Here is a 116,452-nt window from a genome sequence, read left to right on the forward strand (position 1 = left end):
GGCTTTCCGGATTAGGTAAACTTAATCCAAGGTTCCAAAGCTTAAATTCACTATGCAGACTAAGGCCTTGAAGGGCATTCTAGCATGGAGGATTAAAAGAACACTGTTTTACAAGGAGTTTTGGTAATGTGGCTCTTTAGCTGGGAGCATGATTGCTCTTTCATTAACAATCTAAACCAAAAATTCGTTACCCATACTCTTGTTTGTATGGCATAGTTTTATATACTTACGTACATACGCATAGCTGGCTGGGAAAAGGCTAAAAATGGGTCATGGAAGAGAAACAAATGGCATGTTAAACATGGGAGAAAAGAGCACAGTGTTCTGAAGAAACTGCAAGAACTGATATGAATGGAATACGATGATAGAAATGAGACTAGAAAAGCAACCTGAGGCCCAATCATGGAGGGCTTTGAAAACCAGGAGAGTTTGGGCCCTTGTCTTGTATGCAATAGACTTGACCAGATTTGCGTTTTGGAAAGTTAACTTTGGTAGTGGTATGGAAGATACACTGGGGACGATCTGTTGGGGGATGCTGTGGATTGACTGAGTTGTGTCCCCCAAAGTTCATACATTAGAAGCTTAATTCCCACTGTAACTGTTGAGGGGGGGAAATCCTATTACGATAAATGAAAGGTGGGGCCTTAAAGAGGTGATTAGATTGCAGGGCAGGCTGTAGTGAATGGATTAGTAATGGTGGCCAGGAGCAGGGTTCTGAGGGCTTTAAAAGGAGAGCATGCAAGAGTTTCTCTTTCTGCTCCACTATTTTCTGCCATGTGAGGCTCCCGCATTGCTGTAAAGCTACCACCAAAGAAGGCCCTCATCATAAGTGTTTCTTGGACTTTGTACTTCCCAGCCTCCAAAACTTTAAGCAATAAATTTTGTTTTCTTATAAACCATGCAGTTCCAGGTATTTTGTTATAAGCAATAGAAACGGACTAATACAGGAGGTTAGAAATGTGAAGATCTAAGCTATATCAGTGGTTGTGGGATGAGGAAAAATGATTTAGAATTTTTGCTGTGGAAGCGAGAGAACTTGGGTTATCCCTTGGGTGTTATATCCTTTTGGAGAGTTTTGGCCCACCACTGATTAACTTTTTGATCTCTGCCAGGTCACTTAACATCACTGAATTTTATTTCCTCAAATGTGAAATGGGACTGATTATAAAAACAAACCAAAACTCTCCCAAAAGTTTTAAGAATAATGAAAGATTACGTGAAAGTGCTCTGTTTTTCAGTTATTATGTATTGAGCACTTACTCTCCTCCAGGCACTATGCTCCTGTTAGTGAATTCAGAGAGAATGAAGATCAGTGCCCTCTGGGAGCTCAAGGGCACAATTTCAAATCACAATTTCTGCAGGGACCTAAGGAAGTGCCCACTCAGAAACCACCACGCATAGTGGGGAAACTTTACTGAGGGCACAGCTCACCACCAGAGCTGTGACCCTGGAAAGGCTGTGCTGCACTTGCAACACCTAAAGAATTTTCTGCCCCTCCCATCACTCAAATAGAGTAACAGCATTGGCAAGGGGGAGCATCTCTAGAATGCTAGAAGGAATCTCAAAAGGACATCCCTCAAACCTTCACATTTGGTAAAACCAAGAACCTTGATGTGTGAAGTTAGGCTCTTGGTTGCAAAGAATATGACTTGAAACACCTTTAAGAAAGGGGGGGTTGGGAGGGAGGTTTTGGTAAGGTGCAACAATAATCAACCACAATGTATATCGACAAAATAAAATTTAAAAAAAATTTTAAAAAGAAAGGGGAGTTTGACTGTAGGACTATGAGCAGGCAAGGAAGGACTTGAAAGTCATTGGGAGCAAGGGAGCTCTGAGATTTGGCTTTGCTTACTCTGTCCTCCACTATACCTGTGTTCCCAATAGTTTCCCTGATGGCATGTGTGCTCTCTCTGCTTAGGAGGTTTGTTTTGTTGTTGTTGTTGTTTTGGGTTTTATTTTTTGTCACAAAACAAGTCTTGATACATTTTAAAAGACTAAGGTCATAGAAAATATGTTCTCTGACCACAATAACATAAAGAAATTTAGAAAATTCACAAATGTGTGGAAATTAAATGACACTCTCCTAAATAAACAATGCTTAAAAAGAAAAGTCACAGGGAAATTAGAGTACTTTGAGATAAAAATCAAAGTGCAGCATATCAAAATTTATAGGATGCAGGGCTCATGCAGTGCTTAGAGGAAAATTTATACTTGTAAACATCTATATTAAAAATATGAAAAATCTCAAATTGGTGATGTAAACTTCTACCTTAAGAAAATAGAAAAAGAAGAACAAACTAAATCAAAGGCAAATATGAGTAGGAAATAGCAAAGAGTACAACACAAATATATGAAATAGGGAGTTAAAAAACAATAGAGAAAATCAACAAAACCAAAAGTTGACTCTTTAAAAAGATCAAAAATATTTGCAAACTTTTATTTAGAATGACTAATAAAAAAAGAGGGAAGACTGAAATTACTAAAATCAGAAATAAAGCAGAGACATTATTACATTGTCATTACGGTTTTTTGTGGTGGTAAGATTTAGTTTCTTTCTCTTTATCCTTTGCATTTTTGTCCTACCAGTGGGTTTTGTTCTTTCTTGTGTAATCATGGTAGTGATTATTGTTTTTCAGATTCCAAATGCAGACTCCCTTAAGGATTTCTTTCAGGGCCGGTCATGTGGTGGTGAACTCCCACAGTTATTGTTTGTGTAGAAAATACACTATTTCTCCCTCATTTCTGAAGGATATCCTTGCTGGGTATAGTATTCTTGGCTGGCAGTTTTTTTCTTTTAGTATTTTGAATATATTATCCCATTTTCTTCAGGCCTGTAGAGTTTCTGTTGAGAAGTCTGCTGTTAGTCTGATAGGGGCTCCCTTACAGGTGACTTTTCTCCTGCTTCTTTTAAGATTCTCTCTTTGTCTTTGAGCTTTGCCAGTCTGACTATAATGTGTCTTGCAGAAGATCTTTTTGGGTTGAATCTGCTTGGGGATCTTTGAGCCTCCTGGATCTGAAGGTCCATATCTCTCCCTAAACCTGGGAAGTTTTCCATTATTATTTCATTGAATAGGTTTTCCATGCCTTTTCCTTTCTCCTCCCCTTCTGGAACACCCACAATTTGAATGTTTGTGCACTTAAGGTTGTCTGCTAGCTCTCTTAGATGTTCTTCATTTTTAAAAATTCTTTTTTCCTTTATTTTGTCCACCTGGGTTATTTCCAAAAGACTATCTTCAAGATCAGAAATTCTTTCTTCTCCTTGTTACTAGTCTGCTGCTTAAGATATTGGTAGTGTTTTTTGTTTTGTTGAGTGAATCTTTCAGTTCCATGAGTTCTGCTACATTCTTTTTTAAGGTATTAATCTCTTTGTAAATTTCCTCCTTCCTGTCCTGGATTTTTTTTCCCATTTCACTGTGTTGTCTAACTGAGTCTTCTCATATCTCAGTGAGTTTCCTTAAAATTGTTGCTAGGAATTCCCTTTCAGTCATTTCAAGGGTTTCTTGCTCTATAGGGCCTGGTATTTGAGAATTACTGTATTCTTTTGGTGGTGTCATATTTTCTTGGATTTTTGTATTTCTGGTATCTCTATGTTGATGTCTGGTCATCTGGTAGAGCACTTGCTTCTATTATTCTGGGGTGGGCTTCGAGGAGAGAGATGTCCTCTTTTTTTTCTGGTTTCTGCTGGTGACTCTCCTTGTGTCAGTGCAGTTGAGTGCTGGGCGGGCTGCCTGCACAGTGGATGTAGCTATTGCTGTGGCATTGAGCCACTTTTGTGGCTGCTGTGGCAGTGGCTGTGGTGGGCCACCCGCACAGAAGTGGTGTTTTTGGCATGCTCTCTTGCCTGCTCTGGGCAGGGTGGGGGGTGCCCTTGGCTCTTTGCTTAGGACCCTGGGTGTGCTCTCCTGCCTGCTTTCAGGTGGAGGGGGCTGCCCTCCTGTTTAGCAGTTTTATCTCTTACTACCTAATGGTTAATGGTCTCAGGTCTGCCACACCACATTCTGGGTGGAGCCTATCTGATTGTTTAGTCAGTTACCATTGCCCTTGCTGGGCAGAATGTTTTGTACTAGACCACCTCTAGTCCTAGGCCAGACTGTGAGTCAAGGCCGACCCCAGGCCAATGATTTCACTCTGCATAAAAAACAGCTCAGTGCTGAGTAGGAGGCTGTGGAAGTTGGTCATCATGATTTGCAATGTTGGTATACTTCGGACTACATGAAATACCTTTTATAGATATGAAATCTTGAGGTATGAGTGCAAGCTCCATTATATAGAGTACAGTTTCCCATCCAGGGAGCCTCAAACCCATCCTGGGACTATTGGATAAACACCAACCTATATAAATGCCATCTTCAAGTTAGTAGCCCATTATTTGAGAAAGTAAATGATGCACGTCCCAGATAGGCCTTAGGAAATCATATGACCCACTCTTTGTTCAGGCTTCTATAAAAACCACAAATCAATGTGATTGAGCAATGTTTCTCATCTGAAACAGAATCACCTGGAGTGGATTCACAGGCTCTTCTCCAGATGTTCAATCAGAATCTCTGGATATGGGACTCTGAATTTTATCACATTCATCAAATAATATTTATGCTAGAGCAGTAATAGTTTTAACTAGCTTAAGAGGTTCATGTGGATCTGAGCTATATGTTGGCCCATAGGTCCAGACTCCTCCCAGGAAGGTGGAACACAACTTATTCTATGCTCTAGTTGAAAGGATGGATTTGCAAATACATTGCCTCCTTATGCTAGATGCTTCTATTTTGGTTATCATTGCTGAAAAGAGGCCTTACAAAAAGGCTTGGTAAGAGGGAACTTCTCTTGCCTGACTGCCTTCAAGATGGGACATCAGCTTTTTTCTGCCTTCAGACTTGAACTGAAACATCAATTCTTCCTGGGTTTCAAGCCCGCTTGGTCTTCAGACTGGAACTATACCATCAGCTCTCCTGGGTCTCCAGCTTGCCAACTGCAGATTTTGGGACTTGTCAGCCTCCATAATTGTGTAAGCAAATTTCTTATAATAAATCTCTCTCTATAAATATGTGTGTGTTTGTGTGTATTTGTATATTATATATTTGTATATTTATATACACATACATACATGAGGGTACTTCAAAAAGTTCATGGAAAGATTCATATTATCTTTCAATTCTGTTTTGCCATTAACTTTTGAAATACCCCACGTGCATCTTATTGGTTCTGTGTCTCTGGAGAACCCTAATGCATCAAGATATAATCCCTTCTCTGGGCCTGCAACAATATTTTCTCTGGATGGCAGCAACAGCTTGTGGAGATGACTTTAAACCAATAGGAGGGGAAAGAATTTTAGGGTAGGAAAAGATCTATGTAACAAACTTTCATTTTAGAGACGATGAAATGGGTTCAGCAAGAGCTAGCTAATGACAACACCAGGATTAGAAGCTGAAGACTATGGTAGATTTTGTTTTAAAAAAGTGTTTTACTCTCCATTTGGTTTGGGAGACAAAATGTTTCTGAGCATAAAGTTGTACTTTGTATTTAAGGCAGTACGACCTATTTACACCATTAATCAAACAAATTCAAGGTGAAAATTCTCAATTTTGAGAGGCAGAATCTTAGAATCAACAAACCTAGCATGAGCCCTGGTCCTGCCACTGATTATAAGCCTAGGCTGGTTACTTAGCTTCTCTGCTTCCCTATCCGTAAAATGAAAATTGTACCTACTTTGCAAGGGTTGTCATGAGGAATGGAAATAATATACATAACACACCTAGCGCAGTGCCTGGAACACAGTAGGTTCTCAATGTCATCACCATTAGGTAACATTTATTGTCTAAGGACTTGACCTGGACCATCTCGTTTTACTTGTACAGTAACCCTGTGAAGCAAGTACTATTATTCGTCCTCATTTTTCCAGAATGTTAAATAGCTAGTAAGTGGTGGACATGGAATTCACGCTCTGGTAATCTGACTCCAGTCTGTGGGCCTAACCAGTCTATTACCATGACTCTCTTTGCAAATATTTTAGTCCTTGACTAGGGAATTTAATGTGTTAGGCTTTGGTGCTCAGAAATGAAGAAATGGGAAGCACATGTTGAGTGCCCATTATATGCAGGCCCTATGCTAGACAATTTCAAAAAGGTTTTATTTTAGTTACTATTTAATCACTGTCTTTATTACCTCTAAGATACATAAAGTTTTCCAATACCCTACAGATAGAAGCTGCTATCTTTTGTAGTAAAATAGTGCAGCTCTTGTTTTCTAGGATTCTTTATTGCTGCTCTTTTTCCAGAAGGTAAATTATTCATTGTTGCTTACATTAATTGTTTACATTGTTGAAACCTTAATGAGATGTTAAGTTGGCAGATGATACAAAAGATGTGGTAGCTTTGCATAGGAACTTTTATTTTAAAAAGTTAATAATGGACAAACTTTTTCAAGAAGTTAAAATACTGTTTCCATTAAGTAAGCATTTTTGTGTGTAGCCCACTTTTTAAAAAGTTTGATGGAAGCAAGAAGGAGGGGGAATAGTATCAGAGAAGAGCAGATTTGAGGAAAGGCTGTTGTAAAAATTCTTTAATGTCTCTCTCATAAATTTATGGAATCTAAAATCTTAGAATGGGAAATCTTAAAGATCATTTAGTCCAATCTTGGACTCATTTTACAGAGAAGGAAAACAGACCTAGAAAGAGGAAATGTCTTGCCCAAGGATAGAACTCAGGTTTCTTAACTCCCAAATGTCAACTAATAAATGTATTAATTTCAAACAACTGCATATAACTTCTGTTTGATAAGTCCTTTAGGTAGCAAGCTATGGAATAGCCATGTCAATATCTTTCTCAGGCAGTTCCAGAATACCCACTCTGTATCTGATCCTTATAACCCAGTGCAGTATACATTTGACACGGACTTGGTCTGGCAATGAGGAAAGGCATTCATTTTCAATCTTGGGTCTCAGCATAATTAGATATGTAACACTGCAGTCAATTGTACCCTGGGAAACTTTCTTAAAAAGGGTATTCCAAGAATTGGTACTAGTCTGAAAAACCAAGCACCTGTTTCTCTTTTGCTTTTTTAGACATCCATTGTTCCTGGGGATAAACAGGGGACGTTCACTCTAATGGGTCCTGTGGAGGGAGGCATTCAAAGTGGAGAGAACAGCATATACAAAAGACATCATGTGGTGTTTGGGGCCCTTCAGGAAGCTGGTATGGCTAGAGTGCTCTAGCCCACAGACATCAGTCCCACAGACAGCCAGGAGCCAGACCTGCTCGAGTCTGTATCCTTTTGACTTTTGCTTGAAGGCAGTAGAGAGATATTGAAGAATTCAGAGCAGGGGAATCACACAAATATAGTTACTTTTAATTATTTTGATCACACAAATAATATATGAATACATTTTTATATAAACTCAAATAGTAAATCTAAAGTCAAAGCTCTCCTCAACCAGTCCCTCCATCCCCAGTTCCTCCTCAGAGGTAACCACTATACTATTTGATGTATATATAAAGATATATATATATATATATCTTTCTCAACATTTAAAAAAGTACATTCACTTATGTATACATATGCATAAACATATCTCTAGGATTATTTTGTAGGTGTGCGTTAAACAAATATTACCCTGCCAAAAGATCAATTGAGAGGGACAGAGCTTGGAGTTGGGCAAGTCTGAGAGCCAGCTTGCCATCTGTTTACTTTGCTCGGGGTTCACGGCTTATTTTGTGAACATTCCAATTCTTCATTGAGATTCTCACACATGGACTGGTGCTGGGGGGCCCTCTGGCAGACCCCAGCTATGACAGCTGCAACTCTTTACAGCCATGTCCACCAGGTCTGCCCGCATTGTGGCCTGCCTGGGTCAAAAGTTTACTGCCTACAGTTGTGCATTACAGGACAGCTGGAATTCACAGATATTCAATGTTCCGTGCTGGGATTAGGGAATGGACAATATGCTTGTCATGTGTTATGGAACAACTGAGGATACAAAAATGACTATGGGGTCCTTTTCTAAGGGAAATAATCAAAACATTCATTATTTTTGATTTGGTCTTTTACACTGCAATAAAAATAGGCATGTACAAAACATATCTACATAGAAATACGTTTTTTATTATCAATAGTCAAGTTAAAAATTATTTCCACACTAACAAAACAAGAAAATTCTAATATGTCCATAGCTTAGGTCTCATTACAGCTGTTACTAAAGTGAGGTTTAGGGATGTGGGGTCTAAGGAATACAGTTTTAGGAATAGGCATGCACAGATTCATTTATTCACTTATTAAATCAATCAATATACATTTAGCATTCATTATTTATGGGCCAGACAATATGCTAAGGCACTTGTTGAATCACTCTGTTCCCTTTCCTCTAGATTGAAGCACCCAGTCCACCTGGGGAGCTAGACTTATAACTAACGAAATAAGAGCCCATAACGGGTTTTACATGCAACCAGTGATCTGCCAGTTATTCCATTCATTAAACTATTTGCCAGTTATTCCACTCATTAAGCCATTCCAAAAATTTGAGAAAAGGCCCCAAACGTTAAAATCTTCTGTGGAAACACACTCTATACACTTAGTTGGTACTTATAATAAAAGATCACTTCCTGTGACTGACTTGCAACTCTGAAAGTAGATTTGGAAAAAAAATAAGCGAGTGTGTCACCATGCTCTTGGGAAATGCATTTGGGATTCCCGTCTCCTGAGCCAGAGGGCAGAGGTCATGACTAAGCATACAATTTAACTGCAATCTCCCCTGATCTTTGTGAAAGTTGTTAGAATCAAAATGGAGCCAGTTTTGTTAAAAACGCTGACAAATAGAGCCTGGGAGGTCCATATAGGGAGGGTTCTCATGCACAAATGCCTGATAACAAGAACTATCACAAAACACTGCAAAAACCACAACCTTGCACAAAGGTCACCGCAACCTTACACACAAAAATTCTGCGAGGACATCTGCCCAGCAATTACCTAACCTCCCACTGGCACCACCTTTGTTATTGATCCTTACAGCGAAGAATAATTACCTCGAAACAGTTACTCAATCCTCCTCATGTTTCCTTTAAAAACTTTTGTCTTCCTTTACCTCCCTGAATACGCACATAGTTTATTATGGCACGCATAATTCCCATTGCAGTGCCCATTCCTGAATAATTATTTTCTTTTAGAGTGTCTCTGTTTTTTCAGTTTGACACTTTAATTCCATAAACAGTTGTCTAGGTAAGGGCAAAGTACACAGGCCCTTAAACAGGATACAAGCTTTCCCTAAAACATATTAGAGAGAGGCACTTTCAACAGGACCTTGTTGCAGGATTCCCTAAAAAAGACGTTAAGCAAGTAACTTTACGTGTTATTCAACCTTATAGATTGTTTCAGTGCAAACCTGCAAATATTCTACTGAAAAAAGGAATTGTGATGTCTGCAACATCTTGCTGAAGAACAATATGATATAAGTGTATTACTGTTCTCTACGCCTTTAAGGGAAAAGCGATGAAGGAACGGGAGGCTGGTGGGAGTATGCTCCTAGAAATCCCCCGGGACGTCGGCAAGAGGCTGGAAAGGGAAGTGCAGGCTTTGAGTGGACGACTAAGGAGGGCGTCAGTGGTTGTGCCAAAGGAAAAAAAAATCTTGCCATGAAGAGTATACAAAGCCCTGTTCCCCTACGTCTGGAACCCAAAGGAGTCCCCTCAAAGCTTTCCACGAAGGAGAAGACGCGAACTGAAGGCAGAAGCATTTCCCAAAGGGCCAGGCGCCGCCTTCTTCCACTCCCACAACTTCCTCCTGGATGCCTACGTCAGCTAGGTGAACCAGAGCTGAGGTGGACGCCTCTCGGACCTCCTCTTGGTAGCCACAGCCGCCACCAGGCCTGAAGCCGGCTCGCCCACCCGCCCCCACAACCGAGAGCGCCGGGAAACTCCAATCCTAGTTTCCAGCCCGCCCAATCGCCATGGCGACTGCCGGAGGCACGCAGCCCCGCCCCTTCCTCACGACGTGGCCCCGCCCCCTCGAAACCCGGAAGCGGGAGGCTCGTGCCAGCTGAGCGGAAGGTTCCGGAGGAGGGAGCGCGAGGGCCCAGGCTAGACCGGCCGCGCGCCCCGCCCCGCGGAGGCCGGCCTCCCCGCGTCCCCAGCGCCGGCTGCGCCTGCGGGCCCTCCGCCTCCGGTCCCAGCCGCCTCCACGGCCCGCGCCCGTACTGGAGCGAATAGCCGCCTAAGGAAGGAGGGAAAGGAACGTGGGAGCGGCCACGGCAGGTGAGGGGTGGGCGAGGCCCTGGAGTGGGGGTGTGGGTGTGTGATTTGTCTGGGGTTGTAGGTGGATGTGTATAACCTGTGCGGCTGCCTCGGTCTGTGTGAGTTTATAAGTGTGGCCCCAAGTGGGCTGGTCCATGTGACCGTGCATGTGATCGCATACCCGTCTGTGTGTGTGTGTGAGTGTGAGTGTGTGTGGCCGAGCCTGGGCTCATGGGGGTGGTCGGTGTGCCTGTGACCATGCCTTTGTGTGGCTGTCACCGGTGGGACTTGGGGGGGTCGTGTGTGGGTCTCCTGCGGGGGCGCGGGAGGTGTGGCAGAAGGCTTAACCCAGGGCATCCTCCTGTGAACCCATCTTGGGGCTAGACGGCCGCAGCCCAGGAACATTTTTTTAAAGTAAACTTTTACGAACTCTGAACAGGGGCTAGTTATTTTGGAGATTGCACCTCAGCCTGAAAGTGACAAATGTCTTTGTCATTGCCGAGTAAGGGCCAAGTGTGAGGCTTGTGAATAGAGGGTGAGGAAAATAACAGGGCCAGAGTGTCTCACTTTTCCTCCTCTCGTTTTCCCGGGGAGTTGTAAGTTAGGTATTTATGCCTCTTCTTTGTCTCCACCTGCAATGGTCCAGCTCCTGTTGCCACAAAGATTCAACAGACTGAGGAGTGACTTAATTAACGGTGTCCAAATTTCCAAAAGCTTTTATACCAAGAGCAGGAGAAGTGATGTCACAGAAGAGATATCAAGTAGGCAGTTTTCCTCCCATGAGATTTGGAGATAATGGAATAGGTTCCTAAAGAAAAGAGAGATAAATCTTCCCTGAAGATATCTTTAAAAAGGATAACTATATACTGGTGTGGTGAGGGACAAAGACATGCGTTAAAAAGCCGGTTGCATCGCTCAAAGATTCTTGGGTTCTAATATTTGTTATTATTGGTATTAAAAAATAATCACATATTGTCCTATGTAGATCAACTATAGTTTGAGATAAACCTCTGATTAGTTAAGCTAATTATGTGACTTAAACATTTGTAAAGCTGATTTCATTGCTGTAAACTGGCAGATTCTCTTGAAACCCTGAGGGACAGGGATACACTCACAACTGGCAGTTTTATTGTCCAGTAGCACAAGGGCCAGACAGAACTGGATGTCCACAGCACACCCTGAAGAGGGTTAATGTAGGCAAGATTAAGGCTAATGTCTGTGGCCCTTTCCCCACCAGCGTGAACAGGTGCTTTAGTGAAGAACTAAATCATGAGAGATCAGATCAGTGTTGAGCTCGCTGTCCACTTTTTCTTATTTAATACTGACCAGTTTGATCACAATCTCAGTTAACCTTCTTTGCCGTATACAGAATGTTCCTCTTCTGACTTGGAAAGATACACCCCCTCAGTAGATGAAAGAGCAAGGAAAACAAACTTTCCTTTTCATACTGCTCAGCTGCTCTCCCTTTGCAGCAGTGAGCTTTTTTTTCACTTAAACGTCAGTTGGTCAGATGCAGCCTTTTGGTATCTATCTTTTCATGTGCTGCCAAACTAGCACAAGTGTTAAAATCACTTGTCTCTACAAAAATTTAGTCACAGCTGGATGGAATCTTTCCATCCAGCAAGACTGGTTATAGCATGTTATAATACTGAGGTGGTTGTGAATTATACTGAAGACTGTTGGTAAGAGACATCTTCCTACTTATTGCTTTGGGAAAGAAGTGGATGACTGAGCAAATTTGTGTGCCCCTGTATATGTGTATTTGTGTGATAGTTTGGTTTGTGCATTGCAACTGATTCCAAAACTATGAATAATTTATTTTATCCCAAGTTTGGCAATTCTAGAAGCAAATGTTCTGGCTTTAATTAGCTAAGGTGTTTTATAAATATTGAGATTTTATTTACTAAAAATGTCTTTTATATTCCCTTCTGTAGAATAGAGTCATTGTTTTTAGTAATACAATACTAGAAAATGTTCCCATTAGGAAGTATTTAGATGACGTGGAAGTATGGCAAAGCTGAACAGGTAGAAACTATTCCAGAATTAACTATATGTGCCAGTTGCTTTCAACTTAAGTAATATCCAGCTTAGAGAAAGGCTACAGTTAAAATGGCTCAGATTTTTTAACATGTTAATATTTAAGATAAGATGGATATACAAAGAATGGTTTTCTTTATTTCAATATGAATAATAGCTACATCTATGCACATAGATTTTCAACATGAGTGGCTGATGATTTTCTTGATACTTTAAAGCAACTTAGGATTTTAAGAAACTTTTCTAAAAGTACCATCTTACCTTTGATAGAAGAGACCATTATTACAATGTCGGTGTTATAAGTCAGGTCTAAATTTACCATCTCTTTGGGGTTCAGTTTAGTAACTCCCCAAGGTATCAGTTGAGACTACCGGTGTTCCTGAGGGAGCAGATCTAGAGGGCCAATGAGGAAGAGTTCCACTGAGTTTAGAATCCCCTCCTCCTCACCAGTCCAAAGAACCCTCTCTAAAATGACAGTTCAGCCAAGGAGTTTAAGTCCTAGGTTCTCAAACTCATCCTATCCCTGCTAGGGAATCTAGGCTTGCCTTAGAGGTAGAGGACATGATGCAGAGCAAGTGTTTGAATCCTTCCAAACGGATGGGTAGAAGTGCCTCACTTGGCAATAAGAATCTTCAAACAGGGAACTATAATTTCAGGTTCCTGTTGTGACATAACAGAGATGTCTGAGCAAAGGTGGGGGAGGCAGTGGGTGGTGGCAGCCTTTAAATTGAAGATGCTGAGCCAGTCCAAAGTTCACAGATGCCAGGGTTAGAAGGGACTTTGGGACTTTAGGATAGCTTAGTTCAGTCTCCTTAGGACATAGTCATTCACTTAGTCTACAGATAATGTCTATTGTGTGCCAACCACTATTCTAGACTTTGGGGATACAGTGGTGAAATAATCATAGATGAGAAAACAAGCCCAAAGAGGGTCATGACTTATCCAAAGTCACGATGCTATGAAAGCTAGAAATCACTAAGCTGACAACAAAAGACCACACATTTTTTCCTTAAAGGCAAGTGTTTTATTTTGTTACTAGTTATAGTGCCTTCAAGTTTATATCCAGGACATTATGTAACTTTTAACACATCAAAGTCAATGGCAAATTTGCCTTTATTTTTCATTAAGAACCGCATGTGAGTTTCTGTAGTTATGTTCCATTAGAGTCTGATTTATGACATATTGTGAATTTATCAGGAAGCAGGCTCATTTTAACTCCATTCTCTAGCATGGACTATTCCCTATAATCAGACAGGGACTGTTCCCTATAATCATAATCATCTTTATTAATATGAATTCTTAAGGTATTGTGAAAAGATAGGCAATGGTACTGCAGTTTGGAATCATTTAACTAGGACAGGCAGTATGGTGTCAGAAAAGACTGTCCTGCATCTGGTCCTAGCTCTGCAATAGCCATGTGATCTCGGGTAAGTCATTTAAATTTTCTAGACTGGATTCCTCTTCTGGAGGAAATGACGGGGTTGGAATAATTATCTCTAAGGGCCCTTCTGGCTCTATAGTTACATCATTTCACCAAGTTGTTTTCTGTAGTTTAAGTAGTTACCAACAAGGTAAAATAGCCCATTTCCTCAGTTATACTCTTTAAAGTATTGTTGGTATAGCTAGACCAGGCTCTGCACTTAGTTCTGATATAAACATGAATTCTTGACATGAAACATCGCGTGCTTTTATTTCAGGGTTAACCTCCATTTCAGCTAATCATGGGAGAGATTAAGGTCTCTCCTGATTATAACTGGTTTAGAAGTACAGTTCCCCTTAAAAAGGTATGTATGGTTTTACTACACCTTTTATTTGCAAAGACTCGTATTGTTTTTGTGTGTGATTTAGATGTTATGCATTAGTAGTATTTGAGAATAAAGGTTATTGCTGAGTGTCATGACTCTGGATTGCAGAGTGTAAAATTTACCCCTTCCCTGTCACGTACAGTCAACTTGTGAGACTCATCCAAGAGTAAAAGCAAGTATAACTATACTCATTTATAATTACTTTTACATATTCAAGCAAGCAGGTATGTGTGTACACCTCTGTATAGTTTAGTGGAAAGCCTACAGTCAGATTCTATTCCTGTTCCTCAAATTTAAGATTAACAGAGAGTCACATTACACAGCCTCTATTTGCAATGATGTACCCATTCTGCCACAGTCATCTTCTAGAAGCTTTATTTGCTTGGGATGTGCAAAAATCCTAAACATTTCTATTGAAGTCGGCTATTGACTCTGAGTCCTGGATTAATCCCAAACATTTGAGGATCACCCTAGACAAAGGCTGTTCAAGTCACAGAGTAAAATCTTTGCTGATTCCCCTACAGAAGTATAAGAATACTACGATTATAAGGTTATCTATATCTCTGTTATAATCATTTTGTCAGGGTAGACAGCTGTGAAAGTATCATGCAAATCTAGATTAATAACAAAATTATTCTCCATATAGAAATCTGAGATGCAATTCTCCAAGTGTAGACAGGATACCTGCTGTATTCCTGGCACCATTGTAGGCATTCCCCAGATACCTTGTTTAATTCTTTCAGTATTTAGCAAGGTGTGTGGTTATATGCTCAGTTCACAGATGAGAAAACTGAGGTTCATAGAGGCTAATTAACATGTTAAAGGTCACACAGCCTGGTGGAGTATGGATTGAAATCAGATTAATCTGGCTTCAAAGTCAGAAGTACTTGGGCTGCTTACTGAAGGGAGCCTCTCTTCCTCTGCTGCCCAGGATGCTACTGCCAATGCTAAAAGGAGAGTTGGTCCCTGAGGTCCTTCTGCCTTGTCCTATCCCTTCAAGTAACCCATATGAGCTCCTCTTGATGAACTTGTTCCCTCAGCAAGCTGGTCACTAGACCCAAAGCAATCCAAACTTATCTAAATACTCATATTCTTAGGCTGGCTGGTTAGCTCAGTTGGTTAGAGCATGGTATTATAACACCAAGGTCAGGAGTTCAGATCTGCATTCCAGCCAGCCACCAAAAAAAAAAAAAAAAAAAAAGTGCATATTCTTAGAAGTAGTTGTAGGAAGTCATTTGATGTAATTTTCCTCAGTTGTCAGATCAGTTTGGTCTACAAGTCATGGTGTTTGCTTGAAGTTTTGTGGTGCTAGATTTTAAATTATCAAATAGATATTTGTCTTCTAAAGCAATTCTGACAAAATTGCCATTCAAGGAACTCTGAGAAAGTTGAAGTGATAAACACATTTAAGTATTTATGGCTTATATTCAGAACATTTTCTGTGTTACTTTTCTTCCACATTGGATTATTGAAATAATTTCCTAGAAAATTTTAGACATCTGAGCATCTTACACATATGATTTTATTACTATAAGATCAGGTTTTATTGTGTGCACTGTCAAAGGTCATTAAGAATTTTTTTCCCTAATGACAGCAAGAAAGAAACATGAAAAGCAAAACTGTGAGTGGCAAAATACACAGGGCAAAAACATGAGCATGAAATATATTGTCACCGTCTGTGACCTGGGGAAGTCCAAAAGGAAATATTAGGCCTCTCTGGACTTTGACTTGCCCCATTTGCCTGCTCCTGGTGACGCCAGTGACCCCGGTTTGTGTGCTGCCACCCACAGACTGATACTATCGAGTCACAGCCCTGCCAGCTAGAAGCTCTCAGAAGAAAGAATCTAGAGGCCTTGAGTTTTTACATATAAAAGTTGGATAAATATTGGTTTACATTGGCAAACATTCAAGCAGTTAATGTAATTTTCCAAATATCACCAAAAGTCAGCCAAAGAAAACAAGAATTAAACTATCACACAGTGAATAATAATAATAGGTAATACTTTCTGAACACTTAACATCTGCCAAGCTCTGTGCTGAGCACTTGACTTGCCTCAGCTCATTTAATGCTCATCTTTTCCCCCGGTGGGTCAAGAACTACTAAATCAAGAAGGTTTTGGGTGACCTGTCTACTCGCCACCCACTTTTCCCCAAAAAGCCAGTTTCTCTTTATGGCTCACTCCCCACCCCCAACTGAATGGTTTGAAGCATCTCCTGCTTTGTCCTTCCTCTGTAGCAGAAGTCTCCCCTCCCCATCCCCAGGGGCCTGGTCTAGATCAGGTTCAAGAAGCATCTCCTGGTGCCGTCTCTTCCCAGCTTCTCCCTAGAGCCTGGGATCTTGTCTCCCTGTCACCTTCCTTGTTCATATTCTGACCCTGCTGATCCCAGCCAGTCCTCTGGGCTAGCACTGGACAATGACTCTGCAAACTGCACTCCTTGTACATGCACACATACAGCCAGAAGTGTGGGGAAGAAATAAGATGCCATGGACAGAGTTTATTGTTTAATGATAAATAAAATAGATTTCTTATTGTCATGGATAGAAAGGAAAATTTTGGTAGAAAGGAAAATTTTAAACTGAGAGAAAAAGCTCTTTGAAGATTATAAAGTGGTACTATGGAACATGTTAGCACTGAAGAAAGAAAAGGACACCAAAGCATTTTATTACACATGCTAATCTGGTGTGATCCCTAGGTTACCTTGTAACAAACAAGGCAGTGGTATTAAAATTTTCAGTGAAATTATACTGTAAAATGACAAAATAAAACCAAATTTGTGAAGTTTTCCATTTTTTTCTTATAACTTTCCCTCCAGATTATCGTAGATGATGATGACAGTAAGATATGGTCACTCTATGATGCAGGCCCCAGAAGTATCAGGTGTCCTCTCATATTTCTGCCACCTGTCAGTGGAACTGCAGATGTGTTTTTCCGGCAGATTTTGGCTTTGACTGGATGGGGTTACCGGGTTATAGCTGTAAGTAATATTGATTCAATATTAAATTCAGATCCTCATTTTGTGTTTTTTTGTGATTCTGTTTCTGATCAAGTATAGTTATGGACACAGATTTTTAAATTGAAGTATGATATTGTTTTCCTATATTAAAATGGGAGATAAAGCCTTTTGAAGAAAGCTGGTGTGTGTACACAGAGATTTAGAGGGGACAGACCTCTATTGGCAGCTGATTAGAAAAACAAACTGTTTTTCTTCTGCTCTCAGACCACAGTCAACACAGAAGGTGTCTGTGTACAAATGTGTGAGGATTTTTCCAAACAATTCACCAGTGGATGCCAGCAGGGTGTCCTCTAATTCAATTCTGAAACTATCTACCTAGAGATAGCCTCAGATCCCACAGGTTGAGGGCTTAGTCCCACAAGACTGCCCCCACTTCTGATGCCAGGAGCAAGCCTCAGGTTGTTTTACCTGTGCTTCTGACTGGCTATAAATAGGGTTCCCACTGCACACTCCTTGGGTTCAATTAATTTGCTAAAGCAGCTCACGAAACTCAGGGAAACATGTTTATGGTTTATTATAAAGAATATTACAAAGGATACAAATGAAGAGATGCATAGGGTGAGGTATGGAGAAAGGGGTGCAGAATTTCTATGCCCTCCCTGGGTGTACCACCCTCCAGGAACCTTCACATGTTCCAGAAACTCCCCATACTCCATCCTCTTGGGCCTTTTATGGAGACTTCATTGGGTAAGTGTGATCGAAGCATAGACAGCTGTGTAGAAATGTGATTGGACACTAAGGATATGATCTAACACTAACAGACTGAGTGGAGAGACCCAGCAAGCCCTGTCTGTTCAGATTTTTCTCTGCCTCTGTGCAGCATTCCTTCCTCCCCAGCATAGGGCAGGACCCTCCTGAAATGGGGGTCTTATCAGCTACAATCAGACAAAGTGGATCAGAGAATTTCTTAATGGCCAGCTCCAAGTCAGAAAGTCGAGGGAAAATTAGAATATATTTTTTAGTTTCTATGACCTGCTCTGGGAAGAAAGGGCAGAAGATCAGAGAGAGAGATTCTGTTTTCTGAGTCCTAAAGCGCCCCAACATTGTAACAAAAGACCACCTTTCACTTTTATGCTTTTATGGCTTTGAAGCTATTCTGAAGCTGCTTCAGGAACTAAAGAACAAAGGCCCAATACTTTAATGAAAGATATGCTTATTGTTTTAGTCACTTAGGAAATAATGAGGACTAGGGGAGTTATGAGCCAGGAACTGTGGATGAGGACACACACACACACACACACACACACACACACACACACACACACACACACACACACACACACACACACACACACACACACACACACACACACACGATATATGATATACATGATATGAGTTATATATCTGATTATATATGATATATATGTGATATATTTATATATATATATATATACATATACATAATATCACAGCAGCCTTCTGTGTGCCCAGCTTTTTTGTGCATTCTCTCCTGACACGCTTCTTACAACTCTGAGTGGTAGGAAGCATTGTCTTTGTTTACAGATGAGGAAACTGAGGTCCAGGTCATTATAGTGATCACCACTAAGTGGGGGAAGGAAGAGCCGAGCTCAGTCTTCTGCCTCCATTCCTACTACTTGTTTTATCACACCACTGCTTCCAGGGGATCTGAGCATGGAATATTAGACAAGAAAGGGGTCTGCTAACATTGCAGGGGACTGAAAAGCTTGCTTTAAACCTGAATCTTTGACATTCGAGGTAAGGTTCATTAATTAGCTCATGTGCTTAGCGTTTGCCTAAGAAATTTTTTGTTTCTGATTGTTATTTTATAGCTGAGTTTGGTCTACATCTAGTTTCTCACTGATCATTCTCTACTCTTCTCTGGGAGAAAGGTGTGTGGGGGAGGCACTGTTGAGAGACTTTTCTTTAGCTTTGGAGCTGGCAGTTGTGTCTGAGACCTGGGATATCAGCATGTAAATGGTATTCCCTGTGGGAGTACTGCTGTTATTATACATTTTATTTACTGTTTAAGGAAGAGAAAAAGTGGGTCAAATCTCTTCTTTTGGAAGGTAATTGAAAATTCTACTGGGATTACCACCAACTGGGGCCACACAAAGCAGATCCAATTCCTCTTCCTCCAGAAAGCCCTTCTATTACTTCTCTTACTTGAAAAAAATAGGCATCGTGGGCATCTCCTGCTGCCTTTCCAGATTTTTTTCTTCTATGGCTTAATTTTTCCCATTTCTTTAACCATTTGTCATATTGTTCTGGGCTTTCCTCTTTGTGTACAGCATTCTAAGAGAGCCAGTGGTAAATGCTCGTGTCCCAGCCCTCTGCAGCCTAAGACATGACAGTATCATTTTTGGTGGCCACTGTTGATTAGCTAGGAAAGGGAGAACTGAGCAGCCCTCAGGTGTCTGTCCTACTTGAGAGCACTGTCAAACACTGGCAATGTGTTTATCATCCCAAACTGGCAGGTCAGGATAGCCTTGGCTTCTGCCTGGATATTTCTTCTTTGCCCTCAAGGTTCTTTTTTTTTGACTGGTAAGGGGATTGCAACCCTCGGCACGGTGTGGTCTGCACCACGCTCAGCCAGTGAGTGCACCGGCCATCCCTATATAGGATCCGAATCTGCGGCCTCGGCACTACCAGCGCTGAACTCTCCCGAGTGAGCCACGGGGCCGGCCCTGCTCTCAAGGTTCTTAATGTGGGCCTTTCCTATTTCATTAGGTAGATAGAAAATCAAGAAAAGGTCAACAGTGACTTCAAAATTACTGTGACATCAAGATTTAATCAGAATGCTTAACCCAATAAAGTTTTGGAACTTATTAGATATTTGTTAGTATCTAGCAGTTAAAATGTACAGGTCATTTTAATTTAAATTTTTATTGAGATAATTGTAGATTCACATGCAGTTGTAAGAAATAATACAGATAAATATCCCTTTTATACTTTGCCCAGTTTCTTCCAATGCTAAGATTTTAGAAAACCATAATACAGTATCACAACCAGAGAGTTGATGTTAATACAATCCACTAATCTTATTTAGATTTCCCCAGTTTTACTTGTATTCAATTGTGTGTGTATGTTAAGTTGTATACAATTTTATCACCTGTGTAGGGCACAGATATTTTTAAATTAAAGACTTCATAAAAATATCATCCTCTTTCTTTTAGGCTATCATCTGATTCAAACTCTCAAATTTTCTGCTAGGGAGAATCGGTTCTCTATCCTGTCTTGGATTGACGGAAGTCTTATCCACAAATGGAATTTTAATAATAAAAGTAACATATTATGTCAGATGTAAAATTATCCCATAATTTACATGGTAGTGTCTATTCCAGTGGTTTGTCAATAACAAAAGAATATAAATGCTTAAAACAAGCCTGTCAGATAGATTTCGTATCTATAAAGAAAGGGGCATTCTTAGGTGACAAGCCTGAGTCCCCAGAAATGACTTTGTGATTCGAATTTCTTTTTGTCATCATCACTAGCATTAGGGTCAAGAAGTCAGATACAATAAGTCTATTAAAAGAAGAAGAAAAATTTTATTGAACACCCCCTTAAAGAAATGCTACCGAAAAGAGGGAGCTCTCCTTAGAACAAATTTTATTTCCAGTTCTCCTGAGCCATAATTCAGGATGAAATTGGACTTAAGAGAAAACAGTATTTCCTTACTTGGATGAGTTCTGCTCTATTTACCCTTGAACCTCAGACTTTCTCATCTATTTGGAAAGGAAATTGATGTGAATTGACATTATTATTCACATAATACCACTAGAGTGTGTTTACTTTTTATTCTTTTTAAATTTTGATCTGTTAGGTAAAAAGTGAATTATGAAGTTTAATAGAAAGTGAGAGCTTATTTTCACACATTTTGAATAAGGAGCAGAGCTTGAACAAATGAGAAATGCTACAATGTGAGTCCTAAATTTTTCAGATATATATAAGTTGCATTTTACCTTTATGGTTTTAGAATTTAAAAAAAAGTATTGTCATTATTTCAGTTGCAGTATCCAGTTTATTGGGACCATCTTGAATTCTGTGATGGATTCAGAAAACTTTTGGACCATTTGCAATTGGATAAAGTGAGTATCCTGAAGCTATTACTTATGTGTGATTTTAATGCAACATTTATATTGTAAAGCCTGATGTTGTCTTCATTTATTTTTAATAGCTTTATAGCCTTATTGCAATATAATTCACATGCCATAAATTTTACTCTTGTAAAGTGTACAATTCTGTGTTTTTTAATATACTTGTATTCACAGATATGTGCAACCATCACCACAGTCAATTTTAGAACATTTTTTTCACCCCAGAAAGAAACCCCATATTCATTAGCAGTCAATCACCGTCTTCCCTCCTTCTAGCCCTGCAACCCAGTCTACTTTCTGTCTCTATGGATTTGCCTATGTGGACATTTTATGTAAATGGAATCATACAATGTGTGGTCTTTTGTGACTGGCTTTTTTCACTTAGTGTAATGTTTTCAAGGTTCATCCATGTTGTAACATGAATCAGTGCTTCATTTCTCTTTATGGCTAAATAATATTTGTATTAATGTAGTGGATTTTGTTTAATCATCAATTGATACACATTTGGGTTGTTTCTACTTTCTCACTATCATGAATAACACTACTATGAACATTAATGTACAAGTTTTTGTGTCAATATATGTTTTCAGTTTCCTGTGCATAAACCTAGGAGAGGAATTACTGAATCATAGTTTTCTTAAACATAGACTACTAATTGGTTTCATTTTTTAATGCAATCTGAGCAATATTTTTTTTAACTTGTAGAATTTGGATGCACAGTTATATTGTTTTCTTGATGGGGTATATAAATTGCACTTAAATACAGTATTTCCTAAATTTCTAACTGTTGTAGATATTTCAGTCTGTTGGCTAGTCATAACATTATATTCTGTCGTTAGTGATAATTGAAGCAAATTTTTTCATATACTCATGTTCAGGATTGATCAGTGTTTTAGGATCTGCATTATGTTTGTTTATGATTAGGTTCATCTTTTTGGGGCTTCTTTGGGAGGCTTTTTAGCCCAGAAATTTGCTGAATACACTCACAAATCTCCTAGAGTCCATTCCCTCATCCTCTGTAATTCCTTCAGTGACACCTCTATCTTTAACCAAACTTGGACTGCAAACAGGTAAGAACGTAAACATAATAATTCTTATTATTTTTGTTCAGTGGAATTTGGACAGTGTTAGCTTTTGGGTTTTTTGGTGCAGTAGGGAGGCAAGCTCATATCTACTTCTGTCTTCTGCTACTTCTTTGGCTTTTTAAATTAGAAACAGTCACCCATGCAGAAGAAAAGAATTTGAGGAACTCTAAATTCAACTCTTTCCATTGCTCTAAATTATTATTTAATTTTGTTTAGTGTGCACTCATTTGCTTTTACATTTCTCTTCAGTGTGTCTATATAACTAATATTGTGTTCTGCTTGTCACATTATTTTGTGTGAAGAGTTCTGTGTATTGACTGACACAGTTTTGTTAAGCATTTGACTTTTCCCAATTTTTTATCATGTTCTACGGCAAAGCTTACTGTTTTTCTTCCCTTTCTGGGTTATTTTTTTGAAATATGTTCACCAAATGGAAAGACTAGAGCAATTCTGAATATCATGACACTTGATGTTAGTCTGATTTTAGGAAGATAGATATAGTACAAATGCTTTGGGGGCAACCAGTGGGATACCTGTTTCCTGGGAACCACTCCTTCATTGATTTTATCATTTTAATTAGTTTGATAGGTTTCCATTGGGACCTTAAAGCTGGCTTACAATGCGCTTCTTTCATTGCTAGCAAGGATAGGCCCTACTCCCAGAAAAAGCCCAGTGACTAAACATATCTGTATGATCAGGTTAGTTTTCAAATAATGTTATAGAGAAACATTCTTTTCCTGGTTTCACACATACCTAAGATTGCACTCCAATATTTTTTAGAACCTTTCCTGATTTTATCTCAGTAGTTTATTTACTCAGCATTAGTGCAGCAGTTTCTTGTATACATTAGCTACAAACAAATACTTCACATCCAGATAATGCACTATAAAGTTCATTGATTATTTTTGATGATTTTTGTGCTCTTGTATATCAGCTATTTTTTTCAAATATTCTGTGCCACACTCTGAGGATACAGGAGTGAGCAAAGTCATCAGGGTGCACCCCTCACAGGGTGTACTTAGACATCATCACCTTTAAAAGATAAGAAAGCTGTGGGGTGAAAGAGAACTTAGAAAGTTAACTGGAAGATGGCCACGTGGTCCTTTCAAGGGAAGCTCAAACTCCCATCAAGGCTGTTTCAGTGAGAATAAGCATCAGAAGGTGGTCTGCACCTTTTATAAGTAACTTTCCAGCATAGGTTTAGAGAAACTAGTATTTACCCTCCATAATGGCTCTCAGCATTTGAAATAAATGGAATGAATATCAACTAAAGATCATATCTAGAAATCCATAAAGATCGAATTGCCTTGAATTAGTCCAATTGAATCTAATAGCAACTTTTGGGAAGTGCAGTAACTTTCATTTGGGTATTTTGAAATATCAACCAAAAGGTGATATCAACTAGAAGGACCGAGTATTTCTCTTAATGCTCAATTTTTCTTTTTCTTTTTCTTTCTTTTTTTTTTTTTGTCCTTTTTGTGACCGGTAAGGGGATCACAACCCTTGGCTTGGTGTCGCCTGCACCATGCTTAGCCAGTGAGCGAACCGGCCATCCCTATGTAGGATCCGAACCTGCGCGGCGGGAGTGCTGCTGCGCTCCCAGTGCCGCACTCTCCCAAGTGCACCACGCGGTCGGCCCTTAATGCTCAATTTTTCAAAGGAAATAGTTTAACCATTGGAAATAAGGCCAATTAGAGAAAGAAAATTTTTGAATCATCAGAACATCTACCTTGGAAAAGGTGCTTTGAAATATCACATAATTATTCTAAATCCTCAAATAAAAGTTTAATTATATTAAACCTAACTCTTTGGGAGCTTGGGAAAGTGTGTATAAAAACTAGATGCTGAGCTCTTTGAAGGAAGGGACTAAGTCTTTGTATCTTTTTTTTTTTTTTTTTTTTAAAGATGACCGGTAAGGGGATCTTAACTCTTGGCTTGGTGTTGTCAGCACCACGCTCAGCCAGTGAGCAAACCGGCCATCCCTATATCAGTTCCGAACCCATGGCCTTAGTGTTATCAGCACCGCACTCTCCCGAGTGAGCTACAGGCCGGCCCTAGTCTTTGTATCTTTAGATCCCACATACCTAGCTAATACAAAGCTTCAATGTTGATTGAACATTTGCCACTTACATGTAGTCTTGGAAGTTTAAATTATCAGGTGTTTGTCTTTGTTTTGCAGCTTTTGGCTGATGCCAGCATTTATGCTCAAAAAAATAGTTCTTGGAAACTTTTCATCTGGCCTAGTGGACCCTATGATGGCTAATGCCATTGATTTCATGGTGGACAGGGTAAGGATCATGGCAACGGGATGGTGACAACTTGTATGGGGAATTTTCATGTCTACTTGGTTCCCGAAGATACAGCTGTCTCATTGAGTATGTATTAGAGGTGTTTGTTAAGGAATCTTCTATGTCTACTTTAATACATCCAAACAGGTACTAGTGCTGGTAAGGGCTTGGCTATATTAGTGCTTCCCAAGAGCTGTTCATCAAAGTCACATGGGGGAGCTTGTAAAAATACAAATTCCAAGGCCTCCCACCAGACTGTACATCTGATTCCCTGGGCATGGGATCTGGGAATCTGTATTTTTACTTCACTCCTCTCCCTCTCCCCAGGTAAAGCTAATGAACCAGGAATATACATTTGCATTTAGGAACTACAACACTGAAGCTTTAGGATTTCTGAAGTTTCTTCCAGCTCTAAGATCCCTTAAGTGTTTATCTGTTACCTTTGAGCTGCAGGAATTGGCTTGCCACCCACAGGCACCTGGTTGAAACAGGCAGTTTAGGTTGAGGGTGTAGAAGGCCAGGTTCCATTTATGGACACTTATCTAGGCCCCCAGAATAGAAAAATGCCACTGCCTGAGAGGCCAGCTCATAGTGTCTCAAATATATTGTTTCCTCATTGGTGACATTTCTGGCCCCACCATAAATGATACCACCTTTATAAGCACACCTGTTGTCTGTGGATTTGATGTAAATGTGAAAAACAAAATTATTTCAAAAACTTTACGTGTGTGTTTTCCTGCAGCTGGAAACTTTGGGTCAGAGTGAACTGGCTTCAAGACTTACCCTGAATTGTCAAAATTCTTATGTGGAACCTCATAAAATTCGGGACATCCCTGTAACCATTATGGATGTAAGCTTCCTTTTAAGTAAAATACATGCTTTATCTTTTAAAATATGTATTTCAAGGTCCTTCTTATAAATATTTTACAATTTCCAGTGTGCCTCTTCAAATCCTGCCTTGGTTGTTTTTTTTTTTTTCTTTAACCCCCCCCCCCCCCCCAGCTTTCTCAGTTCCAAAATAATCTGTTTATTGCTTACCCTGGACTTTTCTTGGCAGGAATAACATCATTGGAATCAAAATAAATTTAAACAAAGACGCTAGTCTTTACCCATTTGGGTGTGCTTTTGCTGTTCTCATCAACAGATACTGCACTTGGGCTATTACGCATTTGGGCAGCAAAGAGAAGTTGTCTCATGAGGTCAGAGAATCAAGAAACCATAAAGTCTAATTAGCACAAAAGCTTGATTCCTATTTTTTTTTATGGTGGTAAAATATACATAACAAAATTTACCATTTTTAAGTGTCCGGTTCAGTGGCATTAAGTACATTCACAATGTCATCCAGCCATCACCGTCCTTCTCCAGAGCTTTTTCATCATCCCAAACTGAAACTCTGTACCCATTTAACAGAAACTCCCCATTGCTACTTTTCCCCCAGCCCCTGGTACCCTCTGTTGTACTTTCTGTCTCTGTGAATTTTGCTGTTCTAGGTACCTTATATAAGTGGAATCATACAATACTCTTTTGTGTCTGGCTAGTTTCACTTAGCATAATGTGCGTCCATGTTATAGCATGTGTCAGAATGTCTTTCCTTTTTTTTTTTTTTTTTTTTTGTTTTATTTTAGAATGTCTTTCCTTTTTAAGGCTGAATAATATTCCATTGTATGGATATACCACATTTTGTTTATCCACTCATCTGTCCATGGACATTTGGGGTTTTACCTTTTGGCTATTGTGAATTATGCTACTGTGAGCCTTGGTATAAAAGTATCTATTTGAGTACCTGCTTTCAATTCTTCTGGGTATATACCTATAAGTAGGATTGCTGGATCATATGGTAATGCCATGCTTAACTTCCTGAGGAATTGCCATAGGACCTACCACAGTGATTGCACCATTTTACATTCCCACCAGCAATCCACAAGAGTTCCAGTTCCTTCACATCCTGGACAACACTTCTTGTTTTCTGTTTTTTGTTTTAAACAGTCATTCTAATGACATGAAATGGTATCTCATTGTGATTTGACTTTTTTTTTTTAACCATATAACTACTTTATATTGCCTTATAAATGGATTTATTCCTAAATTCAGATAACATGGTATTTTTAAGAACTGGTTTTTGTCAGGAAATTATCCATTACAAGCATGTAAACAATAACTTTCTATCATTCTCTCCTATAATCGCCACATCCTGGCATTTACCATGACATAGAGCAAGCTTTTCAGCACTCTCAGTGAAATATTTGGTTCTCACAGTGCATTTGCTCTACCTGCCCCTTCTTTCAAAGCTATGGTCACCACCTGTGTTCATGAGCTCTGAAAATTGTCTACAAACTTTAGCAAGTTGGGTGTGTGTGTGTGTGTACTTTTAAATTACTTTTCAAAATATTTTTTTTGCATATATGTAAAAACATAAAAGGGCTGGCCCGTGGCTCACTTGGGAGAGTGTGGTGCTGACAACACCAAGTCAAGTGTTAAGATCCCCTTAATGGTCATCTTTTAAAAATAAATAAATATATAAATAAATAAATTTGTGTGGGCATTGAAAGATGTCTAGACTCAGATGCTCCAAACTGCTAACAGTGGCTCCCCCAGGAAAGGATTTGGACTTTTTATTTTATACTCTTTAAAGTTCTTTTGTAATTGTTTTCACTGAGCATATACTGCTTATGTAATTGTTTTTAACTAATAATAAAAGCAAAAACTTCTTGTGGGCTTTCATGGTGTTTTTGAAATTAATTGGCATTTTCAATAATGATTGTTCACTATTAATATTCTGTTAATTTAGTTAGCTATATTTGAGGGAAAAGGACATGCATGGTAGAATTTTCTCCCCATGGGCCGACCCCATGGCTCACTTGGGAGAGTGCGGTGCGGGGAGCGCAGCGGCGCTCCCGCCGCAGGTTCGGATCCTATATAGGGCTGGCCGGTGCGCTCCCTGGCTGAGCACGGTGGAAACGACACCAAGCCAAGGGTTGCAATCCCCTTACTGGTCACAAAAAAAAAAAAAAATTTTTCTCCCCAAAGAATGCAAGAGACACTTGGCAGCAAAGTCTGTGGCTACTGTCTTAGGTTGGAGTTAGAAGTGACCAGGGGTTTGCATTGGAGGTGGCTCAGGTGCTCAAGGGTTGAGTTGCCTCTTCATGAGAAAGGAATGCACAGGGTAGCACTCTCCATAATGCAAAAAGAACATTAAAATACCAGTACATTTTCAGTTTTGTGTTGTTTTTTTTTAAGGTGTTTGACCAGAGTGCACTTTCAACTGAAGCTAAAGAAGAAATGTACAAACTATATCCTAATGCACGGAGAGCTCACCTTAAAACAGGCGGCAATTTCCCATACCTGTGCAGAAGTGCAGAGGTGAATCTTTATGTACAGGTAAAGTCCCAGCTTGGAAACCAGAGCATCTAAACCAAAAATTATGGTTTGTAACGTAAAGCTTTTTTTTTTTTTTTTTTAATGGTGGAGTAAGGGGATAAGATAAGGGAACTAAGTATAGAATTCTTTGTAGGAATGAGGCATTGACATGATAAAGTGGTTTACATTTATAATTTATAGGAAAATTCAAACGTGTATTAGAGACCCCCCAGTGACTCTCTGACCACCATCTTTTCTCTAAGAACAGCAGGCCTGCATCCACATGCCGAGGTGGCCATTGGCGCAATGTGGTCTTGCCTGCTGGACACAGTTAATTCAGTCAAAACAAGACACCAGACCTAAGTAGGGTTAGTCTGAGTCCCATGAAGCAACTTCTTGATCTAATTTTAATGCATTAAAAACAACCACCACCACCACCACCTCTTCATCCTCCACCTAAATGGATGATAGAACAGCAATGAGAGGTGATTGCCACTTTGGCAAGACAGCCTAAAAAAACCAGTCGTATCCTTTGATTCTATCGTCCACTCATAGAAATAGATATTAAGGAGGGGATCCTAAACAGAAAACCTGATGCCCAGAGATATTCTTCACGGCATTAGCCATATGGCAGAAAATTGGAAAGACCTAACTCTCAGCACCTAAAGAGAAGGGTAAACGTCTGCTTGTGGAGCAGAAGGCATCCATTTAAGACATCTGTGAAGAGACTTTGTAGGAACTTGGAGAGACTGCTTACATACTAAGTGAGGAACAAAGATTCCAAATCGTGCTTTGTAAAAATTCTTTGACTTTAATTTGTCGATTTTTCTCTCATTAATATGTATTAGTCTGTAATTTTAGAAGTATAAAACATTTATCTCCTGTGGTGGTGTTTTCCTACTAAGCTTTTTATATAAGCCTATATACATTTTGCTCTGTAATGCAGCCATTTAAAATGATGATTCTGTGTTTTGACAGATACATTTGCTGCAGTTTCACGGAACCAAATACGCAGCCATTGACCCGTCAATGGTCAGCGCCGAGGAGCTAGAGGCTCAGAAAGGCAAGCTCAGCATCAGCCAGGAGGAGCAGTAGTTGTGGCTGTTGCTGTTAATGACGAGTCGACCTGGCGCTCATGTACAATCAGTGGCGTCAGCACACACCGCTTGGCCTCTTCCTGCAGGTTCGTCAGGCTCACCGGTTCTCACTGTGTTGTGAAAGTAGGACTGATTGTCATCTTCGTGTCAGGCAGTGGTTCTTCTAAGCCAGTGTAACTGTTCCCTCTTTGGTTTTTAGCCTTCAAATTTGAAGTACTTTTGAAGACTCCCATTTTAAGAACTGTGCAAATTTTGCTACCACAAGTCTTCACCACTGTGTTCTTAAGTGAATGTTAATTTCTGAGGTTTGGGATTTTGTGGGTTTTTTTCTTTTCTTTTTTTTTTTTACTTTTCCTTTCTACCTTCTCTCTTTTTATGCTATTTGCTGTAAATGCTGCACATCCAGATTGTGTATCAGAAGGACATTGGTTATTTTTATGCTTTCTTGTGTATAATCACTATCAGAGTGCCAAGGCTAGCCCCCTCCTCTTTGCTTTCCTGCAAATCAACTACTTTTAATTTCTAATTAAGCACATTGTTTTGAGTGTTAGCTGTTGTCTTTCTACATATTACAGCCATTTGGAATAAAAATTAAATTTCAGTGAGTAGCTGTTGTGATTATTGTTGCTGCCCAACTGGGCTACGTGGACATAGGACTTTCTGAGAAGCAGATCATGGTTTTTGCCAATTCTCTATGACTTTGGGTAAGTTAGTTAATCTCCCGAAAGTGTAATTTGCTCATTGTAAAATAACAGTAGCTATCATTTATTGAATTGCTACTATGTGCCAGGTACTTTTCATACCATCTTTCTTTCCCCCTGAGTAGAAATTCTTAAAACACATAGGAGAGAAAATAGTAAAATGAACTATATCCTCCTCATCCAGCTTCAGAAATTATCAACTCACAGTCTTGATTCATCTTTTAACCCACTCTTACTTCTTCTACACATACTCCCAGCACTGGATTATTTTAAAGCCATTTCTAATTTCTTACCATTTCTTGTGTAAATATTTCTGTGTGTGTCTTCAAGATATAAAATAGCTATAAAACCATTACCACACTTAAAAATTTACCAACAATTCCTTCATTTAATCTAATATCCAGTTAATATTCCCATTTGCAATTATCCCATAAATTTTTTTTCATAGTTGACTTGAAAAAAAATCAGGTTCCCTATAAAGTCTGCACTTTGCATTTGATTGAAATGTCACTTAGATCCACTATAAGTTCCACCTCCCTCTGTTTCTTCTGGTCATGTATTCAATGAAGAAATGGGTTCATTTGCCATATAGTTGCCCCACAATCTGGATTTGGCTGACTGCAGCCTTGTGGTGTCCTTTACCTTGTTTCTCTGTCCCTGGTGTTTCCTGTAAACTGGTAGTTACATCTAAAGGCTGGATCAGGTCAAGCGTGATCTTTTTTGGCAGTACACTTCTTAGGTGGGGCTGTGTGCTTCCCATGGGTCACCTCAGGAAGCACATGACACCTGGTTGTCTCATTTGTTACAATTGCTTGATGGGTTCAGGAGTTGCCAGCCTGGTCCAGTCATGAGAAGCTTCCCCTGCTAGTATAGCCACCACTGCTGATCTTTGCACAGATGCATTGTTTCCTTAGGGGTTACAGGACAGTGATAATACTGTGATCTTTATCATTCCTTCTGTATTTATTAGCTGGAATTTGCTGATTGAAAAATAACTTTCCCTCATCAACTACCTGTTTTCTCTGAGGTACAATTTAGGCAGGAAAATCAATATTGGTGCTTCTTTCTTTTTATTTGCTAGGTTTCAGAATATTGAGTTGGCCGTAGCTTCTCAGATTTTATCCCCACCACAGTCCTGATAATACTGACTTTATAGGTTAGGTTCTGAAGACTGGGAGAGGTCAAGAGACTTGCTCAGGGTCACACAGTAAGGGGTGGAGCTGGGATGCCCACTTGAGTCTGACCATCCCTAAAGCCAGTGATCTTTCCACAAAGGCCACAGTGTCTTCTCTGACTACCTGTGGCTTGATAACTGTCTGAGTTATGGAAATGGAAAGCTCTGGTAGGCCATAACATTATGGCTTGACATTTTACCTGGTAGCATCTGAGGCTTCCTTGAGGCTGCCATATTACTGAGTGTGTCTTGACTTTCTAACCAAACAGGGAGCTGCTGTAGGCAGAGCTGTGCCACATGTCTCCAGCAGCCCCCACCTCACTGGTGCAGGAGTAAACTGTGGACTCCTGCACTTTCTCTTCAAATTCTCCCTGTGGGAGCCTATACCCTCTTAACAGCTTTACCCCCTGCCTCTACACCCTGGTGCCTACATGCTGCCATTACCAGCCCTGACCAATTCTGAGTGATGGCCTTTCATGCCTATTCAGTCCTATGTATTAGGCCACCCTTCAGCAGCATTCCAGGCACTACCTGGAAAAACTGCACCCATGTCCCCACTGCCCAAACCTTCTCCTCCTCTCCTGGGCCCATCATCTCAGCTCCTGGCATCACTGCTCCTCCAATTCCCCAGCTAGAAACTCCACCATCTTGTACCCCCACCCATACCCTTCTACCCCTGAGTCTCAGGCTGAAGCAGATGCCGAGATGAAACTTTAGGTGCAAGGTGTTTATTAAGGACTAACAACTGTGAAAGGAAAATGGGCTGGGCAGAGGGAGAAGATGAGCTGTAGTGCAGGCCCGACCAAGTACCCACCACTGAGCAGGGAGCTCTGCAGCTAGTAGTGCCCGCTGCAATATTTTCATGGAGGGCTGACTGGCTGAGCCCTTATGCCTGCTGCCTTGCTCAGTTCCCAGATGCAGGCTGCCCTGGAGAGGGCATGGCCTTGCATGTGGCAGTTCTGTGCAGCTGAGGCAGACCCTGCAGGAGCTCATAGCTGAGGCCAACTGCACTCCCTGCAGCTGGGTAGTAAGGCCTTCCTTGAAGAAGAGGGGGTCTGAGCAGCACATTTCCACATCTATCACACCCACATCCTGACTCTCAGAGATCTGGCAGCTTTCTTCCAAACCTACCCTTTCTAGCTGTAGACCAGGCCTTGGCATCTCCTGCCCAGGCTACTGCACTGGCTCCTCACTGGCTGTACCAGCCATCCTGCCCCACTCCCATCCAACCTCCACATTGTCCACACACAGGTCTGGTTGAGTCACTCACCAGTGTATGAACAGAGACCTCCATTATGGAAATTAGACCAAAACTTCAGAAACTCTGCGATAGGACTTTTACCCTTTGCAGAAGATCTGCTCAGAGGAAGAAAAGAGGGGAGCAACTGCCAGTCATATCTGGTGACTCCTTCACCTCAGCTCTTAACACGTGAGTTTTATGAGTTCATTTTGATACATGATATGAGCCCTTGTATTAGTCTATTTCTGTTGCTGGAAATACTTGGCACTGGGTATTTTGTAAAAAAAAAAAAAAAAATTATTGCTTACAGTTGCAGAAGCTGGAAAGTCTAAAGTCCAGGGAACACATCTGGTGAGGATCTTCCTTAGTGGTAATTTCAGCCCGCGGGGTATCACACTGTGAGATAGTAGAAGCAGAGAGAGAGAGACTCTCACGTGCTCTCCTTTTAAAGCCCTCAGAACCACACCCAACAGTCCCTAAAATCTAATCACCTCTTCAAGGCCCCACCTTTCAATTACCATAATAGGATTTCCCACCCTCAACATTTACAGTGGGGATTAAGCTCCAATGACTTTGGGGGACCATTCAATCCACTGCACCCAGGGCCTGCCCCGCTCCCTTCCAAGTCTTGTACTGTAAGTATATAAATTTCCAGAGAATATGAGGGTACCTCAAAAAGTTCCTGGAAAAATAGAATTAAAAGATAATATGTATCTTTCCATGAGCTCATATTTGAATGGGTTTTTAGTATCTTGAAAGGGGAGGGAGGAACAGTGAACAAAGTAAATATACATTGGAAAAGGATTTAAATATACATTTTAAAAACAAGAAGAGTCACAATTACCAAGTTAAAGTATACTCTAAAAGGAGAGGCAGATGTGTATTTCCAAAGAGGGAGTCTATGCAGTTCAGTTTTTACCTTAGAATATGACACAAAATTTTTTCTTATTGCCAGCACCCCTTTACACCCCTCAGCTCACCTCTGCCCTCCTCCCACACTCCCTGTGTTCCTCCGTCTCCACACCTCTGTGCCACTGCACATGTGGGGCTCTTTGCTCGGACTGTCCTTTCCCCACTTCTGTCTCCTCTGTGAGCTTCTCAGACCCCTCCTCCCCCTAGCATCCCCAGGGAAAAATCAATCCCATGTTCCTTGTGCCCACCCATTACAGCACTGATCGCAATATTACAGTGACTGGTGGGTATCCCAGCCCCTCTCCTCCACTGGACCATAGCTTCTAGGGGACAGGGAGTGTGGGCTGCTCATCTCTGTACCCACACCTAGCAGACTGCCTGGTGCAGAATACACTCAGTAAATATTTACGGGTGGTGGTGAGCTGAGTGGTTGTGCTTACACAGAACCAATCTGTGACAGCTTGGCTGACATGAAAAATTGCCCTGAGTTTCCCAAACAAAAGAAATGAGTACTGAATTTGAGAGATATATTTAAACATTTCAATTTTACTGTATTTAAAACTTGCTTTTTTTGTCTTGGAAAAAAAATACAAAATTCATTTTGGAAAATTCATTCAGATAAATAGTCTAAGTCCCATGTAGTACAGAGTACCTTTCCCAAATAGAACAGATGGGTTGATTTAAAAGCCTCTTTTTCTTCTTTTTATAATTTTACTTTTACTCTTTTAATAGACTTTAGTTTTTAGAACAATTTTAGGGTTAGAGAAACATTAAGCAGAGAGTACAAAGTTCCCATCTTCCTCTCGCCACCTCACACACTTTCCCCATCATTAAGATCTTGCATCAGTGTGATACATTTGTTACAACTGATGAACCAGTACTGACACATTACGATTAACTAAAGTCCATAGTTCACATTAGGGTTCACAGTGTGTGGTACATTTGTGTGGTTTTGAGGAATGCACATGTCATGTGCCCACCATTACTGTGTCTTACAGAAGTTTCACTGCCCTAAAAATCCCCTGGGCTCCACCATCTCTCCTGAGTCTCTGGCAACCACTGATCTTTTTACTATCTCTGTAGTTTGTTATATCCTTTTAGTTTTGAGTAAGTAAAACACTTACACATTTCAAAAGTCATAACAGTGTTAAAAGGTACCACTGAGAAATCTTTCCTAGTCCAACTGCTCCCCATATCCTCCTACCTCAGGGAAACCGGTTAGGTTAGTTTCTTAGTCTCTACCTAGCTTTTATTTATACAAATATAAGCAAATATAAATATATTTTCTTATTTCCTTCCGTTCTTACAGTAGCAAACTATATGCATTGATCTGTATCATGGGTTTTTTTCACTTTATTTATCCTGGAGCTCTTTCCATAACAATACTTGGAAAGCATCCTCATTCTTTTTTTACTGCTGAATAATATTCCACTGTGCAGATGGACCATACTCTATTTCACCAGTCCCCTGTAGATGGCCATTTGGTTTGTTTCCAATCTTTTGTTAGTTCAACAATGCAGTAATAAGTAACCTCATATCTGTCATTTTGCATATGCAGGTTATCTGTAGGATAAATTCCTAAAAGTGGGACTGCAGGATCAATGGATAAAGGTATTTGTAATGTGGATAGATAATGCCAGATGCCTTGCAGAGAACTGTACCATTGTGAATCCCACCAGCCATGTATGATAGCTGAAGCCCCTTTCAGCTCTAATAGTTTTGATTCTATCTCTTTTCCAGGTTGCAGGCCCAATGGGGACCTTTGTGGGGAGCTTTTCTAAGATATGGGCTCTTCAACTGGCCACAGCCAGCTGTGCTGCGTGCAAGAGAGCTCAAATTAGACGGCTTTTAGGCAGAACTTCTAAGTTATCCCGCATAGATAATCTCCACATTCTGGGAAACAGTGAAGCCTCCAGAGTCACATCTCCCTGGAACTACACTTTCTTACTGGTGTGGCTGAGCCCCACACAAGCTGTCCTAGTCTGGCATCTAAAAGTGAAGCTGCAGACTGGCTGTGCCATCCAATATGCTTGCCACTTGCCACAGGTGTCTATTTAAATTTCAAATAACTAAAATGAAACAAAATTTAAAGTGAGGTTCCTCAGTCCTCGTAGCCACATTTCAAGTGCTCGATAGCCTCAGGTGGCTAGCGGCTACTGTACTGGACAGTGCAGACAATGCACCATTCGCATCACTGCAGAAAGTTCTATTGGATAGTGCTGCTCCAGAGATGACCCTTTATATGCTATTAAAAATGAGAAGAATGACAGCTAAATGCAACCTGTGATCCCGAACTGGATCCTGGTCCTGAAAAAGCACATGCATGCATGCTCAACTGACAAAATTTGGATAAGGTCCAAAGATTTGTTAATAGCATTTTATCTGTGTTAATTTCCTGGTTTTGGAAATTAGACTGTAGTTATGTAAGATGTTAATATTTAGGGAAGCTGTGTGAAGAGTATTTGGAAATTCTTTGTACTATTTCTACAACTTTATTGTAAGTCTGAAATAATTTCAAAATAAAAAGTTTTAAAACTTAAAGATTATAAAACAAGAGGGGAAAAAATGAGTGTATGCTTCCTAGACTGTCAAAATGTACAAATAAGTTTGTAAATAGAAACAGCAATAATGGAATAAGCATGACATTCTTAAAAACCAGTGAATGAGGAGAGGGCAGTCCATTCTGTAAGTGATTGACGGAGCCCCCTGGCCAGGTTGGGGAGGGAGGAATGCTGGGTTTGGCACCTGATCCCACCACCTGATTAGCATTGTGACCTGGGCAAGCTGCTTCTCCTCCCTGGGCTTCAAGGTCCAATCCGTAAAGACACCCCTTGCACCTCAGGGGATGGCTGGGAGGCTCCAAGACAGTAGAGGTGAAAGTGAGCTGAGAGCTGCAAAGGACCATCTTATGGGCCAGGATTATCTGCAAAACCTGTAACAGGACTGGACCAATCCTCATGAAAAAGATTACAAACATTTGCCTGCTAGTCTCTGCATGACTGTTTCAGTAGAAGCAGCTGGAGGTCTGTGAACAGTGATTTGTTAAAAGCCCTTAAAAGGTGGTCATCTTCTGTTCGGGTGGCCCACACTCTGAGGTCCCGCTACCTGGGGTCCTGCCCGCCAGTTACATGGCTGTGCACCTCCTGGGGGCACTCGAGTCTGCATTTGCTTTCTTCCTGATGTTTTCTGCAAAAGACAAGAATCTTGTTGCCTCATGTTGCCTAAACTCTGCCTCACAGGGCTGCTTTTATGTTTTAAAAGCCTGCCAGAGTTTGTGCTAAAAGAAGATGCAACAATAATATTTAAGAATGTTTTGGAAAAAGAAAAAGCCATTCCCTAATTCTTCCACCCGGAAATGACTCTTTGCTTTCCCACCTTGTCTGTAGCAGCTGTGGGACAGCCACGATGCTATGATTTTCCTTTTTCCCCTCAGTTATATGCTACAAATGTTTTTCCTGTTTGCCTCATAACTTACGTAGGCTTCACCACTGTCAGTGGCTGCCTGACCCCCTATCCTGTGGTTGCCCGTCATGCACCATGTCAATGGACATTACAGTGTTTAAGGCTTTTTTGCATGCACTGATTTTATTTTATTTTATTTTTATTTTTTTGTCCTTTTTTGTGACCGGTAAGGGGATCGCAACCCTTGGCTTGGTGTCAGCCGCACCACGCTCAGCCACTGAGCGCACCGGCCATCCCTATATAGGATCCGAACCCGCTGCGGGAGCACCGCTGCGCTCCCAGTGCCGCACTCTCCTGAGTGTGCCACGGGGTCGGCCCCTGATTTTATTTTTAATGGGGATTAGTACTAGAAGCTTTTATCCTGCTTGCCTAATGGTTCCACAGGATGCCCTGATTCCCAAATCAGGCTTTTGGGATTGGCACACTCAAATAGGTTATGACGGCCTCAGAAGTTTTATTTGATCAGATCTGACTGGTTCAACTTGCATTAAGTCACTTTGGGCTCATATGTCTTAATGGTTGTGAAAAAGAAGTCTGTTCCAGCCTTATTCCAAACTGGGAATTAAAAAACATCAAAGTATAGAGAGCTGGCAAGGAAGAGATTATAGCCTCAGTGGCTTTTGGGACTGTGAAGGTCATAGGGTTCATTTGGGCCAACACCCTCATTGCACTGATGGGAGACAGGTACCAGGAAGTACTGTGGTCTGCTCAAGGCCCTGCCTGAGTTCGAGAAGGAGGCAGGGCTAAAACCAGGAATCTGGAAGGTCCAGAGCCAGTGTCACTGCATTCTGGTCTGAGCAGCCCTTGAAGGACCCTGCTGCAATCCAGCAGGGCCACATACCTTCTGAGCAGGAGCTCGGCAGAGGGTGCTCTTTAAAAAAAAAATGTTTTAATAGACCTGTAATAATTGTACATATTTATGGGGTACAGAGTGACATTTTGATACATGTATATAATGTGTAATGATCAGAGGATACTCTTACCAGCCAGGTCCCTCCTGCCAATGGCCACGAGGCCCTCAAACAGTGCTTTGTTGGGGTTCTCACCAGCTGTGGCCACACCATGCAGCCAGATAAGCAACATCCGGTGGCCGTGCTCCTGGTAGCTTCTGGTGCCTGAGGACAGTGAGGGGAGAGAGAGAGAGAAGGAGCCAACCGGGCCGACTTACCACAGCACGTGTCTATGCCACCCTGTACACCTTCTGAACACGCCCAGGTGGGAGGGAGGCCAAGGGTCTCACCAAGCCTTTGAACTCCAGTGGAGCTCAGCCCAGACATCAGGAGGGAGAGGAGGGGCAGCCTCTCAGATGGCTTTACTGATGTCTTCCTCGGTTCTCAGGGTCTGGATAGTAAGTGTCTCATGGCATGTTTACAACTCCAGACTGAATGGAAAACAACTTTACATTTATGTAAATGATGTAACCTTGCCCCATAACCAAGGTTCAAAAAATCAAATAACCATGCTCCCATCCTTATCTCAGGGTCCTGCTGGATAGTACGTGCCTTGTTGCAAATTTGCAGCTTCAGGTAGGCTGGAAAGCCGCTTTGCATTTATGTAAATAATGTTATCTTGACCTATAACCAAGGTTCAAAATATCAAAACCATGGGAAAAGAAGGAAGTCAGAAAAATGCACACCGAGAAAAAAAACTGTGTCCTTTTAAAATTTGCCTACAGCCCAGGCAGTTTTAGGTCTTAACATGGCTTCAGTGCTGCTCATTCCAATATGGTACTTCATATTTCTCTTCAAGATTTTCTAGATTAAAAAAAAGACTTTCCAGATGAAATGCACACACTCTTGTCAGTGGAGTCTCTTTTAAAAGATTCTATATATTTTTTTGCCGAGTTATTGATGGTACATAGGAATACTATGGTGTTCATATTTTTATATATTTAGCCATTTTGTTGAATTATTTTATTAATTCTAAGAATTTTTCAGTTGATACTTCTGGACTTCCTATGTATACAATTATAGCATCCGAAATTAATAATTCTCTCTCTTCCTTTCTGATGGAGTTTGGATGTGTTGTCCCCTCCAAAACTCATGTGGAAATCTGATCCCCAATGTGGCAGTGTTGGAAACTGATTGAGTCATGGGGGCGGATCCCTCATGAATGGATTAATGCTCTCCCTGGGGGAGGAGGGGTAGTGAGTGAGTTCTCCCTCTATTAGTTCCCACTGAGACCTGATTGTTTAAAGGACCCTGGCACCTCCCCCCTCTCTCTCTCTGAAGCAGCCTGAGGGCCATGCCAGACGCAGCTGTCCCAGAATCGTAAGCCAAATAAACCTCTTTTCCTTATAAACTACCCAGTCTCAGGTAATTCTGTTATAGCAACACAAAACTGACTAAAACACTTTCCAATATTTACACTCCTTATTTCTATTTCTTTTTCATGCCTTAGTGCCAGGGCCAAAATATCCAAATAGATGTTAAATAATCATGCCAACTGCCACTGTGGCTTTTTACCAGGAATGGTTCAGTTTAGTGTATAATCAATGGGCATCAGTTCCAGAATGTGAAACTCCCAGGTCAGTGGGTGGGGAGAGGCAGAGTGTACAGCCTGGGCAAAGGTCTAGAGGAGTGAAAGAGCACGTGGCACGGTGGAAACTGTGTGGCTGGGCTGAGGTTTGCACAGGCTCTTTCCCCAGAAGCACAGAAGACCAAACACATCTAACAGTGCCCGCTGATTGTGCTGGGGTGGGGAGAGGCAAGTGGTACCTGTCCACTGTTGCTCGATGGCACAGACGTGGGCCTCAGTGAACTCCCAGGAATACGCCAGCTTCTTCCACTCGTGGGGCCGCAGATACCTGGAGGCCAGTCGCCATAGTACAGAGCGGAGCTGCTGTGTCTCCCGCCGGTGGTCCTGCATAAAGGTCAAGCTCTTCCCAGAGGGGTCACTGGGGTCCCTGTGTGAAAGGTGGTCCTGTAGGACAGATCCCAAAGGTGCTCAAGCCACCTAGGGAAAATCCCTACCAGGCTCTCCCTCATGACCTGGACAGGGGCAACGCAGGGCTAAGGCTCCTGTTACCTACCGCCACTTCTGCTGGGGAGCTGGAGAGATGGAGTCAGGATGGACCTGGGCTTGATGTCCACTACTCCAGTTTCTGACTCTAATGCCTTGCCTTGCCCTCTGGAACTCAAGTTGCTCACACAACTCTTCCACCCAGAATTCCTTTTCTTACCTTCCTGCCCCTCAACCGCACTGCCATAATCAGAAGACCACCTATGTGCACCTCTTCCAGGGAGGCTTCCTAAATTCCTCTGGTCAGATGTTTCTCTTTTCTCTTATAGCATGGGGGTCAGCAGAATGACTCAGAAGCTGTGGCCAAAACCAGTCAGGCCAAGAATCAAGCTTGCTGAATCCCAGCAAGTAGTGAAGAAGGGTGTGGTTACAGAGTTCTTTATATGCAAAGCAAGTGATAAAATTAGAGGTTACAAAAGAATTATGTAGTAGCCTAAATTAAGCCCACAGTAGCTTAAGCCCTTCTAAAGGAAATGGATGAGGAGCTCTGGTTGTTAAAAAGTTCAGGGTGAAAAAAAATCACCTGGTGTCTGCAGCTCCAAATCTTACATCCTGGTAAACAGTCTGTAGCCAAACACCTGTGAGGTAATGAGCTGGGAGGTTGGCTGTCGCCTGGGTATTAGAAGCTGTTCCCTTAGAGCAGTGTTCTCAGCCCTGTCCATATACTGGGAGCATCTGGGAGCTTTAAGAACTATTGATGCCTGGTCCCCATCCCAGAGATTCTGACTGAATTGGTCTGGGCTACAGAGGGGATTTGCGATTTGAACTGGCAGCTACTGCTTTAGTAGTGAGGACCTATAAAGCTCAAGGTGGTTTAGAATTGAACAGAGATGGGTCAGTCAAACCCTCAGGATTAATATTTTGGGATTACATTTAGGAGTAATCTGTCATATATAAAGGGGTTGTAATGTTTAAGGGAATCTAAAATATCAGTGAAAAAAATCTCATGATTCCTTTTGAAATTTGTTATCGATCTATTTTGGAATAGTGATTTTTATTTGAGAGGTGTAAGAGAAGCTCACTAAATTTGTAAACCATATTGGGATGTTTAAGGTATTTGAAATTATTTATAGGTTTAGTTTAATGGATTTACTAGGATGATTTAAAAATTTAGGGAGCGTCTGAAGTGCTTAAAAAGAAAATCTATTATATTAAATTTATTTATTCAGTTCAAAATGTATAAGGTAGTTTAATAAACTAAGTTTAAACACGGGACCAAACATTAATCAAAAGGCTACCTTGATTGTTAAAATTTACTAGTTGAATAAATAGAATAGTAAGATTTATAAAATGAATTTAAAAGTTTAAAGAAAACTAGGTTTTTAAATTCGTAACTTAACAAATTTAATATTTTGAAGACTGAAGTAAATGCAAAAATTATTTTCTGTGTATAAAAACAATCTTTGAGGACTCAAAAAAACTCCCCACCCTCACTTGTGGACTGGAACCGCAAATGCTCAGCCTTATATTCTGCCACTCCTCTTTCCCAAGTCCACAGCAGACATCACTAATCAATTGCAGCACACTCTTCTTTTGGCCTCAGAAAGTTGCCACCTGGAGATGGCAGTGAGATGGAACAAATTTGCCATCTTTTTATTAGCCATGCAGACATGCATTCGCACATACATGTGTTCACGCATTCATCAGCCAGGAGCTACAGCAGAGTCCAGTAGCGTCTTCACACGGGCATGCCCCTAGTCCAGATTGTGTCAGTGTGTTTGATGCTCACCCAGCTCCAGATCCTCACCAACAACCCTGGTGGTATGCAAGGCAGGGATTATCATCCACCTGCAGACTGAGGGGCCCCAGAATTGATCAGGGCTGCGTTTCAAAGCCAGTTCCAGCAAGAGCTGAGGCCACTCCCTTTCCAACACAGAGAGACCAAGCGTGGGCCTCTGTACCTTCTCCCATCTGTAGAAGCGATCCGCTTTTATGATCATGTCCACCAGGCTGACATGGTTGCTGCGGGCAGCCACTGCCAGGGCAGTTTTTCCTTGCTGCAAGTAAGGGGCAAGAAGAGAAGTCACAGTTTGTATAGGAGGGGTACAGGGTAGCCTCTAGCACTGACTACAAACCCTCCTTCCCAGTGGAGGTGGTTCCCAGCAGCCTACATCAGAGAAAAGAGAGGTTTTCAGGTTTTCTGGGTATGATGGGAATGTGGAAAAGTCACAGGTAGAAAAGGCAATAATAATAATTCCAGTGACCACCTCTTGTGTTTCTTTAGAATATGGGAAGCTTTAGAGCTTATAAAACTCAGCCCTCATTAATTCTACAGTGTTACCTGTCAGATCCTTGTTACCACCCCCATTTCTCAGATGAGGAAACAAGAGACCAGAGAAGGGGGGTTGGGCTCTTCATGTCATGCTGACCCACCTCCCTACAGCACCCAAGCCCTTTGCTCCAGGCCTGCCCCACAGTCACCTCCAGGGACCTGCAGGGAGATGGGAAGCTCCTCTTCACATCCAGCCAGCTGCCCTGGGCCCCACTTAAAGCAGGGAGCCTACTCCCAGGTCCAGCCTCAGGGCCTGATCCTGGTCCCCAATTCTACCCCATATGGTGCCAGGCTGGCCTTGCTGAGTCACAGGTGCAAGTGCCCGCCCCTCACAAGCCTGTGACCTCCAGCGTCACACAAGTCTACAGCTCGTCTGAGACCTCCAGTCACCCAAAGGCACAATGAGCTGGAAAGCTTCCTCAAACCCTGTCCTACATGTCGCAGACTGCTGGGTGGTGATGTGGGACTCTACTCTCTTCTCCCCTCACCCTCCACTAGGTGACTCTAAGAGCTCACAGTCTAATGGGCGCCAGGAAACAGAAGGAAACCATATCACAGGACTAGACTAGGAAAGGGGTGGGCCAAGACTGAGGGACTTCAGAGGAGAGAGGGGAAAGTAGCAGAAAGGCAGGAAGACTTCCTGGAGGAGGCTGCTTTTGAGCTGTGTATGAAGGATGGGAAGCTTTGAGCATCCTGAGAGGGAGCAGGGAGGAGGCATTCATCGCAGTGTCTCTGGCAAAGAGGGAGCCATAAAACTTGAAAGGGAGGTTGGTTGTGAGCAGAGGTACCTTATCCTTCAGGTTTAAGTCCACCCCAGCGATGAGGAGCATCTCCGCTATGTCCTGCCAGGCGTGCTCGGCAGCAAGGTGGAGGGGTGTCTGCTGCCTCTGGGGAAGAAGCCAAGGGGACAGATGAGCAGAAAAGCACGGAGGGGTGGCCCACAGCTCAAAGCCGGGACAGGACCAAGGTAGGACACTCCCAATGGGGCCTTAACAAAGTTTCTATAAGAAGTTATCATGGGGCAAGGTGGCAGGGTGAGCTGAGTTTAACCATAAACATAATATTCACCAGAGAAAACTAAGTAAAAACAAAAAATGGAAAGAAGAAAGAAGTAAAAAAAAACCCACTCACCAGCCCACTACCCTCAGTAATGGAGCCTGTAATGCCCTTAGTAAGTATATTTCTTCTAGTCTTTTCTTTAGTGCAGAATGTTTTTAGTTTGTTGGTTTTAAATATTTGAGATCATCCTGTATATATACTTTGCATCTTATTTTTCTACCTAACATAATTTCACATATTACAAACTCTGATGAACGTCATTTCTAATAACTCCAGAATAGCCTATTTATGTCTGTACCATAATTTACCCAATCACCTCTATTATTAAATATTTGGGTCATTTTCAGGTTGAGGACTGATAATGCTGCAACGAACATCTGTGTGCATGAGCTTTTAATGTATTTCTTGAGGCTCAATTCCCAGAAGTGCACATGTAGATCATTTTAAAGGTATACATTCTGCCAAATTGCTTTCCACTCCCAGTGGCTTTGTGTGCCGTGCCCTTGCCAGAACTGAGTATTATATGGTTGTGGGGTGGACAGTGGGAACAGGGACTTAAAAGGGCTCCTTACTGACCACAGCTTCAGGACTCAGAGGCCTCTTGTTACACAAGACTGCCCTGGGAATTTTCCCTAAGGAAAAAAAGCAATGAAAGGAAAAGGTTGAATGTAGAAAGATGTTTACTTCGTGTTATATGTATCATGTTGAAAACTTGGAAAGAACCAAAATGTTCAAAATAGGGGAATGGTTAATAAAATGATGCTACCTTCAACAAATACTCAAACAGCTTTTTAAAAGCCAAAAAAAGCAATTCCTCAACTCTGGGCCATGCTAGAGACCACAGCCAAGCCCTGCCAGGGAGGGTGCCCAGAGGCTCTCTGGGCCTGATGATTTCTGCAGCCACTTACATTGTCAGTGGCGTCCAGGTCACTGTGGGTATCGATGAAGAGCTGGACCAGGGCAGGAAAGTGGTGCCTCACAGCAAGGTGCATAGGAGAGGTACCCTGCTGTGGGGGGAGACACAGGGATCAATTGATGGGTCCCTTTCAGGACTGTCCAGCCACAGGTTGGTGCTGGGGGACAGGAGCAAGGAGAGGAGGCATAGTGCTCCTGTGTTTGGCTCTTCTAGCTTCTTGGACAATATGGCCTGAAGCATTTACAGACCCAAAGCCTGAATCCCTGGAGCCCAAACTGATCCTCAAAATGGGTGGGGGTCTGAACACCCATGTGTGAGACCCTGCTTTGGCGGGGACTCACTGTGTGACCTTGGACAAGTCATTTTCCTTCTCTGCTGCTCTTCATCCAGCAAGTGATACTTGCGAAGGTCCTTCGAGCAACGATATCTTAACATTCTCTGATACCTAATTTAATCTACACATCAAACTAGGAAGCATATAGGGATGATATTCTTTTTAGTATCTTCATCTTATAAATAGAAACACTGAGGTTCGGAAAACTTAAGTGATTTGCCCAAGGACACGTAGCTAATCAGGACCATGTCTCATTGGATTTTCTACCCCCGCCCCCAACGCACACACACCCAGCACCTAGGTAAGTGTTTGATAAGCATTTACGTAGGAAATGAATGAATGAGAGAGCCAGCTGGGACCAGCAAAGAGACCTTGCTCCAAGTCTAATGCTCTCTCAAGGCTGGAAGACACCATCCCTAATGGTCTCCTGTGGCCTCTTGACTAAATGACAAAAAGAAGATACTGTCACATCATCCCCCCTCTCGAGGTGATATAGTGACACACTTGCTGTGGAATAGTACAAAGCCAATAAAATCGATGGTAGAGATCAATACTTGTTATGGAAAAACACCCTCACATACTGAGTTATAAAAGTGTCACAGAGCAGAACACACGGACTGGTATGGTCTGAATATTTGTCCGCTCCAAAGCTCATGTTGGGAGCTTGAGTCTCATGTGGCAGTGTTGAAAGGTGGGGCCTTTAGGAGATGATTGGATTGTGAGGGCCCTACCCTCATGAATGAATTAATCTATCAATGGGTTATCATGGACTGGTGGCTTTATAAGTAGAGCACATGAGATACGCTTTTGTTATCCTCGCCATGTGATAACCTATGTCACCACGGGCCTCTGCTGAGAGCCGCCACCAAGAAGAAGGTCCTCACCGGATGTACCCCCTGGACCTTGGACTTCCCAGCCTCCAAAAGGGTAAGAAATAAATTTAATTTCTGTATAAATTATCCAGTTTCAGGTATTCTGTTATGAGCAACAGAAAACGGACTTATAGACACATAACAACAAGAATGCCCACTACTGTCATTACTTTAGGCAGGGGTGGGGCAGAGGGAGTTATCAATATTAGAAAAGAAGACTTTAACAATACCATTATTTGTAGGCAATGCAATTGTATATCTAGACAGGCTAAAATAGTTAACCCCCCCTCCAAAAAAAACCCTAGTAGAATTAATAAAGTCTGTAAGAACCCAAACTCCCCAAGGGATCACACAGAGAATGTAAGAACCCAAATGCCCCAAGGGATCACACCCTGATCACATAAGTCCTTCTCGGCCACACCCCATCATGGCGCTGGTTGCCCTCTAAGTAGGGATTGTATTTTAAGCCAATCAGCCTTCCCTAGAAGCCCTATATATATGTGTGTGTGCCGCCTAATAAACGGGCTCTCTCCGGTGGATCGTCAACTGGTGTCGACTCGTCCTTTCAAAGTCATGTAGAAGATAAAAAATACCCAAGTCAATAGCATTCCTGTATTGCATAACTACAAGAAACAATGCATAATTTTAAAAAGGTATTCTAGTCACAATGACAGCCAAAAAATACAAAGTATCTATGAAGGGTATAATTGGAAATGGATAAAACAAAGGCAAATCAAAAGCTATATAACTTCACTGAGGGACATAAAAGATGACATGAAGAAATGGCAAGACATCACATGCCTGGTGAAAAAATTAATTATAACAATAACCACTTTCTCTTATTTACAGGTTTAATGTAATCCCGAACCCAAATGTCAATAAATGCCAAAAACTGTTCTGAAACATGTCTTCCAGCCTTGACAGAGTGTTAGACTTAAGCGAGATCTCTGCTGGTCCTGACTGGCTTTCTCATTCATTCATTTCCTACATAAATAGTTATTAGACACTTACCTAGAAAAAAATTAAAAACCCACGTGAAACTACCATAGACTCTCAACAGTATCCTCAGATCATTGCCAGATAAATGTGAAATCAAAATCAGGCCAAAAAGGCCTGTTGTGAGAGGAATGGGCAGAGACTGGGAACGGCTCAAGGGCAGGACGCTGATAAGCCCTGAAACTTATCAGAGCCATAAGGTGGCTTTTCCAGGAAGCGGCAGGCTATGGAGATACAGTAACCAGATATGCTGCACGTGGACTCGGTCTTCCTGGAAACAGGTCTGGGGGAATATGGTGGGAAAGGGGAGTGGTAATAGAGCAAGTATTGCTTTTAATTGATTAACATTTTATTTATAAAATGCAAAAGAACTAAAAGGAACAAAAAAGGTATATGGTGAAAAGTCTTTCCATCCCATTGCCCATCTGCTCAGTTCTTCCCGCTGCCCAACTCCTCTGGTAACCTCTGTTACTGCTTTTATGTGTATCCATCTAGAGATTTTTTAAATGCATATACAAGCAAAAACTTTTCTAATTCAAAGTTTTATTTTGAGATCATTGTAGATTCATGTGTAGTTAAAGAATACACAGAGATGTGGTATATCCTTTACTCAGTTTCCGCAATGGTAACATCTTATAAAACCATAGTATAATATCCCAGCCAGGATATTGACATAGATAATATCACTGATCTTATTCAGATTTTTCCAGTTTTACTTATAGTGATTTGTATGTGTGTGTGTGTGTGTGTGTTTAGTTCTATGTAATTTTATCACATGTGTAGGTTCGTGTATCTACCACATAGTCAAGATCCAGGCACTTCTATTACTAGAAGGATTCCCTGTGCTGTCCTTTTATAAACACACCCTCCTCTGTCTTCTGTCCCATCCCCGGTCCCCCGAACCCCCACAACTACTCATCTGTTCTCCATTTCTTTTTTATCATTTCAATAATGTTATAAAAGTGGAATCAAACAATATGTAACCTTTGGGATTGGCTTTTTTCACTCAACATAATTCCCTTGAAATCCATCCAAGTTGTAGCGTGTATCAACACTTTCTTTCTTTTCATCGCTGAGTTGTATTCCATAGCATGGATATACCATAGCTTGTTTTACCTTCCCCTGTTGAAGGACAATCTGGGTTGTTTCCAGTTTGGGGCTATTATGAGTAAAGCTGCTGTAAACATTCATACACAGGTTTTTGTACGAACAGAAGTTTTCATTTCTCTGGGATAAATGCCTAAGAATGCAATTGCTGGGTTATATGGGAAATTCATCTTTAATTTTATAACAACTCCAAAACTGTTTTACAGAGTGGCTGTACCATTTTACATTGCCACCAGCAGTGTATGAGTGACCCTGTTTCTCCAGGTCCTGAACAGCATTTGATGGCGCCACTTTTTTTTTTATTATAACCATTCTTTCTTTTTTTGTTGTTGGCTGGCCAGTAGAGGGATCTGAATCCTTGACTTTCGTGTTATAACACTATGCTCTAACCAACTGAGCTAACCAGCCAGACCTACTTTAACCATTCTGGAAGGTGTGTAGTAATATCTTGGCCAACTGCCGAAAAAAAAAAAAAAAATCTCATGGTGATTTTAATTTACGCTTCCCTAATGGCTAATTATGTTGAACATCTTTTCATGTGTTTATATCTTCAGTGAAATGTCTATTCATGTCTTTTGCCTATTTTCTAAATGAATTGTTTGCTTCTTTTACTGTTGAGTTTTGAGAGTTCTTTTTATATTCTAGACACTAGGCTTTGTAAAATACTTGATTTGCAAAGATTTTTTCTTGGTCTGTAGCTTGTCTTTTCACTCTCTTGACAGGATCTTTTGCAAAGCAAAATTTTAAAAATTTTGATGAAGTCCAATTTATCAGTTTTTTCTTTCTTTGGATCATGTTTTTGGTGCCGAGTCTAAGAATGCTTCAGCCTACCCCTAGATCCCAAAGTCTTCCTGCTATGTTTTTTCTAAAAGTTTTTTAGTTTTACACTTAAGTCTGTGATCCATTTTGAGTTAATTTTGTACAAGATGTGAGGTTTCAGTTGAAGCTCTTTTTTTTTTTTTTTTTTTTTTTTTTTGGTGGCTGGCTGGTATGGGGATCTGAACCCTTGACCTTGAGAGCCTCATTTTTTTGTCTAAGGCTGTACAATTTCTCCAGTACCATTTGTTGAAAAGCTATCTAACCTTCCTCCATTGGATTGCTTTAGCACATCCAATAAAAATCAGTTTGGCATATATGTACGGATCTCCCACCCCACCCCACCCCACCCCTTTTTTTTTTTAGTATATTACCCACACTGTTCTGTAGCTTTAAATAAACTTTTTATTTTAGAATATAATTAGTTTTATGTAAAAGTTGCAAAGATACAACAGAGAGTTCCCAAATACCCCACACTTGGTTTCCCTTATTGTTAGCATCTTACATTAGTATGGTGTATTTGACACAATTAATGAGCCAATGTTAATTCAGTATTAGTACATAAAATCCATACCCTATTCAGATATCTTAGTTTCTACCTAATGTCCTTTTTTTGTTCCAGATCCCATCCAGGACACCACATTATATTTAGTCACCACATCTCCTTAAGATCCTCTTGACTGTGATAGTTTCTCAGACTTTCATGGTTATTGATGACTTTGGCAGCTTCTGTTTTTGTTCTGGCAGCTGGCCAGTACAGGGATCCGAACCCTTGACTTTGGTGTTATAACACATGACCTCGACAGTCTTGAGGAGTACTTGTCAGGTATTTTCTAGAATGTCTCTCAATTGGGATTTGTCTGCTGTTTTTCTCACGATTAGACTGGGGTTATGAGTTTGGGAGAGGACGGTCACAGAGGTAAAGTATAATTTTTGTCACACCATATCAAGGTCAACATGAACTAACACTTGATATTGGCCTTGATCATCTGGCTGAGGCACTGTTTGTCACGCTTCTCCAATGTAATGTTACTCTGTTTTCCCCTTCCTATACCGCACTTTTTGGAAGGAAGTCAGTATGCACAGCCCACACTTAAGGAGTGGCGAGTTATGTCGCACCTCCGTTAGGGCACAGCAGTTTCATAAATTATTTGGAATTCTTCTGCATGGGATATTTGTTTATTCTCCGCCATTTACTTATTTATTCAATCATTTATTTATATCAGTATAGATTCAAAGATATTTACTTTATACATCAGATTATTATCTCATTGCTTAAATTGTTCCAGCTTTGACCATTGGGAGCTCTTTCAGTTAGTTCCTTTGACCCTTTGACACAGCCTATCATTGTGACTTTATGAAGCACTTCTTTACTTTCTGGAGCCACAAGATACTCCTATGTATTTCCTGCCCTAGTCCACATTCATCCATTTCTCTAGAGAGTCTTGGGTTTTTTCATTGCAGAATGTGCACCTTGCTTCTTTCATATAAATATATCTTTAAGATCTTTCCATACAAGTACATTTTTTTTTTGAAAAATGTCCTCATTTTTTAAAGCTGCAAAGTATTCCATTGCATGGCTGGAACGTAATTTATGGTCTCCTATTTAAATATGGGTTCCAATCTTTTACTGTAACTAACAATACTGCAACAAAAACCTTGCACATATATCATTCCATACATGTGGAAGTATATTTGTAAAATAAATTCCTAGAAGCAGATTTATTGGTTCCAAAAGGCAATGTAATTGCATTTTTTATACATATTGCCAATTGCCTTCTGTATGGTTATACCAAATTATACTCCTTCTGGTCATATGAGATGATGCCTACTTTCCTACAGCTTTGTCAACCCGTTTGGCAAAACTTGTGGATTTTTGCCAGTCTAATAAGTGGATAATTGTATCTCCATATAGTATTAATTTGCATTTCTCTTGAGTCCTTTGTGTCTCCTTTTCTAACAAATGTCTATTCATATCCTTTGGCCATTTCTCTCTCAGGTTCTTTGTTTTTCTATTTTGTAACTGTTGTTGGAACTCTTTATATATTAGAGAAACTCAGCTCTTTATCTTGGATTCTAGTTTGTCACTGGCTTTTGACTTCTCTTATACTCTCCTTTGCCAGTCAAATGTCTTTATTTTTATATAATCAAATTTATCAATCTGTTATGGTATATGGTATGTGGGTTAAGGCCAAATCCGCTCCCCTGCTTTTCTTTTTCAAAGTGTTCTTGGCTATTTTGAACTTCAATTGTTTAAGAAAAATACGTTCATCGCAGCTTTATTTCCAATAGCCAAAATATGGAACCAAGCTAAATGTCCATCGACAACCTAAGTGTCCATCAACGGACGACTGGATAAGGAAAACGTTGTATATATGCACAATGGAGCACTACTCAGCCATAAAAAAAAGAGTGATATTCTGCCATTTGCAGCAACATGGATGAGTCTGGAGAAAATTAGGTTAAGTGAAGTAAGCCAGACACAAAAAGAGAAATACTACTTGTTTTCATTCATAACGGAGTGCTAAGAAAGAAGGAAAGAAAGATAGATAGGAAAGAAAGAAAGAAAAAGGAAGAAAGAAAGAGAAAGAGAAAAAGAAAAAGACCACAATAATACATTGAACTTTCAGAAGGAGAGAATAAACCTAAGGATACTAGAGATGGGAGGAGGAAAGGAGGAGGGTTGGGGAGTTATAGGTTGGGTGGAGAGCATGGGGAAAGATTACGATTTGTAATGATGAATATGCTAATAATAATTTTTAAAAAGAAAAAAAGATAAAACAAAAAACCTGCTATTATGTGTCTGAGCCACACCTTGCAGTAATCTGAAAGGACACAGGAGGGCAGGCATCCCTAAAAGAGACTGTGACTAGCTCCACACTCCTGATCCCTCAGGATTGGCTCTTTCGCCCCCTTTGGGTGGCGGGGACCATCCACGCTGGAGGCAAACAAAGGTAACTGGCTACAGGGGCCTTGGGACCTCCTGGACCAGCATGTGGAGGTAGCTGGAGATGGTGGATGTTTAAATCAGTATTCATTCATTCATTCCTTAAGTAAGTACTGAGTATACACCATGTGCCAAGCACTGTTCTAGACCCTGGGCAGTGGACACAACAGACAAAACCTCCACCATCAGCAGCAGCAGCAGCAGCAGCAGCAGCAGCAGCAGCAGCAACAGCAGCAGCAACAGCATGGAATTCATCTTCTATTGGGAAAACTGACAATAAACAAGATAAACTAACCTATCAGTTAATGCCAAACACTAAGAAGAAAGCAAACTAGGATGGGGGTAGGAAGCTTCAGGAATGGGGGAATGGGTGGGAATATTGGAGTGAGCAGGACTGAAGCCATGTTGGGATCTAGAACCACATGGGCTGTAGGCAAATTTTAAAAGGACAGTTTTCTTCTTGGCATGCATTTTTCTGAGTTCCCTCTTTTCCCACAGTTATTTGATATTTCGAACCTTGGTTATAGGGCAAGATGACATTATTTGTAAATAATGTAAAGCTGCTTTCCAGCCTTCCTGAAGCTGCAAACTCACAACAAGGCGTGTACTATCCAGCAGGACCCTAAGGACGGGAGCACAAACCAGACGGAGTCATGGCGAGACTTTGCACCTGAGACTTGGCATGAAGCCCTCGCTGCTCACATTCCCCTTGCTCCTGCTTTTTATTTCCCACGTTCCATTCCCTAGCCCCCTCTTTAAAAACCCCTCAGTAAATCTGAGTCTTTGAGATGACTTTAGCCTGGCCGCTCTCCTTCAGGTTTCCCGGAAAGATGGGTGAGCCCAACGCCTCTCCTCAGGTCACCGGTATTCCTGAATAAAAGCTGACTTCCACTTTCACCAACATTTGACTTTGAGTGGTTTGTTTTTGAAAGGGGGCAGGCAGCCGGACCCACACCCTGTGAAAGGAATGTCTGCTCTTTATTTATTTTATTTTATTTTATTTTAAAAGATGACCGGTAAGGGGATCTTAACCCCTGACTTGGTGTTGTCAGCACCACGCTCTCCCGAGTGAGCCACAGGCCGGCCCAGGAGTGTCTGCTCTTTTGAAGGATGAGCAGAGGACACCTCTGACGAAGAGACACTGGGGATGGGGACTGCGTTCACTATTGGGATCAGCCCTCACTCATCAGTCTCAACTGGGGCAGGAAGAGCACATGGTTCCCCATAGGAAGTAGTTCATTGTTACAGAATGGTCACTTAAGAAGCAGAACCCAATGAATTGAAGTATTTTATCAGATGTATCACAAAGGGGAGGAGTATTCAATAAGAGGTGTTGAAATAAAAACTAGTTAGTAATTTTGAGGGAAAACTACACATTGATTCCTATTTGATTCCATGGATAAAACGACTGATTTTTAAAAATCAATTTATGGAAAAATTAGAAGAAAGCAAATCATTTTCAAATTGTGCAAGAGATTCTTTTCCCAAGCATAGAAACACTATGAGAAATAATAAAGAAAAAGATAATCAGATTTGATTTCTTTGGGGGTAAAAACCACAGCAAGAAAGAGAAGTGAGGGCCTTCACTTTTTCTGAATGTGTCTTTTGACACTATTACTACCAGCAGGTTACTTTTGATATTAAAAACAATGCAAATATAACAAATGAAAATAATATAAATAAATAAATAGGGGGCAAAACCAGCCAAAATGAAAAAAACAAAACAAAACAATGTACTGGGAAGAAATCTTGACTTGTCAACATAGAAGACTACTTAACTAAAATTCAAACTTTTGTGTCCCAAATACCTTTGATTACATAAAAATTTACGTCTTCAGTGTGTCAAAAAAATTGTAAGAGCAAACAACACATATGATGATGGAAGGGTAATGACCTCACAGAAATTGCTTTTAAAAAAAAACTCCACCAATATAGACAAAGGATCTGAAGAAATAATTCACAACAGAAGAATTTAAGCTAGAAGAATTAGTGGGAAACGGTCATTAATAATCAAAAACATTCAAAGTAAAACAAAAATAAGGAGTCATGTAACTACAAAATTTACAAAAATATTAATACCTGATATTGGTGAAAGGTCATTCATTGGGGGTCTGACCTTTCTGGAAAGCAATTCGACAACTTACACGGAGAATCATAAAAATGTTTTTATCACCTGACCCACAAATCCTGTTTGAGGAATCCAAGTATAATGCAAAAGAAATAAAAAGTTAAATGCCATAAAGATGTTTCTGAAATCATTATTTATAGTGGAAAAGTCAGGACCAACTTAAATATCCAGCAGCTGGAGAGCTGCTAAGTAAAGTGTGATGGGGTCAGTGGACCACAACTAGCATTAAACATGGGTAACAGAAAAACTGCATAGCAACATTTGATACCTGGGCTGGGTAGATTTCACCAGACTGGAGTCGGGATTATGGTGTCTTGATGGACAAAAACAAGTAAGTGTCCCCCGCTTTCCAAAATTCTGCCTTAGAGTGGACTCTTTCTAGCTGGAGGTGCTACTATACATCTGGGAAAAACTGGGAGGGAGTAAAGAAAAGTCATTGCTTTAGTAGGAATTGGGGATTAGGAACACCTTTTTTCTCTATATTTTGATGAATTGTGTTATATTCTTTTTACAATAATTTTAAATATTGTACTTATTTCAGCCATAAGCAGTTACCCTGTACTGGCCAGCCACCAAAAAAAAAAGAAAGAAAGAAGGAAAGAAAGAAAGAAAGAAGGAAGGAAGGAAGGAAGGCAGGAAGGAAGGAAGGAAGGAAAGAAATAATCCCTTCCTAATTTAAACATAGATGTCTATCATCTAGTGACATCATAGCTGTCATAATGTTGTAGTGCAATTACTATATTTAAAAAATTGAGTGTAGCCTAAGTGTACAGTATTTGGAAAGTCTACAGTGTGCACAATAGTGTCCTAAACCTTCACCTTCACTCACCACTCACTCACTCATTCAGAGCAGCTTCCAGTCCTGCAAGCTCCAGTCATGGTAAGTGCTCTATACAGGGGAACCATTCTTTTTTATACTGTATTTTTACAGCACCTTTTCTATGTTTAGATACACAAATGCATACCATTGTGTAATACTTGCCTACAATACTCAGTACAGTAACACGCTATACAGGTTTGTAGCCTAGGAGCATATAGCCTAGGTGTGTAGTATCTATCCCATCTAGCTTTGTGTAAGTACACTCTATGATGTTTGTACAATGACAAAATCGCCAAAGACACATGACTGTAATAGTACCTATAGATAGGAAACAGAGGCCTAGGGAGGTTAAAGCTGATTGCCCAAGGTTATTCAATTTGTAAATGGTAGTGCCAGGGCTCAAAGCCAGGTTGTCTAATGCCAAATGTATCATTTAACAGGAAAAAAATGAACAACTAAGATCAGTAATGTAAAAACTTATTACAAAGACCCAATGCATAAATGAGCAGAGAACACAAGCAGATAATTCAGTTAGGAGGAACTGCAGGCCTGGTTTCTAATCTTGTTCCAGCTAGAACTTTATTTGACTCTCCTAAGTGCTGACAGCTCTCCTGGTCCTGGCCCCCATCCCAACCCCAAAGGCCTGTAGTGCCTGTTTCTCCCTGCTGGGTTTCATCAATGTGGTCATGGAAGACTTTGCAAAGGTGACCCCCTCCAGTCCAGGCCCCCACACTTACATGATCGGCCACATTGGTGCAGCCTCCTGCGTGGATGAGGGCCCGGGACACGTCCTCAGAGCCGCCGAGGGCCGCGTAGTGGAGGCAGCTCATCCTTTTCTAGGGGAAATAGGCATCAATGCAATGTCACAACAACCCCTCCTAGCGGGCTTTACAAAGCACTTTGGGATTCATTATTACATTTGAGTCTCACAACCCCTCTGGGACTATTATCCCCATTAAACGCTGAGGCTGTAGAAAATGACTTTTCCAGACCAGGAGACTAATGAAAGTGACTCACTATGGTCTCAGCCTTTTCTTCACCTCATATCACAAACTCCAGAAGGTTGACCAAAGCCTAACAAATTGCTTGGCTTGTAAATTCACACAGATTATAGACCCCAAGGAGGTGGTTTTCCAAGCAGGAGTCTGGCAGAGCCAGAATGGTGGGCTTGATCTCAGTGGGCCTGCTACACGCTCTCCTTCAGCCAAAGCCCACCCCAGCCCGATAATCATCTTGCACAGGATCCACACCAAGCAGGCCCCACTAGGGTGAACTACTGTCCCAGTCTGCCCAGGGCTAAGGAGTCCCTGTGACATGGGACTTGCAGTTTTAAAATCAGGACAGTATAGGGCAATCCAGAACAAAATGGCCACCCTACCAAAGTCCCAACTCAGTGAGTGCATTGGGTAGGTGGGCTCAGTCCACCTCCCAATGGGAAATGCAGTCACTTTGGGTGTGCCCCCTCCTCAGAGACCCTACTGCATGACACTCTGACAGGGGTGGGAGTGTTTAAATGGAATGTGGCCTCTGCCAGAAACCTCGAGCCAAGGCTAGATAGAGCCCAGGGCCCAAGGCCCAGTGCAGTGGGCAACTCCAACCCCACCGGTGGCCACCTGGCTGGACTCGACCTCCCCAGTCTCTGAATTCCTACCTCTGTGACTATGAGGAAGGTGACCATGTCATTTTGCTTTTCCCCTCTCCCCTGTCCCAGGACCTAGTACTGTGCTAGGCATAGAGAAAGGGCCTTGCTGACCAAAGAGCGACATCATGCCAATGCAAGGGCATTAGTTGGGTCCCCCTCTCTTTGGGCCTTTGTGTCCCTTTACCCACCCTCCTGGGGCGGTAATTCCCACACCCTCCAGAGGAGTTGTTCAAAGTAAGTGTTTGGTGACTATAAAGCATTATTGACATTTAGGGGAGCTTAAAGTGATATTATTGAATTTATATTTGCCATTTTGCTATTTATTTATTTATTTATTTTTTATTTTTCAAAGATGACCAGTAAAGGGATCCTAACCCTTGACTTGGTGTCATCAGCACCACGCTCTCCCAAGTGGGCCACGGGCCGGCCCTTTATTTTCTAAATGCCTTTTTTGTTCTTCTGTTTCTCGTTGCCTGCCTTCTTTTGTGGTAACTTTGTTTTTACTTTTTCTTGTCCTCATTTTATGCCAAATTTACTCCCAGGCCATACATTTTTGTTTCTTTCACTTTTTTCTGGGATAGCTTTTATTTCTGTACAAGCTCCTCTTCCGGGTTAGGTACAGTTTGTTCCTTTTCAGGAAGAATCACCTCATTGGCAGGGGCGCTCATGTGTGTGTTAATCTAACTGTGAGCGCTGCAAGTGCGGTGGCATGTCCTGGGTGCTTTGTTCCCCAGGATGTGATCAACAGCCAGAGAGTCTGCATCTAAACCCCTAAGTTCATTGTTACTCTCTGCATTTTTGAGCAGGTGCAACAAAAATTCAGCAAAAATTCAGCAAAATTCTTTTTGGGCCACTGACCCCGTGTGCGGTTCTACTGTTTGGCCTGGACATCCCTACCAACTCCACTGGGGTAGGGAGGGAATGGCACATGTTGCTTCAGTAAAGTGACATCTTTCAGATACTTAGTGGCTTTTCAGATATGCCCACCCTTGATGGCCTGGGCAGTTTCGTGGATGTTCTTACAGCAAACACAAAGATTTTGACCTTCTGATTTGCATGATTTTCTTGGGGTTTCTGGGTCAAATGAACATTGAACCATTTTCAGGCATCACCTCAGGCCACTTCTGGGAAGAGGAAGAGCGGTGGCTACTGGGAGAATGCACAAGACCTCGACCTCTCCCCAGAGTCCCAGCCAAAGCTAGCTACATGCTTTTTAGTGTACCATTTTAATTCCTCTGTTTTTAACTATGTTTTTGCTATTATTTATATTTTATTATTTATTATTAATATTTTTCTATACTATTGACATTTAGAGCAAACAGAGAATTCTAGACCCTGATGCCATTCAACCAGCCAAGATAGATTATTTATCACTGATTTAAAAATAAAAAGTACCGGACTTCCGGTCAAGATGGTGGAATAGGCGGTCCCTAGCGTCACTCTCTCCCACAAATCAACCAATTTAAACTATAAAAACATAACATCAAGTGCACATGGAAAGGGGAGACGTCCAGCAGGGGAGGCAGAAGCTCCGCAGAGACCACATGACCTGCGGGGCTGCCGTCGCACAATCCGGCAGATAGGCTTCACTGCTGCCACCTGGCTCCATCCCAAGCCTGGCCTAGCAGGCACAGAGCAGGGAGACATCCTGCAGGGGAAGGGGAAGCTCTGCAGAGACCACATGCTCTGCGGTGCCTCGGTGCATCCCAGCAGTCTGGGCCAGAGCACATGGAACAGGGAGAAGTCCAGCACAGGAGGTGGAAGCTCAGCAGAGACAACACACCCTGCGGTACCGCCCCGTGATCCAGCAGCCCAGCAGAGTCCAAGCTGACCAGAGAAGTGGCTCCCCAGAGAGGCCCAAGACTCGAGGCAACCACACACGCAAGGCACTATTGGCCAACTGAGCAGTCACTGAGGTAGCCATACCAAATAGGCAACCACAGCAACATCTTAATCAGTCAATAGTGTCAAACCTGTGGACTGTGAAACCCCTTGCCACAATGAATAAACATCAAAGAAAAGATACCAGAAATACGAAAAATCAAGAAAGTACACCACCAAAGGATAATAACTCTCAAGCTCTAGATCCTATAGAACAAGAAGCCCTTGAAATGACTGACAAGGAATTTCGAGTGATAATTCTAAGGAAACTGAATGAGATACAGGAAAACTCAGCTAGACATCATGATGAAATGAGGAAAAGTATACAGGATCTGAAAGAGGAAATGTACAAGGAAATCAATGTCCTGAAAAAAAATGTAGCAGAACTTGCCAAACTGAAGAAGTTATTCAGCAAAGTAAAAAACACAACGGAGAGTTTAACCAGCAGGCTTGCGGAAGTTGAAGAGAGAACCTCTGAACTTGAAGATGGGCTGTTTGAAATAACACAAACAGACAAAAAAGAAAAGAAAAAAGAATCAAAGGCATTGAAGAAAATCTGAGAGAGATATCAGACAACCTTAAGCGCTCAAATATCCGAGTCATGGGTATTCCAGAAGGGGAGGAAAAAGGAGATTGCATTGAAAACATATTCAACAAAATAGTGGCAGAAAACTTCCCAGGTATAGGAAAAATCACAGATCTTCAGATCCAGGAAGCTCAATGATCTCCAAACGTATTCAACTCAAAAAGGTCTTCTCCAAGACATGTTATAGTCAAATTGGCAAAACTCAAAGACAAAGAGAGAATCTTAAAAGCTGCAAGAAAGAAGCATCAAATCACCTATAAGGGAGCCCCAATCAAACTAACATCAGACTTTTCATCACAAACCCTAAAAGCCAGAAAGGAATGGGATGATATATTCAAAATACTAAAAGACAGAGACTGTCAGCCAAGAATACTCTACCCTGCAAGGCTATCCTTCCGAAAGGAAGGGCAAATAGTGTATTTCTCAGACAAACAAACACTGCGGGAGTTCACTACCACACGACCACCCTTACAAGAAATTCTCAAGGAAGTACTGGGTTTGGTTCCTGAAATATAACTACCACTGCCATAAAAACCCAAGAAAAATCAAAACCCACTAGTATTATAAAAATGGCATTCATGAAGAGAAAACAAACAAACAAAAAGGCTATCTACAACCTAAGGAACCAACAAACATAGAAAACAAACAGTAAATCAGAAAGCAAGGAACAAAAGACACCTAAGACAACCAAACAACAATCAATAAAATGCTAGGAATAAATCATCAATTATCAATAACAACTCTTAATGTAAAAGGCTTAAATTCCCCAATCAAAAGACACAGACTGGCTGAGTGGATTAAAAAGTAGGACCCAACTATATGCTGCCTGCAAGAGACCCACCTCACCCATAAAGACTCACATAGACTAAGAGTGAAAGGATAGAAAAAGATTTACCATGCAAACAGAAAAGAAAAATGAGCTGGAGTAGCTATTCTTATATCTGACAAAATAGACTTTAAACTAAAAACCATAAAAAGAGACAATGAGGGACACTACTTAATGATAAAAGGACTGATCCATCAAGAAGACATAACAATCATAAATATGTACGCACCCAATGTTGGAGCAGTCAGATGTATAAAACAAACTCTATTAGACCTAAAGAAGGAAATAGACACTAATACCATAATAGCAGGGGACATGAACACCCCACTGTCAATATTGGACAGATCATCTAGGCAAAGAATCAGCAGAGAAAAACAAGATCTAAACAATACTCTAGACCAATTGGACTTGGCAGATATCTGCAGAACATTCCATCCAACAACCTCAGAATATTCATTCTTCTCATCAGCACATGGATCATTCTCCAGGATAGATCACATATTAGGTCACAAATCAAGTCTCAGCAAATTCAAAAAAATTGGAATTATCCCATGTATTTTCTCAGGCCACAATGGATTAAAACTAGAAATCAATAACAAAGGAAAATCTGGAAACTATACAAACACATGGAAATTAAACAGCATTCTGGGCCGATCCCGTGGCTCACTCGGGAGAGTGCAGCGCTGGGAGCACAGGGGCGCTCCCGCCACGGGTTTGGATCCTATATAGGCATGGCCGGTGCACTCACTGGCTGAGCATGGTGCGGGCGACACCATGCCAAGGGTTGTGATCCCCTTACCAGTCACCAAAAAAAAAAAAAAAAAAAAAAATTAAACAGCATTCTACTTAATGATATATGAGTGCAAGAAAAAATCAAGCAGGAAATCAAAAAACGTATTGAAACTAATGAAAATAATGATACATCATACCAAAACCTGTGGGATACTGCAAAAGCAGTACTAAGAGGGAAATTTATTGTATTAAAAGCTCACCTCAGAAGAATGGAAAGATGGCAAGTGAACAACCTAACACTTCACCTTAAAGAACTAGAAAAACAAGAACAATCCAAACCTAAAGTTAGCAGACGGAAAGAAATCATTAAGATCAGAGCAGAACTTAATGAAATTGAAACCAAAAAAACAATACAAAAGATCAATGAATCAAAAAGTTGGTTATTTGAAAAGATAAATAAAATTGACAAACCATTAGCATGGCTAACAAAAAAAAGAAGAGAGAAGATTCAAATAACAAAAATTAGAAATGAAAAAGGTGATATAACAACTGATTCATCTGAAATACAAGGAATCATTCGAGACTACTATAAACAACTATATGCCAACAAATTTGAAAATCTGGAGGAAATGGATAAATTTCTGGACACACACAAGCTCCCAAAACTGAGCCGTGAAGATGTAGAAAATCTGAACAGACCGATAACAATAAAGGAGATTGAAGCTGTTATCAGAAGGCTCCCAACAAAGAAAAACCCAGGACCAGATGGATTCACAGCAGAATTTTACCAAACATTCAAAGAGGAATTGACACCGATTCTTTACAAACTATTCCAAAAGATTCAAACAGACGCAAATCTCCCAAACTCATTCTATGAAGCAAACATCATCCTGATACCAAAACCAGGTAAAGATATAACCAAAAAAGAAAACTACAGGCCGATATCCTTGATGAATATAGATGCAAAAATCCTCACTAAAATACTAGCAAACAGAATACAGCAACACATATGTAAAATTATTCACCACGATCAAGTGGGATTCATCCCAGGGATGCAAGGTTGGTTCAACATATGCAAATCAATAAATGTGATACACCATATTAATAAAATCAAACACAAGGACCATATGATCATCTCTATAGATGCTGAAAAAGCATTTGATAAAATTCAACATTCATTCATGACAAAGACCCTCTATAAGTTAGGTATAGACGGAAAGTATCTCAACATAATTAAAGCCATATATGACAAACCCACTGCCAATATCATCCTGAATGGGGAAAAGCTGAAAGCTTTTCCTTTAAGAACAGGAACTAGACAAAGATGCCCACTCTCACCACTCCTATTCAACATAGTGTTGGAAGTACTAGCCAGAGCAATCAGAGAAGAGAAGGAAATAAAGGGTATCCAGATTGGAAAAGAGGAAGTCAAACTGTCCCTGTTTGCAGATGACATGATCCTATATATCGAACAGCCTAAAGCCTCTACAAAAAAACTCTTGGAGTTGATAAATGATTTCAACACAGTAGCAGGATACAAAATCAACACACAAAAATCAGTAGCATTTCTATTCTCCAATAGTGAACATTCAGAAAGAGAAATCAAGAAAGCCTGCCCATTTGCAATAGCCACCAAAAAAATAAAATACTTAGGAATTGAGTTAACCAAGGATGTGAAAAATGTCTATAATGAGAACTACAAACCACTGCTGAGAGAAATTAGAGAGGATACAAGAAGATGGAAAGATATCCCATGCTCTTGGATTGGAAGAATCAACATAGTGAAAATGTCCATACTATCCAAAGTGATATACAGATTCAGTGCAATCCCCATCAAAATTCCAATGACATTTTTTTCAGAAATGGAAAGAACTATCCAGACATTTATACGGAATAACAAAAGACCATGCATAGCCAAAGCAACGCTGAGCAAAAAAAATAAAGCTGGAGGCATAACACTACCTGACTTTAAACTACACTACAAAGCTATAATAACCAAAACAGTATGGTACTGGCATAAAAACAGTCACACTGATCAATGGAATAGAGAATCCAGAAATCAACCCACACACCTACAGTCATCTGATCTTTGACAAAGGCATCAAGCCTATACACTGGGGAAGAGACTGCCTCTTCAGCAAATGGTGCTGGGATAACTGGATATTAATATGCAGGAGAATGAAACTAGACCCATACCTTTCACCATACACTAAAGTCAACTCAAAATGGATTAAAGAATTAAATATACACCCTGAAACAATAAAACTTCTTAAAGAAAACATAGGAGAGACACTTCAGGAAATAGGACTGGACACAGACTTCATGAATACGACCCCAAAAGCACAGGCAACCAAAGGAAAAATAAACAAATGGGATTATATCAAACTAAAGAGCTTCTGCACAGCAAAAGAAACAATTAACAGAGTTAAAAGACAATCAACAGAGTGGGAGAAAATATTTGCAAAATATACATCTGACAAAGGATTAATATCCAGAATATACAAGGAACTCAAACAACTTTACAAGAAAAAAACAAGCAACCCAATTAAAAAATGGGCAAAAGAGCTAAGTAGGCATTTCTCTAAAGAAGATATCCAAATGTCCAACAGACATATGAAAAAATGCTCAACATCACTCAGCATCCGGGAAATGCAAATCAAAACTACACTGAGATACCATCTAACCCCAGTTAGGATGGCTAAAATCCAAAAGACTCTGAATGACAAATGTTGGCAAGGTTGTGGAGAAAAAGGAACTCTCATACACTGTTGGTGGCACTGCAAAATGGTGCATCCTCTATGGAAAATGGTATGGAGGTTCCTCAAACAATTACAGATAGATCTACCATATGACCCAGCTATCCCACTGCTGGGAATATACCCAGAGGAATGGAAATCATCAAGTTGAAGGTATACCTGTTCCCCAATGTTCATCGCAGCACTCTTTACAATAGCCAAGAGCTGGAACCAGCCCAAATGTCCATCATTGGATGAGTGGATACAGAAAATGTGGTATATCTACACAATGGAATACTACTCAGCTATAAAAACGAATGAAATACTGCCATTTGCAACAACATGGATGGACCTTGAGAGAATTATATTAAGTGAAACAAGTCAGGCACAGAAAGAGAAATACCACATGTTCTCACTTATTGGTGGGAGATAAAAATAAATAAATAAATTCACACACACACACACACAAAAAAAAAAAAAAAAAAAAAAAAAAAAAACCAGGGGAGGAAGAAGACATAACTACAGTTCCTTGAAGTTGATACGACAAGCAAACAGAAAGGACATTGTTGGGTGGGAGGGGGGAGAGGGAGGAGGGAGGGAGGTTTTAGTAATGGGCCACAATATCAGCCACATTGTATATTCACAAAATAAAAATAAATAAATAAATATAAATAAATAAAAAATAAGAAGCACCAACTCCCCACCTAAAGAAAGGCTACAGCCCTCCTTTCCAGGTCCCAGAGGAGAATTTCTACCAGCAGCACTGAGGAGTATAATAGTGAGGGAGAGAAGAGGCCTGTCCCAGAGTCACAGCCCAGGCCCCAGCTCCTTGGGCTGGTGTGGTCACAGCACAGGCCTCCATGTCAGGGACACCCCCGTCAGTGGGCGGGAGCTCTGGAGCCAGGGGAACAGGCTCTGGGGGCTCAGCTTTGCTTCTTACCAGCTTGTGACCCCAAGAAAGTCCTCTCTAAGCTTCAGCTTTCTCATCTGTAAAATGGATGAAATTTTCCTGAGGCAGTAGTTATAAAGGGGCTTTGTGAACTATCAGGAGCCCAACAGTGAGAAGACTCTAACAGGTGTGGAGCCCCTTTTGTGTCCCGGGCACTGTGCTAGTTAATCCTCACAGCGATGGTAAAAAGTAGGTATATAACGTCTCATTTTATAGTTGAGAAACAAGCCTCAGAGAGGTTCAGCCACTTGCCCGAGGTCACAGGACTCAGCAGTGGAGAAGTCAAGATCAGAATGGGCCTCCTGCCTCCAAGCCACTATTCACGCATTGTTTAGGACTCAGTGGCTGTCACCGCTGACCCAGTTTCAGCGCATCAGCAGAGGGCAGACCTCAGTCCTGGGGGGCTCTGGCTACCTGGGTGAGGGCATTCACGCTGCTCCCAGCCCTGAGGAGGAGCTGCACACAGTCGGGGTGGGTCCCTTCAGCAGCCGCATGCAGGGCAGTCAGACCTTCCTGAAACACATGAGCACAGGCATGAGGGCAGCAGGGAGGCTGACCCAGGTGACCCAAGGCCCTGAGGTGGAGGCCTCCCTTGTGGCATGGCTCTAGGGCTCTCTGAGCTCTCCACTGTCCTGCTCCTGGGGACAATGAGCTTGGTTATTTGTGGTCCCCTGAGTGCTGCCCCTGGTGTTCTCACTTTGTGGAGCACGTACGTGGTATGTGCACTCCCTGCTCCCCATCTCTGCTCGTGTTCTCCTCCCCTTCAAGCCGCCGCCACCCCTGCTCTCCGTCTATTCCCTCTTACTCCAGGAAGCCGTCCTGGACCACCCTGGCCATGGTGACTTCTCCCTTCTTTGAACAACACGATGTGTGTCACTCCTTGGCACTCAATCCATCACGCCTAGCACCCCCACCCTCCAACCCCATGCTACTGCTTCTCCTTTCCTGGTGGACTGTCAGTCCATCCGAGAACATGCCCTCAGCTTCCTGGCTTCAGGTCCTCTACCGGGGGAAAGTCAGCCTGCACCATGAGCCCATGGGAGGTCCGCGAAGGCAGGGAGCAGGCAACTATCATGCATCTCTGCATCCCCCAAGCAGTGACTCACAGCATTCTGCTCCTCCAGGTCCAGCCTGATGTCCACGAGTCGCTGCAGCACAGCCACATGACCCCGGCCAGCAGCCAAATGAAGGGCCGTGTTCCCCTCCTGCAGGAAGAAGGGCTCCTAAGGGGCTGGCAGAGCACAGAGCCCCAGAATCACAGACCCAGAGACCCACTAGAGACACTCTCCATTTTACAGACATGGAAGCTGAGGCCCAGAGAAGGGAACTGACATGTCCAGGGTCTCAGAGGACATCTGTGATGAGCTGCAGCCCTGCATGCTGGCGAATACCACCTTGTCCCTGAGAACTGTGCCAAAACTGCCACCAGGAGCACTTATGAGGGCCAAGTCCTGGTCTCTCTTTCCTTATGCAGTCCTGTGTCTCTCAACAATGTGGATGTGGACTGAAAAATGCATCATTAGGCACTTTCATCATTGTGAGAACATCACAGAGTATATTTACACAACCTAGATGGTATAGCCTACTGCACACCTAGGCTACATGGGATAGCCATTATAATCTTATGGGACCACCGTCATATACGTGGTCCCTCATTGACCAAAACATCATAATGTGCAGCTCATGACTGTACTTCAAGGCATTCACATTTCACATTAATCAGACCACTTTGAACCAAAGCTAGCTCAGAAATCAACAAAATTTAGCATTGCTTCAAAAATGAAACAGAACCTACTTTTCATGTGCCTATCTAAGCTGTCCATCCCCTCTCACTGCTCAAGGACACGGTTCCAGTAACTCTCCCCTGAACTCAGGCTGTTCCCAGGCAGCTGCTTGGCTCAGTCGCCAGCCTCCTTCAAGTCTCTGCCCAAGACATTAACTTCTCATTGAAAAACGTGTCCTACCCTGATCACACTCTGACACTGCAACGCCCACTTCTGCCCCCTTGATCCCTTTTCCTGCTCTGCTTTCTTTTCCTTTTCCCAGAGCACTGACCACCTGCTAACACTCTGCATTGACTGTACACTGTCTGACTCTTGTTACTAGAACATAAGCACCATGAGGGCAGGGATTTCCATCTACTTTGTTCTCTGACATTTCCCCAGGGGCCTAGAATAAGGCCTGGGGCACATGGAAGATACTCAGTAGATATTTGTTCAATGAGTCAATAATGTGAGGAGGTCTTCAGGGGACTGTGTGGAGAGCTTGACATATGTCCCCTGGAACTCAAGAGTCAGAGGACCGGTAAGTGCCTCACACTTGGAAAGTCTAAAGGTGACAGTGACAGAGTCAAGAAAGGCGGCTCCATTGGGCAGGGCAAAGGGCACAATATTCTTCGTGTTAGAAGTAGCTCCCACTGGGGTCAGTGTGCTTGGGGTTGTCCTTTAAAGGGAGCTTACTGGAGAGGACAGCTAGAGGGGTGAAGGGGCCCCAGAAAGGGGGAGGGCAGCTGGAAGTGGCCAGTCAGAGAAAAGGTATGTCCCTAAAGAGGAAGCACAGATGGAGGACCAGAGCAAGAACCCCTGAGGAATCCACAGAAGCATCTAGAAGGGAAGATCCAGCTTTGGCTATTCATCACACTCAGAAGGCCCTTGGGACATAACTTAGGTGACCCAGCCATGGGAGACTCCTAGCTCAAGCTCTTTGCTCCACCCTGGCCTACCTCAGTACCTTCCTAGAGATTCAAGACATCCACATTTAGACACAGATCTTTAGAGTTCAGTGAAGATGTGAGCATATCCTAAAACCAAAGTAGTTTTTTTTTTTTTTTTTAAAGATGACCAGTAAGGGGATCTTAACCCTTGACTTGGTGTTGTCAGCACCACGCTCTCCCAAGTGAGCTAACCAGCCATCCCTATATAGGATCCGAACCTGTGGCCTTGGTGTTATCAGCACCACACTCTCCCAAGTGAGCCACAGGCCGGCCCTCAAAGTAGTTCTTAAAATAGCTAAAAACATACATATACCCCTGTGATGATAAATGTACACATATATTAAACAGCCATAGCTATCTTATGGATCAAAGATGAAACATTTAAATTTCCTTTATGGGGCTGGCCCATGACTCACTTGTGAGACTGTGGTGCTGATAACACCAAGGCCAAGGGTTTTGATCCCTATATAGGGATGGCCAGTTCGCTCACTGGCTGAACGTGGTACTGACAACACCAAGTCAAGGGTTAAGATCCTCTTACCGGTCATCTTTAAAAAATAAATAAATAAATAAATAAATTTCCTTTATGATCATCATAATATTATAGGAATAAATAATAGTTAAGCTTAAGTTTTCTCGTGCTGCAGACAGGCACACGGCAGCCGAGTAGGCAAGGATAAGCTGTGGGAAATGCAGCCACAGCGTGAAGTCTTTGTGTTCAAAGAGACACAAAGGAAGTGGTGGACTGTGAGGGACTGACCCGTGCCCCAGTTAGCAGGGTGTGGAGACAGTTGCGGGGCTTTCTTCTTCCTTCTGGGTTATGAATATCCACGTACTGCCTTTGAAGTTGCAGGTGGCATACACAGTCATCTAACAGGACAGTCACACTTCCCTGAGGCAGAGCAGGGGGCTCAGAAGCAGGACAGCTGGGTAGAAAGTATCTTTGGCCTTGGGCTCGGTGCCCTCTCTGCTCCACCTGTGGGGATGCTCTGTGAAGCTCTGACAGCAACACCTGCCACCCTAAGTGGAATTAATCACTCTCTCTGGGCTCTCAAAGCCTCCTAGCATCACAGCCCTTGTGACGTGACCTGTGTCACCACTGGCTCTGACAGGTCTATCCCCCTTAGCAGCACACAGGCATTTAGCAGGAGTCAGACTTTCACTGGCCCGAAGCCTTGAAAAACTTACTGTGCCCACTCTCCGAATGAAAGTCAAAATGAAAACACTTCTAATCTGAAAACACAAAACAGTGGTATGCAATTTTAAAAACTTCTTTAGAATTTCTGATTTCAAGATTCTGGGTAGGGCTGGCCAGTTAGTTCAGTTGGTTAGAGCACTGCCTTGTAACACCAAGGTTAAGGGTTTGGATCCCCATGCCAGCCAGCTGCCAAAAAAAAAAAAAAAAGACTCTGGATAGATTCATCAAAACTGGATTTTCCCCTTCTCTGCATTTGGTGCTCCTGCTCTCCTGCGGTCCTGAGGTATGGTCATCTTTGCCTCTTGGGTAAGCCTGTCCTGGTGGAGCTCTCCTTTCCCCTTTCTGTACTCCCAGTTCCTGGCCACGTGCCTGGCACAGAGCAGGACCTGCTCAGTCCATGTTTCCAGAATAAAGACAACCAGCCTGATTTGAGACCCAGGCTCCAGACTCAGCCTTTTCATGCCTCAAGGATGAGTGTGGATGAGTTCAGTACAGACCCCCAAAGGGGGTCAGTGCCCCAGGCAGCGTGGTGAAGGGGAGCAGAGGGTTACGCATCAGGGTGCTGGTTCCAAACCCAGCTCTACCATGTCTTGCTTTGTGACCTTGGCTAAAGTATCCCTCTCTCTGGGCTTCAGTTTCCATATCTGAAAATGAGACAGTTGAACATGTCCTTGAAGACATCTTCCAGTTCTACGATCTTGTGGCACCTTGTCTGTGAGCTCTCTGTCATTACCTTATAAACAGAACTCCCTCAGTCCTGGTCAAGCACATTAATCAGAAGGTTAATAATGGAGTTCATCTTTGTTGGAAGCATCATTTACAATTTGCTGCAATATATTTTGCCTAGTGATTCACATAGCCCATTGATAGGAGTCATTTGCAGGGTACTCCCCTTGGGTCCCCAGCCCTCACCCCTTTTCAGATTGGTGAAATCCTGCTTGTGAGATCTCCAGTCCAAATGGCCTGCTTCCGCCATGGTGCTCCCCTTCTACTTTTGCCATAACCGTAGTACAGCACTAAATCACAAAGAAGCCCAAGAACCAGCAGCTGTGTGGCTACCGTCCCCCTCCCTCTCCCCACACCCTCAACAACAGACACCCCCAGGGGAAACAATCCTGCTCAAACCACTCCAGGCCGTACTACCAGCCAATCAGGCTTGCCATCCTGGCTCCCGCCAGCAGGTCACAGTTCTTTACTAGGATTGTGGCATGGATTTCCTTGAGTAAGAAACGGTGTCTTGGGCATCTTTGTGCCCCTAACCCACAGCACAGGGCTGGCCCATAGCATGGGCTGTAAAATGCCTGCTAGATAAACATTTGACACGCTCTGGTCTTTGGGCCATGTGCTGCTCCAGCACAGCTGGAGTCACAGTAGGCACAGGTGAGGTGCCAGAGCCTAGTAGGTGGCAGGGCTTCTGCACCCTGGCCAGGACCCCAGAGCCTTACGGTCACAGTACCTTGTCTTTGACACTGTGGTCACAGCCAGAGCCCACAAGGAAGTCCAAAGCATCCAGCTGCCCGTGCTCAGCTGCCCTGAGAAATGCCGTCCTTCCCAGCTGGCAGGGAGGAGAAAGAGAGTGAACCTGCTCACACTGTCAGTGGGTACACCTGCCCTGCCTGCCTGCCTGCCTCGTCTCTGTTTCCCCAACCACTCTGGGTTTATGGTGGCCTCTCCTGCCCCAAACACTCTCTCCTCCCCTTACCCCCGACATCCTACCTGGAAAGCCTAGACCCAGCTTCCCAAAAAGAGCCACTTGGTGGGGTCCCTCCCCTGCTGAAACCCTTAGGTGGGTCCCTGCTGCCTACTGAATAAAGGACAGATTCCTAAGGCTGGGGGTCCAGATCTCCACCCTCTGGCCTTCCCTTCCAGGATTCCGGTTCATCAGAACTCACACACAAAGGGCCCTTTCCCACCTCTAAAGCCCTGTGATGCTCTCTCTTCTGTTTGGCTCCTCCCCCAACCACCGCTTTCCAATCTTGTCCACAAATCCACTTCATTCACCGAGTACCACCTCCTCCAGGAAGCAGAAAACAGTGGCTCCCTTCTCTACCCTGTCTAGGTCTGATCAGGGACTCTCCGAGGCAACTGACCATGTTCTGCTTGTATTCTGCTCATTTGTACCCTAACGCCTCTTGCAGACCATCAGCTCCTCTGCCCATAGCTTGAAGGATACACCCAAGGAATGTGGTGAGCCCAGTAGGCAAGAGCACCCCAGAAGCCCCAGGCCCAATGGGAAAGATGAATAGCCTTGAGGTGGCTCTCACCTGGTCCACGTGGTCCAGGGCCACATCCTCCAGGTCCTCCATTATGAACGCCAGCACTGGCACGTGGCCTTTTTGGGCTGCGCAGTGCAGTAAGGTCAGGCCGTCCTGGAAACAAGCCCAGGGTGGTCCCTGCAGTCTGCGAAGGGAGGCCCTTCTCACACACTGCCTGGCATGTTTGGGACCCAGAACACAGCTTCTCATGGAAACAACACTGTAAATGATGATTGGGCCCCTGGGATAACCCACTCTGATGCCTACTCAGCCTCGGAGGGGCTGGTGGGAGTCAGGATGTCAGAATTCAGAATTCATCTCCGGCATTCCTCAGCTCTGTGATCTCGGGCTGGTTACCTCCACCTCTCTGAGCCTCCATTTATGCATAGATGAAATTAGGATAATAATCCCTGGCTACCTCAGTGGGTGGTTGAGAGGACTGGATGGCATCACCTAAAGGGAAAGTATTTTATAAACTGATTCAAAACTGTAAGGTGAGGTCATACAACAATAGCAGTCCTCAGAACATCCCCACAGATCAGTTAAGAAAGTTCTAGGCAACTGCCTTCCCTGATACAGCTGCAAATGAAGAAGCAGGCAACTAAGTGCCCAGTGTATGTCACTAGGAGGTGACCTCCTCACCTTGCAGGGAAGACTGACAGCATGTGTAGTCTGCAGAGACTAAAGGGAAGTGGCCTGGGTTAGAGGGTGTGGGGGAGGTAGGAAGAAGGTCTCTTGAGCCTAGAAACAATATTTAAATGAGGGAGGCTTGCAAATCCTGTTTGTGACCCAGAGCTTCTATCCCTGCCTTGCATTAAGTTCAGATTATCTGGAGCACTATTTTTCAAATAGTAGATTGCAACCCATCAATGGGTCATAAAAATCAACAGAACATAGTCACCACTGCAGAGCAGAGCCAAGCAGATCTGCTGGAGGAGCACAGTTACCGGACGGGCTAGGTCTACGGTTACTCTACTTTTTTTTATCAGGGCAAGCTGCGTTCCACGGCAGGGAACTTTTGGCGGAGCTCCCGCTATTTGCAATGGATTTTAAATAAAACAAGATCTGTTGAAGGAGCAACAAGAGGACTCAAAGCTTCTCTCAGAAGAAGAGTATTGGAAATTACAAATATTTTTTACAAATGTTATTCAGGCATTAGATGGACATCTTAAATCAAGACAACAAGTTATTGCCACTGCTACAGTCTATTTCAAGAGATTCTACACCAGATATTCTCTGAAAAGTGCAGATCCTGTATTAATGGCTCCTACATGTGTGTTTTGGGCATCCAAAGTAGAAGAATTTGGAGTAGTCTCAAGTACAAGACTGATTTCTGCTGCCACTTCTATATTAAAAACTAGATTTTCGGGGCCGGGCCGTGGCTCACTTGGGTGAGTGCGGTGCTGATAACACTAAGGCCACGGGTTCGGATCCCATATAGGGATGGCCGGTTAGCTCACTGGGTGAGCGTGGTGCTGACAACACCAAGTCAAGGGTTAAGATCCCCTTACCAGTCATCTTTAAAAAAAAACAAAAAAAACAAAAAAAAACACTAGATTTTCATATGCCTTTCCAAAGGAATTTCCTTATAAGATGAATCATATAGTAGAATATGAATTTTCTCTTTTAGGACTAGTGGATTATTGATTGATAGTGTATCATCCTTATAGACCTTTGCTCCAGTGTGTGCAGGACATGGGCCAAGAAGACATGTTGTTTCCCTTTGAATAGACGATAGTGCAGTATGGCTCTTTTTCTGCTGTATCCTCCTTTCATGACAGCTTTAGCTGGCCTACATGCAGCCTGTGTCGTACAGCAGAAAGATGCTAGACAGTGGTTTGAGCTTTCTGTGGATATGGAAAGGATCTGGGAAATAATCAGGGTTATTTTAAAACTATATGAGCAGTGGAAGAATTTTGATGAGAGAAAAGAGATGGCAACTACTTTTATTAAGATGCCGAAACCAAAATCACCTCCAAACAGGAAGGAGAGCAGGGTCCAAATGGAAGTCAGAATTCTAGCTACAGCCACTCTTAAAACGTTCCGAAGAATTCCATAGTGGACCACTTGGAAATAAACCATTGGACAGATTTCAGTAATGTCTTCAACGGAACACAAATGAACATGAATAGCTCATTTCTGTCAAGCATGGTGGGAAGTGATTTTATTTTTGCAAAATAAATTTTTCCTTCCCTAGTTTGATTCTAGTACATAATTGATTAAAATCTCTTGATTATAAAAGTTTGGAAAGGTCCTAAAGGGAACTACAGACAGACAGACATAGACATTTCAAATTAATAACTTCTGATTAGTATATTTCTTAATTTGGATAATAGAAATTGTAACTTTTTATTAAGCCAGGAAACATGAAGCATCATCTGTTCAAATTCTCTTTGGTCATTGAGGGACCAAAAAAGGACATAAAAAGTCAATATATAAGGAGTTTGTTTTCCTCCATAAATTTAACTTTAAAACTGTATTTAAGGGGCTGACCCGTGGCTCACTTGGGAGAGTGTGGTGCTGATAACACCAAGGCCATGGGTTCGGATCCCATATAGGGATGACTGGTTAGCTCACTGGGTGAGCGTGGTGCTGACAACACCAAGTCAAGGGTTTAAGATCCCCTTACCGGTCATCTTTAAAAAAAAAAAAAAAAAAAAAAACTGTATTTAAGGAATCAAATGTTACAAAATCCTAGAAGATTTTGCTAATGATGTTGATAATTTCAAGGAAATTAATCAAGAACCTATTGATTTAAAAGTGTATTTTATTCAGTACTTTTGGTATCTTGCCATGGAAGATACTAGCCCAGCCTAGCAGAAAAATGCAATATGTATAGCATACTTTGACATTTTAAAAGTTATATTAATTTTGTAATTTGAAATGCTGGGCAAACTTAAAAAAAAAGTCCTACATGAAGTCACTTACAATTAATTTACAGTTAATCAAGCATTTTGAAAGTTTAATTGAATAAAACACCGTAATAAGGTTGAAATTTGGTAAAATTTTATTATTAATTTTTACACTAATGTGAAAAAGTTTTTCATAAGATATACACACCCTAGTTTAATTTTGTGGTTTAGTATTGATTTGCAAATTTACTACAGTTATCCAAAGCCAGGAACACAATCAGGTCTCAGGCCAGTTTGATACTGGCTGTTCTTAATTCTCATTAAGTATAGGACTTTAGACTAAATTTTATAACAGTGGGACTGTGCTGTCTGTGGAACTTAAAAATTACTCATTTTCTTCAGACTTGAAGGAGAGCGGTGAATAAAATTTGGAGTCATAGGATATTGATGTATAATTTAAGGATTAAATTTTATTTATAAATCAATTGTGAACAATGGATTATTAAATTAAATGTTGACTTCCTAGTATAAAACTGCAAGAATAAAAGTAAGTTCTCTACCTTAAAAAAAAAAAAATCAATAGAACAATGTTCTACACCTTGACAATGGTCAAATCTCAGTGAGCATAAATTTCAGATTTGTGTATTTCATTGTAAAGAAATTAAACTGTAGTTCATTATATGCATACTGAAGTATTTAGAAGGAAGTGCATTGATGTCTGCAATTTACTTTGAAATGTATCCAAAATTTATAAAGCACTTACCAATGAAAAATTAAACAACCCAATTAAAAAACAATTTGGACACCAAACAAGATATAAGGCTGGCAAATAAGCACATGAAAAGATATCTGACATTAGTAGTCATTATTGAGATGTAAATTAACACCACAAAGAAGTTTCTAACCATAGAGTATGGAAAGGGAAAAATCCTGACTTTACAGTGGAAAAATGTGGCAGATACCACCTTAACCACATAATCGAGGTTAACATCACCAGTGATAGGTCATGTTGGAATCATGTACCCCCGACATGAGGGGATGAGAAGGCACTGCCCTCTGTGCCATTCTTCCCACATTCCATAACCCCAGACTAACCATGAGAAAAACATCAGACAAACCCAAATCACAGGACATTCTATAAAACACTCGACCATGACTCTTCAAAAATGTCAAGGTCATGGAAAACAAGGAAAAACTGAGAAATCGTCACAAGATTGGAAGAGACAAAGGAGACAAGATAACGAAATGCATTGTAGGACATTATTGGAAAGACTGGTGAAGTTTTGCTGTAGTCTATAGTTCAGTAAAACTTTAAACATCATCAATGCCTGGCAAGGCAGAGTCAAGTAAAACAGCGGGGAAAAGAGAAAGCTTCAGGGCAGAAGCAGGACCACGTTATATTATGGCATCTAAAGGTGAGATTATTTTTGTTGGGTTTTTTTTTTTTGGAGCTGGCCAGCACAAGGATTTAACCTTGGACCTTAAAAGGTGAGATGAATAGCTTTGGGGAAGACCTTGAACAAGGGATTGCAAGGAAGAGGGGGGCCCGCTGTTTGCACAGATGCTTTGACTGTTCCTCCCACTCTGGAAGCACGCCCCAGATGGCCACCCTTCTCACCAAGAGGAGAAGCCAACATGCTCCTCCGCTTCAATGTTGACTCGTTCTGTGATGAACTTTGACCAACAGAACGTCGTGGAAGTGACACCATGTAACTTTCAGGACTAGACAGAAGGACCCTGATCTTGAACCTGAGTGTCTTCATGGAGTGGCCTCCTGATGGCCTCTCATTCCCACACTCAGGTCAGATCCTGTGACCCATAACGTTGGGCTTCCTGCCCTGGAGCTGTCGCACATTTCCACACTGCCAACAGATCCTAACGATGGCATAAGGCACACCTCTTACATGCCACATCCTTTTTGGCATCTGGTAAAGCCTATGGACCCCTTCTCAGAATAATGTTTACTTAAATGCATAAAATAAGTTGTATAGGACAAAAACTTTAATCAAATACACAAGCATACAATGGTGTTATTAGTTTCTTATTGCTGCTACAACAAATTGCCATAAATGTGGTGGCTTAAAACAGCACAGATTTATTCTCTTACAGTTCTGGAGGTCAGAAGTCTAAAATGGGTTGGCAAGGCTGCGTTTCTTCTGGAGGCTCTATGGGAGAATCCGTTTCCTGGCCTTATCTAGCTTCTACATGCTGCCCAAATCCCTTGGCTCATGGCCCACATCACTCCAACCTCTGCTTCCTTCATGATATCTCCTTCTCTGACTCTCCCACCTCCCTTTTTCCCCTATAAGAACCCCCTTGACGACATTGAGCCCATAAGATAATCCAGAATAATTTCCCCACTTCAAGGTCTCTTATTTAATCACATCTGCAAAATCCCTTCTGTCATATTAGGTTCTGGGATTCACAGGTTTAGAAATTAAGATATAGACATTTGGGAGGGGGGCATTATTCTACCTGTCATAAGAGGAAACCAATTATATTGAAATAGAGTTATCAAAATGCTAAAAGCCAAGTTTTCATTCTAGTAACATATGTGCTTCTTTATTGATCCATTAAACAGCAAGATCTCACGAAGAGTCTAATAACCATCATAATTTTAAAGTAACAATGAGTGTAAGGAATATTTTAAGATAACTGCCAAACTTTAATGTGATATGAAAATAGCTATATTTTCTATTAGTGACAGTCACAGGTATTAATACTACTTACACTTATCATTAAAAGAAATATTAGCTTTTTAAGTAGAAGTTAGCAAAAATAAATATGCACTTTTTTCTGATCCAAACTCACAGGTCCCCTGAATTCTCTCCAAAGACCCAGGTTAAGATCTCCTGTTTGAAGGCACTGGGCCCAGAAATGTTTGCATTCTGCTAAGGATCACTGACACCCTAAAAGGTAAGACACCCGTGGAGGGATTTCAGGCACTCTGACTTGCTGGGGCCCTGCTCCCTCAAACCACAGTGCACACCAGTGAGCAGTGAGAGGATGCAGGTTCCCTAACGTGCCAGGAACCGAGCCAGGTACTTAACACACAGCACTGTCCTTGTCTCTCCCACAGCTGTGAGGTGCATACTTGCATCCCCATTGTCAAATGGAAAAACTGAGGCTCAGGGTGAGAAAGTAACTCGCCCAAGTTACCAGGGTTGGTACATGGCGCGTTGACCCTTCCACCCACCACACTGAGCACAAGGAAAGCAGCCCAGCAGCAGGACAGAGGAGGTCCCCTCTCCCTCTAATTTATTCTTCCTAACTACCCTCTGAGGGTGTTATTTTGATATTTTTGTGTAAATAAGGAGGCTGCTAGAGGGCTGGGGACTGTCCTAATATCACAGAGAAGTAAAGCATGGGGGGATCAGAAGAAAGAGGCTTTCGCTGTTGATAAAAGCACTAGAAGCCCCTCAAGGCCCTTCTCCCAAGCCTCAATGGAAGCAGCTAGAAGTCCCAGCTTCACAGGGCTCGGCTCAGCCAGGGCTTCAGGGCTTCCAGAGGGTTTTCAGAGGGCCGGGGCAAGCTGGCACAGGCAAAGGAAGGTGGGGGGCAGGGACAGCGGCAAGTGGGACAGGGGGCAGAGGTGGGAGCAGATCTGTGCAGCTGAGGGCAGGGGAGCACGGGGGTGCTGAGGCCTTACCTTGTTCTCACAGTGGATCTTGGCCCCAGAGTTGACCAGGATCTGGAGGATCTGTAAGTGGCCAAACCAGGCAGACAGGAGAAGCGCGTTCATCCCAAACTGGGGGAGAGGACACGAGAGAGGTGAGGAGAGTGTGAGGAGGTGTGTCCTGCCACCTGGGCCCTGTGCCCTCATTGCAAGATCATACAACCATAGGGACCATAAGTGCCACTCAGTCCAGCGAATTCAAGCTTCAGGAATTTAAAAACCAGGATTTTTTTTAAATAGAGGCTGATATGCTACTGAAAATGGTTTTTTTCTTGCTAAATAAAACAGCCATCTACCCTCATCATCATTTCATAAAGAAGGACCATTACTAAAACAAAAGATTTGGAAGAAACCCATCTCAGAATATATCCTTTACAAATACAGCTTCATGAAAAACATACTACATCATCCTTATTTTCTGATTTGCTATGACTGGTAAAGACCTCATCCTGGACTGGCATTTGAGAATCAACCGTTTAAATCTCCCATAAGACATCTTCAAGGCAGGCGGCCTGAGTCTGCAGCATTGCAGCACCTCACAGGACATCCCTGCACCGCCAAACCCTGCTCACTTTTAGAAACTCCCCCTTATGCTGTACTGAAATTTGCACGCCTGCAGTTTCCATCCCACCGGCTCTCTGGAGCAACGAAAACATGTCTAGTGCCTCTTCTGATGGCAGTCCCAAACCTGTTTGCAGGGTGCTCTTCCCAAACATCTGCAAAGTGCTCCAGAGTCATCAGAGTCCCTTCACTGACCTCAGCCACCATGGGGTTCTGCCTTAGAGGGCAGCCCTTGCCCGCTCCTCCCAGAAAAGACTCTTCTCTGCGAAGAGAACCCCCAGGATTCCAAACTCACTTCCTGGAATACATCGACAGCCAGCCACCCTCCAAAAAGCCCCTCGGTTTTTTGCTATCTCTCCTTGGGTGTGGCTCCACAAGGAGCCTTTGTGAGGGGTGCCCAGAAAGGGGTCTTAGTGTCTGGCACCAGAATTCCTCTTTGGGAGGAACTGTGTTTGGGTAAAAGCCTTGACAAGTGGTTGGGGTGAAAAGTGAACCCCAGAGGGAAGTGACTGATCAGTAGGCTCCAAGCATCTAAAGAGAAATTCACTGCTCTTCTTTGGAAAGGGGCCGGGATTTGGAGGCAGGGAGGGGGTGGTACAGACAAGCAGTAGAGAGAGGAGAAGGAGCAGGCGCTGGGGACAAGACAAGGAAAGGGCCAAGGGACTTTAGGAAACAGAATGTCAAGAGATGATTTTACGATTTCAGGTTGTTTTCCTGGGTGATGCAAGTCCCCCGCATTTCTCATTTTGCAAAGCCCATCCCACACCACCAGCCTTGTGTGAATGGGGTCTCTGTGGAAACCAGAGAGGAGGGCTGAGATCCACATTTGGGGTGACACCAGGGTGGGGAAAAAGGACTATTTGCAAAATTTCAAGAGGACAGCAAAAGCTGGAAGAGCCTGCGATGACCATAAGAATTTAAGCCCTTCCTCCTGAGATCTTGGGGAAAATACTGGACCCACCATAGAGCCTCAAGTGGGGTCCAAAGCTGGCCTTGGCTAGAGCCAAAGAGGTCAGGAGACCTAGCACTGGGTTAAGAACTCAGCACCTGGTAGAATATAGGTAACCACAGGCTGTCTGGATGAGAGACTGAACGAATAAGCCGGGGCAGAGTCCAGAGGGGGAAGCCCATAGGAGCTTGGGAATGAAAAGAGTGAAGGCTCAGGGCTCAGGGAGGAAGAGTGATGGGAGCCCCCAACTGTGGGGACCCCAGGGAAACCTCATAGTCCTAGACCAGCCTTTTCCCCCATGCACAGTTTAGGAAAATAGCCTAAGTGATTCATTTTCAAGAATAGTGTAAGAAAATAATCTAAGTGGTTCATTTTCAGAAACGACTTATCTGAGGGCATTTTATTGAGATGGGTAGTTACTATCCCCTTTTGTTTTCTTCAATTTCCTGGAGGGTTGCTGAACAGAGAAGGCTCTCCTTGAAATGGTAGTTGCCAGCTCCTTCTGTTTTCTTCATTCCCTGGTGTTTCTCCTTTCACAGGGCTTAAGTGGGCCTTTTTTGTGGGCTTGTCCTGAGCCCCCAGACAGAGGAATAACTTGCAAGGGGGTAATAAATCTTAGGCTTCATTTGGGAAGATTGTGCACCCTGTAGTACTCAGCCAATGAGGAAGTGGGGGGAGGGACTTGCGTACTAGGGAATAAATTGCTTGCTACAGCCCTTTTGCATGTGCCTGTCCCATTCACAGACACCCGGATTTGCAAGGCCATTATTAAAGTCTCTCTTCACAGTACCTTGTGTCTCTGTGTCCATCCTTTGGCATTGGATGGGTGAGGGCATTTCTCACAAATAGTTTAATAAGGGTTGCTTGACTAACTTGCATTGCAATAAGCCCTGAAAGTACTTTCCAGAGGGTGACTTCTCAAGATGGTGGCTGGCCACCTTGTTCTTTTTACTTCCTGGTTCTTCTTCCTCCTCAGGACTTCTGGGGGCCTTTTTCACTGGCTTGTCCTGAGCCCTTCCCTTTCCACCAGAGGCAAGGGGATAATAAATGCCTTATAAGGAAGTAATAAAACTTAGGTGATGTCCGGGAAGATTGCATATCCCATAGTACTCAGCCAGTGAGGAACTGGGGGAGGGACTTGCGCACTAGGGTATAAATTGCTTGCTGTAATCTTTTCATGTGTGCCTGCCATCAGACACCCAATCTTGCAAGACTGCCATTAAAGTCTCACTTTGCCATATCTCATGTCTCTGTGTCCATCCTTTGGCATTGGACAGGTGAGGGCATTTCTTACACACACTTCCCAGGAACCATCCAGGACAGAGCCCTGGGGCATACCAGTAGAGACCTTCCCCCCAGCAACAGAATTTCCCTTCTCGGTGTCTCTCCCACCCTGCTATTGCTAAAGCAGGCATGCCCACCAGGCCGTCTTATTTTTCAAAATGTATTTATTGTGTTTGCAAAGATGATGTATTAAAGGACTCCTTCCTACTGTCTCCCTCTTAGCTCCTTTTCTCACTCAGCCCCGAAGGAAGGAATAACAAAGCACAGTGGTGATAATGGGCGTCTTTGTGGGCAGAGAATTGATGCAAGAAGTTCCAGTGTTTCTCTAGGAAACTAGGACCAGACATTCTCCTTCCAGAACCTCTTCTAAATGAGGACTAAGCAGGTACAGGGAGGAAACAGATGGGCAGGGGCATGGGGAGGTAGCTGTTACTGCCACTCTTGGTGGGGCCTGGGAGCAGAGAGAAGCCAGAACAAAGAAAAGTGTTTCCACAGACAACTAGGTCTCTGCAGGGAAATTTATAATTTAAAAAATTTTTTTAAATTTAGATCCTTAAATGTATCCCTATCAAATGCCATTGTCAGATTCAGCCCTTTTCCCAAACCTGCAGAGATAAGTTCCAAGGCCCTGTAATTCTTTAGTGTTCTCTCAGCAATGTGCTGCCTGCCAATTTAAGTAATACTATTAGTCTTTATCCAGCTTGTTGGTTAAATAAAGGGTTAGCCAGGGCAGAGCCCTGTGGCCATATCCATGAGAGACTTTCCTCCTAGTGATTTACAAATCAGGCCTTCATGAATCCACCCAATTACCTGCTCTCCCTGTTCACATGGTATCATGGGGGACTGAAAAGGCTTTCAGAACTGAATGGCCCTTGAAAATGGAGAGATCTTCATCACCGTGCAAATTAACAATGGAATCAGTGCAGTGGCACTGGCCCCTGAAGACTGACTTCCCGCCCACACTGCAGGGGAACCTCTGCCTATCAGCGACAATCTCAGCAACAGCAACAGGCTCATAGACACAGAGAGATCTCTGATGCCCCTCCCCACCCTGAGACAGACAGACAGACAGACAGACACGCACACACAGACATGTCTCCAGAGGGCCCCGTACCGCATCCTCATTGTCCACAGCGGCCCCGTGCTCCAGGAGCAGCCGCACAGCCTGCTCGTGCCCCGCGGCTGCGGCCCAGTGCAGGGCCACACGGCCCACCTGCCAGGAGGTACAGAAACTTGTCAGGAACCACTGCCACCTGCTGCCTGGCCTTCCTCCCACACCCTCCCTGCCAGGACAGCTGGTCTGCAGGCTGGAAGGGCTTTTGCTGGCTCTGGTGACCAGCTGGCTGGGGACCCAGTCCCACTCTGTCCCTTCCTCCTCCCCCACATGGCAGCAGCCAAAGGCTATGTAGTAAAACACAATGACTGGATTCTTCTGTCCCCCATCTAAAACTCTTCGTGGCTTCCCACAGCCCTTGGGACAAACTCCTAACCCCGGGGCCTATGAGACTCAGCATGGCCTGGCACTGCCCACCCCTGCTTCTCAGAAACACCAGACGACTTCCTACCTCTAAGCCATGTTCCCACTGTTCCCTCTGCCAGGCAGCCATATGTGGCCTCGGATTATTCCCCACGCCCCTGAGGGGCACCTGAGTGCCCAGGTCCTTCCCTCAGAATGGGTTGAAGGGGCCTGACTCCCCACCCTGTTCTCAGACCACGCTGGCCGGCAGTTCATCGTGGCCCCCACCCTGGCACATCTGAGCAGGCCTGGGGGAAGCCAGCCTCTGACCCGTAGTCCACTTCCTCCCTCTGCAGTTTTCAGCGCATGAGGGGACAATGAAGGAAACACTAATGTTCTGTGTGGCCTCAGGCAAGTTCCCCTCTCTGGGGACCAGCTGTTCCTTCCTTCCTCAGGGCTCCTGCCTATGCTGTTCCCTCTGCCTGGAACTTTGTTCTTCTTCACCTGGCCTCTCGAAAATGTCACTTCCTCAGGAGGCTTTCCAGGTGAGGCAAACCCCCTCTGACCCTCCTCCCAGGATGCAATGAGCGAACGGATGGATGAATGTGGAGTTAGCGTCCTACCATCCCACAAGGTCATGCGTCCTTGCCAGTGCTTGTCCAGGAGCGGAGACTGAGGCTTCAGTCAATGTCCAATGACATGCTGCATGGCCTAAAGTGAGCTGCTGCTCTTTCTGTGCCTGCCTTGAACTACAGGACGAATACTTCCTGCCTTCCTCACCTCTCCAGGGGTGAGCGAGACCACTGGGAAGCAGGTGGACAAGAGCTCCAAAAATCAAAATGCACCAGACATATCCCAGAACTCGTGTTACTATTACTGTGCCCCAGGCAGGCTCTGAAGACCCAGGTGGCACCCCTGGTGTCACCCCAGACAATGTAGCCTCTGCTTCTACCCAGGCCTTGTCACCTCTTCTAAGAAGCTCCTGATAGCCAGAAACCCCAAGGCAGGGAGGGGCTACCCAGTGTGATACCCAGGCCTATCCCCAATGTCCCCAACAAAAGGAATGGCTTTTCCCTCTGTCCCCTTCCCAGCAGGTCTGTGGACCACCACACCTGTGGCCTTCCCTGAGGCCTGGTCAGTGAGGCCGGGTCTTCCTCCCTGCCTGGTCTTTGAGCCCCCCAAGGGCAGGCCAGGCCCACAGCAGCTTTACACATACAGTAGGTATAGCAGGCGCTCAGAGAGCTGAACGAAATTGCTGCCTCACACACGCTCAGTCTCCAGATTCTGGCCTCTCTTGGTCCCAAACTCCTGAACTTCTGACCCCAGGCATCACTCCATCTTTGTCCCTGAAAGCACCTTCCCTCTTCTGCCCATCTGCCAGCCTCTGACTGCTGAGCTGTGACCCTCTGCCCTCCTGGCTCTGACCTTTGTTCCTTGAGTGCGCCTTTCAGATGGGCCACAGGGTTAAGGGTTTGACCTCTGGAACTGCCCAAGCCTGGCTTGGAATCCTGACCCTGACCTTGGGCCAGGCCCCAACCACTCTAAGTATCAGGGATGTCATGACAGTGAGGACAACGAGGACAGAGCCTGAGCCTCCCTCCAAGTTAACACATGCAAATATGCCTGCCTCCAGCTCAATGAACTGTCCCCCCTGCGCTGGTGTCACCATGGCACTATCCCAGGTTCCCCTGGATTTGGAGGAGCTCATTACGCACATGGTTTCTGGCCCTGACGTCAACCCTCCTCCCGATCAGCTCCTTCATCCTCTCAACGTTGTTCCTGCGGGAGGCCATGTGGAGCTGCCTCTCCAAGGTAAGCACTAGGGGGAGAAAAAGAGATGTGAGGTGCCCCCCACACTGTATAATGTGGGCACTGGGAGAGGAGAGGTGAATAGCCCTCCCTGCCCCTGCACATTTCCCTAGCGGGGGGGTCTTCCAGCTAGGAATGAGGGGAGAGAGGCACAGCTGTCCTCCTTCTCAAGGTCAGGGACCTCCCCACACAGGCTGCTACATGACCGGGATTTGGCAAACCCCTGAAGATGGAAGAGCATTGGCAAGGCCATCCACAGCCGCCCAGGTATGTGCCCCTATCCTCCTTGGAGGTGTTCCAGGCCTGGCAACATGGTCTAGGGCTCATCCCCTGGGCCCTGTGCAACCATGATCCTGACTGCTCCTGGTTTGTGAGGATATCTGGTCTCCTTGGCTAGACCAGAAGCTCCTTGGGGGCCCTGGCCACACCTGACTCTTCCTCACCCTTCCTGACCTACCCACAGCTCACAGCAGGCCCAGAGCTGGGCACAGGGAGGAATCCACAAAACTTTGCTTCTATGGGTGTTGCCAGAAATCCCCAGACTAATGGATGCCACACTAGCACAGAGGACGAATATTTGCTAGCCCTTTGCACAGGCATTACAGAGCAAATAATCTTGTGGGTTTATTGCTGCCAAAGCCACATTCTGCATGTTTGGTCCAGGGTGAATGTTTGGACCCAGCCCCTTTGTGTATCCAGGGACAGGTGGCCAGCATCTTGGCAGGGAAGGCTGGGACACATTGAAGTGACAGACAAGCCTTTCATGCAGTTTGTTCTCCCAGATAAATTCCACACAGCCTTCCACATGTGGAAGAGGGTCTTGGGCTTTCCAGGGCCTCATGAATACACCTATGAACCTCAGAACTCCTGCCCCAGGGCAATCACATGGCCCTGGGTTCAGCTCTGGCAGAACTACTTCCTGACTGTGTGACTTAGGCTACTTAATTATCCCATACCTCAGTTTCTTCATCTGCTAAATGGGGATGTGAGCTGCCCTGAAGTGTTATTACAATGACTAGAAATAAGATATGAAAAGCCCCTAGCACAATGTCTGGCACGTGGTGCCCACACCACCACCTCCACCATCATCATCACTACTACTCCTCCAAGGTAGAGTCAGAGAGCAAATTCTGATGGCCAAAGACCTGGAGGTAGTGCAACCTCCTTCATTTAGGGTCCCCTGATCCAGTGAAGCCCCCACCAAGGAAAACATCCTCCCTCCCTCCCTGCATTGGTTTTCTCCATATGCTGTGGCATATGCTGTGTTCACATATTTATTAGGTGTATTGTCTGCTTACCCCATTACAATATAAGGCCATGAGAGGAGGGATTTTGTCTGATTCATTCACTGCTGTATCCCCAGATTCAGGCCCTGGCACATATTTGTTGAGTAAATGAGTGACACAGGACTCATTCAGTCTCTTAAGGGGTCTTTGAACTAGAAGCTGTTGCCTCAATTAAGATTCACTAGTCCCCAGGAAAACCAAAATATGAGCTCAGGTAAACAGAGAAAGAGGCTCTGAGGGAAAGACAGCTTCAAGTCAATACTGCAGGGGAGGGGGTGTCCAGGAGAAACACCACTGTCCAAGTGAGGTCCCCATGGACAGCTCCACCTTCACCCTGCCCCAGAAGGGTCTGCCTTCCCTGCAGGTGAGGAGGGAACCCTTCTCTAGACAACAGAACAAGCTCTGGAAGAGCTCCTCTCAGATCAAAGCATCTCTGACAAGCACTGTGTCCTGAGTTTTCTTTCCTTAACCGCCTGGCTGAAAACCACCAAGATCCAGGTTCAGGAAGAGCTGCCACTTCAGGTGTGAGCTGACAGAGGCTTGGGTCCTAGGATCTGCTGTGCCACTTTCCAGAAGCAGGATCCTGGGCTAGTTATGCCCCCCCTTGGGGGTTTCAGTTTCTTCACTTGTAAAATTGGGGGAGGGGGAGGAAAGGGATCTGTATAGATCCTTTCCAGCTCTGACACTCTCTGTCTTAGCTGGAGCTTAGGAGGAGTGGCCTGGTTTGTGCTGGTAAACAGCCAAGAGTCCCAATGGGGAGCAAGTAGACACTGCATAGAACCAGGCCAGAGAAGGTCAAGTCAATATGAGATCAAGTCCAGTCTTATCTCTTCCATCCACCATGCCTCCTGTACCCTCTTTCCAGCCACCTTTGATGCACACTGCACCCTCTGGCCTCTGAGCCTTTGCCCATGCTGGGTCCTCTGCCCAGCACTCCCTCCCACACATCCAGTGCTCCATTGCTACACATTCTTTACAGGCCCGCTCAGGTGATCCTCTGCCCCATGTAGAACCCAGTAGACCCTTTGAAATAATTAGCACCTTGATCGAGCCCCCCACAGCTGGGTAGATACAGCATTTTGGACACTGTAGGTCTCAAAGGTGCCCAGTGAGCTGCACTATGGGGATTTGGGGGAGAACCCTTGGGTTCAGCTGCCAGGGCTCAGCCAGGGCTGCAGGATTGAGGGCTCACAGGGGGAACACTGGCACAATCCTCTCCGTCTCCCAGGCAGTGCAGCCAAAGCTCCCCCAGGCTAGCTGACGCCCACACAGATGCTGCTGCCCGGCCTAGAGGCTCTGGCACTGGGCACACTCCTTGAGAGAGGCTCTAAAGTGCCCTCGTCCCACTCGCAGCAGGCCACAGCTCCTCTCCTTCGGGTTTTAGTATCCGCACCTGATATGGTCTCCAGTCCCCATCTAACCCCGACATTATGGGGGAGCTGGGGCCTTCAGCATTTCTACCACTTAATGGCTGCGTGACCTTCCACAACTCATCTAACCTCCCTGTGCCTCAGTTTTCTCATCTGTAAAATGGAGATAACAACAGGTCCTGCCCCTGCTGCCGCAGTGAAGATCAAATGACGTGCCTGTTCTGGCTCAAGGCCTGACACACAAGTAAACACTCAATAAAGGATCGCTATTACCTTTATTGTTGGTAGCTAATGTCCCAGCCGCAGCCCCGCCGAACTCCAGTCCCAGGCACGCGACCAGTGTCCCCTCGGCCTGATGCGCTACCACTCAGAGCCACAAAAAAGTCTCGGCACGGATGCGGGGGTCCTCTCGGCCTTGGCCCGCCCCCGGCCCCCGGTCCCCGGCCCCGGGCCCGGCTGCACCGCGGACTCACCGCCGTCGGTCTCCCACGCCGGCTCCTCCGCCATCTCTCCGCTCCGCGGCCCCTGCGTCGCGGGTGCACGGGCGCGAGGGGCGCGTCCGCCGCGGCTGGGCCCCGGGGGACGAAAGGAGGGGGCGCCGAGCCCGGGGAAGGGGCGGCAGCTCCTGCAGACCAGACCGGTCGCCGCTGAGCTTGCTAGGGGCGCTGCGGCGGCGGCTACCCCCCGTCCTGCCTCCTGCTCTCTCAACCTGCCGGTGGCCCTGCGCCTTTCAAACCCGAGTCCAGCGAGTCTGGGCCCCACCGGGTACCGCAGGTCCCCTGAGTTGTCTTCCGCGCCGAGCTCTGCCAGCCTCCTGCGCCCTGGAGGTGCGTGCAAAGCATCTGGCAGACACCCCCCAGCCCTCACCCCGCCTCAGCCAGACGCAGAAAATCAGACCCCAAGGGCTAGAGCAGGCGTTTAAGGAACAGCAACCCCAGCAAGCCTGCGAGCGCATAAGAGATGATCAGATTTATTCATGATCCGAAAAATACAAGTTGATTTTTGCCAGTCTAATTGACGTAAGTGACATATCTCCTTGTATATATCACTTATGCCAATTAGACTGGCAATCATTAGAAAGGTGGATAATGCCAAATGTCAGCAGAGAATGTGAAGCGATCACAGCAGGTGCGCTGCTGGTGGGAGCAGCCTGAGGCTGCCATTCTAGAAAACAGTCTGACGGTAATGAAGGAAATTAACCACAGCGAACCCTAAAAGCCAGCTCCTGGATATAAATCCCTGAAATTCTCTTGCAGGCTCATAAAGGGACATGTAGGAGGATATTCGTTGCTGTGTTGTTTTGTGGTTACCGGGAATTGGAGGCAACCTAACTGTCCATCACTGGGAGAGTGGGTGGGTAAAATGGGGCACTATGAGCCTTAGAAGCAATGGACCAGGTGTTTTCATGGTAACGTGGATCTAAACATCGAGTGCTGGGCAGAAAAAGTAAAACAATCCAATGAGACCTATAACACAATACTAACAAAATTATTAGAAATGCAAGTACACAAAATAGTGCAGATTTGCAAGACGCGTGCAAACAAAAAGATACACATTAAAATCAGAATGGGTTGCTCGCCAAACTCTTGGGGGATGTCCATGTCTTCTGTTTGCCTTTTAGGACTTAAGACATTTACAGCCCCTTTAGATTTGGGGATACTGGGGCCCCAGACATCTCTATCCCAAGACTTGAAGCCAGCAAAGCCATGAGAGATGTAATTACTAATTCTTCAGAATCAGAGGAGGAAAAACATGAGTCATTACTCCATAGGGTACAGTTCAGGAAGGCTTCCTGGAGGAGGAGGTATTTGGAATGGCCTTTGAAAAATAACGTAATGATCATAGTGAACAATTAATGAGCTCCGAACTAAGGACTTTGTGTGTGTTATCTCATTTTGTTACCAAACCAAATTATGATATGGGCACTATCATCTCCACTTTTGGGGGGAGGAACTGAAACTCAGAGAGGGTAAAAAACTCTCCCTGCCTGACAGCAGTGAGTAGTGAACTCACGGTTCCAATCTAGGTGGCCTGCTTCAAGAGCCATGGCATGAGCACCTGGCAGGTGGACAGGACCCTGACAGAGTCAAAGTGGAAAGACAGCAGATGATTGGTCACTCTCCATGCCCTGGCCTCCCAGGTGGATGGGAGCAGAGGTGCCAGGGAGCAGTTGGCTGGTGCGGCTGCCCAGCTGCCATCTTTGACGTGCTTGGTCCTAGTCAGCAGAGCAAAGTGGCTGCTGCTTTGTCACCTTCCTCCCGCAGCCACTGCTGCCTGGGGACTGTCCATACCCCTCATGGCTTTCCCTGGGGAACCTGAAAGTGAGATCCAAATGACATGAGTCAGCATTGGACAGAACCTTCAGGAGTGGGGTGACTGAACTGCCAGAAGCTGGCCATCCCCACCAGACCAGTGCCCTGGCCCAGGCTGAGACACGCCCATCTAGTGCTTCCAGGTCAGTCCAGAGGTCCTATGGGCTTCTTTTGGAAGGCCTCCCTAGCCCTCAGTGCTCCCAAATTCTGCCAGGGCTTTTTTATTCATTATCTCCTTTAATCCCCACAACAATTCTAGAAGACAGACATTGTCATACCCATTTAACAGATGGGGAATGCCCTGGGACCTGAGGCATGGAGTGGGGGACCGGACCTCCCTCCCACAACCAAGCACACTGCCAGCACCAAGGAGCATGCCAAAAACATCACCTCCATGTGGGTGGACCCCCACAGCCACCACAGTAACCATAGCTGCTGCAAAAGTGGCTAGATGTCACAACCACCACAGAGATCACCTACCAGCCACTGGAGTGCATTGACACAAGAAGAGTCACCAGCAGAGTCCAAAGAAAAGAAGAGGATGTCTCTCTCCAGAAAGCCCATTGCAGAGTGACAGAAGAAGCATCTGCTTCAATAATATTGGGGGACCTGAACACACTTCTCAGCATTGGACAGATCATCTAGGCAACAGATCAACAAAGTAACCATTACTCTTTCAGAGGGAGAGAAGAAACCTAGGGTAATTAGAGGTGGGAGGGGGGAGGGAGAGGGGAGAGGGAGAGGGGAGATAGAGAGAGATTGGACAAGGGCATAAAGAATAAGTACAATTTGAGGGCCGGCCCATGGCTCACTTGGGCGTGTGGTGCTGATAACACCAAGTCAAGGGTTAAGATCCTCTTACCGGTCATCTTAAAAAAAAAAAAAAAAAAAAGGAATAAGTGCAATTTATAACAATATATAAACTAGTAATATTGATGTGATCAACATATGTCAACATCGAACCCCCAAAATTTATATAATCAATTCTGATTCAATAAAATTTTTTTTAAAAAAATGAATGGGGAAACGGAGCCTCAGAGAAGTTCAATAACTTGCCAAGGTCACAGCAGCAAGTAAGTGGCAGAGCCCGAATTCAAACCCACTGCACCACACTACCAATCCAGTCTGGACCAACCTGGCCCATTCTTTCCAACCCCTTCCCGTCCTTCAAGTTCAACCCCACAGCACCACTCCCCCAACCCCAGCTTCCCAGGAAGCCTTCCCCGGTAGACACTATAACCAACTGGTAATCTAGATCAATTCCTTCCCCTCTGTGGGCTTCAGTCTCCTCACCTATACAACTGGAGGTGGATGAGTGAGCCGTCCTGCCCTGAGGGTCCGTGGCTGGACACAACACAGTGTTCTTTCTCCAACAGGCAACCAGGGATGGAGGGACCCCCAGCACTGGTGGCAGGTTTCTCCACAAGGTGGCCCTCCTGTCTTTTCTTTGTTCTTACTCCATCTCTTGTGAAATTAAGAGATTCTGTTTTTCTTTTTTACAAGATAGATCTCGACGTGTTTTGCAATCTACCTAGTTGATTTCATGCTCCTTCATTATTTTGACATTCTGTTAGAAAGGCCCCACACCGGACCTACTGAATCAGAACCTGCATGTTAACAAGGTCTCTAATGACTCCTGTGGACATTAAATTAGGAGAAGCACTGCTCTACTCTGTTCACAGCACTTCATTCCAATCTTTCTTTGTGTCGGGCTTTTATGCTCCTATTTTCTCCAAGCAGGTCTAATCTCTTCGAGCTGTCATTTATTGCGCGCCAGCTTTGTATCAGCCACTGTGTCAGTCATTATTGGCGTTATCTCATTTACTCCTTCCAGCATCCCTGTGAGGTGGATGGTGTTATCGACTTCATTTACAGGGAGAAAATCGAGGTGCACAGAGGGTTAGTCCTAGGCCTGAGGTCACAGCCAGTATGTAGCCAATTCAAACCCAGCCTGTGTGTCCCCAAAGCCGGTGTCCTTGGATCCTAAACTGTAGAGCTGCTCTCATTGAGGGCAGGGATGTAGATTGCCTGCTTCTGTGCATCCCTGCAGGGTGGGCACAAGCCAGTCTCAGGACACAGTCATGATGAGCCCTTATCACCTCTCAGTGGTGGGCACCTTCCCCTCAAAGCCCCCAGGGCCACTTGCTGGGAGTCTGGGGTCTCTGCTGGCATTCCATCCTCACAGAAGCCCAGGTCTGCAGAGCGCTTAGGCGTATTCCACCTACTGAGGTGCCCTGGCTTGAGGCATCTCAACCTGGGGTGCCCATACCCTGGGGAACACAGTAGGGACCTGAGATACAGGAAACCACAGTCAGAACCTCAATTTTACATAATGCTTGAGGAGGAAGTAGGGAAAGTTGCATTTTAATTAAAATAATTGTAGTTAAACTAGGGAGTACATGTAAAATCCATGGGCTACTTTGGACGAGGCCCCAGAGTTTTGGGTGTTCATATGTCTCTACCTTTAGGGGTGTTTGGAGGGAGATATTTGGGGGAGCCAAGTCCTAGCTCTACCTTTCTCCTGTTCCTGCCAGGATGCAGGGCCCATTTTCACCCCAATCTCTGGTCCTTGTCTTTCTCTCTCTCTCTCTCTCTCTCTCTTTCTCTCTCTCTCTCTCTCTCTCTCACACACACACACACACATACACACACACACACACACACAGTATAGCGATCCCTGCGTCATTCTTGGAGCAGACAGTACTCAGCTTCACACACATGCTGCCCCCATTCTCTTGGAATCAGGGACATGTGGAGTTGAGGGACAAGAAGGACATGTAATTCAGAGACCATCAGGGTTGACAAGGATGGAGAGGGCCCTGAGAGCACAGTGCTGGGGTGTGGGGTGGGAAATGGGGAGTGGCTCTCAGACCTGTGCTTATGAGGAGTGAGGGTCTGTGTGAGTATGTGTGACATCTTCACACTGATTAGAAAGAATGAGGAAATATCAAAGTGAGGGAAAACAAATGGAGAACTTCTTTGATTGTGGAAAAGGTATGCCAATTATAGTCATTTATGAGCTCTGCATATCATTTTAGCCTAACTCTGTGGCTTAGTAATGACTCATATCATTCCAAATGTTATTTTTTTTAATCCTCAGAGAGGAAAAACAAAACAAAACAATAAAATTGAGTTTGTGAAAGCTCCTCCAGCAGGATGAAACATCCTCTGTCCTGCCTCAGGGCCTTTGCACTGGCTATTCCCTTCTTGTTAGAACAGCTCTTGCCCACCATTTTCCCATGGCTGACTCCTTGTCATTTTTGAGGCTAGCCTAAATGTCAATTTCCCAGTATTAATTGTGCCTCTGTCTCTCTCACATAAGCCCATCTTTTGCTTCAGAGCATGGTCACGATTTGTAATCCTGTGACGCCCAAATAATACTGGGTCCACCCAGAGCCCATCACCCTTTTGAGTACATCATTTCATACTCAAAAGAAACACAAGTCTGGTTTCAAAAGCCTTGAAAAATAATGCAAGCCATTATTTTTAAATAGCAAAGAAATCAGGAAAGTTCAGATAGTGAAACTTCCTAAAAACCCTCTTTCAACACCTCTTTCCCCCAAGGTTCATTCACCCAATACGGCCACTACCTCTCTTCCCAAATCTCTTTCTCTGCCTCTTTAACCAGACTCTCTCTCTTTGTAACACCCAGAGGTCCTCATTTTTCATACAGAATAATTTTGTCTGCTCCACTCTCCTGCCACTGGGATCTGCCCCATCACCCTGACAATCCTACTGGGTGCCCACGAGCAGCCTGTCACCTCCTTCAGGCATTCTGAAGACTCAGCTCAATGCTTTTGAGCATGCCATGTGAATATTTATCTGTTTAGTTAGAAGCTTGTTATCTCCCTCTCCCACTTTCCTTTAAGCACTTTTGATGACCTTTAAATCACAGAGAAAGAAGGAGGGAGGGAGGGAGAATGAAAGTTGACAATGGAAGACAAATCTCAATGGCACATGATTCCCCACCTTGATGGTTTGAGGTTCCAGGGGTTCGGGTAACATTTGGAAGGGGTCCAGATGTCCCTGGATTTTATTCCTAGCTCTGCCCTTGCTGGGTTTGGGGGCTGCTCCCTCTGATGGCCTGTGACCATGAAACTTCCCCCAGGTCCAAAGACTGCTCAGGTCCCTAGGGGCCTGAGGTCTGGGATGTGGAGCCTCCAACTGGAACAAAATAATTGGGACAAAGAGATGATTTTTTTTTTCCCTAATGTTTTATTTAGAAAAATTTCAAGCATACAGAAGAGTTGAAAGAAAAGTACCACATTTTGATATTGTGCCACATTTGCCTTAAAAGATATGTTTTGTTAAAAAAAACAAAGGTTATTATGGAAAATTTCAAATATATATAAAGGTAAAGAGAATTATAAAATAAACCCCACATACTCATCACCGGGCTTCAGCAATTAACATTCCATGGCTGTGACATAATGATACGTATACTTTGGTTTCCATCCACAGCTCCTGGCTTGTTCTAACCTTCCCCCACCTTTCTGACTTGGAGTTGGTCATAAAGAAATTCTCTGACCTACCTTGTGTGATTGTAGGTTGATAAGATCCCATTTCAGGAGGGTCCTGCCCTGTGCCCAGGAGGAAAGAATGCTGCACAGAGGGGCCGAGAAGAATCTGGACAGGCCTTGCTGGGTTTCCCTACCCAGTGTATTAGTGTTAGATCGTGCCCTTTTGGTCCCATCACATTTCCACATGGTTGTCCATGCTTCACTCGTGCCGTACAGATAGCTGAACACGTGAAGGCTGCTGGAGGGTGGTGCACCCGGGGAGGGCATGAAGCTCCGCACCCCTTCTCCCATACCTCACCCTGTGCATCTCCTCATCTGCATCCTTTGTAATATCCTCTGTCATAAACCAGTAATTGTAAGTGTTTCCCTGAGTTCTGTGAGCCACTCAGCACATCAATAGAACTCAGACAGGGGGTTGTGGGAACCCCAATTTATAGCTGGTCAGTCAGAAGCACAGGTAAAATAACCTGGGGCTTGTGTCTGGCATCTAAAGTAGGGGGCAGTCTTGGGGACTGAGCCATCAGCCTGTGGGACCTGATGCTATCTCCAGGTAGATAGTGTTGGAATTGAATCAGAGGACACCCAGCTGGTGTCTGCTGCAGAACTGGCCTGCTTGCTGGTGGGGAGAAACCCCCACACATTCGGACACAGAAGTTGGTCGTCTGTGTGGCCTGTTGTGCTGTGAGAGCAGAGGGGAGACAGTCTGGGTTTTTTCCGCTCTCAATAGTGAACTTCTTCCTCCTGAATTATTCTGAAGCAAATTCATAAATATAATTTTATCCGTAAATGTCAGTATGCATCTCTATAAATAAAACCTCATTCAAAAATATAGCCACAGTACCATTTTCACATCTAAAATCTAACAATAATTTCCTTAATATCATCAAATACCCAGTGTTCAACTTTTCCCAATTGCCATAAGTGTGTATGCACAAACAAGCCCACTTCAAAAAATTCATGGAAAAATAGAAATGAAAGGTAACACAGATCTTCCCATGAACTTTTTTGAAGTACCCTCCTATGTGAGTATGTGTATTACAGTTTTTTCAAATCATAATCCCAGTAAACTCCTTACACTGAAATTGGTTGATTCCTCTAAGTCTCTTTTAATCTACAAGTTTCACACCTTTCTCTGCCTCCTGTATTTTCTATAAATTGGTAGATGGATCAAAAGACTTAGAATTTTGGAAAAGTTCCTTTCATAGAAGTGGTGTGTATTTCCATTAGAAGGTACATACTTTTGTGTGATGTTAGCAGCTATTAATGATTTCCTAAATCCATTTATAAGGGTACTTCAAAAAATTCATTGGGGGCTGGTCAGTGAGCCCACTTGGGGGAGCATGGTGCAGATAACACTAAAGTCAAGGGTTAGGATCCCCATACTGGCCAGCTGCCAAAACACACACACACACACAAAAAAAAACAGTTTGTGGAAAAATAGAATTGAGAGATAATACAAATCTTTCCACAAACTTTTATTTTTCATCTTTTTTTTTTTGCAGATGGCCCATACAGTATCTGAACCCCATGACCTTGGGGTTATAAAATGGCATTCTAACCAGCTGAGCTAACCAGCCAGCTCATTCCATAAATTTTTTAAGTACCCTCATATTGAACCAGAGGTTGAAAATGGGTGATGTCCTATTTCTATCATCCCTTCTCAATTTATTAGTCGGCATGCTTATAAAAAGTGGAACTTTCCCACAACATCTATTTGATTACTCCCTGGTACAGTCCATATCGGAGAGACATTCTTTCCTTTTATAGTTTTTCCTTTTATTTACCAGTTTTCCAAATAATGAGATGGCTTCCAAGCCTCTTATGAAGCAATCAATATGGTGCTTTGTTTTGTTTTTCTATTACTATTTTTTTTTTTTTATAAAGATGACCAGTAAGGGAATCTTAACCCTTGACTTGGTGTTGTCAGCACCACACTCAGCCAGTGAGCGAACCGGCCATCCCTATATGGGATCTGAACCCGGGGCCTTGGTGTTATCAGCACCACACTCTCCCGAGTGAGCCACGGGCCGGCCATGTTTTTCTATTATTATAAATTAGGGATTTGACCATACTCAATGTGTTTTGTTCATTGATGTTATTTTCTTATTGATGTTCAAATTGTGTTATCTTTGGTCAAGTTGGCTCCTGAAGCCTTTTGCTTCAACCACCATAGTCTTTGATAGCTTTCCTGCTTCTGATATGACAACATACTCCAGATTCATCTGGCACATTCCGAGCACCAGACCTAGAATCAGCCATTTCTCCAAAGAGTCCTGGGCCCTCTTAATGGGAAATCATATTTAGAGACCATAGTCTGGGCTCTAGGGGTGATCATTGCTACTGGGTTGGTCTTATTTCTAGGATCTTTCAGTAGATTGGGTTTGGAAATATTTGTGTATTTGTTTGTTTTCTGATAAAATGCATTATGAGTTCATCCTCATGAGTGAGTATCAACTCAAATTCAAGACAACAGGATTTCACCTAATGTCATCAAAATAACATCTGTATCTTCTTTCTGTCATATTGGAAATTCAGTGACTCCAACAGAATTCCTCATTCACTTTAACCTATAACATACTCAGTACAGTCTCAGAATAACAATTCCAACATGATAAAAAAGCAATATGATTCCTGAAAAGAGTTCAAGTATATTTTAAAGTTTTTCACGTCATTTGGATACATCCCACTAGAGACCCAGAGTCACATCACTGTTTTAAAGTCACTTGGACTAGTTCCTCTCTGTGTGGTTATACCATCAACCCAGCACACATGGTTTATTTGTTTTGTTTTGATTTTGATTTTTAGCTATTTTTAAATGTTAATTTTGTTTTGCAATTATGTAAAATACTTACATGTTTCAGAGTCAAGTCTCCGAAGGTTGTCATAGTCGGCTGTGGTGCTGGGTAAAGAAGTGATCAGTGGCTTCCAGATTGTTCTCACTCTTTTTCACTCCACATCCAGCTTTTTCTCCAACTGATGGCCCTGCTGACTAACAGTGGCTCTAGGTCACCACAGATGCTCAGCTGCAGACCCAGAGGCATTAGATACTTAGAGGAAATAGCGTCCCGTAGACTCACCCATGAGCTTGCTGCACGTACTCGGTTTCTCGGGTTGACTGGCTAGTGACTCCTCCTCTGGTCCCCAACTCCCCTTCTGCTCCCTCTCCTCCCCAGCTCCTTCCTCAATCGTGTAAGGCAAATTACTACAATGAATCCTCTATCCCATAACCTCAAAATGATTCTGCTCCCCCGACTGAATCCTGACACAATAACTTTTGTTGTTGCTGTTGCTTACCCTTACATTGTTTAATTGAATTACGTATTTTCTCTTTCCTCCAGTAGCTTACTATATACAGTCCTCTCACTTTGCTTTTTTGTGATAGCAGCTTTATTGAGATATAATTCACGTGCCATACAATTCACCCAGTTTAGTGTACAATTCAATGGTTTTTAGTATTGTTCAGAGTTGTGTAACCATCACAGATGGTTAAATTTTAAAATATTTTCATCACTTCAGAAGAGAAACTCCATACCCACTAGCTATCATCACCCTCCCAGACTTCCCATCTCCACCCCCACCCCAGCCCTAGACAACCACTAATCTACTTTCTCTCTCTATAGATTTGCCTGTTCCAGACATTCACCTTGCTGTATTCATGGAACAACCCACCCCAGTGATCTCTTTGCAGGGTCTGTCAAGATCTTCCTCGATCTTTTTCACAGCCTCAAAGTTCTCCATTGTGTGGCTTATTCAACCAGTCCCTGCTGATGGACATTTGCCCTGTTTCCTGCCTTTTGTTATTACAATGTAATTACCATGAATAGCCTTATGCTTGTATCATTGGGTATTTTTCCTAGTGTGTCTATAAGAACTATTCTTAGAAGTGGGATTGCTGGGCCGACCCCGTGGCGCACTCGGGAGAGTGCAGCGCTGGGAGGCAGCAGCGCTCCTGCCGCGGGTTCGGATCCTATATAGGGATGGCCGTTCGCTCACTGGCTGAGCGTGATGTGGCCGGTCACAAAAAGAAAAAAAAAAAAAGTGGGATTGCTGGATCAAAGGGTAAATGCAATATGACGCAGCTATTCCACTGCTGGGTATATACCCAGAGGAATGGAAATGATCATGTCATAGGGATACCTGCACTCCCATGTTTATTGCAGCGCTATTTACAATAGCCGAGAGTTGGAACCAGCCCAAATGTCCATCAAAAGATGAGTGGATACGGAAAATGCCATATATCTACACAATGGAATACTACTCTGCTATGAAAAAAAAAAAATGAAATACTACCATTTGCAGCAAGATGGATGGACTTAGAGTATTAAGTGAAATAAGCCGGGCACAGAAAGAGAAATACGCATATTCTCACTTACCTGTGGGAGCTAAAAATAAATAAATAAATAAATAAATATACAAACAAATAAATGGGGGTGGGGAAGAAGACACAGCAATCACAATTCCTTGAACTTAAGACAAGTGAACAGATATGATGTTGATGGTGGAGGAGGGGAGAGAAGAGGGGGGAAAAGAGGAATTGGTAAAGGGACACAAAAATCAACTACATTGTATATTGATAAAGTAAAATTTTAAAAAAGGGTAAATGCACATGTAATTTCTCTAGCTATTGCCAAATTCCCTTTCTGAAGTCCATACTATTTTGCATCCCCATCACCGGTGTATGAGAGTGCTTGTTTCCTCACAGCCTTCCCAACAGAACATGCTGTCAGACTTGGATTTTTGCCAATCTGAGAGATAAGAAATGGTAACAGTGTCATTTCAATTTGCATTTCTATTATTATAAGCAAAGTTGGTTATATGTTTAAGAACCACTCTCATTTTTTTTCTGAGAACAATCTGTTCTCATCTCTAGCTTATTTTTCTTTATGATTAGTTGGCCTTTCTCTTAAGAGAGTTGTTTTTGTTTTTTTAAAGACTAGCAAGTGCAGCAGTGAGAAGGAGGAAAAGAGAGAACAAGGAGTGGGATATGTAACTGACTGTGCACAATCAATTGTGATACTCACTGCCTTTAGACCAGCCCTTAAGAGAGTTTTAAAACAACTTTTACTTGTCTTATTAATAATGTTCGTTTATTATCAAAGAAATGTTAAAATACAGACAAGGAACAAAATACCCACAATCCATCTATCAAAGATGCCACCATGAATCAATCACTTGTTATATATTATGTCAGCCCTTTACCAACAAAAGAAAAAAGATATGCACACACACACAGTACTAAAACGATTGCTGGTCTTGCGCCAGCACTTGGGAGCCAGAACTGCACTGATCTCCTCTCTGCCTAGAGCATCAACTGTGTGAGGGGAGGGAGGTGTGGAGTCCCTGGGGGAAAAAAGGGGTGGCAGAAGGTCCTGGTCAAGGGGGATCAGGAGTGGCCAATGGTTAGCCCCTGGACAAGTACCTGAACTGAGTGGGCAGTTTGATTGTGGATGGGAGGGAGCACTCTCCCCCTCCAGAACTGTTTACCCCAAGGAGGGGAAGGAGCAGCAGGACACAGGGCTAGGTGACCTGAGCTCCAGGCCAAGTGCTGCCCCGTTGTGTGTCCCTGGACAAGTATCGCCCCCTCTACTCACAAGGAAATAGCCTTCTCACTCAAGCATTTTATAAAGAGATGTTGAATAATCCATTAGATGAAGAAAACATTAACAACCCAAAAGAGACAGGGCCGGATTATTTTTCGGGCCCTTGGGAACCGCCTAAACTCACAGATCTTGGTCACCACCCTCATCTCACAGCCCTTGCATATCCTTGTCTTCTTGAGTCCACTCCTCGTTCTGCCAATCTCTCGCTGTGTGACCCTGTGCACATCACTAAATCTCTCTGCCCTTCAATTTCTTCATCTGTGGATGATCTACTTTTTTATAGGGTTATTTCAAAATGCCTTGAGCAGATGCTGGCACACAGTGGGTGTCCCAGTATGGTGGTGGTTATCCCTCTGCCCGCCACCTGGCACCTGTACTATCCCGTTTAATCATCTTGACAACCCAGTGAGGTAAATGCTAGCTCCATTTTACAGAGGAGGCAAGTGAGGCTCAGACAGGTTAATACTTGGCCCAGGGACACACAGCAAGCAGTGGAGAGTTGAGAGTGGCATCCACGCGTGACTCTGCACAGGGGAACTCGGTGGTGCCCACGTGCTGAACCCCGTGCTACAGGTGAAGTCTGAGGGCATCCCTCGAGCCAGCAACTGGGCCAGTCCGCTTGGGCACCTCGACTCTAGGGGCGACTCTCTCTCCGGGAATGAAAGCGATTTGGGGGAAAGCCTCAGAAAACAGAGCAAGCATGTATCCTGGCGCGGAGGACTCAGACGACAGAGTCTGGGACCTTACAAGAGCCCGGGGCCGGGAGCGGGAGGAGCCCGCTGGGTTCCGCTGCAGTTCCGGATGTCAACACACGGGGGAGCCAGAGCCGGAGAAGAGCTGCTGTCGGTGAATACAGTAATTCCCTCAGGTGTGCGCATACCTGATCTGTCCCCACGCCAGCACTGCAGTGACGGAGGCCAGAGGGACGCGAGGAGGGAGAGGCTAGAGGGTACAGGCTGTAGTCTAACCCGAGGTGGGCCGGATCCGCCCGTGAGGAAGGAGGCTCCGCGCCATGGGGGCGGGGTGAGGGAGGAAAAGGCGCAGCGCTGAGGGTGTAAGTAAATGTGCATTAACTGCCAGTTTAATTCCCACTGCCCTTTCTTCCCCTTCTCTAAGGACCTCCCAGGTGAAGGAAAAGATAGAATAACTTCACTCACACAGAAAGTTTGGGAATCACTATGCGTTCCTGTCAGAGGACTGTGCATTTTAAAAAGCTGCACAAAGAGAGCAATGCCCACCCGAATGAACTTCTAAAGGCCTAATTTCTGAGACTGTTACAGGCAGGTGGGAGAGGTGTTTGCCTGGATGACCTGGCGTTCCTACGCAGAGGGTGAGACAGCTTTTGTGATCTGGGTCCCAGAGCAGGGACAGGGTCAAGACTGCTTTGAAAGCCCAGTGCATCTGGGCACATGGGGTCTGGGTCCCAGGCCTCTGTAAGAAGTCAGCACAGCTATGTGCAGTGTTCTTGGGTGGTGCCCCTGGCCCAGGGCTCTGCCAGCCCAGCCAGTGCGGCTCAGGGTAGGGGGCAAGATGTTGGGGGCGGGGGTGGAGATGCTGGGGAAGCAAAGCAAAGAGAAAGGGAGTGGGGAGTTAGGAGCTGAGAGGCTAGAGTTGGGCAAGACCTTCATCCTTCAGGCCTGTTTCCTTACCTAGAAGGTGGAGATGATACCTGATGCAAAGAGGCTAGGCAGGAAACCTCCTCTGTGGAGTCCTTCCTGATTGCTCCAAATCCAAAATGCGGCTCCTTCCTGGGGGCTCCCAGATCCCGTAGTCCAGCCTTTGGTGCCAGCCTCAGCTGGCCTGGCTGGAAGTAATTAGTTTGCAGCTGTCACCCCTGTCCCCCACTACAGCACTATCCCAACCCCAATCCCTGCCGAACAGTGAACTTTTCAAGGCAGACATGGTGGCTGATTCATCCCTGTATTCATTCAAAAATACGTCCTGATAGACTTGGCAAAATGATACTAAAGTTCATCTAAAAATTTTAAACCTGTAAAAACAGAGAGCAAGTTATAAAAACAGAGCATGGGGGCGCAGGGGGAAATGAGACCATATAGTAAAACAATTTGACAATAGAATTTTTTTTAAAAAAGAGCTGGGGATCTCACTATATTGCCCAGGATGGAATACAGTGGCAAGTCACAGGTGCGATCCCACCACTGATCAGCACGAGTTTTGACCTGCTCTCTTTCAGACCTGGGTTGTTTCACCCCTCCTTAGGCAACCTGGTCGTCCCCTGCTTCCTGGAGGTCACCATACTGGTCCCGAACTTAGTGCAGACACCTGATCATCAGCATAGCGCACAACAGCCCAGAACTCCTAGACTCAAGCATCTTGCAGCCTCAGCCTCCTGAGTAGCTGCAACTGCAGGCACATGCCACTGCCCTTAGCACAATCAAAATTCTTTAAATGGGGTTGGCCTGTGGCTCACTTAGGAGAGTGTGGTGCTGATAACACCAAGGCCACAGGTTTGGATCCCTATATAGGGATGGCTGGTTAGCTCACTTGGGAGAGTGTGGTGCTGACAACACCAAGTCAAGGGTTAAGATCCCCTTACCGATCATCTTTAAAAAAAAAAAAGAAGAAGAAGAATTGTTTAAATGTACATACCTTTTATGCCAACAACTCCATTTCTAAGAATCTACATCACAGAAATAATAGCAGTAATTGGGCAAAGACAAATGTGCAAGGATGTCTGCTGCAAAGAACTGGAAACAACCCAAGGGTCCATCAGTAGGTAATGGTGAAATAAATTGTGGTGCAGCCATATGCTGAGCAGTTATTGAAGAGAAACGAGTGGATCTGTATGTCCTGAGGTGGGAAGAATCTCTGAGACAGCAAGAGTCAGAGCAGGAAGTACAGTGTGAGTCCATTTCTTTAAAACATTCTCCTGCCACTGCCTTCAAGCCTTTATTTGTCAAATCTTCCTTCCCTGTCCCAGAATGACAATCTGGTAGATATTTTGCTTTGCAATCCCTTTAGGATATTAAAATCCCATCCAACTCAATTTAAAATTCCAAGCTCTTTGCATCTTCAAACTACATATAGCACAGATATATATCATAATGTCATATTAACTTGTTTATTTCTCAACACAACCCTCTGAAGTAGACACCATGATTATCATCCCCATTTTACAGATGAGGAAATTGTGGTATAGGGGGGTTAAACAATTTTCCCAAAATCACACAGATCATAAGTGGCAGAACCAGAGTCTGTGCTCTTAACCATTCTGTTATGGCACCCTACATTCACAAGACCTTGAATGGGACTTTCTTGTTTCAGAATTTCAGCAAGCATACTATATATCATTAACTAGATATACTAGATTTAATTTAGCTATTACCCTAATAGACATATAGATTATTTCCAGTCTTGTGCTATCACAAACAGTGCTGAGATGAATTTCTGTGCTTCAGTGTTTTTGTGTACTTCTGCAAATACTTCAGTAGTTTAGATTCACAGAACTGCAATTGCTGGGTCAGTGGGTAAATTTAAGTTTGGTTATCTGTTCCAGACACCTATTGGTATATAATAAACTACCCCAAAATTTAGTGCTTAAAACAACCATTTTATCTTGTTCATGATTTTATGGGTCAGGAATTTGGGAAGGGCTCAGCTAGATGGTTCATCTCTGATTCTCTTCCAAGATGGCCTCATCACTCACATGACTGGGCCTCAGTGCTCTTTGACCTCTCTCAATATGGGCTTCCCCACAGCACATACATGTCAAATAATGCAGTTCAAGTAACTCAGTAGTTGGCTTCCAAGAGGCAGGAAGCTGAACCTGCAAGTTAAGGGATACACTTGGAACTAGGACGGTGTCACTTTTGCTGTATTTTATTGGTCAAGGAACTCTTAGTCCAGCCCAAATTCAAGGGAAGAGGACACAGACCACATCTTCCCATGGAAGGAATGTCAAAGAATTTGTGGCCACATTTACTCCACCATTTTAGCTATTTCCAAATTGCTCTCCAAAAGGCTGGTCAATTTACATTCCTACCAACAATGTATGGGATTGTCTTTGCCCACACCCTCAACAATACTGTACATTGTAAAACATTTTAATTAGTGTCAATCTGGCAGTTGAAAATGGTAATTTCATTGTTATTTTCTTATGCATTTCTTTAATTATGAGTGAAGGTAAGCATCTTTTCATGTATTTACTGTTCATTTAAAAGTTTTGGTTGCAGGGCTGACCTGTGGCTCACTTGGGAGAGTGTGGTGCTGATAACACCAAAACCAAGGGTTCAGATCCCTATATAGGGATGTCCGGTTAGCTCACTTGGGAGAGCGTGGTGCTGACAACACCAAGTCAAGGGTTAAGATCCCCTTACTGGTCATCTTTTTTTAAAAAAAAGTTTTGGTTACCCTTTTTTTTCATATTGATTTGTAAAATATATATATTAAAATTAGCCCTGGGCCGGCCTGTGGCTCACTTGGGAGAGCGTGGTGCTGACAACACCAAGCCAAGGGTTAAGATCCCCTTACCGGTCATCTTAAAAAAAAAAAAAAAAAAAATTAGCCCTTTTTCTGATATTACATTACAAATAGTTTTCCACAAAAAACTTTGTTTTTCGATAATTTTCTCAATTCAGGTTTTTACTTTTTACATGTTCAACTTACGGGTTGAATCTCCCTTATCTGAAACACTTGAGACTGGAAGTGTTCCAGATTTTGTATTTTTTCAGGATGCTCCAACTGAGCATGCTTCATCCGAAAGCCCCCAATTTGAAATGCTCCAATGAGCATTTCCTTTGAGCATCATGTTGGGGCCCAAAAAATTTCAGATTTTGGAGCATTTTAGATTTTGGACTTTCAGATTAGGGATGTCCAACCAGTATCAATATTTTACTTTAAGATTTCTGAATTCTGTGTGGTGCATTCCTTTCATTTTTCAGAATTTTCTTGCTAGTCTCAAATGTGTATTTTTCCAGATGTATGTTGATATCATTTTCCAACACTCCCACCCCAAATCCTATTGGTGTTTTGATTGAAAATGCAAAACCTTACAATTGGAGGACAAGGCTGGTCCTTATATGTTTTGAGTCTTCACTCTCATCAAGGCTTAGTGGGGGGATGGCAGTGCCCCAGGCAACTGTGGGGGAAAGAGCCCAGAGTGCACCAAGGGCAGCCCTGGGGTCACATAGGCTGCATGGCACCCTGTCCCTGGGAACCTGCAGCCTGGCCAGGGAAGCCTAGAACTCAGCCCCCAAGCCTACAATGCCTGGGCCTTCCATTGCAGGGTGAGTCCTTGAGGAAAGACTTGAAGAAGGATTCCTTGAAGAAAGCATTCCTCAGAGGCCCAAGAGAGGGGCCAGATGCGCTCAAAGAGCTGATTCATGAGGCAGGGGATTTCACAGAGCGCTGCCTTGTTCGAGAGACCAAGCACACTGATACTTCTGCCAAGGCAAATCCTATCAGTCACAAAGTCACAGTTTTGGGGAGAGGCGGGGATCTGCTGCGGGAACCACAGGAACGGGAGGGAGGCTGCTGTGGGCACAGCCCTCAGGCTTGCCTTTCCTCCCAGCTGGGGCTCTGCTGGCTTCTCTCCCATCCTGGAGCCGCAGACTGTGACATCAATCCACTCTGTCCCCAGGCAGGGGCCCCAAAGGCTTTCTCTAAGGTGTCCAAGGAGGCTAGTGGGCATTCATTTATTCAGTAATTATTTCTTGAGTACCTACTATGTGCCAATCAGTGTTCTAAGAACTTGGGATACAGCAGAGAATAAAAGAGACCAAAATTCCTGCCCTCCTGTAGCTTACAGACAATAAAAATATGTAAATATGTTAGGAGATGTGTCATGGGAAAAAACAGGACAAGGTAAGGGAACTTGGGACTTGGTAACGGGGAGCAGTCACATTCCCCAAGACGGCAGCTGTTCTGGGGAACTTCCATTTGCCCTCCAGTTCCCCAGGGAGGCTGGCCTGAAAGACGGCATCCTGCCTCTGTCTGGGCTCAACCAAAGGGGGTCATGCAGGAAAGTTGATGCAGGGGAGGGAGGTGTTTACACCGTGGCTCCCTCCCTGTGGGGTCACAGCTCCTGCCAGTTGGCCCTGTCCCACAGTTCTCTCCTTCCTGAGTCCAGTAGCCACGTCTTTCCCTCACCCCCACTCCCAGGCCTGAGAGTGGCAAAGGCGCCCATGCTACTGGGCAAGGACACTGTGCTCTCCCTTGTGTTTCCTCACATCCCTTCCACACCTTTGTAAATAGCCCTCCAATAATACTCATTTGAGTGCCGTATTCTGCTGGAATGCTAGAAATACAGTGACGTTTGAGCAGGCTGGAAGGCAGGAAGGTGGTTTGCCATGCAGGTATTTAAGGGAAGAGTGTTCTGGGCAGAGGGGACTGCAAAGGCCTGGGGTGCAAGGGTGGGCCTGACCTGTTTGAAGAAAAAGCAAGAAAGCTGAGTGGCCGGTGCAGAGTGAGGGAGGGGGAGAGGAGAAGGAAGTAGTATCGAAGGGGTGTGTGTTGGGAGGTGGGAGCTTGGCTTTTGCTCTGAGCGAAGTGGGGAGGGGCGGGGATGTTTGGGTGGAGGTACTGGAGGGCTTTGTCCCAAGGGATGACATGACCTCTACCACTGTCACTCTGGTTGCTGTGTTGAGAACAGACTATGGGGTCAAAGCATGAAAGCCTGGAGGCTGGTGAAGGGGGCTGCTCAGAGGGCAGCAGGGATGGAATGAGAAGAGGCTGGTGGTGTGGAGGTGCAGCCGACAGGATTTGGATGTGGGTGCAGGTTGGATTCAGCAGGGCTGCTAGGTGGCTTCCCTGCATCTGCCAGCCTGGCCCTCCTATACTGTCCCTCTGGGTGCTGCGTGTGCACATGTCCAGTCACCAGGGTTGTGCACCACAGACCCGTCTCCTCTGGCAGGCCTAGAGGTCTGCTAGCCTCTGTCAGGAGGGGACCCTGAGCCAGGTGCAGCCACCTGCTGTCACTGGCCTGTGTGGGGCAGTGGATTCATTCTCTGGGGCACTGGGAAGGGAGGCTATGTCTGATACCCAGAGGCAGCCCCTGTAAGTTGTCTGTTCCCATATCAGTGACCTGCTTTCTGGGGCACTCCCAGACCTATGCCCTGCACCCAGACCGCATGGGTCAGCCAAACTTGAATGTGGCCAGCTTCTTCTTCCACCACGCGCTTGGCTGGCTTCCTCCTAGTCTCGTCGGCAGCCCTTGCCCCTCCTGTTGGACATGCTCTTTCAGAATCCCTGTTTGGCGGGCCCCCTCCCACAGGGCACCCTGTGTGGAGCCCCTTGGCTGGGTTCTCACTGCCCCAGCTCCTGAATTCAGTCTGCGAGCACCTTCCAGGCCTGCTGGGGCTGGCCCCCATTGATAACACTACCACAGAGCACTTGCCCCAAGCTGGCTCTGTGCTGGCTCAGGCCTGGCCTCACAGGCCTGCTGGGGTCCATCCAGCACAGAGGGCTGGTTATAAGCATGGGCTATGAGGTGCAAGCTCTGCCACTCACCTGCACATGACCTTGCCTGGTCACCTAACTTCTCCAAGCCTCATCTGACCTTATGGTGTCCCTAGCACATCAGAGGACCTTACCAGTACTTTCTGAAAAACTACTCCATGCAGGACACAACACACTGCCTGAGCCAGAGTACGTGCTCAATAAAAATCATCCCCACCTGCACAGGAAGAAAGACTCAAAGAGAAATGTAACTTGTCCAAGCCACAGGGCTGAGTTATGGTGGAGCCGCTCCCCGTGCCCTGACCCACCAGTCTGCCCTCCCATGCATTTGCCTCGCTCTTCCCTGCCTCTGGGAGGCCAGCTCAGGCAGGGTCGGTGCTGAAGGGGTGAATGGAGAGGGCAGGAGCTCACACCCTCTGACAACCCCGGAGGGGAGGGGAGATACAAAAATGAATTAAGTCTCAGCCCTTCAGCGGGCTGCCAGTCTGGAGCTGGGAGCCACGGTACCCGCCGGGAGCAGCACCCCTCCCCACATAGAGGATCCAGGATGCCTCCAGGGAGGGGCAGCATCTGGGTTCCTGGCACATGACTGGCTTGTTGATTTTAAAAGGTCACAAGAAATGGTAACCACACAATCTAAATTTTTAAAGACAATCCAAGTTTCAAAATTGTGTCCCATTGTTGATAGGGCATCAGGCACCTCAAAGAATCCTAAATGACTTCTCACAGCCAAATGGGTCACAAAAATCCATATTGTTCTACATGTCCTGAGCTTGACTTGGGGAAATAGGGTCCCCATTATGCTGGGCACATAGATGTCAGCTGCCCCCTGTCTTGTGGATGTGTGCACATCCACAGACACTAATATCAGCCAAGGCAAAGGGTCACCTATTCGTGGGCCATTAAATGACTCAGTGGCTTGAGTGAGTGTCCCCTTCCCCTTTCTAGCAACTATCCTGACAGCCGTACTGAGCACTGTAAGGTCTGGAGGGGCCTTCTGAGTTCTCAGAGAAGACACACTCTTACCTTGCACACTTCTCACCAGCACGAAGGGCAAGGCCTGGTCCAGGTGATACCAGGGTTGCAGCCAGGGTGTCTCTGACCAGAGCTGTTGTCCTTTGATGCGGTGGCGTGGGTGCCCCAGCCCCTTGCGGCAGACCCGCCTTTCTCATTGACACCTGCCAGGACTTTTGGTTTCGGTTTCTGAGAGCAGAAACAAGTCTCCCCTTTCCCTCTGCTGGCCTCCACACTTCCCCTCCTCCTACCCTGCCTCCTTCCTTCCTTCCCTCTCCCCCTCTGGTGGGAAATGGCCCCCCTGATCTCTGGCTCTGTGGGAGGGAGGAAGGGGAAGAAGGAAGGGATAGAGAAGGGAGGGGAAGAAGGGAATTGCCAGAGACCTCACTCCATTTCAGGGCTGGGCAACCACTCGCAGTTGTGGGAATTGTGCACTGCACAACTCTCGAGGGTGCCAGTCCCTGGATGGCACCAAAATTGCATATTTCAGGTAGATGGCAGTGAGTGTCCTGAGAAGGAACAACTTTTCCTAAATAATCTGAAGCGCTCCGAGTGGTATGAAAGGGCCACTTACCTTTTGGATGTGATCTCCCAGAAGCCCCAAGCCAGTCCCTGTCCCACAAGCCACCTCACCTCCAGTCCTTGTGCTCTTACTCACTTGACCCTTTTTGCTCAACTTCTCAGCTGGGCGAGAGCCCCAGTGAGAGATTCTGGTTCAAAAGAGGCTGACCAATCACCTCTAGGGCCATTGAGGAACCCCAAACAAGGCTCTTCCTTTCTGGGCCTCAGTTTCCCCATCTGTAGTATGAGGAGTGGATGAGATGATCTTTAAGGGGCCCTCCAGATGTAACATCTGAGTCTGTTTTGAGGGTATCTGGGAGGCGGTTGGGTTAAGACCTCAAGGTCCCTTTTATTCTGAAAGAAGGACTGAGAGCAGGGCTCAGAGAGGATTCTTCGTTGGAGAATGGAGGTAGGAACTCCACGAGGTGGTCCAGAGGGGCTGAGTGACCTGGGACAGGTCCTCTGACCTCTCTAAATCTCTGTTTCCTCCCCTATGAAATGGGGGTGATAATACAAACTCACCTCTCGGGTGTCTGTGAGGATTGGAGGGAACACTGTGTGCAGAGGTGCTGGCATGGAGAAGGTGCTCAGAGAAGGGGGGAGGAGCAGGGCCGAGGGACTCAGGGGCTCCAGGTCCTGGAGCCCTGACGTGACGGAGCCTAGGCCTGTGGAGCACAGCAGCTAGGCAAGGCCTGCCACTGACTGAGCTCAGGCTGCAGGGCAGGAAACCTACCTGGTTTCCTCTGGGCCTGACAGGCCACCCCTGCCACTTCCCTTCCTGTCTCTTGGCATGACCACACTTCCGGGAAGATGCCCAGAGCCTGCATAGCTCTCAGACACTCCAAGGAGCCCAAACCCAGCCTGTCATGCAAGGCCCTCCCCTCTCTGTCCCCCACAACCCCAGCCCTATTTCCCTGCCCCTCCCCAGCCCCCTGGAGTTACCTGACACCCCCAAACAAGCCATGTGCTGTCACACCTCCACATGACGTGCTGCATCCCTTCTATGTCACATGCCTCCCTTCCCCCTCCTCCAGAAAACTAAATCCTGCTCATTGTTTAAGGCCCAGCTCAAATGTCACCTTCTCTAGGAAACCTTGCCCTGTCCTTCCAGTAAAGAAAATAATCACTCTTCCTGTTGGCTCGCTTGGCCCAGGACTCACAATCGTCAGGAGTCCTGGGGGCCTTGAGTCAGTCACATCCCCTCATGAAGCCTCAGTGCATTATCTGCAAAGGAGAGGTAAATCCTCTCTACCTTGGGGAGTAGGGGGCGGATGAATTCAATAAAATGAATTAGCACGTGGAAAGGCCCTAAACACTGTGTGGAGCACACAGTGGTGCCCAATAAGCCCTAGTTGAAACTGAAATTCCAGCCAGCCAACCCTGCATGGAGTGAGAAGGCCGTATCAGGCACCTTTCCTATCTATCCATCTGTTCTAGCTCTTTCCAAGGACCGACTCACAGCTCACTGGAAGATTAACAGTGACTGACGGGCTCCGAGCCCAGTGACTGAGGAGCAGGTTGTCGGCCCCGTTCCCCTCTTTGGGGCCTCTACCTGAGGAAGGCAGAGGTCTGGAGTCCTTTTCGGGGATAGGCCCTCTTTTCACAGGCAGCCTGGTGTCAGCCTGTGCAGCCTGACCGCCCCGCTGGTGACTCAAGTCTACTCTCCACCCTTCCCCTTCAGGAAGAGGCCCTGTCATAATCGCAGCTGTACTACATAAAAATAGTTTCAGTTCACAGGTACACAAACACAGTCCTTTCCACTGACAGAAGAGGAAGGCCATCTCCCCATGTGAGTTCCCCTTGACCCCTCTTCTAAAGCGGGTCCTCTGGGGTGGGGTCTTAACACTTTTCAGCCAATGGCTTTATCGGCTGATTCCACCCTGGCTTTGGTGCTGAATGTGTTTTTGGTGCTGAAGGCTTTGCAACCAGCTTCTCACATTTTCTCATTTGGCCCTCACACCCGCAACTCAAGGTGGCTGAGGTTATGCTACCCTCTCGCAGGCCAGGACAGGGAAGGTGATTTGCCTAAGGTCACACGGTGAGCTCGTGTTAGAGCAGAGTTGTGAGCCTCTACGTTCTCCTACAGCATTCCTTCTGCACCAGCATCTGCCTCCTCCTTGGTGAACATGAGGGCCGTAGCCAGGGCATTACAGAAAAGGAGAAGAGAGAAAGGCTGGACAGAGCACAGATGTGAGGGACAAGACATTCATGCAACAAACATTTGTCAAGCTCCTCCTATGTGCCAGGCCCCTATTAGGCACTGGAGAAACAGTGAACAAAGAACAGGCCCACTTCCTGCCCTCATGGAGCTTACAGTTTAACGGAATGAGAGCTACTGTTTATTGAGCATTTTCTTTAGGTGCTTTGCTAAGCACTTTTACGTGGATTGTATCATTTAATTCTCACCGACATCCCCATGAGACAGCATAGTGGACATTTGTGTTCGTCAGCCAAAATCTGAAACCCCTTCCTACGTATGGGGAATTCTCCACTCATGAGGAAGAACCCAGCACCCACTACAGGGACAAAATATGTCAGATACACCCTTTCCCAGCTCCTCTTGCAGGTAAAGCTAGGCATGTGACCAGGCTCAGCCAATCGGCATGACCACCCCAGACTCCATGTTGAAGTGGTGACCAATCATACAGATCCATTATGGCAGTCAGTAAAGGCAGTACAACAGCAGCTGCAGAGGTACCAGGGTCCTTTGTTCAGTCCTGGTGGCAGCCAGTGTTGTCCCTGTAGCTCTGCAGAGAGATGCTGAGCATTGCTCCTAACCTAGTGGAGAAAGGAAAAAGTCCTGCCGTGACTGCAGGTGGGGGCCGGTTGAGTTGGCATAACCTGGAAATGGCAGGGAGTCTGGGGATGAGGCTTTCTCTGGGGCCCTGCAGCCTGAGCCCAGTGGCCTGGGCTGGGGGGAAGGAGGTGGACTCTGGCAGTCTCAGAAGCCCCTGCCTACTGGCTGCATAATCATCCCCACCTGAAACCTGAATCCCTCAAGAGTCCATTATCCATTCTCAAGACATTTCTCTTCCCCCACCCTCCTTTCCGTCCCACTGCTGCAGGTCTGCTTCTAGCCCCACAACCTCTGCCTGGACACCTGGACAGCCAGACTCCCAGAATAGCTCCTCCTTGGATCCTTTCACTACCATCCTTCATCCTGGAATCAGAGTGAGCCTCTGGAACACAGAACTGATGGAGCCACACCTCTCCTTTGGCACCTTCCAGGACATCCTGGCACCCAAGGCTCTTCCGACCCCTCTGACCTGAACACCAATTCCCCAGCCTTGTCCCAGAGTTCCGGCCAGTCACCCCTACTCCATCATCACCTCTCCCTGCCCTGCTCCCCTCACCTTCTTGCACTCCCTTTGCTCATGCAGTTCCTTCTGCCAGGAATACCCTTCCCTGTGCCCTCCACCCTTTACTCTCTAGTAAAGTCTCATTCATTCTTAAAGCAGCTTCAAATGCCACTTGTCCATGAAGCTTTCCTTACCCCCACTAGGCTCTCAGTAATATTATTGTTGCCTTTATTTTATCCATGAGAGGTTCTGCAGCATTTTATAGGCGTGTGAGCTGCTGCCGCCTGGATCCGCTACTTTGGCGCAAAGAGAGGTGTACCTGTGGGACCAGGACCCTGGGTTCTGGGCCAAACAGACCCAGGTTTAAATCTAGGCTTTGCAGGGCCGGTCCGTGGCTCACTTGGGAGAGTGCGGTGCTGATAACACCAAGGCCGCAGGTTCGGATCCCTATATAGGGATGGATGGTTAGCTCTCTTGGGAGAGCATGGTGCTGACAACACCAAGTCAAGGGTTAAGATCCCCTTACCAGTCATGTTTTAAAAAATAGATAAATAAATAAAAGAAATAAATCTGGGCTTAGCCATTTACATGCTGGGCCATCGTGGGCAAGTCAGTCAACACCTCCAAGCCTATTTCTTCAGCTGCAAAGTGGGAATATCAGCCTCTCTTGTCAGGATGTTGTGAGGATCAAACAAGGTAACTGCAAGAAGGAGCCCTGCACAGTGCCTGGCACAGGGCGGTGTGCAAGTGTCAGTTTTCCTTCTGCACCACCCTGAGCGGGTGATACATTGGTGGTTTCCCTGTCAGTCTGTCCTGCTGGACTGTGAGTAGCCCCTCCAGGCCCACAACTGATGGGGATCAGCCATGGGGCGCAGCCTGGGGCATGGGGTCTTGGCTGCTCATTGAACCCTTGGGGTGTGGCCATCCAGGAGACACATGCCTGGTCTCAGCTCCTCCCCTTCAAATCCACCCTTTGTTAGCAAAATGTAAGGCAGGTCAGAGGGTACAAGGTGGGAGCCTCTGACTGGACATCTCCTGGCACCAGGGAGAAGTACACAAGTGTGTTCCCATCTGTGTGCCTGGATGCCTGGGAGTATGAGCAGGTGGCCCCGTGTGTGTGCACACAGCTGTGTACAAACTTGGGGGGGTGTGTGTGAGTGTGTGTGTGTGTAAAGCTGCTGTGGTTGTCAACTCAGAGTGAAAAAGCCCACACTTCCTGTTAAGAATCAATTAGAGCATTTTTTATAGATGCCCCAGATCCTGTGAGGATCACTGGAGCCAGGGGAGGAGAGATGGGAAGGCAGGGCAGAGGGATGCCTCTCCTGAGCAGCAGAGGTCAGGACTCCAAGTTTTTGTTGCACCGTGCTGCCGAGTCACCACAAGACCTAAACAAGTCACCATACTTCTCCAGACCTCAGTTTCCCTTTCTGCAAAAGCAGAAGATGAGATGAGGCCAGATGATCTTTTTTTGGTGGCTGGCCAGTGCAAGGCCACTCCCTTTTTGGAGACCTAGATTAGTATCCAGAATGCACTCTCCAGAGGGAGATGCCAGGCATGTCACCCACCCCATATTGATCTAAGCCTTCCCAGACAATCCTTGGAAACACCTAGACCCTTCCCGTGGTTGTCTGGGGGAGGAGACAAGAAGGGAGTTTCCAGTGAGGAAGAGCTTAGTGGCATTCAGTCCCTCGTCCTCATCAGCAACTTCCTCTCCACTCTCATTCCACCTTGCCCCGCTCTCTCCCAGTTCCCACATCCTCAACCAGAAGAGAAACAGAAATTAATCGCTCAACAGGAAAAGGCAGGAGCCTCTTTCCCTTCCACCCACCCCATCTGAAAGAGGAAATGGGTAACAGGGCTGGGCTCATAGTCAAAACTGGCCCCCTCATTTTATAGATGAGAAAACCAGAGAGGGGCAGTGACTTGCTCAAGGGCACACAGGAGGACAGTGGCAGAGCCAGGATCGAACCCAGCTTCCCACAAGCCTTTCCACATCATCAGGCTGCCCCTCTCAGAAGGAGTCTCTAACCAACTCCCATGTTCATTGAGGATAGAACACAAGAACAGGAGCTGCTATTGCAGCAAGGCATCTTCGGTTGGATACCAGGAGGCACTTCCCCCTGGGATTGGTGGGACGCAGGACAGGTAGTAAAGGAGTGCTCACCTCCTCCCAGTATGCCTTTAAAGTAGGATACCCTGGAATGCAGTAGCTCCATGTGTTAGGAAGAGAGCTGGAGAGACCAGGCTTCTAGACTGAGTTATACTGCAGGGATGGAGGGTTGGGGGAGATCCAGGAGGAGGCCAGGCTCCTCCACGTTCAGCCCTCACCATTCCCACCACAGCTGTGGGAGAAAGGATCCCATTTTACAGATGAGAAAACTGAAGCCCAGAGAGGTTAAGTGACTTTCCCAAGATCATGCAGCTAAAAATCTTTGTTCTCTCCACTAAATAGTTTCCTAAAATATGAACCCCAAGATAATTTAAAAATCAAGGTCCACAAGATGAGTTTAGATGATATGTGGGCAAATTGTTTCTTTTTTAGTAATTAAGAATATTTTAACAATATGTTTCCAAATATAAATCATGAAAAAAATAAATCAGGTCATCAAACTCATGATTTCACAGATATTATAGCTTGGGACTAGGCTAAGTTTTTAAGAGAGTTGATTTTTAAAAAAATATTAAATGGATAATAGTTTAGAAAGCTAAAATCCAGAAAGTGATGCATGAATGGCTGAAGCTTTAGAATTAGTGCTTGAAATTCCCTGGTCAGTGGCAGTAAATATGGGTCTCTGTCTGGCCACCATGCTTGGCAAACACGAGGTGACTCCTGAGTGCGGCCCCTCCTGTCTGGTCCTTCTGGCCATGCAGGTCCAGGCCCTGGGGGGGGTACATGGGGGGTGGGGTGGCAGTTCATCCTTGAACTCCAGCCCTAGGGAGGTGGGAGATGGAAGACAGCCAGTGCCCACCTGCTGGCTTGTGGGTAGGGGTAGGGGGTGCAGAAGGAGGAAGGGGGACCTGTGGGGAACTCAGCCGTGTGAGATGCAGCCCCAGGGCACCTGGAGTCAGCTCCGAGAAGGTGCCTAAGCTCCCCTTGACCTGCCTGGGCCCCCTTCTTCTCTCAGTTTTAGCTCCTTGTTTTGGGTCCCAGTTCCTATTCTCCTCTGTCAGGCTCAGTTTCAGCCTTGCTCATTGTCTGAAGAGGCATCTGGCAGAAGGGAGACTCTGGGCTTCCCTGAGGAGGCAGCTGCACTCCTGGGCCCTCCCTCATGGCCTCTGGGCCTGGCTGAAGGAGGCAGTTCTGTGCAACTGAGCATCAGGCCTGGCAGCCAGCCAGCTTCCTGGGCCCAGGGGACTGAGGGAGGACTCAGAGCCCAGACAGGGCCCGGCCTGCTGACCCTGTAGTCTGAGGTCAGCCCATCAGGGAGGTCAAGTACAACCACTCCAAGGCCTGACACAGAAGAGCCTTGGGGCAGTGTCTTCCCTGTCAGTAGGAAGCCCTGTGGTGGTGATGGGGGGGGGGGATCCATCTTCCTTCAGCCCCTTACCACGCTAACCCTTGGTCTGTCCAGCCTGCCTTAATTACTCATGGCCTATTCACTCACTCAGTAGGATTTGAATCCTGAACAATCAATCATATTCATCAATGAGCATTTGTTTTGTGTTGTTTGGCTTGGCCGCTGGCCAGCACCGGGATCAAACACTGGACCCAGGTGTTATCAGCACCTTGCTCTAACCAACTGAGCGAACCAGCCAGCCCATCAATAAACATTTTTGAGATGTTTCTCTTCAAAGCTCTGGGCTGAGTGCTCTTCACACAGGATTTTATTTAATCTTCACAATACTGTTAGTAGTCCTGTTATTATCCCCACTTAGATGATAAACTGAGTCTCAGAGAAGCGAACCCTCTTGCCCAAGGCCAGATGTCGGCACTGGGAGCCAGGATTTAGTCCCAGTGTGGTCTCTTACCGAACCTGTGCTGTTTCTCCCACTCCTGTGAAGGGAGAGTTCAGCACTGCAGAAGAAGCTGGGTTCTTCAACCTAGACTTGAACCCCAACTTAAATACAAAGCTCACTGGGAAAAGCCACCCTGGAAGTTTTATCAGTCGCCAGTACCTCAGTGTGAGTTTTTTGTCATTATGACCTCCCACCATATATGTTTTCTCACTTACCATGGCATTTAGTCCTTTCCAACAAGAACAGATATCATTGTCCTCCGCTTATGGGTCCTTGACCACACAAGTGGGCAGCGCCCTGGCCAGCAGTGTGACCAGTTCTGCCATTGGGTCAGCCACTCTGTCCACACCACCAGCCCCTCTCTCATGACCTTTCTCCCAGAGCACATCTTGATGGGAGGGCGGGAGGGAGACCAGCATGAGGACCCAGGGCCTCGGAGAGGGAGAAGTGGCTGCAAGGAGAGAACAGAGACTATAGGCACATTCACTGGTATCCTGATTTCAAACCTCGCATTCTTGTGCGGCTTCCAGAGCTACACACAGGAATGTAAGGGCCACCCTTTCAGAAAGCAAGACAGCTGTCCTGTGTCCTTTCCCCCACATCCCTCTGCCGCCAGCCTCTTTTCTGGCCGAAAGACCTCTGGTTCCTTTAACCACTCTTCTCAAGACATTGTGTAATTATGGTGTTTACACATGTGTCTGAAGAAAAACATGCAAAGGATGCAAAGTTGTTTTAAGTTAAGTTAAACTACACAAATGCCTGTTTGGGGGGAGGGTGGACTCTTAGAAGTGTTTAACTGTGGAGCTGTGGATTGCTCACTGCCTAGTGATGTCATTGAGTTGTCTCAATTAAGTGAAATAAACAGATTGGCATTCAACTTTCTGATGTGACTAGAAAATGGTCTTTAAAAAACTCAGGATCCAGGCTGGCCAGTTAGCTCAATTAGAGTGTGGTGCTAATAACACCAGGGTCAAGGGTTTTGGTCCCTGGACCAGCCAGCTGCCAAAAAAACCACAAAAAACAAAAAATAAAAAACCCTCAGAATTCATTTTTAAATGGATCTCCCAAAATACTGCAGGGAAGGCCTAGATTAGGGATTTTTAATCTTTTATATATGTGTGCCATGGCCCACTTGTCATCTGGAGAAGCCTACAGACCCCTTCTCAAATGTTCTGAAATGCACAAAATAAAATAACTAGGCTTACAAAGGAAACCAATTATATTAAAATGTATTCATCAAACAATTTTTTAAAAAACATTTTTTGACATAGTTATAGATAGTGCTTCCTAATTAATGCACGAAATATCAAGATCTAGCTATAGGTCTAATAACTCCTGTAATTTTGATACAATGATGAGAATAAACCATATTTTGAAATATCTGCCACCCAAAAAAAGAAAAAAAGGAAGAAATATCTGCAAAAACTGTGATGTGATTTGAAAATATCTGTAGTTCAATTAGTGACACCATCAGACGTCCTGCTAATACTGCTATGGTTTGTTGCCTACATTCATCATTGAAGAGAACAATAAAATTCAGGTAGAGGCTGGTGAAAATAGAGATGTATTTTTTTCTCTTCCAAATTTTTATTTTACTTTATTTTATTTTATGATTGTTATTATTATTTCTTTTTTAGTTTTAGTTTTTTGGTGGCTAGCCTGTACAAGCATCCAACACTTGGCTCTTCCTAATTTTTTAAATAATTTTTGTTGTGTGTGCAGCTGGCCAGTACAGGCATCTGAACCCGTGACCTCGGGGTTATAAGGCTGCACTCTAACCAACTGAACTAACCAGCCAGCCCCCCAAATTTTTAGATTCCTTCAATTCTATCCTTGAATCTTCACAGGTCACATGGACCACAGATTAAGAACTCCTGATCTAGTTCCATCTTTTATTTTCTAGTATGTATATGTAAACATATCGAAAGTAGCTTTCAAGGGTCGGCCCGTGGCTCACTTGGGAGAGTATGGTGCTGATAACACCAAGGCCACGAGTTCGGATCCCATATAGGGATGGCTGGTTGGCTCACTTGGGAGAGCATGGTGCTGACAAGTCAAGGGTTAAGATCCCCTTACCGGTCACCTTTTATTAAAAAAAAAAAAAATAGTAGCTTTTAAAATCTGATTAAGCTTGCAAATAAAGAGCTTGGCAGTTAGTAGGTCTCAGTAAACGGGGTCTCTATGTCCAGGGCCTGGGACTCCTGTGGTGGTTATGCCGCCGGTTCTTCTAGGGAGGACCACGGCCTGCTTGGTGCTGGGCCAGGCCTCTCCCACCATCAATGGCCTTTGTGCCCTTTCTCACACTGACACCACTCGGCAGGGGAGAAATCGCATTAGATTTGAGGCTATTTTGACTAGTCCGTGGCCCTGAGAAGAGAGCACCCTGAGGCCTCCCTCCCCCAGAGCCCTGAGCTGCCTGCTTCCCAGGAATCCCTCAGAAGCCCTTGGTGCCTGCTTCCCCTCTTGAGTAATCCAAGGTCGCATGAGGAGCACAGTCACGAGCCCGTGTGACTAGGTCAGTACTGACAGTCTCACAAGATGCCCTGAGCGCCAGGCTGGGCGTCCCACAGCAAAGGCAGCAGTGCTGGGAGGTCCTCAGATCCCAGAGAGCAGACAGATCCTAGGGGAGAAGTCCAGCGCGACCCCTCAGGCCTCAGGCCGGGGCCCAACCAGCTGCCAGACCATCCTTCCCATCCTCAGACTCTCAGTACCCTGGGGACTCATGCGCCCCTCTAGCCAGGCTCTGCCATCCAATTGTTCCTGCTCCAGAACCTTTCTCCTCATTCCTTACACTTTCCTACCAACACCCACTTGTTCTGTGTCCCTTCAGTCTCAGCTCTCCAAGGCAATCCCAGTTATCTGAGGTTCACAGAATTTGGAGTAGGAAGACCTGTATTCAAGCCTGGGCTCTGATTGGCGAAAGTCCCCTGCCTCTCAGACCCTCGCTCAATGTCCTCATCTATTCCACAGACAACTTTAAATTGCTGCCCTAGCTTTCAAAGCTGTTATGAAGATCAAAAACATTTTTAAATGTGAAATCACTTTATAAACTGTAAAGCACTTTCATAGCTATTATGTGGGACTAATGGCTGACAAGTTGTTTGATGTGTCTCAATGATCAGTATCCCTCTGGAGAAATGATACAAAAGAATAGCTTTAGTGGTGGGGTTTCAGGCAGGTGGGGATATCCATATAACCACAGGGCCCTGCCACATATTGTCTCCCCACCCCCTTTAAATCATGTCCCAAGACATGCCCTTGTAGGCAGAGTCTCATCTTT

At 44.4% G+C, this 116,452-nt stretch overlaps 2 protein-coding genes and 1 pseudogene across 4 annotated transcripts; 2 read left to right on the top strand and 1 right to left on the bottom strand.

Annotated features, from left to right (window-relative positions):
- Positions 1 to 10,056: 10,056 nt before the first annotated feature.
- On the top strand, positions 10,057 to 29,525 carry SPG21 (SPG21 abhydrolase domain containing, maspardin). 3 transcript variants are annotated; one of them, XM_063090544.1, is made up of 9 exons: positions 10,057 to 10,235; positions 13,949 to 14,035; positions 16,871 to 17,032; positions 21,040 to 21,120; positions 22,054 to 22,199; positions 24,394 to 24,502; positions 25,245 to 25,352; positions 27,740 to 27,880; positions 28,838 to 29,525. In XM_063090544.1, the coding sequence occupies exons 2-9, from the start codon at positions 13,973 to 13,975 to the stop codon at positions 28,952 to 28,954; spliced, it is 927 nt and encodes a 308-aa protein (XP_062946614.1). In that variant the 5' UTR covers positions 10,057 to 10,235; positions 13,949 to 13,972; the 3' UTR covers positions 28,955 to 29,525. The 3 variants fall into 3 exon arrangements, with proteins under 3 accessions (XP_062946614.1, XP_062946616.1, XP_062946617.1); XM_063090546.1 differs by having other exon boundaries at positions 27,740 to 27,862; XM_063090547.1 differs by lacking the exon at positions 25,245 to 25,352.
- A 7,663-nt stretch (positions 29,526 to 37,188) lies between these two features.
- Positions 37,189 to 85,000, bottom strand: ANKDD1A (ankyrin repeat and death domain containing 1A). Its single transcript, XM_063090041.1, has 15 exons — positions 84,967 to 85,000; positions 81,744 to 81,847; positions 79,687 to 79,785; positions 75,752 to 75,850; positions 69,260 to 69,364; positions 68,452 to 68,550; positions 64,191 to 64,289; positions 63,499 to 63,597; positions 54,471 to 54,569; positions 43,706 to 43,804; positions 42,527 to 42,625; positions 41,368 to 41,463; positions 39,163 to 39,367; positions 37,429 to 37,560; positions 37,189 to 37,202 (listed from the first exon to the last, which is right to left on the bottom strand). The coding sequence occupies exons 1-15, from the start codon at positions 84,998 to 85,000 to the stop codon at positions 37,189 to 37,191; spliced, it is 1,482 nt and encodes a 493-aa protein (XP_062946111.1).
- LOC134371713 (cyclin-C-like) lies at positions 69,431 to 71,287 on the top strand (annotated as a pseudogene).
- Positions 85,001 to 116,452: the final 31,452 nt, after the last annotated feature.

Source organism: Cynocephalus volans, chromosome 3, assembly GCF_027409185.1.
Source record: "Cynocephalus volans isolate mCynVol1 chromosome 3, mCynVol1.pri, whole genome shotgun sequence".
In the NCBI taxonomy this organism is placed as follows: Eukaryota; Metazoa; Chordata; class Mammalia; order Dermoptera; family Cynocephalidae; genus Cynocephalus; species Cynocephalus volans.

Coding starts and splice junctions, on each gene's coding strand:
- SPG21 (XM_063090544.1), top strand. CDS start 13,973: ATGGGAGAGATTAAGGTCTCTCCTGATTATAACTGGTTTAGAAGTACA. Junction 14,036..16,870: donor GTACAGTTCCCCTTAAAAAG/GTATGTATGGTT, acceptor CTTTCCCTCCAG/ATTATCGTAGATGATGATGA. Junction 22,200..24,393: donor CAAACTTGGACTGCAAACAG/GTAAGAACGTAA, acceptor TTTGTTTTGCAG/CTTTTGGCTGATGCCAGCAT.
- ANKDD1A (XM_063090041.1), bottom strand. CDS start 85,000: ATGGCGGAGGAGCCGGCGTGGGAGACCGACGGCG. Junction 69,365..75,751: donor AGATCCACTGTGAGAACAAG/GTAAGGCCTCAG, acceptor GCTTGTTTCCAG/GACGGCCTGACCTTACTGCA. Junction 54,570..63,498: donor GCGTGAATGCCCTCACCCAG/GTAGCCAGAGCC, acceptor TATTTCCCCTAG/AAAAGGATGAGCTGCCTCCA.